The 132,498-nt window shown below is 41.8% G+C and overlaps 1 protein-coding gene across 1 annotated transcript; it reads left to right on the top strand.

The window, feature by feature from the left end:
* Positions 1–70,754: 70,754 nt before the first annotated feature.
* Positions 70,755–126,899, top strand: LHCGR (luteinizing hormone/choriogonadotropin receptor). Its single transcript, XM_070428431.1, has 11 exons — positions 70,755–70,918; positions 90,496–90,567; positions 93,847–93,921; positions 97,100–97,174; positions 99,208–99,282; positions 99,371–99,448; positions 109,332–109,400; positions 114,543–114,617; positions 118,193–118,378; positions 121,084–121,164; positions 125,697–126,899. Exons 1-11 carry the CDS (start codon positions 70,755–70,757, stop codon positions 126,805–126,807), a joined length of 2,061 nt encoding a protein of 686 aa, XP_070284532.1. The 3' UTR covers positions 126,808–126,899.
* The last annotated feature ends 5,599 nt before the right edge of the window (positions 126,900–132,498 follow it).

Raw genomic sequence — 132,498 nt, 5'->3', positions numbered from 1 at the left:
AAGGCTAACCAAGGAGCCATACCTCAGAGGACCTCCATAAAGGCAATTCTGATACCATTATGAGCCTTCCCTAGGGCCACAGCACCCCCAACAGAGTCTTAGGAACTTAAAACTATAAGGAGCCAAATAAATTACTGAACCCAACCCCTCATTATTTTTAAAATATGTTTTTATTGATTTCAGAGAGAGGAAGGGAGACAGAGAGAGAGAGAGAAACATCAATGAGAGAGAAACATCAATTGGCTGCCTCCTGAACACCCCCTACTGGGGATCAAGCCCACAACCCATTTAATTCCTTGACTAGGAATTAAACCCATGACCTCCTGGTGCATGGGGCAATGCTCAACCAACTGAGCCACAATGGCCACAATGCTCAACCAACTGAGCCACAATGGCCAGGCACCATCACTCATTTTTATAGATGTGAAAACAGAGGCCTATGACAGAGAAATCGATCTGCCGAGGGCCCAGGAATTAGTGGTGACAGGGCTCATCCTTGATTGCCAGCTGGTATGAGGGTTTTTCCCTTCCATATGCAAGGTTCCTGAAGGCTGGTCAAAGAACCACCTGTATCAGTACCACCTAGGAACCTTTCCCAAAAATGACAGAGTTTGGGGTTCCCACCTACTGAGATTCTGAATCACTAGATCTGGGGCTGGGAATCAGTATTTTTCTCAAATTCCCCAAGTGACTGGCGCGTTGCTAGGTCCGAGAGTCACTGAGATCACTTGTTTTTGCTGGGGCTTCCATGGGATTGATGGAGTCCTACACATTTAGGGGGCCCCTGCTATATGAAGGGTGTACCAGAAGATGGGTATTGAAACAACCCCTGCCCATAACTCACTGGTTGGACTCCACTCCCAAGACCACACAGCAACCATAGGTGTGGTCAGAAGGTAGGGCTGGGGGAGGTTGGGATAAAGGAGGAGGATATGGGAGGGGCAGTTCCTATGCCCAGCCCCAGGCTATTTCCTGAATTCACCACCCACCTATATATGCCTTTTGGTTGAAAGCCAAACACCCCAATCAGGAGAGTAATGAATAAATATTGGAAAAAGGCTTTAAACACTATTGGGTTCTGGAAATTACAGAGGATTACATGGTCTGGGTAATTCAGGGGAAATTGCAGAGCAGACAAAGAACCCTGTGAGCTTTCCAACAGTCTTCCATTTATGAGGAGTCTTGTCTTCCAGGGGCTCTTGTTAACTGGAGTCAAGCTGACCATATGCCCCCAGCTGCCCGCTCCACAGCGAACCTCAGTTGAAAGTACTGCGTGGTTATTCAGGGCCTGAGGCTGCCTAAGGTATTATTTTCACTTCTTAGTCAACATACCTGAAATACCTTGACTTCAGTGTGGTGGACAGAATCAGGATTTTGGATGAAGGAAAATAAATATGAACTCCAGCTCTTTTGTTTATTATCAGAAAGATTTATCCTCTCTAATCTTCGTTTCCTCGGCTATGAAATGGAAAAGAGAAAAATCCTGCCTCTAATGTAATATGCTGAGAAAACATCAGCTCCTTTTCTGGACTCTTTTTCTAGGTAAACAGCATTTGTGGCCATTCACGTTTGCCCACACATAGCCTGCTCACTAGAAATCACCTAGACCCATGCTACTTCAAGTGTGGTCCATGGGCCAGCAGCTCAGTATGAGCTTGTTAGAAGTACAGTCTCATTTTCTTCTCTAGAAGGGTGATTGAAGCTGGAAGTGGGACATAGTTGAAGAGGTTGAGAACATGTTTTAATCTGAATTTAGGGATTCAGAATAAAATGCACAACCTTGACTTTCTTAGCAACCTGTTTTAGTCTATGGGGACTTTGAGAGCTTGAGGTATCAGGGGTGGGCAAACTCTTTGACTCGAGGGCCACAATGGGTTCTTAAACTGGACTGGAGGGCTGGAACAAAAGCAGGGATGGAGTGTTTGTGTGAACTAATATAAATTCAAAGTAAACATCATTACATAAAAGGGTCTTTTTTTTTTTAGTTTTATTCATTTCAAATGGGCCGTAGTTTGCCCACGGCTGTACTAGGTTAACCAGGCCACAGATCAGTGTAATCCACTCAATTTCCAGCTGCAACCTGAACTTAAAATAGGTCAGCCTTGGGCTTCAGTGAGGGGAGAAGCAGTGATTCCCTTGCAAGGAAATTAGGTCACACTCCTCCTTCTACATAGAATGGATATTGGGTTTTAGTATCAGCTCAGGTAGAAAGATATTCTTTCAGAAGTGAGGGATGGGCAGCTTCCTTATTGTGGGGTTCTTCTCCTGTAATGTGCCCAGCCTTATGTCCAGTTGCCACCTGGCCCTCACCATATCACCACATGGGTGTTGGGGCTTGGAGAACTGATTCTAAGAAGTTGCAGTGTTTGCTATGCATAATGAAGTGTCTTTGTCTCCAACTCAGAGGTCACCTGTTTTGTTACACAACACACACACACACACACACACACACACACACAAAAAAAAACACTATGGCATGATAACTTGTTAGCTTGCTTGTAGAATAAAATCTCAGACCCTTCACAGTTTCTGACTTAACAGTATAGTAGACTTAAAATAATTAAATGGAAAACACAATGCTGTTGACTCAGGACAGACAAAATATGTGATGTCACTGTTCATCCAAATCAGATGACAAAAGAATATAATTAGATGCTCTTCTACAGGCAGTGACAAAACTTCCTGGCCATTGCTCTTATCTGGATGATATTTTTAAGTGTGAATTAGAAGGTTTAGCATGACATGGAACAGTAGAAATGGGAATTAAGGCAGCTAGAGTTTCAGGAATGCAGTCTGAATTTAAATGACTGCAGATAAAGACACTGAAAAGTCTCCTTAATTGATATTAAAGTCTAGCCTTCAATAAAAAAAAAAATTCTAAGGCCATTTTTTATGGGATGGAAACTGCAGTGAACATTGACAAGAAATTAAAAGCCAAAGTATTGAAAGAAGATAATTTGAATAAAAACTAGAAATGCCTAGAATTTTTTCCATTTCTTAGTAAGGAGAGATAAGGTAGTAAAATAATCACACTATATCCTGATTGTAGTTCAGCCTATAAGTTATACTTAAGTTAACACTTCTGTAAATTATACATCCATTCCACAGAGTGGGTTCAGTCAACCCAAAATGAGTCACTTTATCATATTTATCAAATCCTAATGGAAAAACACTTTCTACCAGTTGTACGAAAAAGTTCGTGAAGCAGTTGAACAAACCCAACCATCTCAGTTAAGAATTAGCAAGAGGCACAAAACCACCTCCCTTTATAGGATAAAAAACACGTGACCCTCAATGTCTCCCCCACCTCCCTAACAACTTCTCCCACTCTATTTCATCTCAAGTCCCCAGACTACCACACCCACACTGCATAAGACAGAGCCAATTCACACTATGCTTTTCAGCTTCATCCCAAGAAAGCTTTGTCTTCATTTACCCAAAGCAACAGTCGCCTCCTCCTGTCTTTCAGGAAAGGGAGCTACTGAGAAGCATCAACAACCAGGTCTCCTCTAGGGAAAATGTCAAGGTGAGAAAGGGTCTGCCATCCTACCAGAGATTTATCAACGAGGGAAGATGGTGTTCCCAACTCCATCCAGTCCTCAAGAGCAACACTAGTGTGACTGGAAAGGGCACTTCGTTGGAAGTCAAAAGAATTGCTTCTAAAAATAACTGTTATTTTTAGAATGAAACTTAGGCAAACCACTTCACCCCTCTGGACCCCAGTTTCATCTGCAAAATGAGGGTGTTTTATCGAGGATTTCTGCCAGCTTTAAAAAGCTATACCTGTATTAGTAAGAAGAGAATAGTGACCTAGATAAAGAAAATGAAAAGAAAAAAGATCTCCTGAACCCGCAAATAAACATAGAAAATCAAACCTAACACAAAGATCTGCTTTATAATTTTATTTGCCCTTTTCCATACCCTTTGTCCATTTGACGCCATGCTAAATGAACTAAAAAGAACACTTTTAGGTACATATCCCAGATGAGGAATCAGAAAAAAATCACAGTGCTGGTCAATGGCAGAACTGGCACCAAAATTAAGTATGCTAACTCCCAGCCTAGGACATTTTATCTACCTCTTAGTGGCTGTCCTCAGGTTCTAATGAAGGAGCATTTTAAGCCATATAATTTGTTTTTATTATTTTAATTTAATTTATTGGGGTGACATTGGTTAATAAAGTTATATAGGTTTCACATGTATAATTCTATAATACTTTATCTGCGTATTGTATTGTGTTTATCACCCCAAGTCATATCATTTGGCTTCAATTGGAGGGGTTTCAACTCCACCAATACAGCAGCTATATAACCAGGTCTTAGCTCATTGATACAGAATGAAAAAGGAGCAAAAGACTCCCTTTGATCCTTTCTGGGTACTCTCCGGAGAAGTATTCTTTCAAATTCATTTTTAAAAACTGGGTATCTCACAAATATGAAACATCTCCATCAACTTGGAACTCCTATAATGAATTTTCCAAAGGATAAAAATATTATACATCCAAATATTTGGTTGCAAATAAAATGCATACAAAATACCAAGAAAATTAATTCAACTCTAATTCCAAGACTGAAGGTATAACTCCAGCGTTATGCATGCAGTGCATTCTGAATTTCCTTTTCCAGAATTCAGTCAGTCTCCATGTCTGTCACCTTCTATTTTGTGTGATCTGAAATGAAACTGGCATTTTCTTTCATTTTTTTCAAACCCCCTAATTGGTTTTTAAGTCTTAAGCTACTTTTCTAAAATAAAAGATAGGAATAAAATTTGTCACCCCTCCCCCCCAAAATAGATGTTTGGTTTGAAAATAAAATACAAGGCTATTATTTACCTAACAGGGGGAAAGGATGTTGTTAATAATTTAGAGGAATAGAAAACACCCATTCAACTGTGGGGTAAAGTGAAAGTCTTAAGTGACCTGTGTGTAGATTTTGGGACAACTTTTGGACAAAGTAGAATAAAGACTCTAAAGTGGTGCTGCATTTTCAAGTCTCTGATTACAGGGTGTAGGTACTTAACTACATATTGTTACTACCTGATTACATAGATCTACACTAATTTTGTAATTTTGCTTAATTACACTAATTAGGCCAATAAGCAACCCACAAAAAAACACAAAGAATTTTGTATGAATAAAATCCCCAGTAACCTGGACTATACTTAGCAAAAAATAGCCTTTAAAAGAAAGCTGTGGAGTGGTGCACACACAATACAATACACAGATGGTGTATTATAGAATTGTACACCTGAAACTTATATAATTTTATTAACCAATGTCACCCCAATAAATTAAAAATAAATAAATAAAACAAAATAGATAAATAAATAAAAGCTGTATCTCACACTTGTCCCAGCACCAACTTCCCAATCTGTAACTACTGTCCTAAAGTGGGACTCTACACAGATTTACTCCCAGTGTAGATGCAACACAGGGTGAGAGAAACAGTGACTTAAAGCAATGGAAGGCAACTTTGAGATCTACTCCAACTCTCTGTCTTTACATTAGGGGAAAATGAGCCTTGGAGAGGTTATCCAACTTGTCCAAAATGACACAACTAGTGAATGGCAGAAATGGGCTTAGAACACAGTTTTCCAAATTCCCAGTTCAATGTCCTTTCCCTTCACCAAGTCTTCATGCTAGAAGTCAAGGATGCTTTAGGTCTTAGGTTCCGGAGTCTCTGAAACCAGGGCAATTGAAGATATTAATCTGAACACGTCAGCTCCAAGATGCTTTTTCTGTTTAACTCGATGTTATCCATCTGGCATGGGGTTTGACAACCCAAATTCCAAATAGCGGTGCCTTAACTAGATATTTTTATTTCCTTCACATAACATAAATCCAGAGGAGAATAGATGGGAGCTCCACAAAAGTTATCTAAGACCCAGGTCCTTCTGTTCTGCCAATCTTAGAGTATGAATCTTGTCCTCATCCTCTCAGAATGGCTGCATGATTTCCATCCATGATGTCTGCATCCCAGGCAACAGGAGGAAGTAAAAGGGAGAGCAAGGTGTGGTGGTGCTTATATTAAGTAGAGCTTTCCCAGAAATTTCAGCTTGCTTATCATGATCTAGAACATTGTTACATGGATGCCACTAGCTGCAAGCTAGGCTCGGAAATGAGGTTCTTTAGCTGAGCACAAACTGAGGTTCTAGTAGTAAGAAAAAAGAGGGTATGAATATTGGTAAGAAGCCAGCAGCGACTGCCACATTCAGTCAGCACATCCTTAGGCATGTTAATCAAAGAGAGGGAAAAAAGATAAAGAGAGGTCAGCCTAGGATACTATGTTTGGAATCAGGGAAGCTGGGCCTCAATTTCCTCACCTGAAAACAAAAGGGCGGGATAGGAATAGTGATGTCAAAACTTTTGTCAGCAATAGAAGTCATCCTTAAAAGAGACTCTTGTATAGCCCCCTATCTATCAAACAGATCAAAGAAGAGCTGCTTCTCTCTCCGTGAAACTGGGTGGAGAAGCAGGGAGGAAGACTGTTGTAGACACTGCCTTGTGCTACCCAGACCCCCCTTAAGGAAGGTCTTGTGCCACAGCTTCTGAGACAGCCTTTAGCTGTCAGCCCTTCAGGGGCTGCCTCAGTTCAGAAAGCCCCTTCAACCAAGATCATACTCCCTCCCCTGGGCAGCCCACTTTCAATGATGGCCCAGCCATCTTGGCCCAACTCAGAACAACTATGAAGGACCATTCTAGCTCCAGACTCCTGCATAGTCAACTTGCACTCTGTTTTGTTTTGTTATTTTGTTTGGTTGTTTTTTTTTTGGCTAATCCTCATTCGAGGATATTTTCCATTGACTTTTTGAGAGGATGGAAGGGAGGGGGAGAGACAGAGAAACTTCGATGTGAGAGACATACATAGATTGGTTGCCTCCTGCACATGCCCTGACCAGGCCAGGGATTGAGCCTGCAACCAAGGTACATGACCTTGACTGAAATTGAACCTGAGACCCTTCAGTCTGCAGACCAATGCTCTATCCACTGAGCCAAACCAGCTAGGCTCAAATTGCATTCTTGCTGGGCTGCATCACAGCCGACTTCTCCCTCTGCCCACTCCTGGTTTCCATACCCTCACCTAGGTATTGATCCCAGTGGTATTCTGTAATAAACATCCTCCACTTTAAAAAACTACCTCTGGGTTGACTTCCAGAGAAACCCAACCTGCTACAAAGAGGTCAACTGCCTGCCCTTCAATCTCCCCCACTACAGGCCCCCAGGAACTCTTGCTGAGGCTAAGCCCTCGTGCTCCATGGAACTCAGTGTGATAACCATTTAGTCAATTCCTCTAAGTATTCAAAGGCAACAATGCTACAAAGCTACCCAGAAAAGCTGAGTGCTAAAGTGCAGGGAGAGCTGGACTCTGAGATGCCCAGTCCAGGAGGGCTTCTTGGGAAAAGTGATTAGAGCAAATAAATGAAGGAACAAGAAATACCAAGATATACCTGAAAAAAATGTAGATGTGAAACATCTTTTTGACTGTGGGTTCTGCTGTCAGATTTAAACACCTTGTATCCAACTCTATTAAAAACAGATATTGTCAGGAATATACTAGTATATAATCTAAATTCTTTGCTAATTAGCAGTCTGTCTCCTCTCAGTTAGATACTTACCAAGCCTCCAGGATGGCTTGTCCAGGAAGGCTTTGCTGCAATTACATTTCACTGTGCTTATTCATGGCCTGGCTTTCTTCCTCGGAGAGGCCAATCAGAACAGTGCTAATGGATCTCGCTCTTCTGACCAGCCTGGAACTCCCAGCCTGTGTTTCAGGTCATGGGTTAGGCATTGAAATTGATCCTCCCAAGAAATAGGCCATCCTGTCCCATCCAAGAAGAAATTGCAGGCCAGTGTACCACCCGAGGCTTAGGGAGTACAGAGGATCACCAGGATTAGTGTTAGGGTTAGGGTTAGGGTTAGGGTTAGGGCAGAAAGGGCTTCTCTGAATCACAGAGTCTCAAATATGGGAAGGACTTTAATAAGCACCTGACAATCACAAGCTTACCAGACTTCACTCTGCCCCTGCTAACAGCTTTCCCAACTGGATCTGAGCAGCACTAAGAATGCACCAAGGCAACCCTATCCCACCTTTGCAAAGCTCCATCCATCACAAAGTTCTTGCTTATACTGATCCCAAATCTGTCTTCCTATAGTTTCCATGCATTAGAGCCTGATTTGAGAGATGTGTGCATGGAGCCAGGTCCTGTTCCAGGAATATAATATCAGTTTTAGTGCCTAGATGAATCCAGTCATAATGCATAACCCAGTGCAACACCTTCTTGGTCAAGCACATAAGGAACTTAGACATTTTAAAGAATTTAACACTTTAAGTAAATTTTTAAAAATTAATGAGTTCACATGCAACTTAAGATGTGTGCTATTTATGGAATACATGTTACATCTCAATAAACAAATATTAAAAAAAAAAGAAGGGCACACACCTGGGCTGTGGGCTTGATCTCCAGTAGGGATCATGCAGGAAGCAGGTGACCCATGATTCTCTCTCATCATTAATGTTTCCATCTCTTTCTCCCTCTCCCTTCCTCTCTCTGAAATAAATAAAAACATATTTTAAAAATAAGAGAGAGATGTCTACAACTATTAGAAATATCAAAATAATACCTTATATTTGTCTCATATTTTAAACTTTCCTGGGCAATTTCACATTCAGTATGCTAACAATTTTTGTGACTTTTTAAAATTGAATTTATTGGGCTGACATTAGTTAATATAATTATGTAGCTTTCAGGTGTAAAATTCTATATCATCTGTATATTGTATTGTGTGTTCACTACCTCAAGTCAAATCTCCTTCCACCACCATCTACTCTCTTCTATCTCCCCCACCCACCTATCCCTCTGGTAATCACTATACTGTTGTCTGTGTCTGAGTTTTGCTATGGTTTATTTTTATTTTTTTACTTAACCCCTTCACCTTTTTCACGCAGCCCACAACCCCTCTCCCCTCTGAAATCTGTCAGTCTGTTCTCTATCTATGAGTCTGTTTCTATTTTGGCTAACAATTCTTGACATTGGTGGAGTCACCAATGTGAGTCTTGATTTTAGAACAGAAAAATGGTAACTTGCTTGATATGTTAGTTAGTGGCAGATTCTGCATTAGAACATTTGTCTCCACCAATTTCTAATCTGGCAGCAGCATTATAATTATTCTGTCCTGGATAATTCTGATATTAATGCAATTCAACAATGCAGAGAGTAACAAATACATTAAATCATCCATTCTTGTGACAGATATTTCCTAGTGATGGGACAGATGTCCTGACATCCAGCTTACTGATTTATGCTTAGTATATGCTGAATGGCAGACTTTTGTTTAACCTTTAACCTTTCTAAGAGGTGTATGCAGAACCACCTCTCACCTAGCTAATTCATGGCTTCATATTTATTTTCTGCTATAAATATCCCCTGGTAGTGGACACCTCAGATGACCAACGACAACTTTGGCAACCCCACATCACGTTCCTAACTTCGTCTGTCCCCATTGGAACTGCTGTTCTCACCAGAGCTATGATTCTTCTGTGTGCTTTAGATATGATTGACAGCCTGTGGTTCAGATAGATGGGGTCATCCACACATTGAGTTCCCCAGAGAGATTCCTGGTCATCACATAATTTTGAAAAATAAGAAAGAAATCATTGTCAAGAAAAAGAGGAGATTCTAGATACTACTGTGTGGTGTTTTTTTCATTTTTAAATATACTTTTATCGTTGATAGTATTACAGATATCTCCCATTACCCTCTCCCCTTTCCTCCTTCCTCCCAGCCCCTACCCACCCCCCAGGTCTTCACTACCCTATTGATCATGTCATGAGCTATGCATATGCTACTGTTTTTATTTTAAAAACTTTATTTAAAAAATAGTGTTGATGCATAAAACAGACTAAGGAATCTCAGAGGAAAGGTGGGGGAGGGTGAGTAGATGGGAAGAGATCAACCAAAGAACTTGTATGCATATATGCATAAGCCATAGACAGAGACAATAGGGTGGTGAAAACCTTTGGGGGGTGGGGGGGGGGGGCTAGAAGAGATCATGGGGGAGGGGGGAAGGGGACATTGTAATACTTTCAACAATAAAGATTTTAAACATAAATAAATAATAAAAATAAAAAATGTAAAAGCTGTGGGATATTTACACCATGGAATACTATGCAGCTGTAAAAAAAAAATAAAAATAGTGTTGATTTTTAACTGCTTTTCCAAAAGTTGGCCACCGATATAAAGACTGTGATGCATTTTCCACCATGGCTTTGTATAAAAACAAGGCCTAAAATGATAGTACTATTTGAACTTAGATCAGGTGTATGTTTCCCACAAAGGTCCCTCACCCAATTTCATTTGACCCTTTTCAAAGACTTTGAAGATAAGACAAGTACCATCCCAGTTCAAAGATGAGAAAACCAGGACTAAGAGATTCAATGTCTTGTTCAGTCACTCAGCTGGCTAGTGACTGACAGGAACAAGATCCCAAACATCAGGACTCCCACTGAGTACGAATGTGGTGTTGGCTTTCTCCAATCACATGACAAATCATCTCTAAAACTAATGACAGAGAGACCTTAAAAATAATAATAATGCAGAACTAAGCCTGAGGCCAACCTAGGATCAGCACACTCAGCCAGCAGCAGCAACACGGCCTTCTCCCAGAAGTGCCTTGACCTTCAGAACCATCTTCAGCAAGTGGATGGAAATCAGATGCCGCCTACCATGTACTTGGAGAGAGTTGGCTGAGCCTCCTTAAACATTTCTTCTGCTCCACTCACGAGACAAAAATGGTTAAACTCGGAGGCCCTGTGGAGACATTAGCTTAGTATCTTGGAAACTTGCTATTCATATCCTCGTTAGAAAATAATATTACAAAGGCTTATAGGGTTTGAGGAAAAACATTGCAGCAATAATGACACAAAAGAACATTAGCATTTCCAGTTGTTCATTCAGTCCACAGTCAGGAACAGCAGAAGCCGATATCAATTTATAGAAATGGGTTTTAATTTCTGAACAGCAATCCTGCTACTTAGAGTCAAGATAAATGAACTCTGTGTGCACAGAGATAAGCATAGAGCTGTGAACTATATGCCTATACATGCATGCATCTGGAGAATTAAATTATGGCTTTCCTTATATCTTCTGGCTAATGCTCATGATGTAGTCACAAAGTCAACAACAAGTTCAAGTTTAGCCAACAGTTATCAATGGCACATGGACATTCTTCAAAACAGATTGTTTTAATAGCACTTTAGATAAAAGTAAATAAAATCCAATTTTAGATTTTATGTAATGATCAAGGTCCATAGGCCTATTTCAGAATCAGCTGGTGTGGCTATTAAAATGTCAGTTTATTGGGCCACAGCCCAGAAATACTGAATCAGAATTACTGGGGATTAGTCCCAGAGAAGTGCAACTTTAACAGGCATCTAAGAGACAGCCAGTAAAAGAAAGAGAAAGCTAGAACCAAGTGAAAGACAGGGAGATGCAGGGCTGAGAGCAAGACCGAGAGAGGTCCCCGTCATTACCACAGCACACCTTACCCAGCTGCCTCTAACTACCTTTGCCCTTTGCAGGTTCAAGGTCAGCCCTGCCATAGCCTGTACCCACAAGAACCAGACTTCCTGATTCTATAGAAGCCCTGTTGTCACTATCAAGTGGGGCCCAGGCATGGTCTGGCTTGTACCACACCTGGCCTCTAAATTGGGGATAACAATTTTTAGCCCCAGCACACCTACAAAGAGCATCAGACTGCAAACAGCCCAAGCTGTACTCTTGGGGGTGGCCCGACTGTATATCACGCCAGCAGTACAGGTTCCCTTCCACCTCAGCTTTCCCCAGGGAAGCTCTGACCATCTGCCCCAACCCCTGCCAGGCTCTCTTCTGACTCGACTCCACTTCTGGATTCCGCTGTATCATCCTTTGTCATCGGCTTCACAGATCATGGGAGAGACATCAGTGACTGTGTGGGAGTACTGTCATTATATGAATGCTATGACCATTATCTGGTCAGATCTTACAAAGCAAGACCCCTCCCTGTGTGAAAGGGGTGGGAGCTCATCTCCAGGTTAAGTCCCTCTTAGCTTTAATTAGTTGGGGATGTGATGGACTGGCTCTTAAACTAGAAGTATGAGGTGGTTGTGATGTATCTTGGAGAAAGGTATTAGTTGTCACCTCCAAGTGAAGAGAAACAAGGATCTTAAAATTGAGGCACTCACCCTGCAAAGTTATGCCAACCTCCCCTCCCTTTCTATTACCCAGCCTTCTGTCCCACGCCCAGGCACACGCACGTACACACACACACACACACACACACACACACACACACCTAGAGTGTAGGTTATCACGAAGGATCACAGGACAGGGCCTGAAAGCTTTGGGTACGCTAGAGGCAGAATCATAAATCTGAAGTATGGAAACCATTCCTATTTGTCCCCTAATATTTAGCAGTGCTTGAAAAGGCCAGCTGCTGCAGCTGTACTATGAGAATCAGAGACAGCATTTTTAATCTCTTGGGAAAGACACCTTCCCATAGAATGTCTGCTTGGGTCATGTATAAGCCAAACTTCAAAGGTGAGTTATGAGGACAGCCATGCTTGGGATGGGTAATTTAAAGTCAGGGGATAGAGGGGAGGAGGATATGCTCCTGAGGCTAGCAGGGCAGTGCCAGCAGTAACTGAATTATAAGAACCCAGAAGGAAAGGTGAAACACACCAGGCAGAATGTGAGCTTCTTGCTTCAACTGCCTATCACCTTCAGAACGTTGGTTATTTTTTCCTGCTTAATAAAAGAGAATAAGAAATGAGGCAGCAGGTGGAGGGAAAAGTGTGTGCCAAGGTAAGTTCAATGGTTTTGTTAAGTAACAGAGGAAAATTTCTTTATTCTCATTAGAAATGAGAGAAGTTCATCGAGAGTTAATAAGGTGTCAGGTAATTCTCCAAACTTTTGCATACATCATCTCTTATAATACACACAAAAAATTCTGGGAGGTTGGTATTATTATACTGATTCATAGATAAGAATATTGAGCCTCACAAAGATTTAAGCAAAAAAACTAAACCTGAGGTCAAATATCTAGTAAGTGGCAAAATAAAAATTCAATCCCCAGGGCTGTCTAAACATGTCATAAATATGTTCACCTTCAAATATGTTGTATGGCTTCCACCAGGCACATATGTAACCCAGAGAACCAACCAGAATCACTGCTTCTCAGCAGTACTGAAGCCAACCCTGGATCCATAAATCAGCCAATTTGGACACTGACAGCAGCCAGGGTGGATGCCTTGGGTCCCCTGGCCAGCTGTGCCAACTTCTGCTGCTTTTTCAGCTTTCCTGGTCCCACCTGGTGTTTGTTGGCAGGTGATACTAATTCATTCACAAGCCCTACTGAAGGTCCTATCATGTTCAGAAACTAGGGATAGGCAATTTATGATACATAAGATGGTTTCACCCATAACAGAGCTTGAAGTTCCTCTATGAATTCAAACCCACATATCTGACCACATTCTCCAGCTTTCCTAAAACCATGACTAATAGAAGTTTGCTGTCACAAAGCTTGAGTGCTGGCTTGGTTGACTTTGTTTTTAAAAAGAAAGCCCTTGGTGAGCAGCTGGGTTTTCTCTGGCAGCATGCTTTCCTAGAGTTAGCCAAGACCAAATGGAAGTAAAAAAGTAAAGAAGCATTTGACCCTCCGAAATCCCAACAGCATGCACCAAAGTGAAGCACTCATCTCCAGAGAATTACATTTCACCTTTATTTCCTCCAAACCTAGAGAGTAATATCTTGCTTTGGTTGAAAAGGTGTGTTTGACTATGCCAAAGTGCTGCACAATAGGAAACTTCTAGAATCTAGATGCCCCGCTAATCCATATGCTAAGTGATGCTCTCACTGCGTGGGAGACAAGAGATGCATTTCTACACTGAGGCCATAATACACAGACTCTCCCAAGCTGACATCCTTTGCTTTTAGAAAATCACCAAGAGGCCCAGCCAGTGTTGCTCAGTGGTTTAGTATCGAACTATCAACCAGGAAGTCATGGTTCAATTCTCAGGTAGGGCACATGCCTAGGTTGCGGGCTCGGTCCCCAGTTGGGGGCGTGCAGGAGGCAACCAGTCAATGATTCTCTCTCATCATTGATGTTTATATCACTCTCTTCCTTTCCTTCCCTCTCTCTGAAATCAATACAAATATATCTTAGGGGGGGAAATCACCAAGAGACTATGTATTTCATGATCACATGAGGCTCCACGACAACCGAGACCCTCCATGTACTATTTCCCATGACTCATGGTTCTTACTATGTGGGTGAGTGTGCTTCACATTGTAGGCTTAATAACTAGGGCATCTTAGGTGAGGTATCTTTGGAAATGAATATAGAGGAAATTAGAGGTATATGAATTGTGCTCAACAAGTGAACTACCCTAGATATGTCACTCATTAGACCGCCTGTCCCAGCTTCCCCTCTAGCTAAAGCTACCTGACCCCAGTCCTTGCTCCAGGGAAGTGGTGCTGAGGTTGACTTTGCAGAGACAACCAGTGATTTCATTAGAGACCAAAGGGCAGCACATTCACATTCTTTTTAGTGACCCTGGCATGAGGTGGCACAAGACTGCCCAACCAAGGACAGTAGTTATTAGCTGACTCAAATAGATAAGCTTCTTCATGAATTTGAGTTGGGAATGCATAGAGTAATGGTCATTGTAGTAGCACAGGAGTATACTCCAGCAAGTATATGAGTCCTGTTTATGAGAAGATACCAGAGTCTATGAACTCTACTATACATGTGAGCAACATGTGAACTCTACTATACATGTGAGAATATTTTTCTTATTCTCTCATGTATCCTTACATTAAACACCCCCTTTATTAGAAGTAAATCAAGGGACTTTGGAAAAAAGCTGTGCATTATGTCTCCCTATTGGGAGATAAAAGTTTAATAGTATACTAAAGGCTCTGATAAGTCCTGCAAAACACACACACACACACACACACACACACACACACATTTTTACCTTTAACTCAACATACCCAAAGGAATTTATTGATTAAACTGTTCCCCTTTCTTTCTCAGAAAAATATTAGTACATTGGGAAAACTATCTAAATCCCTCCTAAAATAATTGATACTTCCACAGATAACATCAGTCTGTCAGTTGAAGGTAGAGACACGGGTTCTAAAGAAAGCTTCCAGGGAAAGGTGGGGATGAAAAGGACTCTTTGGACTAAAGAGCTCTGAGTGGGCCAAGCATGGCAGGAAATGGGAGGAGCATGAACAGAGACACAAATGCAGAGATGAGCACCACTAATGGACAGGAGCGGTGGGAGAGTGAGGTGCAAGTCGAGTGAGAGAGGGTGTATCCAAGCTTGGCCCCATTTCATCAAGTCTTTTGATACATCTATGACAGCCCTTGATTTCTTTTAAGCTATATTCTCATCCCTGTTATTGTTTTAAATTTGCTGGGGATAATTTTAAACTAATCTTCTAATCTTTTTCCAAGAGCCCTCATCAATAACAACTGAAAGAATGATTAAAATAACCCTCTGTGTAGAACAAGCTAAGTCAAAATTACTGTGGGGAGTAAATTACTCTAACATAGATATAATGTCAATGCCATCACTTATACAAGAATTGTTGCCAAATGCTATTTCAATTCAAAAGTATGCTCGGAATGTAGCCCAGTCTGTGGCAAAGTACTAGTATCTAGAAAGAAAAAAGATACACAAGGGCTGGACTTTGGTCTTCACTAGCCCACTTGTGTTGTAGGAAAGATGAAGGAACTGAGGTCGCGTACAGGTGAGGGAAACTCTAACTCTCCTCCAAGCCCAGCTCCGTTTTGTACACTAATCACCTTCCCAGCTTGACTCAGCCTCTGTCCCTGAAATGATCCTCCTTCAAGAGCATTTAGTCCTTGAAGAAGAGGGCTAATGCTGAGTTGTGAGAATGGCACAGGGAATACAGATGTCCATGGCCCCCATCAGTGGACAGAGATTGTACTCAGGCAAGGAATGGCTTCCCGCAGGGTGCTGCAGGCATTATTCCCAGTGTCTGGGCCCCAGATAGAGCATTTGTGGTTAGCAGCCAGCAAGGCAACATTTGTCTGGCAAGTATAGCAGCAGAGCAGTGCAGAGAATAAATACCAGGAGAGACCTTAGAAATCATGTATTTCATTCCCCTAAATTTGAAGAATGGGAAACTGAGGCCCAGAGATGATCAGCAATTTGCCCAAGTCACACAAGCTAATGAAGGCCAGGGTCAGAGTTCTGCTTAGAGCTGAGATTTCTCACCCACATTTGCTCAAAATCCCAGTTTGACTGCCAGGTTTGGTTTTGCTTCCAATTTTGGTCCCAAGTTGTCATTTTAAATGAAAGCACCCTCCCTGTCCTAGCAAAGGCCCACTGGATAATCAGTTTGACATCTCTCAGTGAGATCAAGCTCCTCAACCTGGTAGGACTTGACAGGCTGGCCACAGTGACCAGACTGTGGCAGCAGGTGACAGAGGCTGTTAATCTGAGCCGAGAGAGGTGAGTAACAAGTAGTTCCAACTAAGGCAGCTCCTGCTGGGGCTGAGCTCCTGCTGAGAATCTACATGTTGATGAAGAAGAGCTCTGAACAAGAGGGCAGTGAATCCTAGGAGCCCAGTCCTCTGAGAGCCCCCAGCAAGAAGGGCAGGCATACATTCACTCACTTGTTTTTCACTCCCTCATTCACTGTTGAGTACCAGAGACTGTGTTGGGGGCTGGTAAATCCAAGGAGGGAGCTGGGCAGGAGGGAAGCAGAGTCGAAGGAGACTTTAATCCAGCTACAACGCCAGAAACCAATTCAAATCAAGGAGTAGCCTAGAGGCAGGAGTGCCAACACACAGACCACCAGCTCAGCCATCCTCTGTGCTTGAAAATCCCCTCCATGCAGAAGAGGATAATGGAGTAACTAATGATCACTTAGGGCTTCCTCCTCCTAGTCCTCCCTTCTTGGCTTGCCTGTCCCAAAGACCGAAGAGGTTACAAGCAAGACCCAGCAAAGGCATGAGTGTTCCCTTAGCACTTGTTAAGCATTCAATCTTGGCTGGTGTTAAATAAGCCCCTAAAACAAGACATTTCTTCCCATGAAGGAAACAGAAACACAAAGTTGAAATGCAAACAGTTATGTCAGGACCCTGATCAGGAGAAAATATTATTTCATAATATAAGGTAGTCATTGTATTCCAGGACCTTACAGTCTACTGGGTGGGTGGGTGGGTGGGGAGACTACAAGACAGGGACCTGAACAAAGCCAGCGATGAAGGGCACAGGATAGTGTAAGCCGTGGGTTCAAGGGATTCGAGTAAAAAAAAAAGCCCTTTGTGCTGCCTCAATTCCACTTTCCCATCTCCACTGACATGCATGACAATTCACATTTCTATGGGGCTTTACAGTTTACCAGATACTGTACAAAAAGCATCTCATAGGACCCTCACACAAGCTCTGTTTGTGGACTAAGAGCTCATTGTATCTCACCTTGAGAAACAAGACACAGATAGATTAAAGGATGAGTCAGTGATGCACAAGTGGCTAGTGAAGGGAGGAGCTAAGGTTCAAAAGAAGGCTTTACCTGAATTTCACTCATTCTTCCAGGCACATTCCAGTTTCTCCACCCATGAAATAATTTCCCCAGTCCACCAAAGAACATTATTACCCCCACACCTTGCCATATTATTAGTCAACAAAAACAAAGCTTCAAGATTTCCAATACTCAAGATTTTTAAAATTGCTTAACATTTATTGAATTCCTACTGTATGGGAGGCACTATACTAGCTATACCATCTACATTTCTGAGACCTAGTTTTGCTGTTGTTCTTCACGCTTAAATCACTGCTGTACATGTAAGACAGCTGAGGCTTGGACAATGCCACATGTATTATGGTCATGCAGCTGTATCGGAGCAAGAATGCTAACCCATGTGTTCCAGCTTATAATCTTTAACTCCTCAGTTCCTCAGACTTCCCTTTATAGAATATTCCAGTGAACTGAGTTGTTCTGGTATTATGATGGGATGTATGGGTTAGGGGAGAATGCTTCATTTCTGCCCTCTGGCTGCTCATCATCTCAAGCACCACCACCACCTCCCCCACTCCCCTTCACAATGGATGTCAGAGCACATGAGTTACACACATACATACACACACATACATACACAAGCATGTGAGGAAAAACGGGTTCTAAAATCAAGACCTTCTTGAGTCCCTTTGGGACTCCCTGACTGCCTCAGAATGAAGGAGAGGATCTTACATGTTTTTCATTGTGAAGAACTTATTTTAAAGCATACACATTCCACAATGTCTATGTATCATATGATCAAAGGTAGGACACCTTTGATCAAACACAAACTGAGAAAAAGAAAGACATAGTGGTTTATTAAACAAAGTTAGATTATTTTAAAATTATGAGCCTGTCACAAGAGAATCTTGAGTATGTAACTAATTTTTTTTTCTGGCCTTCTAGTTTACCAAAAAATAAATAACAAACATTAAAAAAAAAAAAACCCTGAGACTTCAGGCTTGCCTGCAAAGAATGAATTAACTTTAAAGGGATTTTTAAAAGACATCCAGGGGATGTAGCCAAGGAATCAGAAAGACATGGGTTCTAATCCCAGCTCTGCCAATTACCAGGATTGTGACCTTGGGGGTATTAACCTTTAAGTCTGTTTCTTCATCTTCACTGTGGGAATGGCAATGCCATGCAATTGTTATGGGCATTAAAGGACATTGTATGTTTTCAATGTTGGTCTCTCCCAATTGATGAGTCCCTAAATACCACACCTGAGACTTTCACTCCCAAACTTAGAAAGACATTTTAATATCCTGACCAGTGGTTCATTCTGGCTGCAATTGGAATCATTTGGGAAGCTCTGAAAAATTCATATGCTCAGACCCCACTCCAAATAAATTAAACCACAATCTCTACAGGTGGGACCCAGAGATGATGATTTCAATGTTAAGCCTGGTATAAAAATCACTACCTAGATTCCTATTCCTGACAGTAAAGATTTTGCCAGAGAAGCTACATTATTCTAAAGAAGCCTAAAGTTAGCTTTCCTCAAAGATTTTACTTCGAGACATTCCTAGAAAAACTGCCTATCACCTCTTCATCCCCAGCCCTCCAACCACCTAGTACCCAATCCTCTCCACCAGATCCCCATCACCGCCCCACCCCCACCTCCGGACAGGCTAGGCTGTAGGCCATTTGCATAGCAATGGGGATTAAAGCTGTATTGTTTCTTCAAAGTGATTGGAGGCCTGAGGTCTCATCAAGCAATCTATAAAAGGGCTTTTGAGATATCAAAATTGATGAATCCATCATGCCTGAGCAGCCTTCTGTTTTGCCTCAGAAATCATACCCAGAAAGTAACCACCTAGAGTCCAACCCATTCTCTGTTTCTGGAAGTTTCCGTCTAGGCCAGATAAGACAAGGGCTTTGAACTACCAGCTTCACGCTACACTTGGCATTCCCAGGATGGGAGAGCCTGCAGTCTTTAGCTTAGAGCAGAAAGCTAAGGCAGGGAAACAAGGCTTGACCTGACAGCTGATGCCCAAGAGCAACTCTGACCAAATTTACATACTCAGGTTAATACATGCATGAAAACCACTTTCCATCACCTTGTTTTTCTCACTACAGGCTTATTATCAAGCATACATTACAGACGAAGAAATGAATATCCCTAGAGGTTATTTAAATTATCCGCAAGTAAATCATAAGTAGAAATGAAACTTGAACCCAGATCAGAGTGATGGCAGCACCTTTTAAGGCCCTGGTATGCATGTTCCTAACCTTTAACTGAGCCTGCTGGCCAGTGCCAGCATGGATGGCCCACAGTCTCAACTGGCGTTCATACTGACTGATAGGAGCTGTGGGTCCTGACAGAACCCGAGGTGGACAAAGTGACCAGATCGCTGTAACCATTCCCACTGCTGGGAAAACAACCCAGAGAACAACCTTGCTTATGTTATCAGTCAAGGTCCTAGCAGGAAGCAATTCTACTCAGATATTTCAAATGAGAATTTCATGAAAGGACTCCCTCAGAGGACGGGTTAGCTCCACAAAGGGTGTTGAGCTCCCAGATACTAACAGCAGGGGGAAGCCATTCCCATTCTGAGGCCTGAAGAGGCAAAGGGAGTATTGTGACTATAGCCTGATGAAGGAGGGGCATCAGCAGGAGCTGTGGTCACCTGGGGATGCAGCCTTATCCAGACCCTTGGTGCCTACCAGCAAGGGAGCTGATAAGAAAGCCCCAACTTCTCTCTCTCCCACAGCAGGGAAGGGAGTAAATGGGTCTGGACTGGGGATAGGAGAATAATTCAGATAAAGAGAAAAAAAATTGGTTTTACTGGGTAGTAGGTATGGATCTCAGTTCAAACTCAAAGGTACAAAAAAATATTGCACCTTTTTATTTTCTATAAACTAATTTAATTTTGATTTTTTTTAATCCAACCAGCCATCCTTTGGGCTTTGCCAACCAAGAGGCCAATGTACTAGGTGCCAAGGTCCTGGGCCCTCTGGCCTGGGTCCCCGGTGCACACAGACTCCCTCGGGAACTTGCGCTGTGCCAGCTGGAATGGCCTTTTAGATGTAGTGGCTTACTCCATCTTGGGAGATGTACCACATGGGGCCCAGATCCCTCTACCAAGGCAGGGAACACGGACTAGAGCCTCACATACCTACAGCCATGTCCTCTGGGTCATACCAGGAAGTAGAAGCTGGGTTCTTGATGTCCAGAGACATGCAGACCCTCTCAAGGAATTAGTCTGAGGAAAGCCACCCTTCTTCTTGCTTTTTCTAACCACTTTGTTTCTTCCACATTTCCTCTTTCCGCTTTTACCTCCTCTGGGACCTCTATATTCTCTGATAGGTTTCTGTTTGTGAAAGTGTCTGCAGGCAGCTCCGCCTTCCTTTCCCACCACCCAGATCCCTTGGATATTGCACTGTGCTCCAGTGGGTGGGAGGCAGGGAAACAGAAGGAGAAATATAGTCAGGAAAAGACATAAAGTAAAAGCTCAAAATATGATCAAGGTGCACATATATTTCTTTAAACTTCAAGACAACATATACTCCATTTTTACCAATCAGTTCAGAGCAGTTCAATTATCTGCCCAAGGCTACATAGCAGGCAAGGATGCTGTAAATCCTGACCCATCTGCCTCCAAAGCCTATCCTTCTAACCAGTCCAGAGATGGCAAACAGATTTTACCTCATGGGCTCACTCTGATTGGCTGGTATGGCTACCTAGAAGCTATGTTGAGAAGGATTCAGATGCCATAACTAGCTCATGGGAATCACTACCATTGTTGATTGCCAATGACCTCTGTGAGTACAGCTGGCCTATGTATTGTATATGCATTTCTTATATACAGTTGTATATGAGCCATTTATTATATACAGTAAATGCAAAAGTGATTTGAATTTGTAAAAATTCACTTTACACAAAATTAAAGGAGCACATCTATCCTTGTGCAATGTATCAACAGAAAATCCATCAGGAGAATCTCCCCCAATTCAAGAACCAATACTCTTTTAATGTTTATTTTAATGTTATGCTTCTTTTATTCAAAAGGTGGAAGAAGGCAGCCCTGTGCCTGCCTGATTTATCTTTAAGACAACATATGTTCCACTCCAACCCTAGAAATTAACTTGTACAACCTACTATCCCTCTTCCTCCTCACTTATCCTCCCCACCCCCCACCAATCACTTACCCCAAGGAAAACAAGTCAGCAATGCATGGATTATTTTATTACATTTTTCTTATATTCCCCTTTCAGCAACTCTTAATGTCCTTCCTTTGAGCTGTAGGTTTATTGTTTTTTGTTGATTTATGTGGAACTGGGGATCTTTGTCAGTTTAATTAAGAAAAAATTATACTGCTGTATATGCTCGTCAACTTAATTTTTAGGATTTGTCTTGTTTTACATTGGAAACTTTGGGGACAATTTGTTCTGTCTTTAATCAATGCTTGAAGGTTTTATTTTCTTTTTTTCTTGTTTTCAAATTTGTTGCCCATTTGCTTCTGAGTCAATGTGGACAAAAATGCTTCACACATTCTCTTGTTTCATAACCTGTACCAGCATGTTTATATTCACTTTGCTTTGAAGAAAAAGACAAACAGCTTGTGTTTTTATTAGAGGAAGCAGAGCGTAATATAGACAGGTTCAAAGAGTACTGAACAAAGACTCAAATGATCTGGTTCTAGTGCTGGCTCCCCAATTGTTGGGTGGCCTTGGACAAATATGTGTCTTCACTTTTCTGTAAAGTGAGCGTAACTGAACTTGAGAGAACAGGTGTGCCACTCACACTCACTTTGTGATGCATGGATTCTGTGTTCTTTGGTGCAAGCAACAGAAAATTACTCTGGATAATGTAAATTTCAAAATTGAAAGGAGCCTGAGATTATTTACAAAATTGCAGAAAGAACTGAACTGTCAAGCCAAGGGAAGACACAAACCAAAGAAGTTCTAGAAATCCCAACCACAACACCGCCAGTCCTTCACTCAGGGTCATTACCAGGGAGTGATTCTGCTCTGACAGCCTTCCATCCTTTTGTATCTTGGCTCGAGTTTAGAAATTCCAGGAGAGAGATTACAATTGGCTTAACTTATTCCTGGAGCCAGGGCATGGGGTACTATCTGGAGGCCTACCCTGGAATAGTTTCAGGGGCATAGCAACTGTTACCAGAAGGAATGGGAAAGGGTCAGGAAAGACTAATAGGCAAGTAAAAAGAAATTGCTACCTTGGTGCACTGCTTGGTAGCTGCCCAAACACACACACACACACACACACACACACACACACACACAGTTCTCAAGGTCCATCTCTTGGTCTGCATTTACAGATTAAATGATAAACAATCCCAAGTAACCTGAGAGGGATAGAGTAAAATAAAAGAAAACCCCTCTTTTTGTATTATACAATAAGAAGAGGTAAGCAGAGGATGTAATGTCATCTCCCCAGCTGCCCCTAAAACTATAGCTGGTGTTTATGGCTCACCAGCACCTCTACTATCCACTGCATATTCCTCTGACCTTTGACCCGACCTCTGACAGAGCTAGCTGAGGTGCTGTCATGACAGTAGGAGGGACTCTTCTAAGGGATCTGATCCCTTGATGGGTCTTTCCTACAGATGGGATACAGAAATTACACATTAACCTCGACAGCTTGGCATGGCACAATAAGGGCTTCCTAACGTCACATCTGATTTCTTTATGTGGTAGCCACCTGGTTTCTCCTTGATTCATCCCAGTCAACTTCATCATTACCTTTTCTATTTCCAAATGGTGTAAGGAGCATAACATGGCCTGGTGGCAATCTCAACTTCAATTAAATGGACCCATCCCTAACCCTGATGAAAAAAAAAAAATCTTGCGTTTGGTTACCAAGACCTCTTAACCAGCAGAAGCCAAATTCCCAAGAATAGAGACCAAAACTCAGAAAGCAGGTTACTAGATAAAATCATTAGCTCCTTGATGCCTCACTGGGTGAACAACAATGAAGTATGAGAACCAGGCAGCTAAAAGTAACAAAACCTCTAATAACAATGTTTTAAATAAGATGGAGTATATTTCTCTCCTGTAAAAGTCCTAGTAGGTGGCCCAGGGCTAGTAGGGCAATCCATGGCTGTCATCAGGATGTTCTATCATGTCCAATAAGCTCCTGAGGGTTCAGTAGATTGATGTGGTCCAAGCAAACATCTGAATTCTAACCAGTAAAAAGAAAAAAGGAGAAGAAGAGAAAATCCCTTCCTGGAAATGACACTAGTCACTCACTTCCCAATTGCCAGAATTTAGCCATTTGGCCCAACTGAGCTACAAGAGAGCTTAAATCCTATTATGGGAAGTCATGGCCTTGCAAAAAAAATCACCCAAGGAACCCAAGGATGTTTTTCCTCATTGGTTTTTAGAGAGAGTGGAAGGGATGGGGAGAGACAGAGAAAGAAACTTTAATGTGAGAGAGACACATCGATTGGTTGTGCCTCAACTGGAGGCCAGGAACAAACCTGCAACTGAGGTATGTGAACTTGACCAGAATTGAACCTGTGATCCCTTAGTCCGTGGCCAATGCTCTAACCACTTAGCCACGTGGCAAGGACAGGAGTTCTATTTCTTTTGAAAAAATGGAGACAGGGTATTAGGGACAACCAGTGTTCTCTGCCACTGAGAATGCATGCAAATTGCCATTTTTTTCTGATAGGAAAAGAGTGGTGGGGTATCTCCTAGAGTAGTTTGGAGAACCAGATTTTCCAAATTCCACTCCTTCCCAAACAATGTTCTAACTAGCCAGGGCCCAGGTAAAGATGTAAATCCAACTGATATTGTAATCCAGCAACTGTAAATCTACCTCTGTTTCATCTTCAACATTCTCCAACCCTGTAGAGTTAACAAACAATAAAATATTCTTTCATCATGACCACATAAAAGCTTCAGATTTCATTCCCTGCTTTTTGGTGAGAATTGTGAGATATGAGCTTATCAAAAGTTGTCAGGAGAAACCACCCTAGTTCCAGACCCAACATTCACCATTCCCCTTGGATGAGTCCATGACAGCAGCTATCCTACCCTTTCCCCTCAGCGTTTCATCCTCAAAGAGTATGTGGCTCCAACAGAACAATGTTGACCATCACCTTAATAGCATGAGTTATAGTTACCGTCCTAAAATCAAAAGGAGGAAGAAGGTTTACTCCTTTTTGTCCCATCTTGACCAATAACCAATTGTAAGTGGCCTATATGTCTTTTGCTTGCAACCCTCTGCTGGCACTAACTTTGGCATCTTAGTTAGTAGATAAAGTCATTAGCTCCTTGCCACCTCACTGGATAAACAACAATGAAGGATGAGAACCAGGCAGCTAAGAGTAAACTTAAGGTAGGTATTCTAAAGGAATGCTGGTAGGAAATACTCTTTAAGGCACATACTGCTAACCTCTATAACCTTATATTGTCATTTTCTTTTCTTTAATATGTTTTTATTGGTTTCAGAGAGAGGAAGGGAGAGAGAGAAAGATAGTAACATCAATGATGAGAGAGAGTAATTGATCAGCTGCCTCCTGTATGCCCCACACTGGAGGTCAAGCCTGTAACCCGGGTATGTGCCCTGACCAGGAATCGAACCGTGACCTCTTGGTTCATAGGTCAACACTCAACCACTGAGCCACACTGGCTGGGCTATATTGTCATTTTCTAATCTCCAAGTTGCTCCCTCATTTACAAAAAAACCTGGACAACGATGTAAATAACTAATGGTCTGAAAGCAAGAAGGACTCTAGCCCATATCCTGCCTGGAGGTGTGTGAGATGTAGAACAAAACAGTATCCACTTGAGAGATACCTTCAGGGGCAGGTTTCAGTTATGGAGGGCAGGGGGTCCTCAAGCTTGGATACACATGAGAATCACCCGATGAGTATTTAAACATCCCACTGTTCAGGCCATATGCCAAGAGCAATTAAATCAGAATCTCTCAGAAGTAAGTCCTGGTGAGTCCAATATTAAGCCAAGGTTGATTCCAACAAGTTAAGGCAGGAAGGTGAAAGAAGAAATGTTTTAAGTAGAGATGGAAGATATAGGGCAGGGTCAGCACACTTTCTGTAAGGGCCCACAGAGTAAATATTTCAAGCTTTGCAGGCCATACATCTGTGTCACAATTACTCAACTCTGCCATTGAAACATGAAGGCAGTCATAGATAATATAAAAACAAATAAGTGTGGTTGGGCCCCAATAAAACTTAATTATAGGCACTAAAATTTGAATTTTACATAATTTTCATAAAGGAAAAGAATTTTCTAATTTTTTCAATCATTTAAAAATGTAAAAACTATTATTATCTTCTGAGCCACACAAACACTGGCAGTAGAATGGATTTTGCCTAGGGGCCATAGTTTGCCATCCCCTAATATACAGCGGTAGGAGTTGACAGGATCCCAAGTCCCTCATCCTTACAACACACCTCTTGAACCAATTATTGACCCTAGATCACTCTAAGCATCTTACACCTCAGCTGTGAAGCACTGCTGAGAAATATCACACACCAGTGTAGCCTCCTAATCTGTCTCCTAACCTTTACCCCATCCTGCTCTGATTAGTTCTCCGTAACAGCACAATGATTTTTCTAAAACACAACTCTGATCATGTCATTTCTCTGCTCAAACACCTCCCAGGGGTTCCTAGGGTCCCCCAGGTTGATCCAAAGTTCTAACATATTTACGGCAGCAGGCTTCCTACTCTGGCTTCTGCATCACCCCACTTATTGTGTTCTAGTTATTTTTCAGTTTTTTGTGGGGTGTCTTTTTTCCATCTCGCTCTTCTATCTGCATAAGATAGTCTTTCTCCACCTCAAAGCCTGCTTGCTCCCTGAGGTTCCACCCTTGGTGTCATTTTCAGCAATCTGGATTCAGTGCCCCTCCCATCTGCTCTCCTAGCACCCAGCCCTTGGACTCCTATCTAGACTTATCATGTTGCTTGGAACCACTCACGTCACCTCCAATAAGCATCACTTGATGAATGAATCACCTTTATTCTTTATTCCCACTGCTCCTGAAAAGTTTACCATCAGAGAGTGTTTGCCTCTTCCACTGGATGAAAACACTGGCAGGCCCTCTGATAGTTTTCATCCATCTCAGAAAACTAAGTATAATTTTGTAATTTTAAGTGTTAAAATACAAACTCCATTGAGAGTGTAGAGTTTCTACTCCAATCCACACTTCTATCATCATTCATACTTAAGTTTCCTTTCCATTTCTCCACCAGCTAGAAACCTATGGTAGGCAAACCTCTTGCATTAGAAAAGGGGATGTGATTGGCTTCGCTCCTCTTTCCCTTTCTGGAGTAGGAATAGCAAGAAGGGAGAAGGGGAAAGGACTCAGAGAGCTCTTAGTTATCTAGGAGGGCCTTGGGATCTTGCTCTTGTCTAGCTAATATTTAAATTTTATTTTCTTTGTGTTTTCAGGATTCTCAGGAGGTTCCCTCTCTGGGTTCCTCTGACTTGTATCTCCAATGATGGAGGCATGCCATTGGTTCCTCTGCTATTGCTCCTGCCTCTGCCTCATGGTTTATGGTTGTCCCTACCACCCAGACATTATCTTCATCATCAATGTATCCTTGCCCTGAAGTCAACTTGAGTAGAAGTCAAAATAGTTCCAGGAAAGTTTTCTCTCCTGCATGACCAGTATCTGGTCCACATTCCTTTTGCCATGACAAATTCTGGAGTACAGGCCAATCTCAACCCACCCATCCTTGCTCTGTGCCAATCTTGTCCTGTAGATTTCTGGGACAAGGGTCAAACCCAACTCCACAGTGTCCACCAACTTCAGGGAATGGATATTAAGCTCTCCAGATGGTCTTCTTTAAGTCCCTCTCTCTCTAGATTTAAGGTGACATGATGTAATTAGTTAAGATAACATTACCTATCTTTACAAATCAATCCAAAAATCTCAATGGGTTAGCACAATAGTATTCATTATCAGGGGTGGAAGGGTGAGGTTGGACCATCTGCTCCATAAAGTCATTCAACGATCCATGATAATGGATGTTCTGCCATCTCTAATACATTGCTTTCAAGGTTGCTCTGGGTATCCACATCTTGTTAGAAAATGGCTTGTTCAGGGAGGTTTTTATAAGCCAGATTTGAGAGGGAGCATTCCTACTTCCAACCATATTCCACTGGCCAGAACTTGGTCACATGACCACATCTGACTGCAAGAGGAACTGGGAAGTGTAGAAAAGTTTGAGCAAGAGGAAAAGACTTTGGGGTACAACTACCCAGTCTCTGCCACTAGGGGGAAGAACACCTTGTCTTCTATATGGAGCAGGGAGTGGTGATTTAGGAAGACCACTGGACACCCGATTTCAGCCCCTTTCTAACTACCTGTCAAGCCTTAGGCAAGCCAGTTCACCACTCTCTGAGCCTTGGTTTCCTCATCTATAAAATGAGGGACTGGACCAGAGTATCCCTAGGCCTCAGTTTTCTCATACTGTGGGTCTATCACCCTAAGGCAGTGATGGCGAACCTTTTGAGCTCGGCATGTCAGCATTTTAAAAAACCCTAACTTAACTCTGGTGCCATGTCACATATAGAAATTTTTTGATATTTGCAACCATAGTAAAACAAAGACATATTTTTTATATTTATTTTATATATTTAAATGCCATTTAACAAAGAAAAATCAACCAAAAAAATGAGTTCGTGTGTCACCTCTGACACACATGTCATAGGTTCGCCATCACTGCCCTAAGGGAACACAGCTACAAATAGGGCAGAGCCATATCTCCAAAGGCAGCCATGCCATGGGTGAGGTGAAAGAAGATATTCTGGTCACACATAGAGAGAAATTTCCCTAAATAGTATCTTTTTTCTAATCTGAAATCCAGGGATTTCTACGAAGGCAACATATGGAAGTTAATATGAGGCTGGAAAGTCTAAAATATGTGTAGAATCCCACCCTTTTTCACCGTCTTCATTACTACCACCTTCATCTAAATCCCCTTCTCTCACACCTGGATTATTGTATTGGCTTCCTGCCTCCCTCTATGCAGCCTCTTTAAAAGTTTCAAGCTGTTGGACTGCTATTACATTACTCCAAATGATACTTATTTCAATTCAATTCAAAAAGCAATTATCAAACACAGCATTCTTATTGCTCACATCACTCAAGCTTGGAATACTCCCCCTCATCTTGATTTCTGCCTAGCCCACTCCTTCAACTCACGACCCAAAATATTCTATCTGCTCCATGAAATAACTCCTGGCAAAAGTTAACTTACCCTGCTCTCAAATCCTACCCTTACTATTTGTCATCCATTTATGTGCTCCTATATGAGAGCCAAGTTATTTGTGTACACCTATCTCCTCCACTAAATTGTAAGTTCCCTGAAGGAAGAGATCATAGATGAAACCACTTGCATTTGCACCATGCTAGCTAGGCACTTAATTAATTATTGAATGAATGAATGAATGGCTAATGACTGTGGAGAACTGTTAAAAGGCAGAAGTGAGGCAGTCCTGTTGGAAACAGCAGTAAGCCTGGTTTCCACTTGGCAAGTGTGTTGCTTTCTGATTGTTTTTCTGAGAGTCTAATGTGGTTGCACTGAACAGTCTGTAGGAAGATCTGTAGGTGTAACTCTTCAGCCAAGATAATGATTGCACTGAGTCTAATTCAATTCAGTCAGGCCCAGGGGCAGTATTAGGAAGCAGTTAAATGAGAGATCATATTCTGTCAAATCCTGAAAAAAAAGGCTGGGCATTTGCCAAATGAGAAAGTACAGCTGGTCAGTAATTTTTCTCTCTCTCTTTTAAATGTGAAGCCGTGTGCTCTGAAACAAAACAGAGCAGGGAGATAAGTTATTTGAAGAATTCAATCAATGTAGATAATTGTTCTGCTTAATTCAGACAAAATCAGCTGTTTTCCCCTCATAAAATTATCAGCTAGTTATATGAATCCATGTTTCAGCCTCCCATCTACTATAATCAAGTATACTGTATGATTCAGTATAAGTCGGGCTGCAGCCTGTTAGCTTAGTTGGGCAGAGCCTAGCAGTGATGGCGAACCTTTTGAGCTCGGCGTGTCAGCATTTTGAAAAACCCAAACTTAACTCTGGTGCCGTGTCACATATAGAAATTTTTTGATATTTGCAACCATAGTAAAACAAAGACATATTTCTGATATTTATTTTACATATTTAAATGCCATTTAACAAAGAAAAATCAACCAAAAAAAATGAGTTCGCGTGTCACCTCTGACGCGCATGTCATAGTTTCGCCATCACTGCCCTAGAGGTTACATCGTGTCAGCCATGAGCCAGGTGCTCCTGAGGGCCCATTAGCTACACTTCCTTCGCAGGCCCTGATTGTGCCTCCAACCACAGATATACAGCATGCCACGGCATAAACGGATCTAGGTAAGGTGATGGATCAGCACAAACCCATCCTCCTTACTAAAGAAGCAGCTAAGATTCAGATGCACATCCTACCAGCATCAGTCACGCTGTTTTAGCAGCACCAAGCACAGTGACTTGCCCACAGTAGGGCTGTCATAAGTATCCATCCAATCGCATTCACCATAATCACTCTCAGAAAAATAACAAGTATCAATTACTGAGCTTCCCTCTGGACCATGCACAGGGCTAGGTATTTCATACACATTCTTTCCCATCTACACAACAATCCTGGGAAGTAAAAATTAACCCATTTTGCTGATGGGGAAACTGCGGCTCCAAGTGGTCCAGCACATGGTCCAAGGTCACACTGCCAGTGTATGGTGGAGCCAAGATTCCAACTGATGTCCAAGTCCAGAGCCATAGGTTTCCTACTTGAGCAGGCTGCCCACTCTTTTGCCAACTTCACCTGTGCTATTCTTGAGTCATGGCATAAAGGGCATGCTGCCAACTGCAATAGTCTTGTATACTTTATCTCATTCATTCCTTAGGGAAGCCTGGTGAGGTAAATAAAGCAGATAAAATCCCTACTTTACAGATGAGGAAAGTTAGGATTGTGTGATGAGTGAGAACTCAGTTCTAGCTCTTCTTTGGCCAGATTCTGAGCCTACCCACTGTTAGATAATGTGGAAACTGAGGCATAGGAGTGAAAATTATTTTGTTTCAAGAGGAATATGTCACACTTCCCTATTTGAAAACTTCCTGTGGTCTTCAATGACTATAGGATTAAATCTAACCCCATTACTGCATCATATAAGGCCCTTCTGAACTGGGATCCCCTGCCTCACCAGAATCTTTTCGGCTCCCTGCCTGCTCCACTCTCCCACTGCTGTCTCAAGCCAAAGCAAACTATGCTCCTTTCTCTGAAGATGTCGTGATGTCACACATACCAGACCTTGCTTGTGCTAGTCCCTCTGCTTGGAAAACTCACACTTTCAGACTCAGCTCCCCTGAGAGACCTGGCTATTGCCCATTAGCCTGGGCATGGCCCCAGGTTCATCACCACCAAGTGAGATGGCCACATGCAGTGCACCGAGTGAGTGTCCGTCTCTATGCATGAGAGTGCCCCACTGGCAAAGAAAGCTGAAGTTTTCATGAAGGTCTGCAAAGCCCTGCACACTCCGGCCACACACTGCATGGCTGAGCTCAAGGCCCTTCTTCCCCTCCCCTCCCATTACTCACACTACCCTTCCCACTCTTCTCCAACATCCAGGCAAGCTCTCAGCTCAGAGCTTTGTTTTTGCTCTTCCCTTTGTTTAGAGCATCTTCCTCCCAAGCAATCACTGGTAAGATCTTTTCTAAGTCCGCTATTTTAAATCACTATCCCTACTCCTACTTTAATACCCTCTATTCCCCTTACATACGTTTTCCTTAAAGCACTTCTTAACATCTGACAGACTACACATTTTGCATATTTTTAAACTTGTCTGTTTTTGTGGGGGGTTTTTTAGTGACTAAATCTTTCTAGCCCTAACTCCTCCCACCCACAACCCAGTCCCTAACACAATGCCTGGCTGTGGAGTTATCTGGTCTCCTCCGCTGCCTAGAAAATCCTGAAGGCTCAGCCAAGCCCATTTTGTTTCCATAGCCACAAAAAAAGCCAGACAATGAAAGGCAAATCACAGTCCTGGGAGAGCTGTGAGTAGGGCAGGCCAACTGTGTCTAGGCAGTCTCTCAAAGCAAGTGGGTCCTGGAACCACCACTATCAGGAGCAACAGCACAGGACCAAGGGAGCAGAGAGCCAGGGAAGAGGAAAGAAAGCCAGGGACAACAAATCAAAACAAGCCAGGGAGAGGGCAGTGTGACAAAATCACAGAAGTGGTGGGCTTTGAGATGTGCCTTGTGATGAATTCCATAGGCAGACCAGAGTTGAAAAAGCTAACAAATGTTTGCTGAATAAATGAGTAATCAATGGAAAAGCCGGGGAGCAGTCTCAAGCTTCTGATGGCTGATGCCTTTCTGGCTCCTCCCTGTGTGGAGCTCACATCCCAGAGGTGCAAGTGCCATGCCAGCACCAGCCTCTAATGAGCATGAGCCAACGCAGAGGGCGGCACATGCTCAAAGCAAACGATTCATCTTTTGTCCTGGGAACGGAGGCCAGCATCCCCAGTTCCTTTGGTGGAACTGTTCCATTTGATAAACAAAGTACAGCACAGGATTTGAGTTCATGGTCTGCAGTCCTGGCTCCAGCATGAGGCCAGGTATCCTTTGTGGTTCCACTAAGCAAGTACAAAGCAGAGCGTAAGACAAACTGCTATTCCACCTGGAGAGAGCAAGCAAGCACACCACTGGGCAGTGCTGGGGATTCCAGTCAAGCCCAGGAAAACTACACAATGGAAAAAACATTTCAAATTGGTATCACTTAGTTTAGAGAGTTAAAATCTCAGGTGTATTTTGACTCTAGAAGTCAGGAAAAGGTTGGGGGAGCACACAGGTGCAGCAGGATGCTCTCTACCTCTACATGGTGTGTTGGGAAGATGGGGAAGGAGGGAAGGAACCAGAGCCAAGAAGCACCCCTCTGTTCCTTTCAAGCCTTTTCATGCCATCCCTTCCATTCCACCATGAATGATTATTTTCTTAGAGTGGAGCCAGAACTGGACTAGAGTGCCAAGGCCTTAAAAATGCTGCCTTTAGCCCAGCCCACATGGCTCAGTGGTTGAGCCAGGAGCTCATGGTTTGATTCCAGTCAGGGTACATGCCCAAGTTGTGGGTTTGATCCCCAGTAGGGGGTGTGAAGGAGGCAGTCAATCAATGATTCCCTCTTCTCATTGATGCTTCTATCTCTCTCTCTCCATATCCCTTCCTCTTTGAAGTCAATAAAAATATATTTTCTAAAAAAGTAAAAATCATATACACATTTCGTGCCATATGTACTACACTCTAAATTTCACTTGTCAGCCTGAACCTTTGTCCTATGATTATATGATACTGACTTGGCTTGTTAGCATTATTATAAAAGCTTATATTCCTAATTACTATATTATTGTGATTAGTAAGGCCATCAAAGGGTTCTGTTTCCTAGGAGATGAGAGGTTGAGTCTGTGCAATTACCTCTTCTCCTGAAGACATCTGGACAATTAAAAACCTTGCCCACACACTGTTAACCTCTTTCTCAACTTGGTTACTGTGGGTTATCATTGTGTCAATTAAATCTTGGACCCTCTTTCTATCTCACTTTTGTGTGAGACAATGAATACTGATCAGTTATTCCTGGTCTTAGTAGGTTCTACTATTTTTCCCCAGACTATTTGGGAATGCATTGTTGACATCTCTAAGATGCTGTAACAACAGATACAGATTTAATAGAAAAACAAAATACTCATATATATTAACATTCTTCTTATTTTTTATGCTCAAACTGTTACAACTTGATTCTTTAGTCTGATTCCTTTGTCCTTTCAGTTCTGCCTGATGCCCTTCGAAATTACCTTTTTTTTTCAGCAACCACAGAATATTCTCCAATTTTCCTGTTCTAATACATTGAATCATTTCCCCTCCAGGAAGTTTTGGCTCCTACAAGGGCCAATACATGGGAAACTAGGAGTGTATATGAGTGTCAGCAGTGGTCAATAGAGCTGTTTCTGCTGCTAGGCCATTATGGAGTTGTTAGAGCTAAAAAAGATGTTCCATTTTGAGGTTATGAGTTCAAAATAATTTTTCTACCTTAGCCCATTATACTGATACACCCAACTTTTCTTAGAGATGACTTTCTACCACTTTGACAATACAGGCCCCATCCAAAGAAAGCCTAATAAGATATTTGCACCAAAAATGCTTGTTAAACCATATGAAATTAAGAGATATTCTGCATACAGTTGTGGCTTTCCATTATCCCAAAGATGGCATTATCTCTGATGTAAAGCTGATGACTAATCTAAGCTCCCTTCATCACATTCCTCCTCACCCCTCACCTTACACCATCTATTCTTCACAGTTCACAAATAGAATAGAATCATTCCATCAAATAACTAACCTGCTGGGATGTCGAAAAAGCATCAGAATCAGTTCTGATCTTTAGAAAAGTTGTGGCACAACCCATGTTCATCTTCACTTGCCAGTAAGTGACCCTCCTTCTTTCTTTCTTTGCCCTCATACTAGGAAACCTCAATTCAGAGACATGATAGAGTTGCCCAGGACCCCATGGTCAGAAATGTCCCTTCGTTTCCTCTTCTCTCATCCAAATGTATCTATTTTTTGTCCCACTGCTTTAGGCAAGAGCATAATTGACGTAACTGATTTACTTTACCACGGAATAGTTATGGCTAATGGAGGAGTAAGCTATTATTCCTCCTGAGAATCTTAAGCACACTGCTAGAAAATGGGGTGAGGGGATGCCTTGTCCTTCAATCCCATTAGAGCATGGGTAGGGAATGTCCAGCCTGTGGCCCCTGTAAGACCTGGGAAATCATTTGGTCTGGCCTTGTCAAGGCATTAGGGATGAGTTATTTAAATGTTTGACCAAATTTAGCAAGCTAATTTTTTAAAAATATATATTTTATTGATCTTTTACAGAGAGGAAGGGAGAGAGATAGAGAGTTAGAAACATCGATGAGAGAGAAACATCGATCAGCTGCCTCCTGCACACCCCCTACTGGGGATGTGCTCGCAACCAAGGTACATGCCCTTGACCAGAATCGAACCTGGGACCCTTCAGTCCGCAGGCCGATGCTCTATCCACTGAGCCAAACCAGCCAGGGTGCAAGCTAATTTTTAATTTGATAATTTTATATGGCAAATCCTATCTAACAAAGAGGGAATATGCTAATTGACTACCCCACCCTCAAAGATGGTGGCACCCACAGCCAATAGGGATGGAATATGCTAATTGACTGCGCCGCCCTCAAAGATGGTGGCACCTACAGCCACAAGATGGCAGCGCCCAGTCCCCTCAGCCCTGCCGGGGTGGCAGGTATGTGGCAAGGCCTAGGGGTAGACCCGGCCTTGCCACGTGCCTGCCTCCAAAGTCTCCCAGTCTCCTCAACCCCCCAGGCGCCCAGGGCCAGCCCGAGGTGCAGGCAAGCCTCAGGGCTCAGGTAACCAGGGCTGGCCGAGGCTTGCACTGCCAGAAGTGGCAGCAGCAGAGCTGTTATGGGGGCATTGCCTTCCCCTGATCACTGGGTCACCTCCCGCCCCTGAGGGCTCCCAGACTGTGAGAGGGGGCAGGCCGGGCTGAGCCCCACCCCCCACTCCAGTGCATGAATTTTCATGCACCGGGCCTCTAGTGATGCTGTAAATACCCAAATGGCCATTGGCAGAAAAAAGGTTCCCCTCCCCTGCAATGCTACCAACTTGACTATTACATAAAGCTAGCCCTGGGAAGTCGACCCTTAAAAAGAAAGCCAAGGGAATGATCCAAAATAGGCAAATATTAAGATGGTAAGAGGAGAGTGGCAGGAGATTAGAGTGGTAGACCATACTTTTCCTTACAACCTATGGTGACATTTTTATGCAATGCACCAAAGTTTTAACTTTATTCCCTCGGTATGGGGATTCTGTGAAGGTTTTAATAGCTATTATAATCTGATTTATTCTTCAAAAATATTCCTTTGGGAACTGTGTGGAGAATGGGCTGGGGGTGGTGCTCTGACAATAATCTAGCCTATAAATAATGAAAGCTAAACTAGTGGTGGAGGTGGAAAAGAGTGCTAGAATTCACAATATATATAGGAGAGAGAATCTATCGGATTTGCAGATGAATTGGACGTGGAGGAACAGAAAAGGAAGACAAGTTTAGGATGTTTCCCAGTTCTCTGATGAGGATATCTTCAGGGATAGTGGCCCATTCACCACATCGGGGATACATGAGGAGATACAGATTTGAGGCAAAAATGCAGATTCATAGTTGGAGCTCTTGAGTGATATACCCTACAGGTTTGTGGCACAGAATTAAAATTTAGAGATGTGGATTTGGGGATCACCCACAGGACAACCCACAATGAGACAGACTAGGGAAGAAACTGGTGATGGCCTAGTGTGGAGATGAGGTGGCCTAAAGAGGAGAATGGACCAAATAAGCTTCAAAGCAGGTCAAGATCAGAGGCCTGGAGGTCACAGGCAGAAATGGACCAAAAATAACAAGGCAAGAATTTACAGTGTGGACAAATGGTAAGAATATTCTCCTCTGTGGAAGAAGTATAACTCCATATTTACTCTTTCAATTAATTAATTCCCTGATACTCTAACTAATACTTGAATCAGCTTATAAAATATAAGATAATTTGTTAAATTTTTAAAAAAGCAGATAAAGGGATCAGAGCAAAGAAGAATACAAGGGTAGAATAATATTTGAAACTATAGGCAAATTGAAGATACCCAAAAAAATGTCATATGCAAAGGTTAAATGTCCCAAGTTCACTCCAAAATATCATGGTAGCCAAAGCTCAAAAGGAAGCATTATTGATTATAACAATCACAATGAACATAAAATTTTTCATATGCCATTTGTTTAGGAGAAAGGCAAACTTTCTGAGTACTTAAGTCTGAGAAAAAATGTCTCCTATGGTTCCTCATAAATGGGTATGGTGTGATATCATTAGCAACACCCTCAAGAAGTGCAATAAGCAACTTTCACGTGGCTTCTTTTTATGGCATCCTTAAGGCTTCACCCCAAAGTCCAGCTTAGAAAAAACAGTTTACAAGACCCCAAAAAGTGTAGTCTAAGTATACAGTTGTAAGTATCCTGGCTTGATCTAAGGATAAATTTTGACTTACTAGGGGAATTTATAGCCTTCTAACAATCCTCTAATAGTTTTATTCCTCACAATTGAGCTTCTGGTAAGAACTAAACAACAGAGTAAAGGTCATGGCATCTGGCAGGAACCTGAAGTACAGATATCTTGGGGAAGCTCTGTATTTTTTAACAATCAACTGAGGGGGAACATTGTCTTCAGAATGTCTCTTATGAGAACTAAAGAGCCTAAGCAGGACTACACCCTTCCCGCCCCCACCAAGGGAGCACCAGCTATGCAAAACCAAGATCCTCCCTTGGCAAATGTTTCTGTAGATTGTCCTACTGCACAAAGTGAATGGCTGGTTAAGTCCTCATTATTCAGGCTGGCCATGTGTTATCGAAGTCAGGAATTCTAGTAACATTACATTCAGGGTAGATATTTGTCTTTGTGCACTTGAGACTCTAAATATAAAGGGGCAGCAAGGAAGATACAGCTACTAGAAGTAGGAAGAAAACATCTAGGAAGTAAATAGGTCAATTTAATACCCCCAAAAAATGATGGAAAGGGGGAAAGAAATTATTTCTTTTGTCACTGAAAACTATAAAACAGAAAACCTACCATAATTCAGCTCAAAATCACAATGACTGCATTCCCCCTAATCTTTACAGGCTACACACACATTCTACTCTTCTCCGAGAAGAATTGTAGCACAGCAGGTATTGTTCCTTGTTGGCAGGATCCTACTGCTAGACTGGGACCAGAAGTGAAGCTCTGGAAAGCCTATTGGCTACTATGCTGTATCCTGCTGTATGATTTTATCAATAAAGGAAGCATGAGAACTTCATTTCTCTGACTCAGACTGGGATGAAAATAGACGGATGTTATTTACTAGCTCCCTGAAAACCCCATTTTCAGAAGGGGGTAACTAAAGTGAAGAATGAGCTGATGGAGTGCAAGTTTATTCCTAGTAGGCTCTGACAGACAGCCTGAAATGGTTACAGCAGCAGAAGCCTTAGACCATGAGGAGAGTGGCTTAAATGAGCTAGCTAACGAGTTGCTGACTGTTCTGGAACAAGTTAGAGGAAGGGACATATGCATATGCCATTTGCTATTTTTGTTACAATCTTGGTAATGAGGGCAAGGTGTCAGGTGCCTTCATTCTTTAAACTGTAATGTAAGGTGATTGAGCTGTGAGCTCTGTTACTGCTCAGCAATGGTCTGACTCTTCAAAATCTTCTCTGCCTGCTTTTAGCTACTATTCCCAATTTTGGACAGGAAATTCTAGAGCCCCTCAGAAAACTCCATGCACTGATGGGTAGGATCAAACGCAACAAAGTGTAAATCCTTCCTGGCACTTCCAAGTATAATAGGTCCAAGAAGCCTCATTGGGAGCCTTGTTACTTGCTTCTGAAGCACAGGTTGCATCTGAGTCTTCACTTGACTATTAAGGAAAATAACCTGATCACATTACTATACTTACCAATCTGCTAGAAAATAATCCAAATCCCTCACCAGCACCAATAGCCTACAGCCAACTCCATGTCCAAGACTTCAAAGCAATTGACCTTCCTTAGGAAAAATATTCTGTGTCTTTTCCTTTCCTTATAGAAAACAGTGATCGAACCCATCCATAAGCTGCTCAAATCTTGAATCCTACAATGCTCTAGTCAAAAGGATTTTAGAAACTATATTAATCTCTGATTGCAAGCAACAGAAATGGACTTTGGATAACTTAAGAAAAAAAAATATTCTGGAAAATTATGGGCTCCTCACAAGATTGAAGGGAAGACTAAAGAGACAAGCTTGAAAGAGACAGGTGTGAGGAGGCTCCAGAAGGTTTTGCTGCCAGTTGAGCCCTGGCCTCCTAGGTGGAAGGATGGATTTCAACAGTTCCTCTACCCTAGGTTCACTCTACTCAGGATTTGAAGACCTATGAGAGAGAAACCAATATGCCAAGCATAGGTCCTATCCTGCCTCTTATGTACCTGGCTTGTAAGACTAAGGTCATGGGAACTGAGCGAGGAGCTTCCATAACTGGACAGAGAATCCTGAGGCTTACCTACCTATCACATCTGCACATGAAACAGCAAAGTTCCCCAGAAGGAAATCAAAGGGCTATCAGGAAGGCACTAAAAAATGTCCTTATCAGAAATGTTTAAGCCAATTTTATTCCTTTGTAGTTAAGGAAGCTAAAATCTAGAAAGGTTAAATAACTTTGAAAGATCAAAGAGCAAGTTTGGGGTAGAGGTGGAACAGAAATTAAGACAAATGCTACCCAAAGTATGGTCTATGGATCCACAGCACCACATCACATGGGAAATGCAGATTCCAGGGTACCACCCCAGAACTACTGAGTCAGAATCTGCATTTTTAACAGCTTCTTGGGGTGATTCACATGCACACTCAAGTTTGAGGAGTGCTGATCTATTTTTCTACATCTCAACCTGTGTGTCACCCAATGGGAGTTGAACCCAGGTATTCCTCACCTGATTTTGCTCTATGATTATCTTTTCTCAATTCATAGGAAAAAAATTACATAAATGTTTCTTAATCATTTTCTATCCACTGAGGCCTATTCCCATGTGCTAGTTAGACAGAGGGCAGCTTTTATGGTCACCAGAAGCTTAACAGTAGGGTATGCACTTCAGCCAGATTCCAACACAGTGGTAGGAGAAATCCTTAAACTCAAGACTTTATAAAGGCATTGTTGAGAATGAGTTACAGTTCCAACTGTAAGCCTATAATGATATGAATTGCTCCATGTCCCTTGGTTGCAAAAAAATAAATATCTTTATTGTTCTAAATCAAATTAAATCTTGTTCAGTCCCACCTGGTGAACAGGAAATCTAGTCGCAGTTATTCAGGAGACTCCTTCCTTTCCTTGTTTGAATCAGAACCAGGAAGCTTGTGTAGTTTTACAATCCAGAAAGGGCCCTTTGTCTTCAGTTGGTCATGGCCAGTGACTTTACCATCAGCCCTTGTACTCAGGGCCACTGTTCTAGAAGGTTTCCTGCATGCCTGCTATCTGCAGACGTCTCTGGGTCTGCAGGCCAGAGAAGTCTTCCTCCCTCTCCTCCCCACTGAGGTATTGCTTCATTTTGTTTTTGGTGAAGTGTGCTTTTGATAGTGAGATTTTATTGCAGACATATAATATAGGCAAGCAACATGCTACTTGTTTGTCCACTGGGGTAAAACATATCAACATTTTATAGTGTTCCATAAAGAGCACCAGCTTGTCCAGATGCCTATTACCTAGGCTAGTTTGAGGGGCACTGTTCTCAGCTACCTATAATATATATAGCCTTTGCTGCTGTTGGGCTTTATAACTCAAGTGCTCTCACCCTGGTTACTCCTCTACAACTCTTAGTCTTGAGCCCATAATGTGTTACTCACCCAATTTCTTATCACCTCTTCCTTACTGCACATTCTTTCTCTACTGAAGAACATAATGAAAGTGTGGTAAAGCCTTTGTGACTCAGATTATTTAAAAACATGGAAAATGAAGGTTTCCTCAACTCATAACTAGTGTTATTAAGACTGTATAAATTCATATACAGAAGCCAGTTCCAGTCATGTGTGTGCACACGTGTGTGTGTGTGTGTGTGTGTGTGTTGGGATGTGTGTGAAAAGGAGGGTATAGATGTATATTGCATGGTGTAATTTTAAGTATGAATCATTGGAATCCTGGAATAAAGAATAGAGAATAAAGAATAAAGAATCTGCCATTCAGATTAAAAATTTCCCAAGTACAGATTCAGGTTAGGAAAGGAAGTACCTGAGGCTTACAATGTCAGGGTCAAGGGAGCCCTGAGAGGAGAGGACAGTACACCAAGGAGGAACTCATTATCTTCACAGTTTTGCCAAGATCTTATATGAAGTGCCAATCCCTTTACTACATCCCAAAATGCCCGTAAATAATATTCATGGCCAGTTTTCTTTCTTTTCTTTTTCTTTTTTTTTTTTTAAATCCTTACCAGAGGATATTTTTGCCATTGATTTTTAGTGAGAGTGGAAGGGACGGGGAGAGACAGAGAGAAACATCTTTGTGAGAGAGATACATTGACTGGTTGCCTTCCTCAGTAAACCCTGACCAGGGCAGGGATCGAGCCTGCAACTGAGGAACGAGTCTTTCACTGGAATCAAACCCACCACCCATCAGTCCCTAGGCCAATGCTCTAACCACTGAGCAAACCAGCTAGGGCCAGTTTTCTTAATTCTTCTAAATCAAAAATTCCAGCCAGGGGCCTCCCTGGTAACAACTGCAGTAAACTTACACAGAGATCAGGAGGTCTACCGGAGTCATCAGGTCTGACCATCACTGGGCATCAGAGGCCTTCCAAAAATATATTCTACAGCAACTAACATGGAAGAGGAAAAAGCTGCCATTTGGACTGCTGTATGTGCCTAATTATATTATTTGATTAATCAAAACAACATACACCGAGTTATATACAATTCCAAGGGTTATATGGCACCGCTTTACCTTCAAGGAGCTTTTAGTTTGCTTGAGGAAATGAAGCATGTGCATAGACAGAAAACAAACAATACACACTGGTCTCCAGTAAGGCCCAAATGAATGAGAGAGACAATTTCAGTGGAGTTCAGGTGAGAGAGGTAGGGGTGGGGTGTTGTCGTCATTAGCCACAGTGATTTAGGAGGGTTTTATGAAGGATTGGAAATTTCAACTTGACCTTGAGCAATGATTCTTAATTTATGTCAATGTTTTCTTAAGGAGTACATGAATGGATCTGTAGGAGTCAATGAATCCTTTGGATATGCATTTTCCTGGGATAAACTTTCATAGCCTTCACCAGATTCTCAAAGAGGTGACTGAAAAAGGTACAAGCCATTACCTTGTAAAAAATTTTATAAATAATGAGGAAGAAAAACAATATCCTAAATAGGGGAACAAGTAAACAAAGGAACTGTGAGGGAATGAAGAAACCAATTAAGAGGAAAAGGAGCAATACCAGTATAGCAGCAGTAGTGTCCCATGTTCGTCTAAGACAGTGATTCCCAAAGTGGGCGCTACCGCCCCCTGGTGGGCGCTGCAGCGATCCAGGGGGGGCGGTGATGGCCACAGGTGCATTTGTTTTAACTTTTTTTGTATTACCTTTCTATTCTGAGTTCAATAAATAGTTTCATAATTTCAAACTTCAATGTTTCTAATTTACACCTTTCTTTACTATATTTTACGAAAAAGGTAGAAACATTAATACATATATCTTTGTTTAATTGCTATTAAAATTTTTAAAAAATTAATTTCCAGGGGGCGCTGAGTAATATTTTTTCTGGAAAGGGGGCGGTAGGCCAAATAAGTTTGGGAACCACTGGTCTAAGATAATGCCAAAACATGGAGCTGGAAAAGCTGTTAGAACTGGGTAGTAAAGGTCCTTGACCATCAGGATTATGCTGTGAGCAGAACTCAGGTGAATGACATGGTGACATGGGCTTTAGGATGATTTATCTGACCAGCTGAGGCAGGAGAAGGTGGAAGATGGTGAGCCTGGACTGAGAGAGAGCTCTAGTCCGGTGATGAGGATCAAGAAAATGAGTTGAGCTGATTGCTGTAGCCATGGAATGAATGAGAAGGATTCTGGAGGTGTTGAGAGAAGAGTTGATAAGATTTAGTAACTTTGAGATATGGAAGGAGAGAGAAAAGAACCAAGGATGATGCAAAGCCTCAACCCTGGATGCCTGTAAGAATGATAACTCATTCATGGAAATAAGGAACAGTGTACCGAAAGCTGGTTTCCAAGAGAATGGTAAAGACTTTGCTTTCTAACATGTAGAGTTTGAGGTTCTGTCCCAGTTAACAGAACCTCTTTATCAAAGGCACCAAATTGTTACACACCCAAATATAAGATGAGTGCTGACTCCAATCGTGTTCTTCCAGCCCCCTGCCCTCTATCCTAGACACCTGATTTAGCCTGACTACTTGGGAGACTGCACTGTGAACTTGAGGCTGTATCAGTTTTGTTTTTTATCAGCAATCTTTCCTAAAGTATTTTCTCCAAATGACGTTATCACAGTGTGATTAGGAGACATGCAAGGACATAAACATTCCAATAAGATAAAAGCAGCCCTGCTTTCCCACTCTCAGAGCCCTTCAACTTCATTAGGCTCCATGTTGTTTCATTAGAGTCAATGCCATTTAAATTTTTATGTTCATTTCAAGGCTATTTGTTTTGACAAAGGATTTTAAGAAAATGCAGTATGAACTTTCTGGTTTTTATTTAACTTTATAACCATCTCATTTACTCCCCCAATAAAGGAATAACTAAGCATTCCTGTTATGTTGCTAAAAAACCTCTTTGCATAATTTTGAAATGCCATGCAAGACTTGGCAGTGAGGAAATTCATGCCAGGAAAATGCTGACACAAGCTATCCAGTGTTTGCTGCTGAGCTTTAAGGATGAGACATTTTCTCTCGTCCTTAAACCTTAGCACACACACACTCTATACAAGCCCAAGACACCTCCTCTATTTATATATTGACATTTTGTAAACAAATGTGTCTCTGACCCTACCTCATAGAGCAAGCATGAAGCTCAGCTAGGAGTTCCCCACAGCCTAGGAACGCCAACAGACAGAAGATCACAATGAGTAGCAAGGGATGGGGTGATGTACCTGGAGAGAAGCAGGCACGTATGGATTTTTCATATTGTTCCTCATTTCTCTTCAAGATGACACTAATTGATTCAGACAGATCTTCTCACTTGCCCAACTCATAAATCAAGCCATGGCTCAAATCTTCATTTTGTAGCATGTTCTCCCCTGGTGGGCACAGGATTTCTCTCTTATCTATCTAACTGTAGCTCATTTTTCCATCAACCTACCTTAAATCCCTGACTCCTGCCTCAACCTTTTCCTGTTTACTTCAGACCCCTTCTCTCAACCAACAAACGCTTTTGAGCACCTGCTATTTGTAGGCATGAATGTCCACTGTACTTAGTCCTTGTTTTCCCATTGATTGTGGGTGTATATTCATGTCTTCACTCTAAGACACATGATGGTTTCACTTCTTTTGTATATCTCAGTGCCAAACCAATGACTGTCCATATGTTAAAATGTGCCTGGTGTGTTCTAAAGAAAAAACTAAAAAAACAAAAATGCTTAGACAAATCCAGAACCAGCTGTCATTTCAGGACATTGAGAAAGAAAACTTAGAAAATAAAAATATATATGGAAATATATATGGGTGATTTTTCAAGTAGAAGAAACAAGAGAATGAGTCCACCGGAAAGTGTTTCTATTACAATAAGCTTAGGAATGTGTTTGGTTGGCTTTGTGATGTGTGAGAAGAGAGTAGACCTAAGTTCCACTTGGATCTCACAAATAGTTACTAGCCCTGGGGGTGTTGTGTGGCTCATGCTGTCCTTGGACACGGGCAGTAACTTGTTCACCTCATCTATGATAACAGCTTCTAGCAATGGGCCTGGAATTGACAGACTCTAAAATTCATGTCCAGTAAACTTCCCCAGAGGTTATGCTCTAAACACAAAGTTTGAACTCCTTGGGAGAAAACAGCATCATAAGCAAGAGAAAAAGATACTTTGAATAAGAAGATATTTTGAAACAGCAGAGCTGTGTGGTAGCATAGCCTCGTATTTAGTGTTTTCCTAATTATAAAGTCAGTGCCACTACACTCTTTCCCCAGTACAGACAAGGGTCTCTTTCTTCTACTTCATGGCTCCCAAGCAGCTCCTATTACCCTATAGGCAGCAATGAATACTTATCCAACCGAACTGCTGGCTTTTCACACAAATATCCAGAAAATGTTGTTGGGCCTCTTAACTATTACATTTCCATATCAAGCACATTTTCTGTAAATCTTTTCTTTACAGTCCTTGTGTGTACATCCAAACCAACAGGCTATACTCTGAGGTAGAGATTTTAGCAGATGAATAAAAGTTTTCACATTTATAACTTTCAGAGCATGGCTAATTATAACTCAGGGGGGAAAGCAGGGCAATTAAAAATATTGTCTATGGACTCAGAAGGAAGAAAGAAAGAAAAGCCTTTATTAAAGTGGCCACTGAAGAAACATCTCCTCAAACACATTATTTATCCTTCTCCCAAAACAGAGAAAAAGGCATGAATGTGCTCTTTAAATTAGAGGAATCTCTGTGAAGCGATGCAGAAAAGCTTACTTTTGGTTTCAGCTCTAAGAAACCACAGAAATTTCAATGATTAATCTTCAACAACAAGAAAAAAATTAACAACACATACTCCTGGAAGCTTGAAAATTATACAGTCCTGGAGTCAAATATCAACTTTGTCAGGTGATACATAAAACAGACCCCACTTAATGATAGCCTGATGGTCTGTGTGACAATTGGAAAGTTTCAAAGCCTCTCTGAGCTTCATCTGTACAATAAAGATAAAGCTACCAACCTCACAGTACAGTTTTGAAGATTAGACAAGATCATATATAACCCTTATATAGTAGCTGGCATCTCAATAAATAGAGGTTTTTCCTCCCTGTGTCTTCATAACCCTCCTCCCATCCTATGTGTCCAAATTGCATGGAAGTGAGGGGCTCCATTCATATCCATCCTAAAGCAGCATTTATTAAAGGCATTCTTGAACTTAACTCTTCACATTCATTTCTCCACCTACAAAATGGAAATATCACCTACCTCACCTACCTCATAAGAGTGCTGTGACATCTTTGAAAAATACATAATACTGAAAAGAATGTCAGTGAGAAGGGGAAACCTCTGGGCTGACTTTCAGAAGACGGGATTCTAGTTCTGTGAACTTGGGCAAGCCGCTCAGCTTCAAGGTCCTCATTTTCCTTACATTAAACATATAGATAATGATGCTTACATCATTTATGTCTCAAGGCTATAGTAAATCCTCCTGTTCTATTACATATCTTGAGCCTTGCACCTGTGCAACCAGAAAATGTTTGGCTCCTGGTCACACAGCAATTATTTAAACCTAGGTTCTACACCATGCCTAAAGTCCCGAAGTCTTGCATTCTCCTATACCAGGACAATGACATTGAGGGGAGCATTACTTCAGAGGGTAAGTTCTCGAAGGCAGGGACTATGCCTTTCTTCTTAAGAGCTGCACTTCTACCTCAAGTCTTTATCTTCTATAGTGTGAAATCAATAGAATGTCTAATGTGGAAAAATCAGCAAATCGGTATGTAACTTAGAAATATGGTAAAGGAACTAAAGCTGAAGAGTTTAAATAAGTTGCCTTTGAAGAAGGGATCAAGGGTGGAGAGAAGCAGCAGAGGCAACTGCTAAGGAAGATATCAGAGCAAGCAACTGAAGCTCACCTGTACTGGTGTGTTAAAGACAGTTTGTGTAAGTCCTTGTTAAGATGCCAGACTGGAATGGATGACTCTCTTCCATTCCTGGGAACCTTACAAAATCATACATGCCTTTAAAATTCCAACTCAGGAGCATTCACCAATCACCATTTATGCATTATCAATCAATCTGCTTGGTGAACAAGTTGGAGAAAAGAGTATTTTTATATAGACTATATGGTCAAATATTGGTGATCTGTTTTAATTGCAAACATGACTGCATTTTTGTTGTTTTTCTAAAGGGTGGATATTAATACTTTCCTCATCTTCTAGAATAATCTCAAGAGCAAACTCTCTTATCATCACAGAAGAAGGACCAGTTTTAACCGATTTAGACTCTGTGCTCCTGGGATCATTGTAGTCTATTGTGAACAGCAAGAAAATACGTATGGGGTTAAGGAGGAGAAACAAGAAAAGGAGGGAGGAGTGTCTTTGAGAATAATAATTAAAAAAAAGATATTTCCCCCAAAGTAAAGGTCAAAGATTTTGCTCACTCCTCACCATCACCTATGCACCCATCCACGATGGTACATAACCCACAAGAGAGGTGTGACCCTCAACACTGTCTGGACGACGGAGAAAAAGCCTCCAGACCTGCGTTTGGATTGGAGAGAGGAAAACTGAGCCCTCTGGAAACCCAGATCTGAGATAGAGATGAGTCCCCTGTTACCTAGGTTGAAATCCTGGGCCAAAATGAAGCAATCTCAGTAAAATTTGACGTGCTTTGTAAAATGTGATGCCACGGATTTGGGGAACCAAAGGTGACTTTGGCATCTATAAATCTGAATTTTTTTATTCTACTAAAATAGCAATTCACCAGGTTTGATATGAAAGAGCTGGCAAAAATTCCTTCAAACTGTGACCCCTTTCCCAGAGACATGACCGTATCATTTTATAAATAAAGAATAGTAAGGAAACATTAGAAAAATATGCAGCTATTCTTATTTTTCAACCCCTTAGACACAGCTACATTCATCTATTTACATTACAGCAAATGTAATGATGTATAGTGTAAAATAGAAGAAATAACTATTTAGTTGCCATTTTCCCAGCCTTTCTGTGTAGGCTCTGGCCTATACTTCAAATGACCTTATATCTCCTGGTTTCCTTTATCCAGAAATCCTAGGGATGGCCTTGTCCTGTGACCCAAGCAGGGTCTGATTCCCAGATCATTCTAGCAGGACTAGAGTTCTCAGAATATGTGTGTTTCCATGACAACCAGTCACCATAGAATCTGCCTCTTTGGGAGGCATATTACAGCTTCCTTCTGGAGGGAAAAGCCAAGAAGTGGGGAGAAAGAGAAGCAAGTGGGGAAATAAGGGAGAGAAGAAGTAGAAGAGGAGGAAGCATGGTGCTAGGAAGGAGCTGAAAACCCATTAAATATAGAACCAACACACCAAACAGCCTGAAGAACATATAAACATTATTCACAATCAGAAAGAATCAGGGAACCTTTCTCCTATGATTATTTTTTATTTCTCTATGTCTCTCCTTTTCACCCTGAATTCCCAAGCACCCTGGCTTTTCTCAATATGTTTTTATCTACAGGGAAGTTCCCCTTAGAATTTCAATCAACCAGCACTGTCAAGTTTTCCCCCTTCCCTTTTTAACACTTAATGTATAAAAATGAGCAGGGGATCGCCTACAGCCATATGAAATCACTAGTCCCTACAGTGCTCAAATTGCCGCCCCCTAGTGTATGGAAAATTGCTTTTACTCTGGCTGAATGTGGACAAAGTATATCCAGAGCCTTACCATGAAGGGGAGCACAGATATTCGTCATACCACAATCTCACCAGCGATTTTAGAGATTGCAGTGGATCTTCAAGATGCTGAGAAACACCAGCAAACACACACACACACACACAGTTTGTGCTCTGAGCACTTTCCCCTCTGCCACTTAACAACACCCACTCTCCCTCCTTTTTGACTTATTGAAAGTGACATAGCATTGCTCCAAAGTTCTTTTGTCATTCTTTTCCACTTACAAGCAATTATTTCAAAAACTGTATAAAAATTGCAATAAGATATTGTTCAATTCTTAAGACTCTGTTACATCTCTTCTGAGGCAAGGTAAGAGAATAGGAGAATGGGAAACCATACTGGCATGCTCTTCAGAAAAATCTGTGCTGATCAGTGTGAGGTGAGAAATAGGCACTTCACTTTTCATAACGGTTAATATTCTTTTCAATTGTGTCCCTTTAATATCCAAAGACACAGTGCGATACTTTTCAGCGTATTTTGTTTGGTTTTTATATAGAAATCCTAGGACATCTGATTTAATGATAAAAAGCAAACAATGTAGGACCAAATGAAGTGCTGATGTTCTGCTCTACCCCTCTGCTCCTCCCACTCATGCAAAGTGCTGAAAGGAATGTAACTGGGGAAGACAGAGAGAGTGTTGTGTGAATCCCCCGACACCTCCACCTGCACACAGCACACTAAATCCTACAGGGAGAGTGTGCAGGGCGTGGGAACACAGGAAGAGGGGGAAGGCAAGTCCTCGGAGAGTCTGAGGAGGGTGGGAAATAAAAAGGTAGGGAGAGAATGTGGGAGTGAGTAAAGGCAGAGATGGGTAGAGAAAGAAGAAAAGGAACAGGAATTTTTTAAAGGGGGAAAGCAAACAGGGAGAAAGGGAAAGAATAAAGGGCAAAAGAGCAAGGAAGCAAATAACAGTACATAGAAACAGGAAAAAATGGCCCAAGGAGAAGCGGTAGTACTGGACAGATGACACCAAATCTCTGACACAGCCATGCATTTCAGGAGGGCCCTGCTCTCATCTAAAATGCCATGCCTTGGGTTCCTTTAAATACTTGAGCCCGTGCCCCTGAGCATGATCTGATTAATAAGTTGTGGCAGGACCTCATTGTGTCTTAAGGATTTAGGGTCTTCCTTTCACTTCCCTCCGGTGGTTATGGATCTTTTATCTGCTCTATCTGTGGAGCCTAATGAATTCCTGTTAAGTCTGTACAGCAGTTGTCCCTTCCACTTAAATCTTCCCCCTGATCCTATTTACCAGAGTTTACAGTTCAGGGTGTTGTGTGCTAAATTATTTGTGTTTCCACAAGCAACACTAAATGCTGACTCTGGAAAGTGGTTAAGTTGCCAGAAGAATCCTTGGGTTGGGAGTAAATGGAGCCTGATGGGTGGGTTGTGCTTCCTGTCTTCTTCCACCTGCTCCGTCTGCTGTCGTGGGTGTAGAGACTCAGTATGCACGGAGGGGGTTTCTGAGAACCTGCACTTCCCTGAGTTTTAAAGGAAACAGACTGGCAGTCAGGAGGCCAAGTGTGTCCCAGCCTTGCCATGACTGACTAGATGAACTTGGGGTCTGAGCTGCTGTTTTCTCATCTGTAAAATGGGATCAGTATACCTCCTTCCTCTACACCAGAGTTGGGAGAGGAACCTGGTGTGATTGGGGAATGATAAAAAGGGTGATTGCTGCAGAAGATGATATTAAGGAACTGAAGATAAAAACAAACAGGTAAGCTGGAGCCAGAGATGCCTTGGGTCTCTCCATGCTTCTCAGCTCCTCACCCGGAAAGTGGGTAGAAATTATAACAGTTCTCTTCAGAGGTAGGTTGAGGAGCGGATTTAGCTCTTTGGATTAAAAAGTGCTAAGAAGTCTCTAGTTACCCATACCCTCCCTGCAACCCCAACCCTTCAATGCCTTGTCCTGAATTCCCCTTGCTCTGCATAGGGTCCTATCTCTGTTATGGCTAAAGCTGCCCCAAGGAAATCACTGGCTCCTCACAGCCTCTCACCACAGAATATTCGGAATCATTTTATCATGAGGTGCAGGATGCTTAGAGAATGATGCCAAAAGCACCTCCATCAGATAGTTTTGCTACAAAAACAGGCCTGTTAAGACAAAACAGCAGCATTTGGGAAGACTGTGGTATTTGGCAAGCTGCCTTCCCCGAACTTCTTTCTTTCTGTCCTTGCCCTCAGAGATGATAGTGGTGAATGTTTGTAGGCATTCCAGGGATAGTGATAGTGGAATTTTCAAACAGGAAAGATACCCTCATAATATGGGCTATAACACACGACCAAAATAATGCAGGTATCTTATCAGATCTATGTGTTTAGGTCCAAATTCACTAGGTCAAATTTCAGGAACATAGGCCCCCTTATATTTTGTTGCTTAATTTTTAACTGTTAAAGTTGAAAGTTTCTGGAATACATAGAGGTCCACAAAACATACAATGATATGGAATAAAGAAATGAATGACTGAGTTAATTACCTAGAATAAAATGCAAATGCCACAAATAATGGTAACTCGTTAAACATTCCTATTAGTATTTAATGCCTTATTGGGAAAGGAATTTTTTAAAGGGGGAAAAATTGGAAGGAAATAAACAACAATTAATGTGTACCCTACATGGTTAGTGCTATGCTGACATGTTATACATGTATTTATGTAGGATTAATATGTTTAACCCTCACAATTACCTAGGAGGTCATTAACATAATGCCCCTTTTAATTTTGAGATGAGGCTGAGAGAGTTTATATGACTTGCCTCGGGAGACAGAATTGGTAGAAATGGGCACTAGAGTAGCAAGGAAACACTGAAAAAGGAAAGTGGGCTGCCCCATCTTACACTACTCAAAAAAATTAACTCCAAATAAAGATGTAAATGTAAGACCTGAAACCACTGAACTCCTACCAGGAAACATAGGGGAAAGCTCCTTGATATTGGACTTGACTTAGCAATAATTTTTTTAATATGACACCAAAAGCACAAGCAACAACCGCAAAACTGAATAGGTGGAACTACATCAAACTAAAAAGCTTCTACACAGCAAAAGAAATAATCAACAAAATTGTCAACCTACTGAATGGGAGAAGATATTTGCAAATCATATATCTGATGAGGGACAAATATCCAAAATATATAAGAAACTCTAGCAAAAAATAACAATAACCAGATTAATAAATGGGCAAAGGAACTGAGTAGACATATCTCCAAGATATACAAATGACCAATGAATATATGAAAAGGTGCTCATCACTAATTATCAGGGAACTGCAAAGCAAAACCACAATGAGATATCATCTCACACCTGTTAGGCTGGGTATCCTATCTAATAATAGACAAACATGGTAATTGACCATACCTTTGCTACTACTCCCATTGGCTAATCAGCACGATATGCAAATTAACCCAACCAAGACGGCGGCTGGCAGCCACACAGCTGAAGTGAGGAGGAGGCTTGCTTGCTCCAGTGATGGAGGAAGCCAAGGTTCCCCGCCTGCCGTGGCCAGGCTCTGAGCTCCAAAAACAACAAAGTTTCAATCATAGAAGGTAAATAAACCCCAGATACCTGCTTTCAGCAGGCCGTGGCCTCAGAGATGGAGCGAGCAGGAGCCAGCTCTCAGCTCCAGTGACGGCAACAAATTATAGAAGGTAAATAAATCCCAGAATTAAAAAAAAGAAAAAAAGGACAGGCTTGGAGCTTCAGTTGCTGGCCAGCCTGAAAACAGCCCTCAGCCCCTCACCCAGGCTGGCCAGGCACCCCAGTTGGGACCCCCACCCTAAAGGGGGTGTGACCAGCTGCAAACAGCCATCAGCCCCTCATCCAGGCTGGCCAGGCACCCAAGCGGGACCCCCATCCTGATCTGGGACACCCTTCAGGGCAAACCAGCCGGCCCCCACCCGTGCACGAGGCCTCTATCCTATATAGTAAAAGGGTAATATTCAAACTGACCCTAACAGCAGAAAGACTGGGAATGACTGGTCACTATGACACACACTGACCACCAGGGGGCAGACTCTCAATGCAGGAGCTGCCCTCTGGTGGTCAGTGCGCTCCCACAGGGGGAGCTCTGCTCAGCCACAAGCCTGGCTGATGGCTGCCAGTACAGCAGTGGTGGTGGGAGCCTCTCCTGCCTCCTCAGCAGCGCTAAGGATGTCTGACTGCAGCTTAGGTCTGCTCCCTGCTGGCAAGTGGACATCCCCCGAGGGCTCCCGGACTGCCAGAGGGATGTCTGATTGCCAGCTTAGGCCCAACCCCCCAGGGAGCAGGCCTAAGCCAGCAGGTGGTCATCCCTGAGGGATCCCAGACTGCGAGAGGGCACAGGCCGGGCTGAGGGCCCCCCCCCCCCCCCCAGTGCACAAATTTTTGTGCACCGGGCCTCTAGTATTATATAAAAAGACAAGAGATAAGTACTAATGAGGATGCAAAAAAAAATGGGGAACCCTTTGCACTATAGGTAGGAATGTACAACTATTATAGAAAAACAATATGAGGGTCCTCAAAAATTAAAAATAAAACTCCCATATAATCCAGCAATCCCACTTCTGGATATATGTGCAAAGGAAACAAAATAATTATCTCAAAGCGATATCTGCACCCCTGTGTTCACTGCAGCATTATCTACTAGTATAACAGACAAGACATGGAAACAGCCTAAGTGTCAACAAATAGAATAGGTAAAAAAAAATCTATACACATAGAATATTACTCAGCTATAAAAAAGGGGGAGGGGGGGAGTCCTGCCATTGCAACAACATGGATGGACCTTGAGGGCTGTATGTTAAGTGAAATAAGTTAGACAGAGAAAAACAAATAGGATATGATCCCACTTATATATGGAATCTAAGAAAAACTGAACTCATAAAAGCAGGAAGTTGAACTGCAGTTGCCAGGGGATGAAGAAAGGGATTTTAGGACACTGGAGCCACCTGAGCACTTTCACAGGCAGAAGAGGAGGCAGCAGAAAGGGAACTGAAGGCATAAGAAATAGATCCACCAGCTAATGAATCGAAGGGGAGTGCTCCCTTTCAACACTTAAAATAGAATCTAATTTGTAAACATTTCATTTTCTGGAGAACACATATCTCTTAAAGCAAGCTATACCCACACTAAAAGGTTTGATGTCTTAGCAAATGACAAGGGCAGGATGGACAAAAATTAGGCAATATTCTTCTGTCAAGAGTCCTTGTGTCCAGTATCTGCTAGCTAATGTGCGAGTTGGTGCTGAGGGTTTAATCTCGTGTAAAAGTACAAGCTGAGAAAGAACGACTGGTGGTCACCCTGGCTGATGTGGCTCAGTTGGTTGAGCATAATCCTATGCACCAAAAGGTTACTGGTTTGATTCCCAGGCAGGACACATGCCAGGTTGTGGGTTCAGTCCACAAGAGTCAACCAATCAATGTTTCTCTCTTCCATCAATTCTTCTTTCTCTTTCTCTCCCTCTCTCTTCATCTCTCTCTGAAACAAATTTTTTTAAAAACATATTTAAAAGAATGACTGATGGTGAGCTGACCTTCACAGTGGCATTTTACTATGTCTTGTCAGAATTCATAAAGTTCCACGTGACTGTCAGAGAGGGTACAAACGTTACTGAATTAAAGTACCAACACCTGCATGAGAAAAATGAGAAGTTTTTATTGAAGAGTAAGACTTGGAATTCTCTACTCCCCATTCTCAATTATAGAGGCAAAGACAAAATATACACATGTTCCTGTTCAAGTATTGCCAATAACTTAATCGCTTTGATTTTACTGTGGTACCACAGATTACCATCTTAATTATTTGGGGCTCTAACTTTCACTAATTTAAAACCAGTGTTTTCATTTAAACATTTATTTTTAATCAGGCTCTACAAATGAGCCTGATTACTTGAATATTAATAATAATAATCAACTTGCTAGTGACTTATTTTTCCTCAAGTTGTGGAATTAAGCACAGCTATTTAATCGTAGTCATTAGCATTTTTTCCACTGGAGAAACTAAATCACCTGCACATGTAAAAGCTCATTTTTTCCATGCACATCCACACAAACTTGTCTATAAATTTTCTATTCTTTTCCCACTTTATCTCCAGGCTAGAGTACTTATTGTACTCTCCAAAATGCACCAGATCTTATGTCAGATAATCATCAGAGGAGAGTGAAGAGCCAGAGAAATTATACCATTATAATCATCATTAATTACAGTAACTGCTGCTGTTGAACACTCATGGACCAGGTACTGTTTATAAACTCCCTACACATCATGGATAAAACTTAAGAAGTAGGTACTTGTAGTATTTCTATTTGGCAGATAAGAAAACTGAGACTTTGAGAGGTTAAGTCAGAAGCAAATGGCAGAGCTCTTGTCTCTCTGACTCTTAGTCATTGCCTGCCCCACTCACTCGTAAGTCCCTTACTTTTTCATGGGCTTAGTTAAAAGCAAATAGGACTTGCAAAGTTGGCTGAACATAAAAAAAGCATTGTAATATGCCATATTAATAAAATAAAGTATAAAAACCACATAATTATCTCAATGACAGAAAAAGTATTTGGCAAAAATCCAACACCGCTTCATGATAAAATATCTCAAAATTTATTACAAAGTAATCAAGACAATAAGGGACTGGCATAAGAATAAACATATAGATCAATGGAATAGAACCAAGAGTCCAGAAATAAACTATCATATTTATGGTCAAATGATTTTAGATAAGCATGCCAAGACAATTCAATGGAGAAAGAATAGTTTTCAAGAATTAGTGCTGGGACAAATGGATATCCAAGTTGGAACTCTACTTCACACTATCCACAAAAACCTTTTCAAAATTGATCACAAACTTACGTGTATACTCTAAAACTGTAAACTTTCAGAATAGAAGGTAGGAGTAAATCTTCGTGACCTTGAGTTATACAGTGGTTTCTTCTATATGACACACACACACAAAAACAAAACAAAAGAAAATACAGAAAAATCAAACTGCATCAAATGATACCATCATGAAAGTGAAAAGACAACCCAGAGAATAGGAGAAAATATTTGCAAGTGACATAGCTGACAACATACTTGCACCCAGAACACCTACAACTCACCAATAAATAGACAAATAGCCCAATTTTTAAATGGGCAAAGAATTTGAATAGACATTTCTCCAAAGAAGATATACAAATGGCCAATGAGCACATCAAAAGATGCTCAACATCATTAATCATTGATGAAATGCAAACCAAAATCACAATAAGATGGCACTTTACATGCCCTAGGACCATGGTCAGCAAACTGCGGCTCGCGAGCCACATACCGCTCTTTGGCCCCTTGAGTGTGGCTCTTCCTAAGTCTTAGGAGTACCCTAATTAAGTTAATAACAATGTACCTACCTATATAGTTTAAGTTTAAAAAATTTGGCTCTCAAAAGAAATTTCAATCGTTGTACTGTTGATATTTGGCTTTGTTGACTAATGAGTTTGCCGACCACTGCCCTAGGATGACTATTATAAAAACCAGAGACAATAACAGGGTTTGGTGAGGATGTGAAGAAATTGGAACTTTCATACACTATTGGTGGGAGTATGAAATGGCGCATACATGATGGAAAACAGTTGGTAATTCCCTAAAAGATATAACTAAGAAATTCTACTCCTATTCATATACCCAAGAGAAATAAAAACATGTACACAAGTGTTCATAGCAACTTATTCATAATAATCAAAAAGTGAACAACCCAAATGTCCATTGAATGACAGATGAATAACTAAGTGTGATATATCCATACAACATAATATAATTTGGCAATAAAAAAGAATAATGTGCTGATACACACTATGACATGGAGGAAACTTGAAAACATTGTGCTAAGTGAAAGAAGCCTGATGTAATAAAACCACATGTTGTATGATCCCATTTATATGCAATGTCCAGAATAAGCAAATCCATCGAAACAACATAGATTAGTGCCTTGGTATTATTCTGGACAGTGGGGGGAGGGAGTGAGAATAAAGAGTGACTATTACTGTGGATGGTGTTTCTTCTGGGGGTTGTTGAAAAGGTTCTAAAATTGTAAAGAATAGAGTGGTTGGTGAGGATGGATATCCAAGAAAAGTAATTGATGGCATGGTAAAGTTTAGGTTTCTCCACCAGGTTGAAGCCTAGAAATCAGACAGCATATGCAAAAAGAAGTCTACTGTTTTACATGTAAGCCCCACATAATCTATATTGATCTAGCCTACATAGTCATATGCTTTCCAAAATTGACAGGATAGCAAACAAACTTGAGTCCATCAGGAATCTAATCTCCATCAGTATTTTGGTGTGGGATTTATTCACATCAAAACCTTTATATCATTTCCTCATTAACAACTGGTCCCTATCCTCTGTGCCTGCACAAATGTCAAATAAGTTGATATGGGGGGAAAGTTAAAAGCTTTCATGTTTTCTGAATACCCCAGGAAACACCCATCTGAATGTGCCTGAGGAGTTGGTGAAGGAGCCACCAGAGTGTACTTGCCCTGAGAGCGATGGTGTGCTGGAGCAGGTTCATGCCACCTGTCTAGAGCCAATCATGTTCCTCTCTTCCCTACTCTATGTTCACATTGATAGTTTGCAATCAGCCACACTGGAGGTTTTAGAATGACATCCCTTTTCTTGGGTTGGACCATTTCCTTTTGAAGACCTTCCTGTTGGGGATCTTGTGAACTAGTGTGAGTGCTTTAAGAGTGAGTGGAGCAGTCCCGTAATTAAATACACCCACATTTAGGACTCTAATCCTGGCTCTGCCATTTGATACTTAACCTATTTTCAAGAGAGCTGGTTTGCCAGCACAGCACTGGCAGCTTCTAAGAAGGCCTCCCATTCTAATGACATCCTGACTCATGACCTGGCTTAAGGACCATGGATGGGTCAGCAGCCCAAGGGAGGGGTCAATTTGAAGATGAATGGTATCATCCTCTAGCAAACTGAGTCCTAGGAAAATGAGAGGCTGTAGTAAGAGCAGGTGAAACCTGAATAGGCCAGACATGGAGCAAGAGTCCAGGACAGCTCTGGGGCTCCTTCACTAACATGCAGCTACCAGAACTGAGGGGTCTTGTGGAACACTGCAGAATGAAATGGACCCCACCTAAGCTGCATTTGTACCAGCCCACATTTGAAATAAATGGAAATAAAAAGAAGACAGCCATTTGCGGAATTGTGGATTGGTTTGCACATATACAGTATTTATTAGCATGAACAACCTGCTAATTGATTCATTTTTACTCTCTGGAACCCCTGCAGCCTCTCCTCCAAAGCCCAGAAAACTCTTAAACCCTTATGTCAGGCAATTAATTTTTTTATTTTTTAATAATTATGTTTATTGAGACATAATTCACATACCATACAATTTGTCCTTTTAAAGTATATAATTTGATGGGTTTCAGTATATTTACAGAGTTATACAACCATCATCACTATTTAATTTTAGAACATTTTCATCACCCCCTAAAAAAACCCATACACATTGGCAATTACTCCCCACTCCTCCCTCCCTCAGCCCCTTGCAACCACTAATCTACTTTCTGTCTCTATAGATTTGCCTATTTTGAACATTTCATATAAATAGAATATTCAACATATGATCTTTTGTAACTTGCTTCTCTCACTTAACACAATGTTTTCAAGATTCATCTATGCTGTAGCTTGTTTCATTTTCTACTGCCAAATGGTATTCCACTATATCAGCAATTTTCAACTGGTGTGCCACAAGAATTTTTAAAACATGCTATACCTGACTATTAAGTCAGGGGCACTGACCTCTCTCTCCTTAAATTGTCAAATTTAAAAAATGAAAAAAAAGCCAACACAACAGCCATTTGATGTAAATGAATAAAAAGTATACCTTTTTTGTCAGAGCTGCAAAAAATATATTTTTGGTGTGCCATAGAATTTTAGTAATTAGTTTATGTGTGCCAGGATGTGGAAAAGGTTAAAAATTGCTGCATTATATAGATAACCACATTCTGTTTTTCCACTCATTAGTTGATAGAGATCTGAGTTGTTAGATTTTAGCTATTATGAAAAGTGCTGCTGCGAACATTTATGTTCAAGTTAGTGCCCAACTCTTTAGGCATTTGAATCTCTCTCCTGGCTGTGCGCCTGGCCAGATGACCAGAGCTGCAATAGCAGGTCTCTCTTAGGCACCCCTAGCAATGCTTTTTCAAGGAGACTGGTTCACATTCCTTGCTGGTCTTCCTGCCACCAACTTCTTTCCAATTCCAGTTCTCCAACTACTTGGACACCAGATTTACCTTTCTGGGCATTGATCTTCATGGTATCGATTTCCTCACGCATTCCTATCTTCATCCAATCTCTATCCAACAGGAGTCGCCTTGCACATCTCTGCCATCTTATGCCACCTCTTCATTCACCCAAAAGAGATTACTAAAGTCCTGTTAAGTGCCTGGGCACAGTGATAGGCATTAAAAACATCAAGAAATGAATTTTAAAAGATCCCTGGCCTTGAGGAGCTCATATTCCAGATCTAAGTGCAGCAAGGGGAGATAGGATCGAAGAGAGTAAATAGACATGTTTGCAGGCAATAAAGAAGCAATGCAGTTATGCAAAAATGGCATATTTGCCCAGTCCTACCAATGATTCAACCAGCCTTTGCAGAGCCTTTTTCTCACTCCAGATGAAGTTTTTGATAAAATATTTTGGGCCCAAGGTTTTCATGACTAAAATTATGAGAATTTTTTTTTCCCCCTGCACATAGATTACTAAAAAAGGGTAAGCGAGCCCCATATGCCCCCACCAGTGACTGAGGCTGGAGGGTGGGAGGCACTCTCAGATTGCCCTGGACAGCCACATCTGCACCCTGTCGGGATTATCGAAATTGCCATGACAATGACCCAAGGGCTCTTCCTTGGATAAATCCTGTAAACACTCAGCTGATTTCACCCAGACCCAACTGCATGCCCTTGAGGTTTGCATATTGTTGGGTTTGTTGTTTTTTTTAAAAAAAAAAAAAAAAAAAAGGTTGGGGGTGGGTAAAGGCAGGAGAGAGAGCCAGAAGCAAGAGAGAAAAGGCAGTGAGGCTGCTCAACCTTGGAATAATTCTCATCCAAAGATGAGAAGAATTCATTTGACATCCTGACTTCATCTTCCTTTATAAATGCAGAGGTAGAGCTGCTCGTAGCTCCAGGTCAAATTGCAAGTACCTCAAGATCTCAGAACTTTTCCTCACTACTGACCACAGGAGGGTGGCTCTGTGCAGAGGGGGGGAATGTATAGAGATTGATTCCCCAAGGCATCTTATTTAGATGATCTATCTAGAATTTAGCCTCTGCTAGATTGTGATGTCATTACATTTAGACTTCTGAGTCCTGGCTTCTACTTTCTCAACCCTCCCACTCCCACCCTGGACCCTGATTCAAATTGAAGATCAATTCTCCTCATCATACAGATGCACATACTGAGGTCCAGAAAATATATCAGTCAGGGATATTGAAATGCCTCTCTCAAAAGGAGATTGGATTAGATGACCCCTAACAACACAAAGGTTCTATGATTCTAAGACTTGTCCAAAGGAATCCAGCTATTTCGGAGCTTGGACCAGAACAAAGATTTGTCCATTGCCAGTCCAGAAGCCACTGGAGGATAAAACCCAGTTTGTCTTTGCTGAGGAATCTACTACCAATTTGGTTTTCAACTCATATCTTAAACATCAGATAAGCACCATTATCTTGGGTAGAGGGGTAAAGAAAAACAGAGCAAGAAGACATACAGAACTCCCTTTATGCAATTTATATTTTCCTTAAAAGCTGAAAATACAATCACATTTTGCAAACTAAATTCTACTTTTAAATGAAAGACAACTGCCCTGTAAATGGGATTTTTGAATTCTTATAAAGGGGACAATCCTTTTAGTAAAGTGAATAATCACTTCTTAATGTGTTAATGTAGGATATTTAGATGTCTGTGCTTGGTCTTCATTAAAGCTCTATCTATTTTCTTGTGGTCATTTTACAGACAGTAAAACCAAGCTCCAAAAGGGAGTTATATGCCAAGAACACAGTGGGACAAACTCCACACTATCATGACTCTCAAATCCCTCCTCTATCCACCCAGCCTCACAGCCTGGGTCTCTCGGGAACTTCATCTGGTCTCTTGGGAACTTCATCTGGTCTCTTCTCCTCCCCTACATCAGAGCCCAGAGCTCCCAGCTGGCCATATCTTCAGATTTTTAAGCAAGGCTCTCAAACAGCCTTGTGCTGGATACTGGCATGGAAGAAAAGGACTGTGTATCACCAACACACAAAACCACCCTGAGTTCCCCTAATCCCCCAGCAATCCCCTCCCTGCCTGCTAGGTTTTATTGTTGAAGGGGAACATAGGCTCCTCTGACACTGACCTGGAAAAGTGCTTTGCATTTAGGAAGACAGAGAGAAAAGATAAGCAGAAAACATCTTTAAGCGCATTATGAGCCTACTTGATTTCTGCAGGCTGCTCCAGTAGGCCTGACCCCCCATCTCTGGAGGGGGGACCCTTGAGACCAGAGGCTGGCAAAGCATGGGCTCCCTGGGAAGCAGTGAACTGCTAGGACAAACTGTTCCTTTTCTCAGAACAAGCAACCCTTCATACTCATCGTTACTGGAACAAAAAGCATTAAATTATTTTTCTTCCTCCCATTGTCCTTTAATGTTACAGTCACTAAATTCTTACTGCTTATTGACTAAGCCACTCATTTGCCAATTAAGCACAAGTACAGCTCTTAAATTGTTGTCAGATGCTGATGATTAGCTCTTGTAAGGGTACCTAACTTCCTCCTAGCTGTTTGAGTCATCTCTCTCCAATGAGACTGTATGCTCTTGGAAGATTGAAGCAGAGCCCTATATGTCTTTGCTTTACCCACAGAGAGGCTTGCTGATGTTTGGGATAGAACTGACATTCAGTGCACACATTAAGCTATGGATGAGAATTTTTAAGGGCTTATAACCATTATGAATCTAAGTCAACACACTGAGACATGCAAAACATCGATTTCTTTATTTTCATTAAATCAAATTAATTTCCATTTTGAGTTCTCATCTTTCTAGACTTGCAAGAATTTCGGTCGCTGGTATTACTGAGGCATCCTTCCTCCTGAGGGTCTCCCCAGAATTCAGTTGGCTTCCACAGTACTCAAAAAATCAGGTCATGGTCACTGCTGACATCCTCATTGTCCCAGCCAATGATGAACCCTTAAAGTCTGATATCTCTGCTCCCATGCCCAGCCTGAAGAAAAGGAATTTTTGCCATTGGGAGCAAAGGAGCCTAATGACAGGCTCCCTGGGTTCATTATTGGCCCTCCCCTGAAACCTTGCCACTGCTTTGAGTAAGGGGCTCCCATGTTGCTGAGCCCAAGTCCTTGCCAGGCTTTGTCCCTGCCTCCTCCCCAGTCCTGGTGTCTTGTTAAGAGTCTGAGGGTAATCGCTCTTGCTACTCTCCATGGCATTCATCAGTCTCTTTAACAACGTCACCAAGACAAGTCAGGGCAGTCTCTTACTCAGAACACACTTAGGAAGTGGGAAGCAGTCCTTTCCACTTTTGACCAATAGAGCAAAGAACAGAAAAGACCACATGTGGAGCTCTGGCTGGTGTGGCTCGGTTGGTTGAAGCATCAGCCCTTACACCAAGGGATGGCAGATTCCATTCCCAGTCAGGGCATCTACTGATCGATTTTTCTCTCTCACATTGATGTTTCTCTCTCTCTCTCCTTCCCTCCCTCCCTCCCTCTCTCTAAAATTAAGGTTTTTAAAAGGACCACATATGGAAATAAAAGTAGAAAGACTTGGTATATGATTAGGTTCTTTAGTTGTAAGCAATTGAAACTGACTCTAAAAAATATAGATAAAATAATAATAATAATTTATTAGAACAACATGACATTGGGTAATGTCCTAGAACTTAAGAAAGATATAAACAAGCAGTCCTCAAAAAGGACAAGAAAAATCAGTTCCAAGAATTTCAGTCAGAATCTCACAGATGAAAAAAAGAATGACTCAGCTCTGGCCACTTCTGCCAACAAGTCATTCACTGAACACTGAACTCCCAGGAGAAAGTTTAACCCAGGTCCTGTGCTCATCACCTCTCAGGTAAGAGAGTTGAAGACCAAGGAGCACTTGGGTCAATAGGCTCACAAAACACCTTGAAGAGGGGACAGAGAGTTCCCTGAAAAGCAAAGCAGAGTGCAGCTACCAAAGGAAGAGTATACTAGGGAGGCAAAATGACTAGTGCCAGCCCACGGAAGAGAGTCTTTCCAGGTAACAAGCTGCCTGGGGCACAGCATTGTGTGTGGAGAGAAGCAGAACAGCCTCACCAATATCACTGACACCTGATACTTAAAATGAACTTGGAACATTTGCAGATGCAAAAACCAAGAACTGGCCAAAGAAAAATCATACAGGCATTAGTATAAGAAAACGATCTCCCCAGAGCAGACTGGATGAGAATAGAAAAGAATAGGCCACCTCCTGTAGGTTCAGGATATTTAGAAACACTCAGAGAAGAAAACTACATATCAGACCAAAAAGAAGACTATTTTGCCCTAGCCAGTTTGGCTCAGCGGATAGAGTGTCGGACTGCGGACCGAAGGGTCCCGGGTTCGATTATGGTTAAGGCAGTGGTTCTCAACCTGTGGGTCTCGACCCCTTTGGTGGTCGAACGACCCTTTCACAGGGGTCGCCTAAGACCATCATGCATATCAGATATTTACATTACGATTCATAACAGTAGCAACATTACAGTTATGAAGTAGCAACGAAAATAATTTTATGGTTGGGTCACAACATGAGGAACTGTATTTAAAGGGCCAGAAGTTTGAGAACCACTGAGTTAAGGGCCTGTACCTTGGTTGCAGGCTCCTCCCTTGCTGGGCCCTGGTCGGGGCACATGCAGGAGGCAACTAATCGATGTGTGTCTCTCACATCGATGTTTCTCTCTGTCTTTCCCTCTCTCTTCCACTCTCCCTAAAAATCAATGGAAAAATATCCTCGGGTGAGGATTAACAAAACGAAACAAAAAAGACTATTTTCTTAGGGGTAAAGATTATATCCATTTTCCTGGAAGAAGCAACTTGAGATTTATTCAAGAATTGTACTCCAAAAAAACATATCTCATTGATGTATAAAAGTATATCTAGGCTAGCTATATGTTAAAGTACACATAATTCTCATAATTTTATGTGAGTTCAATTATTATCAACTAATTTTTTTATGATTTTCAAAAGCCCCTAAAGAATCCATCCTGTTATTATTAAATATTGATACCTTGACTGGATATCATTCTGGGGAAGAATCGCAGACCTGTGCAGAAAGTAGAGAAAGCTTTGGGGAAGAGACCTTCATGAGCCACATACGTGACACCAGCCCAAAGAAACCTAAGTTAGTCCATATCGCAGGCTGACCATTGCTGGCAGATTCACAGAGCCTTTAATCACGCCAACATTCTAATTGGAACCTAGCTAGTATCAGAATGTAATGAAAGTCTATACAGAGATTAGGCCACCAGATCTTCCCCCAGCTCTGCCCACCCTCCACTAGCTAAGCCATGCCCCTAATCCTGACCCACAGAAACTGTGCAATAACAATTTTAGGCTGCCCAATTTGTGGTAATATTGTTATACAGCAATAGGTAATTAAAGCAGGTAGCAATAAAAGTATATAATTTAGAAATGAAGCAAATGCCATGGCTGTAGATGGGGGAAGAATATGAGAAAGTATTATATTTTTCAATATTCGGTGTTTCAAACCACCTGGATAATTTTAGCAGGGACATTACTTCAATGCCAAAAAATTTTTTTTAAGTAAAAACTTAGACCCATTATAGAACCCTTGATGTGGGTGTTAGTACTTGAGAGTGTCTGAAACTGGGAGGGCCTGTCACAGTGGAGTCTGAGAGGAAAGAAGGTAAAAGTCAGGACTGAGAAAGGCCAGATGCTAATATAAAGTGCAGAGGGTCAGAAGTGGCATCTTAATTTGATAAAGAGCAGGAAGGAGTTGGACACCAAGCCAATGATGGAACTGGCGAGAAGAGGGGTTATATGATGTTTATATCTGAGAACCATGTAACTGCTCAGAAAACCAACTGGTGTCTGTGGCTTGCTTTGTAGGTTACCAGGAACATGGCACATGACACATTGAGCTGACCTGGAGTTGCAGGATTGGGGCAGAAAATGAAATTTGGTTTTCTTCTCAAAGGAACATGCTTATTTGAACTAACAATGTAAAGATTACTTTGTACTCTAACTTTTTTATTTAACATATCCAACTCTTCTATGTCTCTTAATTAGTCCAATTATTTTTAATTACTGTAATATTTCAGCAATTAAGTGAATTAATTTATTTAAATCACTAATATTGCTGAATATTTAGATTATTTCAAATATGTTATTTGGACACTACTATAATGAACATCTTTATTCTCATGGCATTTTATTTATCCTGTTTGAATATTTTCTTTGGAAAATTCTAAGTTCTAGAATCAATGAATTGATACACATATGCCTGGATCGGGATGGGAATTACCATATTGCTTTCCAAAAGGCTTAAATCATTTTAAATGCATGGATGTGTTTGTTTTACAATTATTTCTCTACCATTTGGTGTTTGCTTTAAATGACTTTTCTTTTGGCTAATTTAGAAGAAGTAAAATCATACATCTGGTTTTCTTTAATTTTTATATCTTTATTTCAAGTTAGAATAAAGTTTCCTTTGTGTCTACCTATCATGGGTCTTGTTTCTTGAGTGGATAGTCTATCCCCTTGATTTCACTGCATTCCCAAATTCTGTTATGGCTCCTCCTGTTCCTCCTCCTCCCTAACACAGGTAACCCACTCACCATGCTGTCCTGAGCCCACTTCTCTCCAATTTCTCTCTAGTTTCATCTATCACTCTGGAGCAGTGTTTCTCAGAGGGTGGACTGGGGTTCCCTTTCCAAATGCACATTTCCTGTCCTGAGCCAGAAGCAGAATCTCCCAATAAGCCCCCTGAAATCTGCCTCTTAAGTAACTTCCCAAAAGTGGTTCTATGAGATGACAACCATTAAGGTAGGATCCCCAAATTCATCTCTCCCATTTCAGTGTTTCCCTTGCTCTGCACCAGTGCAGTCCAGCTGCCTCCTGGATCTCTCCAGCCAGCTGTCACTACGAACTCCACACACCCACAGCAGCACTCCTCATCTCCCAGCGTGCCCAGTCTCCCCCAGGCGCCCTCAGCACCACTACGAATCAGCTCCCACTGCCTTCCCTTCTGCTGAAAATGGGAGCACCTTTCTCTCAGTCTGTCATGCCCCATATTGTGCAATTCAGTAATGACTCCTATTCCTTGAAGGAGATTCCTCCTTTGAGAAAGGCCTTGTAGGCCCTAAGGTAATGACTGGCCTTTCTGTTTGTCTACATATGACATGATATGCAGAAAGCATAAATCAACATGACAGGTATTATCTACACCATCAGGCAGACGTGTGGCGCTCTGAGCATCTCTAATGGAGCCACGTGCAAGCAAGAGGGTCTAACAAGGGGACTGAGAGCCTTACCCAAGCCTGATCCAGGGACAGGATGAGAGCAGGAAGGTGAGAGAGCAGGCCACCTCCACACAAGGCAGCCAGGAGGAAAACAGAGTTTTTTTTTCACTCTCCAGACCCTAATCTCTGTGTTCTGAATGCATCTGCGGGCAAGTCAAGTCTGCTCCTGTGCTGTTCTGAGGGGAAGAAGCTTCCTGCACTCCCTCCCCTCAATCTAGGTGCATCCACCTCCTAAACTTCATGTACCCTAGGTCTTCACACCATCCCAGAACCCAGAAAAATTATTCTGAAAATAAATAAATCCAATGAAGATATAATCAAATCAGTGTGCTGTATTTTCATTTTTCAAAAGGAGAATGGGGAGGGCAATGCTCACCCTAAAAGGATATACTGATGACATTGGGGTTCTCGACTAGACTGTCCACATCAAAGGCTAGAGGGAGAAGAAGAGGGATCCAGGCAACCTTCCTGATCACCAGCAAGTCCACGTATTAGTTGGCTATATCCATGCCAAGGTCAGCTCTGGCTTCCAGTTAGTGAAGGGGTTCTTTGCCACAAAAGTCCGTTTTCTCAATCTATGTTCCCAAATCAGTATTCCCAATGTATGTCCCAGAGCAACACCAGTCCCCTGCATATCCTATGGCCCTCTTGGAGATTCAGAATGCATGTTACAAATTCTGAGAAAGTGTCCAGTAAAGAACTTTGTTTAACTTGAACCCAATTTGACCCAAATTTCTTGAGCTTTGACACCTTTTCCCTAAATACTGCCAATTAGCATGGGAGGCAACAGTATCCTGTGGTCCACACTTTGATTAATTTTACATCAGTTTTTTAAAACTCAAATCCTGTTTCCTTTTTTATTTATTTCATCATATGAGAAAGTTTTCTCTTTCTTTGTGTTGGCTCTACCTAATATTTTAGTTTGAAAACTTGATTTCTAAACCAAGGCTGCAGTTTACTAGGAGTCCTTCCCTAAAATAGAAGGAATGCTTGGAGAGTTATTTAGCAAAATGCAGCTTCTCTAAAAAGAAGAATAATGTGTTTCTAAGACACTGCCTCTTTTTTCACTCATTTACATTCATTCATTTGTTCGTTCACTCACTGGGCCAGTTTATTCCCGGAAGCACAGTGATAAATGCTACCAATCAAAGGGGAAAAGTGACAGAGATGAGAATAGAAAATCCTTATTTCTTTCCTAGCTGAGAAGGGTCGGAGGATGTAGGCAAGTCAAATAAAGGTCACAGCAAGGCTGGTAGGAGAGATTAGGAAGTTTAGTTGTAAGTGAGAGAGACTCAACTCCAATTAGCTTAAGGGAAAAGAGGTGTATTGGCTCATTACTTGGGAAATCCAAGGAAGGTGCTGGCCTCAGACTCTGTTTGCCCACATCTGTCTCTCGTCTCTGTTTTTCTCTCTGTAGTTTTAATCACTGCCAGAGCAGGTAAGCTTTTTCATGAGACAAGGAGGACAACAGCCCCAATTCATTTATATCCTTCCAACAACAGGACCAAAGTGGCAAGGCCCCTTCTCTAGCTCTTCTAGCAGTCTTGGAGAAGGACTCTCATGCCCCAGACCATCCTTAAGCCTCTATTCCCAGACCCATCCCTAGGGCTGGTGCCCATCAGCCTTCAGCTTTGAGCTAGTTCCTGCGAAGGCTCACAGGAACTCCAGGGCAGAGTTGGAGATGGCACAGCTGATCACATCTCTGATTTCACACCATGTAGACAGTAAAACAGAAAGTGAAATTTCCAAGCAAGCCACAGGGAGGTTGCATGAAATGTCACAGTGTAACTTTCAGGGGTCATCTTTTTTGTTTGCTTTGTTTTATTTTGCTCCCAGTGGTAAAGTGAACAACTGACAGGCTAACTGTATTTTTCTTTCTTTACACATTTTTTCCCTCCATGCCCTACTTTCCTTCTAAGGGAAAGGTAAAACCAGTGCTTTTAAGAGGGAAGAAATATCAGTTATGGTATTATATTAATATGGTATGTGTTCAAGAATCAGAAAATCTTACCTAATCTGCTTGAGGTTTTTTCATTACTTTGCCGACTTCCTCCAACTCCAGTATCTCAGTGTGACATCAAGTGCTATTGAGTTTTGATCTAGTGAGGCATAAGAAAAAATATGCTCTATGATCTTGTGAAATTGCTCATTCTCCACCCCCCCCCCCGCAAAAAAAATTAAAATGAGTAAACTGATTGCTACTTAAAAGTAAAACAAAACCTCAGTATTATAATCAGTTGAACAATTTTATAAATATATTATTTGTATGCATGTGCTAACACATACCAGATTTCTTTAACAATGGGTCAAAATTCTTAAACTTCATTCAGAGTCCATAGTAAAGATTCTTGAGCTTTGTCTTCTCAAGGCAAATTTAATTCTAGAACTTCCATTTTAATGTTCCACAAATTGTGTTCTGGGAACCCCATGAATCAAAATTGCATGGGTGCTTGTTAGAACAGACTCCTGGGCTCCACTTCCTATCAACTGAATTCTAATCTCTTTTGGAAAGAGTCCCAGGAATCTTTGTTTTTAAAGCTTCCAAAATGAAATTTCTGCATCTTAAAATATAAGAAGCCCGTTCTAAAATTTCAAAAAATTTTATTAAGATTTCTGAGTTGTAGTGTCAGATATTCTTTTTCTTTTTTTAATCCTCACCCAAGGATATTTTTTCCATTGATTTTTAGGAAGAGTGGGAAAGAGAGGGAAAAGACAGAGAAACATCAATGTGAGAGAAACACAACATTTGGTTGCCTCATCATGAGCCCGACCAGGCCCCAGGCCTGGGGAGGAGCCTACAACCAAAGTACGTGCCCTTGACCAGATCAACCTGGGACCCTTTGGTCTGCAGGCTGACACTCTATCCACTGAGCCAAACCAGTTAGGGCACGTCAGATATTCTTTATCTCTTTAAGTTAGAATAAACTTCTTGTGAATTCCAAAAACTTTAGTTTGTCAGTAAAAAATAATTAGCAATCCTTGTGGGTCATGCTCTTTTGAAGTTCTGTGACAAAAGTAACCATAAGTATAATTATATGACATAGGGGTTCTTCAGATTTAAAAATATTCACTCTAAATAGGTCACATATTAAAGAGAAGGATAGGTAAATTCCACTGTAATGAACTTTTGTGATTTTAACAATCAGTGTGATTTTGTTATAAGAGGTACACTACAAGAACCAATGTGATAAGATACAACAGAAATTAATCAGAGATATAAAAGTTTAATGAAAGCTCATTAGAATTAAAGTTTTCTTTCAACTGAACAACTTCATCTTTTTATAAAGGATTTAATTTACAATCCAGTACAAGCAATAAGAAGTCAATATACACAATCCACCTCCTTCCACCAACAAAACAATAGGAGCTGCCCACAAAGGCCTTGCATTGTAGAGCTAATAGAGCCTTAAGGACTGTGAACTCCAATCCCTCCTCCTACAGATGAGGAAATCAAAGACCAAATCACATGGTTGATGATGAAACAGAAAGGAAAATCAAGATGTTCTGACTGCTCTGTTCTTCTCTTATGGGAGTTTAAGTAACTCCCAAGGATACCCAAGGATAGAATCAAATAGTTCTTCAGGGATAGATGGGAGCAACATTCTTTTTATATACCAGACAGGCTATGGAGTAAAAAGAAAAGGCCCCATATAACATAAGACTTGAAATAAATGCCACTCAGCCACCTTGAAGTATCCATCCCTTTTCTCCTGCAATTCAGGATACATGGTGGAAATGTTTGAAAAGCTCAGAGTTAACCCAACTTCCCCACCAAAATCAAAGCTAAAAGAGAGGAAATGTGACCCCGTTGAAAATAAATCAAGCAAGGTTGTTAAGCTTCTCTCAGCTGATTTATTGAGCATCTGCTATAGGTCTGCGCATGGGTTTCATTTAATCATTCTGTTACTCAACAATATATACTGAGTACCTACTAGGAGCTAGAAGTTATTACATGCCCTAGCAATACTAAAATGAATGGACAGGAGGAAGCGAAATTAAAGCCATAATTACAGTGTGTTATATTACTGGCTATAGAATCAAGTGCTATGGCCACAACTACTCAGGCAGGTCGAATCAGAGAAGGCTTTACAGCGGAAGTGACGTTGGGTTGAGTCGTGAAGGACAACTAGGAGTTTACCTAAATGGAATATGAAAAAGGAAGAGAAAATCATTCCAGGTCAGGGGAACAGCAAATATAGTCAGGTAAGCAGTTGGAGACAGGGATCCAGAACAAAAAGACAATCATATAGACATATAACGCTTTGTTTTTCATGCCATCTAGCACAATGCTGTCATCTAGCAAAGCCAAATTATTTTTTAAATTCACCTTCCTTGGGCAAGAGACTCCAAGAGACTAGAGACTGGTGCCTGAGCCAGTCTGTCCATGAGAGGTAACTTCAACACAGAAAAAAAGGAATCTGTTTTCACTTCCTGTCTGTACAGTCTTGGATACCTTCCCAGCTCTCAAAGCCCACCTCTTCCAGAAAGACTTCTAGGATTTCCAGAGTTCTTGGAAGGAAGGTAGAAAAGTGTTTTAATGATGGGATTAAATAGGGGAAATCATGGATCCCCAGGTTTACCATAACATTTTGTCTCCTTTCCAAGTCCTTGGTATGTAGATCATATAGTAATTTTTTTTTTTTGCATGGGTGATAAATATGAGTTCAAACAGGTTTCTGCTGCTGTGTGACTTCGGGAAAATCATGTAACCTCTCAGAACACCGTTTTTCTGATTGTAACACTTGCTAGTTTACTGTGAAGCTTAGACATGATGTGAAGGAAAGCACCTGTCACAGATCCAGCCCATACTGGGCCTCTAGTGGAGTAACTGCTGTATATTATTGGAGCAGTTTCATTCACTCAACAAATCTTTACCATGTAGAAGCCGGAAAGAATCCCTGGAACCTCACAATCTATAGTGGAGATTAGAACAGACTCAAATCGCTATTATATAAGGAGGAAAGCAGTTACTACCAAGAGAGTACTGAGCAGTACTGGGGAAGTTGGTAGGACAGAGATTAATTAGTGTGGAGGGAGATGGTGGGGAAGAAAGAGAAAGGATTTAGGGCTGAGAAGGAAGGAGAGGAGAAGCTTCTCAGCTGGGCACTTTCACCCCTGGGATGGGGTATGGTTTGTACCCGAGTCTGGGGCTGTCCCCTCCCTGATGAAATAAAAGAAGTTAGGGGAAGTGACACAACTCACTCAACTTCACACTCCTGATTACAGTGGAGCCAGGACAGGCATTCTGAACGCCCCACCCTTACCCAAGCATGCACCCTTCCCACAGCTACCCCAGAACTAGGGCTATTTGCAGATGTAGCGGACGGACAGTCCCTGGAAAGCAGCAGTAAGGAAGTGATGGGGGACTGAACTCTGTCCCACGTCGAGGCACAACACAATTTCAGCGGCGGGGACGCCGCAGCGGGGGTAAGGGCGGGCGGAGCCGAGAAGGTGGGAGGACAGGCCAAGGGGCGGGGAGAGGGGCGCGGGCCACTCCAGGGCTATCAAGGGCGCCCGCCCAGTCGCCAAAGCCTGCACTCAGGCTCTCCTGCCATGGGGCAGGCGTCCCCGGCGCGGTGGCCGCTGCTGGCGCTGCTGTTGCTGCTGCCGCCCGCGCTGCCGCGGCCGCTGAGCGGAGCGCACTGCCCCGAGCCCTGCAGCTGCCCGCCCGACGGCGCCCTGCGCTGCCCTGGCCCGCGGGCCGGCCTCACCCGACTGTGAGTACGCGGCGCCCCCGACCTGCGACCCTCCCTCGCTCCTCGCCACCTCGCCTCCCTACTCTTTGCCCGCCTTTACCTGGAACTTTGGAGGAAAATCTTTCACCTGGTCAAACCCACCAGCTTTTAGGGTGATGAGAAGCCAAACATTGGGGTCTGTCTTTACCACCCTGTACCGCACCTTGGATTTGGGCCCCACCTGCTGTCGCACCTCCAGCCCCTGGGAGCCCCGTCCCCTCTTTCTCCTGGTTGGGGCCGCAGCAGGGGGTGTGGAACTGCCCAGAAGCGACAGGGGAAGGCGTCGCTCCCTGTTTCCCTGTCGCTACTGGAAAGGGGCAGGGTGTGATGCTGCTCAAGCAGCAGCTGTCTCTGTCCCCGGAAATCTTGCGTGGTCTTTGAGCCTTGGGGCAGCCCGTTGGTAGAACTTACTGCGACCTCTGGCTTCCTGTGGTCCTCTAGGAATGAGGTGTTCAGGCCCAATGGCCAGGGGTGACCTGGTCACCCAACCCGGACTGCTGGGAGCCGCCTCCCCCAGCCAGGGCCCACCTACACCTTAGTGAGCATGCGAGTCACTGCTCCACCCCTGTCCCAAACAAACGCATTTCAATCAAGGCCTCATTAATCAGAGGCCCTGTGTCCCACCTGGGCCTGCCACCAACGCCTCCACCCTCACAGGGCTGGTTAAGGGAATTGTATACATCAGCAAGCAGGTGGAGGAAGGTGTGTGTTGAGATAATGGGGTGAGGAAGAGAAGGGGGTGAGTGCTAGTGTATCAGGGTGTCACCAGGTCTCCTTTCTTCAATTTAGAAAAAGGTACCCACATAATATGATTCTATTTATTTGAAATATCCAGAGCTCTGCCGGCGTGGCTGAGTGGTTGATCATCGACCAGTGAACCAGAAGGTCACGGTTCGATTGCTGGTCAGAGCACATGCCGGGGGTTGCAGGCTCGATCCCCAATCGATGTGCAGGAGACAGCCAATCAATGATTCTCCCTCATCACTGATGTCTCTCTCTCTCTCTCTCTCTTTCTCTCTCTCTCTTCCTTCCTCTCTAAAATCAATAAAAATATATTTTTTAAAAAAAAATGAAATAGCCAGATACACAGAAATAGATTAGAAGCTGCCAGGTTGGAGTAAGGGTCAGGTGACTGCTAAAGGGTGTGGCTTTTGGGGTAACAAAAACTATCTAAAATTAGATTGTGGTGATGGTTGAACAAGTCTATGACTATACTAAAAATTATTGCATTGTACACTATAAATATGTGAGTTTATGGTATATGAATTACATTTTGATAAACTTGCTACAAGAGAAAAGGGATACTATAAAAGAATCCAAAAGGCACCAAAGTGGAGGTCTTGGTCATGTTCTAACAACTGGAGGTGATAGAATTTCATGCTGGGGGAGGAAAGAGACCCCCCTCCCCAATTCCTTGGGCCCCAGCAGTCTGTCAGATGCCCATTTCATTGAGGGGAATTCCCTCCCTCCTGAGGGGCCAGACTTCTCCCCCAGAAGAATGAGTGGCCTTCAGGGGATATTTGTGATTGACAGATACAGTTTAAAGGTTGAGGGGTTTATATTAATTAGTTCTCATTATTTATCTTGTCAGTTCAATCCCCTAAAAGTGAGGACCATGCTGATAGAATTTGTTTCAATCAATCAACAAATCTATGGAACCTGCCTTCAAAGTCCCAGGCCTTGTCCTTCTCTGACAAGCCTCTCATCCTGCTCTTATGAATGACTGTACCACGAACAGCCTCTCTCACTTGCCTAGTGCTCATCATACAGATTACAAGACACTGAGATCGAAAGAAACAGAATAACCAAGGCCCTGCAGCTATTGAGTAGCAAAGACATTTCATCTATTAATTATCTTTTTATATTTGTTTTCTTAGCAAGAAAATTACCCCTTCATTCATATATATATATATATATATATATATATATATATATATGACTTTTTCTCCAGCTTCTCCAAAGTTGGCACTGAGTGGAGAACCCCTGGTGGGTGGCAGGAATGGGTGGACCAAGTCCCAGCTCCTTTCAGATTCAGCTTTTCACTGAAATCTCTCAACAATTCCTGCTGCCACACCCTTGAAGGCCTCAGGAGTGTACCCCTTCCCTGGAGAAGACAGAAAGGGAAAGACCAAAACAAAACAAAAATCCTCTTGTTGCCCCACAGCACAGTTTAAAGAGCTGAGAACCCTTCTAAAAGATTTTAAGGGCTGACTAGATTTGGGGTTGAGTGTGAGACAAGGTAAGTCTTCTAGCACGCTAAAGCTGCCTAGTCTCACTCCCCAAAAGGAACTAGTTGTCCAGGCTCTGAAGTCCTTTGCCATCCCTGTGGGATTCTGGAGAAGACTTCCTCTCTTCACACGCACTATTTTGGCATCACACCAGGAGCATCTTCTCCTAGACATTTAGACCCCTTAGGCCAGGGGTGGGAAACATCCAGACTCAGGCCGTATAAGGCCCTTGAAATCATTTGGTCTGGCCCTGCAAGACAACTGCAGGTGGAACTCACAATTCAATAAATCTAGGAGCTTTTTTCATAGCAACATAAATTTATATTAAGCGAATTATATTAAGCGAATGATGTTATAAATATTCAAATGGCCCTTGGAAGAAAAAAGGTACCCCACCCTGCCTTGGGTCAACAGACATGCTGCCCCTCACAAGATCAGACTTCCTAAGGATCAGACAATCAAGAGATGACCTCATCTTCAGGTGAGAACCCTGTGGAGGTGGAGCTGATAAAGGCCCATACAGGATAACTTTTTCAGCAGGATATGGTGACTTCAACATCAATATGACAAAAGAGGTGCATAAAAATGAATAGGAGGGTAGATATATTAAGGCAATATTCCTCAAACTGTGGTCCCAGACTAGCAGCATGAGCATCACCTGGGAAATGTTAGAAATGCATACTCTCAGGCCCCAGCCCCAATCTACCGAATCAGGAACTCTGAGGGTGTGGGTTAGCAGTCCGTGCTTTAACAAACTCCCCGCGTGATTCTGATGCAAGATATTGCTCTCTACAGAGGATATAACCTTCTAGAAAGCAAGAAGCCTGTTGTAAACTTCCTTGTGCCAAATACTTCCCGTCTCCACACTTCCACCATCCCTCACACACATACATACATCCATAATACCTATCAATTGCAAACGGCAGCTGCGATCAAATTAAAACCCCAAACTCTGAGACATATGAAAAATAAACAGGATTGAGAAAAAAATGGTGGTTTGTTTTGGGGGTATTTTAAGAGAAATAGGGGAAGGAATCCAGGGAGAAGGACAGACACTGACAATGCAAGGGAGAATAATACTTGATGGAGTGGGATCTCAATGCGGGTGGGAGGAGAGCATTAGTCTCAGATCATAGGGAAAGGGTTAATCTTAGAAAGAACAGACAGACTTCTGAGTCCCAGGGCAAGAAGTCAGTTGGATAAAGATATAATTCAACATTGAGGCAAAGGACAGGAAAAGTGTTTGAGTTCATGCTAAAATCCTCTTTTCTTAATGATGAATGAATGAAATGGTAAACGGTAATTATAAAATAGACAAATGCTATGGATAACAAGTTATCAGGAGTTTGTAAAAAGAAGAGCACTGAAACTATGAGCTAAGGCTTCCAGAAGAAGAGGGAGGTGGTCTTGCACTCAGTTGTCCACAGGACTTGCTCAGCAGAGAGAAGAGGAGCACCCTGGGTTCGGGGATTGGAGAAGGCGGATACGCAGTGCCCCTTAGAATTCAGCAGCCCCTCAGCAACTGCTAGTTCACGTTTTAATCATTTCAGGCCCTTGGTAGTCCTGACTTTTAAGACCTCCAACTGAAGCTCACTGTTTGGTTTAAAAGGGGGAGGGGGGGGACTGTAATTGCTTATCATTGACAAGCCGTGCTTGCAAATCTTGAAAATGGCATTGTTCAATTGTTCTTATCTGTCCATCCCTTCCATATTTTATTTAAACTTAGATATTTAACACCTAAAATGTGATACAAAAAAAATAGCCTCCCACATTTTTACTAGTTTTAATTAAGGAATAAAAAAATATAATAGAAAAAAGATTTAAAAATTGTCCTTTCCATATTAGTTCCAGACAAATGGAAGGGAGAGAGAGAAAAAAATCTCACCTTGCCTATGGTTATATAAAGATCTTTGTCTCTATGACAACAGAAAGGTTGATCTGCTTGATATAGAAATAGCTTCTGAAAAATCTGTTTGTAAGAAAATGCTAATAATAATTATGGCAATTTATTTTTTGCATGTTGTTCCAACTGAGCAGAGATTAAACTTTTAGACTTTATTATAAGACATGATCCAGAGACTTGGAAAGAGAAAATGTGCTGTATCTATGAGTCCAGTGTCCCAGCAAAATGTTAGCATCCTAACATCTTTCCTGAATGTCTTTCTCCTTCTTCCTCTTACAGTGGAAATCAGGGTCCAGAAAAGTGTTCAATATTATAGAGGGATCTACAGGAGGAGGGTGTGATCCCTGTCCTTTAGTAGCCCATAGTCTATGTGTAAATACGCTCAAGAGACTGGCATTCATGGGGAAAGAGGTAACAAGGCTCTAAGGAAATTAGAGAATAGATCAATAACTGTGAACTGAAATCTCCAAAGGTTTCATGAGCCAAAGGTCATGAGGATGAACCTTGAAGGAGAAAAGGGAAGAATTGTCCAGGTGGAAGAACTATAACCATAATAAGTTATAGTAAACTAGAGCAGTGGTCGGCAAACTCATTAGTCAACAGAGCCAAATATCAACAGTACTTCTTCAAAATAGACTCGCCCAGGCTGAAAACCGACTTCTGTGCATGGGCCACAAAGTTTCAATTGCACTGTATGTGCGCGCCCGCGTGGTATTTTGTGGAAGAGCCACATTCAAGGGGCCAAAGACCCGCATGTGGCTCATGAGCCACAGTTTGCCGACCACGGGACTAGAGAAACATGAAATAAGGTTGAATGGATTTTTTTCTTATTATGCCTCTCCCCAGCTCTTTGGGGAAATTTTATTTTTAAGAGAAGATATGAAGTCATCAAAAACATTTGATTAAATTACCCAGAGGGTTGTGCAAAAAGAAAAAATCCAATATGTAGTTCTTGACTAATAAACTTTCAAAAGTCATTCTTGGACAGTTAATTAAAAGGCATTAAGTAAAAATCATGATTTGGAGTCATTTTCCCATGAAGCTTTCCCCAATGTCCTCTCCTACCCCCACCCTCCCAAACACAAACACATGTACTTGCTTCAATATCTTGTACTTACATATATTTTTGCATATATCTCACCACAGTGTAACCATTTATTCAATGTGTGTCTCTTCTGCTACAGCATGTTTCTCAACCTCAGAACAACTGACATTTGGAGTCAGATAATCACTTGGGGGGGGGGGGGGCTGTTCTGTACACTGTGGTATGCTTAGTAGCATCACTGGCCTCTACCCACTAGGTGCCAGTAGCACTGCCCTCCCAAATTGTGACAACCAAAAATGACTCTAGACATTTGCCAAATAGCCCCTGGGGGTAAAATCTGCCCCTCTCCCTTTGGTTTTGAATCATTGAAGTGAGAATCAATTGAAGAGGTCTTATTCAACTCAAGATTCCCAGAATTTCTCAGGGAGTATGATTAAAGTATTTACTGAACTACATACATGATGATCAAACTGAATAGAAGTTGAATAAGAACAACAAACCAATGCCAAAAGGAAACACATATTATTTAGAATGTACCATATCTAAATACCATTTAAAAATTCTCCATCCTAGACAGTGAGGAGGCAAGGGTGCTATGGGTATTGGAGGGGGTTCTCTGTTATATCAACAATTAGGTCCAAGATTTTGCAGAGCCCTAGTCTGTCCTTTGAATAGGTCTTTGTAGACATATCAGCCTCTGAGAAGCAAGACTGGAAACATACCTATATTAATATACTCCCATCCAGATTGTTTTAATTTTTATTGTCTATTTGTTTTAACTCACTCATTAGAAGAAAAAAAAAATTAATCCCCAGCCCAGAATCCATTAAAACAAAACAAAACAACCACCAAGGCAGCCTGAATTGAGACATGGATTTCCTGTCCAGGACACCAGGTAGGAGCCCACTAGACAGAGGGAAGCTTTCCTAACTCTTGCAGGTAAGACAGTATGTCTTATCCCTGCCTTCCCTAACGCTAGCCAGACCAAAAAATGCAGAATTCAGGAAGCTCTTGTCCCACCTCCCTACCCCACAAAAAGCAAAGGCCCCAGGTAGCAGTTGATCCTGAACCTCAGTTCTGACTCAGCTCCCCCAGCTGTACCTTCAAGGCAATTCTTAAACACGCCTGTGCCTATAAACAGGCTCCTTGGGGGAAGCTTTGCAAGAACCAGACTTTATTAGTTTAAAAATCATCCTTTGGGGGAATGATGGCCCCTAGTGAGATACCAAAAAGCATGCAATAGAGTTCCCAAAATCTCAGTGGAAGTGTAGAGCCAAAAGGTTCACATACAGACCTTTTTGGCATTGGACCCAGCTTCCCCCCTTGGAGAGCAATAATTCTGTGGGTTTTTCTTGCCTTATTCTTTTTTATTTCAAAAGCAGTGTCAGATTAATTCAAAGCTCAAGTTCTGCTCCTTTACCCACCTCTATCTTCTTTCCAAGCCCCTCAATTTGGCTTCTTTTCATGTCTTAAAATGAGGCCTGAAATCTTTTTTTCAAAATATAATCTTCCAGAGTAGCTGTACCAGACGGAGTCTTGGCCAAGTGTAACTGATCTCACACACAGGAAGCTAAAACCAATTGAGCCCCTGCAGTTGGGAGAGGCCTTGCTGCTCACGCCCAGACCCCAGAGGGCTGGCTCCAGGGGAGCATATGTGTTCTGTTCTGGCAGCTCCCCTGGGTGTGCAGAAAATCACATTCAATGCAAATTTTAGCAAGTCTCCCACCAGCTATTTTTTTAAGAAGAGAATTAAAATAATCCTTCCCACCAGGCAGGTGGGCTCTCTGACGTGGTGGGCAGCTTCTAGCAGCTTCTCTACATGGTCCTCATTTACTCCCAGCTTCTGCCTCACTGGGAGATGAAACCCCCTCCCGGCCAGCAAACCATGCACAGCTGCTTTGTGTGGCCCTGAGCCAGAGCTCTGTAATGCCACCTGAGCCAAATTCAGAATCATCCTTGACTCTGAGGAAATGAGGTGACTCCTGGGTCCCTAATTCTACCTCATGAACAACAGCAGACAACATATCTGAGCTCACAGGGATGGGGATGCTCTGGTATAAGATAGGGTAGGGTCCAACATAGCCCCCAAGTGATCTCAATTGATTGACAGGACAAAGACCAGGCAGACCTGAGTTCTAGCACCAGGTCTCTTTTCCCTAACTTGCACTGTGGATTCAGGCTACCTATAAAGCCTCTATGCCAGTGGTTCTCAATCTTCTGGCCCTTTAAATACAGTTCCTCATGTTGTGACCCAACCATAAAATTATTTTTGTTGCTACTTCATAACTGTAATGTTGCTACTGTTATGAATCGTAATGTAAATATCTGATATGCAGGATGGTCTTAGGCGACCCCTGTGAAAGGGTCATTCGACCGCCAAAGGGGTCGAGACCCACAGGTTGCGAACCGCTGCTCTATGCTGTCCATAAAAGGGGAGCGATGACTCCTAAGCCCCTGAGTGGGTGTGACTATGGGGAAGATAAAGGGAAAGCAGAGCCAAAAGTACTGGGAAGTAAAGGTTCCCCACAACTACAAAGTATTATTGTAGCAATCTGATGATGCCAAGAAGACAGCATTTACTGTTCATTCTCCTAGCCCAGTGGTCGGCAAACTGCCGCTCGCGAGCCACATGCAGCTCTTTGGCCCCTTGAGTGTGGCTCTTCCACAAAATACCACGTGCAGGCACGCACGTACAGTGCAATTGAAACTTCGTGGCCCTTGCACAAAAGTCGGTATTTTGCGGAAGAGCCACACTCAAGGGGCCAAAGAGCCGCATGTGGCTCGAGAGCCGCAGTTTGCCAACCACTGTCCTAGCCCATATAGGAGGATGAACAGTAAATATCTGTCTTCCAAGGGGCAAGCCTGATGGACTAGTTTTGTTCCTGGTAGGTGTTAATTAGAGAAAATGACCCAATAGGTCTCCTCAACCTTGAAGGTGAGTAAGTCAGAATCCATAAATAGCGGAGCTCATTATTGCCTGGAGTCTGATATGCTGGCCTTTTCAGCCCAGGCTGAGCTGCCTCTCAAACACGCCACCTAACACCTCATTATAGGCTGGTTCCTATTGTTCAGTTGGGTCACTCCTATCTGCTCTCAAACCCATTCTTCATCCTTCATTTCCCTATTCCCCATCCCTAAGCCTCAGGCTAGAAACAGAGAAAGCCCTCAGGTCAGACTTGTTGACCACTCAGGAACTACATGCTGAAACCGGTCAATGTGCAGGATCCAATGCCAGTCTTCAGATTGTAGGAAAGAGAGGACTACAGTTTTTAGATCACTCCCGGAACAATAGAAGGTAATAAAAGCCACTATAAACAAAATCTGATAGGAGTTCAGAGGAGCCTTCCCTTCTAGCCACAGTAACAAAGTAACTTTGGTGGAGGTATCATCTGAGGTGTAGCTTTGTAAGCCTCATTCTCTATGTGGGCAGCTGGGTTAGCGCCATTATCCCATAAGATCAGTCCTGGCCTTTGACACCAGCTTAGAAAAGCCACTGGGGGGAAAAAATCACTCTTGCCCTGGCCGGGTTGGCTCAGTGGATAGAGCGTCAGCCTGCAGACTGAAGGGTTCCGGGTTCGATTCCGATCAAGGGCACATGCCTGGTGTGCAGGCTCGATCCCCAGTAGGGGGCGTGCAGGAAGCAGCAGATCAATGATTCTCTCTCTCTCTCTCTCTCTCTCTCTCTCTTCTCTCTCTCTCTCTCTCTCTCTCTCTCTCTCTCTCTATATATATATATATACTTAAAATCACTCTTCAGTCTTCTGCTCTCTCACTGACCACCAGCACATGCCCTGTCTATGTTATGGAGCATCAAGGGCACAGTGGGCCACTTCCACTGGAAACCCTGGGTAGGGCTATGATAAGGCTTTTCTCATTTGCAAGCACCAGAAATCACCTCTGACAAACTTAATCATAAGAGATGAATTTATGAGAAGAATAAGGAGGTAGAAGGGTGCTGGCAAGACCCAGGGAGAATCTGGCATTTTAGCAGTAAGAGATCAGGGAACTTCTTTCTAGATTCCACCTTCACAATGAATCAGCTGCAAAGACTCCTTCTATCTGTCTGTTATAGTTTTAAATTCCCAAGAGAGAATCTGATTGCCTCCCCCTGCCCGGCCCCAAGGCAGAAGCATAAGAGCACAGTCAGTGAGGTGCTTCTACCCCATGCAATCAGCAATGACATGCTTCCAGAGAAGGGTCATTTTTGAGCCAGGCAACCAGAAAGCACACATGCCAGTAATTTGGGGCACGTCAAACCCATCCTCAGACTAATTAAAATATGTGGTATATCAGTGCAACCACCTTTTACAGACTCACTAAAAATTAAGGTAAAATAAAATAAAACGAAGAAGGTTTAGGTGTCTGGAAACAGAAGCTTGTAATCAAAGAGCTTCCTGAAGCATATCTGCAATGGCACTGCCCTGACAACATAATACTCTCTGCTTCTAAAAAATATTTTTGAGAAATCATTTCAGATGATGCAGACATTCCCCCTGGAAGAATTCAACATGTAGTTTTATTTACCAGAGTTATTCTTGTCATGTTATATTATTGCTAGGAGAATTCTAGTTTAGGGGGTAAAGATTAGATCATTTTGCTTTGTGTCTTGAGAAACCTTGAAATGGGTTTTGAGTGAGAGCCTAGATTATACCATTTTCCTCCAAGGCTTTATATTTTTAATTTAGTTGTAGCACAAATGACTTGGAAAATCCATTATCCAGGAAGCTTCTTGAACACCGTGGTTCCCATTATAATTCATTGGCACCTAGCAGCTTGTCTGGTGCTCTGCAATGGCCGTCTTAGAGGACGGTCACTCAAACTGCACTTTCGATGGCAGAGTTCCGACTGAACTTTTTTAAATCAATGAGCAAATGTGGACTCTGCAGAGTGGCTCCCTAGAGTTGAAATATTTAATGGAGAGTTCTTTATCATTTATTTAAAGGCTATTAGGGGAGGCTTTTAGGAGATACCTGAACCCAAAAGAAAGATGCCAATTGGGTGTGGTTAGCCTTCCTCTCAGTTGTCCTATGTATAATCAGCAGATAGTCAAGTGTTTGGAACAAGTCACCGTTTTATAAGCTTAAAGATGACCTTAAGTAGAAGAGTGCATTCCAAAATCCTGAACCCACCCTACTCCACCCCCGACAAGGAAGGCAAAAGTGGGGAAGCTTGAGTTTTTCACAGTAAGCAGCTATGAATTAAAAGTACTTACAGAGTTGCCCTAACCGGTTTGGCTCAGTGGATAGAGCGTCAGCCTGCGGACTCAAGGGTTCCAGGTTCGATTCCAGTCAGGGGCATGTACCCTGGTTGCGGGCACATCCCCAGTGGGGAGTGTGCAGGAGGCAGCTGATCGATGTTTCTCTCTCGTCGATGTTTCTAACTCTCTATCCCTCTCCCTTCCTCTCTGTGGAAGGTCAATGGAATGTATTTAAAAAAATAAAAATAAAAAAGTACTTACTGAACCTTATTTTGTGTTTGACGCTGTAGCAGTATTATATAGACATTTTCTTACTTAATCTCAAAAATCTCTGGGTTACTTAGCATCATCATCATTTATGGATATAGAATGAAGTGATGATTTAAACCCAGACAGCCTGGCTGCAGAAACTATACTCTTCACTACCCCACTGTGCTACTTCCAAAGAGAAAGCACAGGCAATTGGTGGGAAGACACATTCCTTAAAGAATGTAGCACCCAAGACAAACCTTTAACAAGAGTAGAATTTGACCAGCAGAGAAGTGCAGATGTGCCAGATGGTGGAGACAGTATGAATAAAGAAAGGAAAGTGAGGCAAGTTCAGGAAGCACAATAGTCTGATTTGTCTAGATAGGCACTGTCCAGTAGAAATATAATGTGTCACAGGTGTCATTTTTATTTTCTAATAGCCACAATTAAAAAGCTTTTAAAGGGTGAAATTAGTTTTAATAAAATACTTTATTTAATCCAATATGAACAAAATATTATTCAACATGTAATCAATATGAAATTATTCATGAGATACTTTCCATTCTTTTTCATACTAAGTCTTCAACATCAAGTGTGTATGTTACACTTACAGTGGATCTCAGCTTGGACTGGCCATAGTTTAAGTGCTCAGTGGCCACATGTGGCTAGTGGCTGTGGTGCTGGATAGCGCAAGTTTAGTATACTAGTTATATGAGAGGAATGATGAGTGATAGGACTGACAAATGAAGTTTGAGCCTTTATTTAGAGAGCCTTGAATGCAAGGCTGAGACATCCGTAGATATCTAAGAGTGACACAGTAGGAGTTATAAGGAAGATTAATCTAGACTAGGCAGGAGAAACCCAGGACAGGGTGAGAGGAAACCAATTTGGGGAGTACAGTTGAGTCAAGGTGGAGGGGAAAAAAAAGGCCGAGAAGAGTGGCGGTGGGAAAGGGATAAAGGACTAGAAGCAAGATACATATGAAGGCAGAATCCACCAGAGACTGGGTGTCCGATGGTGGAACAGAAGAAATGTTCATACAGGGCTCCTGGTAAATTTCAAATAACAATGCAGTAAACAAACAAACAAAAACCTATGTAGTTATTAAATGCTGATGAGAACCAAAGAGAGAAAGAAAACACATTCTGGTAGAATCTGAAGTTTCATGGAGGAAGAGGAATTTGAGCTGCATCTTTTTTTTATCTTTATAGTTGAAAGTATTACGTATATCCCCTTTTTCCCCCCATTGACCTCTTCTAACCCACCCCCACCCTCCACCTCAGGCCTTCACCACCCTATTGTCAGTGACCATGGGTTATGTATATATGCATATAAATTCTTTGGCTGATCTCTTCCCATCTTTAATGTTAAAGCTGTGAGCACATACCCTCAAGAAGCTGAAGGGCTCCATCAGAAGTCTAGGTTTTCACAGGAGAACCAGAGGATCATGTAGCAGGATGTATAAACCCCCCTCCCCCCAAAGAAAAGTACTGATGTGATTTGATTAGTGAAGGACACAGCACTGGACCAGGAATGAAGTGACCTACGTTATAATCCAGACCTGCCACTGAATTGCCAGGTAGTTTCAGGGAAGTCATTTCACTTTTCCTCACTTGTTTCTTCAACTGCAAAGTGAAGGGCTGGACCAAATCACCTGCAAGTGGACCTTTCACTCTGATCCTTTGAGCCAAATACAATAGCTGCTTAAAGAAGTAGTCAAACAATAGAACTACCTGGATGTGTTGTTTGTTTGTTTTTTTAATCCTCACCCAAGGATATTTTTCCATTGATTTTTAGAGTGGAAGAGAGGGAAAGACAGAGAGAAACATCGACATGAGGAAACACATTGATTGGTTGCCTCCTGCACGAGTCCTGACCAGGGCCTGGACCAGGGAGGAGTCTGCAATGGAGGTACATGCCCTTGACAGGAATTGAACTCGAGACCCTTCGGTCCACAGGCCAATGCTTTATCCACTGAGCCAAACCGACTAGGGCTACCTGGATGTATTTTTAATGCATGCTCCAAAAGTTTCTGAAGTAAAACTTAACATTTTGGATGTCCATCTATACTGACTTCATATTTCAGTTAACATTGCAGTCTCAGCTCCCTCAAGGTAAATGCTAAAGACAAGAGGCCAACAAATGAAGACATACCAAGTAATGAAGTTACCAAATAGATCAATGCACTTGAAATCACAAAGATTTAAATCATTTGGAAAGAGAAAAGCCATTTTATTTCATTCCAAGATGAAAGCAAGTTTATTGTAATTACTGAGCAGCTTTGAAAAGAATACAGAAATTCTTAAGCGTCTGTTAAATATAGAACAAGGTTTTATATTATAAATACAAAAACATTAAAATTCTTTTGAATTTAAATAAGCTAATGTCCCTCCCTCCTATTTCAATGAGTTTATTAGGCAAAAAAGCTTTGACCATCTTTGATTTCTCTTTTCCCTTCCCTTTGATTTTGTAGTGTTTTAAAATTCAGGGTGTGTAGCTCCATCAATAAACTAATCATCTGTAAAAGATGGATGGATGTTTGTAGCTTTCCTAAGTCAATAATATAGATGGCTTTTCTAAACAATTAGAGGGAAGTGAATAAAAATATTTCACTTCTGTCATGCTGGGCAGAAGTGAGGCACGATAGTTAGAAGCTAGGAAAATTCCTTGGCAAGTAGAATGGGGAAACTGAGACAGATGACTGATTCAAACTGGCCTCATCCAGCATCCTTAGTTACCTGCCTCCTTCTCCCACATACCACTCCCTTAAGCATTAAAGCCTTCAGAACAATGAGGTTCTTATCAGCATCAAATAATCTTTGGAACAAAGCCTCAGGTCTGTTAACAGAGTTTTAGTCAAACCAGCATAACATTTAGGCCTCAGTGTGTTTCAGTTCCAGGCCCAGAAAAGCAGCAAAAGCAGACCAAGCATTACCACGGCTGGCATCAGGACCAGATGCAATAACCAATGACCCCCTACCCTAGGATTGACCAACCAGTAGAGATCATGACCCTGATCCTCCTCATTTTGATGAATCAGCATATTAAGGGATACACCTGGAAAACTGATGAATATCCTATTGAGATCCTCTCCTGACACCTGCCCTAAAATTCCCGCCTTTAGAAAACAGATAAAAACCCTTAAGACAAAGGACCCAGTGTGTTCTCTCTCTCTCTCTCTCTCTCTCTCTCTCTCTCTCTCTCTCTCCAGGCCTGTGTCTTTGCTTTCTTTCTCTTTAGCTCTAAAGGTCTCCATGAGACTTGCAACCAGGGTAGCAGTGAGCAGGGGCAGCTCATCTTGGGCTAACCCCCTGAACCTATCTCCAAGGGCCCCCCTTTTGCCTCTGTTACTTGTTTCCTGAGTCCATGAAGCCCAGCTAGCTCACTGCTTCTGCCTCTGTGACTTTCTTTCTAAAAGGCCAATGCAGCTCTCTGAGCAGCGGGCTCAAGTCTTTCTTTTCTACTGTACTTGTGCCTTGCTTGCTAATTAAACTTCCTCTGGCACAAGAGTTCTTGGCTCTGAATTCTTCCTTTGCCAAACTCAAGAACCGAGTACCTGATTCACTGGTAACAGAAGAAAGGTAAAAGCTCCAGCAAAGTGACCAAAGACTTCACCCAAGCTTTGAAGGCTCCAGATTGGTGCTGCATCTCTTCCCTGGCTCTTGTCTCCCTCTGCCCCTGCTCAATCTATTGGCTTCAGAAGTGGGTCCTGCCCTGAACTGTGTACTCCAAGCTCTTAAAAACCAAAGGGAGGTGGGGAACTTGCAGTTGTTATTGGCTTTATGCATGGCCTGTCTTTAAAAGGAGAGAGTGTACCCAGTGAACCATATTTCCAATTCACCTATGAAGTTTGCTATTTAAAGGAACTGTGCCTAGAATCTTTTTGTAGAAAAAAGAACCCTTTGATAAAACAAATGTCTCCCAATTGATAGGTTTTTGTAAGCAAGGATTTCCAAATCCTAGATTTCCTTGAAGGGGGACACAGAGTCCTCTTGGTTCTAAAGCTCTCCAACTAACATTATTTTGAGGGTTCATTAACAATTCAGTGGGCTGGACAGATTGTCTCCTTTGAAGGTTATCAGTCAGGAGAGAAAAAGAAGAGCAGCTCAAGGCCCAACCTTGAGTATTCAAGAGGCATTAGGAACAATTAGAGAGGACCTGCAGGTTACAGAATAAGGAATCAAGACAAAAAAAAGCACCAACATGGTGTGGGGGAAACAGATATAATCCAAGGCATGCAGGCACACTCCTACTCTCCAAATATTGTTGGGCCCAGTGTAGATGATGCAGAGAAACACAGGGCCTCACCAGAGTCATAACCAATTACAAGATCTCAGAACTAGGGTGTGTGCTTTATTCCAATTCTAAGGAAGACAGGCTGGCTGTTTCTACTTCAACTTTATAACTGGAAGGGTGAGGAACTTGCAGGCAGGACTCTTGAATAGATGGAGGTTCCAGAAATGATGAAACTAAGGCAACCTTTGTCTTCCGATCTAAGTATTTGTTTCAACGTCTGTGTGAAAGGCACTTGGGCAAGGTGGGTTTTGGCCATGTTCCAGGTGTCACCTATGCTACATTATTCATTTAGAAATCAAAGTTTAAAACTGCACAAAGGACTGTGAAAATGTAATAAATGTAAGCAGCTACATATGGTTTCACAGCCATATTCTTCCACAGCCATCTCACTTTTCAAGAGGCAGAGAGAACGCCACACCCTGCAAGTTCAAACTCACATTTGCCCACTAATCCTGGCTCTTTACTACCCATCTGAGATCCATAGTTTGGAAGGATGATTCTATTTGTCTGAGACAGAAAAGGCTGTCCTTCCTTTATTTTTCTTTGCTTTATTGCATAGCTTTCATGCCTCTTTTGACCCTGAACAGCAGAGTCACTGAACAGTCCTTGCCTTTGGCCTTTTTTTCCCAGTTCTCCTTGGTTTCTGTTCTATATCTAATGATACTGATTGGCCTTCTCATAAGAGTCCCTGAAGTTCACAAAAGTCTTGGAATACATGTAGGCCTAACTGCAAAAAAGGAAGGAAGAAAAGGAGGAAGGAGGGAGGGAAGGGGAGGAGGAAACTCGATACATCAAAATAAAACTTTTTCTCTTTTCCATTTTTCTCATAGTACAGAGCATTAAGTTGATTATATTTCTTCATTCAAGTAACATTATCATTGGTCCATTCAAAGTCCCTCTCTGTTTTCAGTTATTTATCTTATCCCTTTCTCCTACTTCCTTTTGACTCACCATGGGCAACCATCCAAATGTATGTTTATATGTTTTCTTTTTATATGTCTATGTTTGATGTGTATGTATTTTAATTCTGTAAATATATATATATATATAATCAGTAATTTCTTACTTTTTTCTCTTATCACCATGATTCTAAGATCCACACATGATGCTCTGTGTGGATCTTAGAATCATGCTTTAGATGCTTGCTTCTCACTGCTGACCAATTAGGTAGGTGTATACTGTCCACATTTTACCATTCCCTCGCTCAGCAGAGGATACTCAGGTTGCCTCCAACCCACCCTACACCAACAATGCTATGAAGACAATCCTTGTACAGTTGCCTTTAAGTATCAGTGTGAGAATTTTTCTGGGATGTATGTGGGAGTAGAATAGCGGTGTAATTGAGACAACCACATTGCTAAAAGTTTCTGTCTTTGTGGAAAGAATCATAGAAGCATCCATCAAAGAATAGAGCACCTTAATGGAAGTGCATTCCAATGGTCATGAATAAATCATGGGCCACGTGAACAAACACATTTAAATACAGGAGACAGACACTTGAATGCTTAGGAACTGCTGCCAATTGAAGATGCAATGGAAATAAAGACATAGCATCTCTAAAATAAAAATATAAATCAGTGGGGGGAAAAAACAGTTTTGGATTCGCAGAAACACATTCTCCACATGGGTTTAAGAGAATACATCTGTTGTGAAAAGCTCAGTGCCCCTACCTCACCCAACCTCTCTCCCCATTCTCTGGCCCCCAGGCCTTTATCTTGCCCCAGCCACAACCACAAAACTACCTGCTGTTCGCTCCGTGGCTCTTTTATGGTGGGAACTCAATCACTCTGCCTTTCCTGCTCTGTGGCATCAACATCAACTTCAAAATTTTCATCTTGCACCAGGGATTTTTCCATAGTCATTGGGGACAGCCAGTGCATGATCTACTGCTTCTTTCACTTCTGTCTGACCTTTGCTCCTCATCCCTCATCCCTGTATCAATCAAAATCTCAAACAACCTCCCTGGTCAAATCTGAGCCAAATTGCTCCTCTGAGAGCCACACCTTGTGCCCTTATGGAGGAGGAGACTGCCTGGGGAGAGGCTTCAGCCTGGGGGTTTCATTTGCATATAAATGGCTCTGAAGTGTTCAGTGGAAGCTTTTATGTAAACACTCTTCAAAATATGTTCTGCACTGCATTATCCCCAGCAATAAAGACTCTGGAATCAGAATTTGGCTGTCAGTTTTATTGATGTTGCATGGGGTACAGTAGAATACAGCTTTCTCTTCTGGAAATTTATTGACTTGGCAGGGCAGAGAGCAATAAAACTGTGTTTTTAATCAGTAAGCCAAGCGGACATGATTCCAGAAGAAATATAGGAAGCAAACATGCCATCGTAAGAAGATTTCTCCCCCACTGTCCCTGTTCCTCTTGGATGCCCTGTTAAATAAGTTTGGGTATTGAATGGTGTACTTGGGGAGACTGTCTTCAGGAATAGATTCAGAGGACCAAGTTTGGTTTACTTCCTCAAGGTTGTACCATCTCTAAGAGAATCTTGAATGAAAGCATTTTTCTGCAATGAAATTGCTTTGCATTAGCCCCAGAGAGGAACTGTTGGTAAGACGCTTTGCATGAGGAATATCAAGAGTATGACATGCCTCCTCTCAAGAAAAGCAAGGTTACAAGGCCTGTCCCACCACTGCGCTCACTGAGAGAGAGGGCATTACCTGGGTAGATGTCCAAAGGAAATGAAATCAGTATCTCAAAGTGATATCTGCACTCTCATGTTACTGCAGCATTATTTATAACAGCCAAGATAATGAAACAACCTAAATGTCCTTTGACAGATGAATAGATAGAAAATATAACTATGTGATATATAGACACAAACACACACACACACATACACACACACACACACACACACACACACACAAAGGAATAGTTTTCAACCATAAAAAAAGAGAGAAGAAAAGCTACCTTTGTGACAGTATGGAGTGAACCTGGAGGGCATTATACTAAGTGAAATAAGCTGGACAGAGAAAGACAAATATTGCATGGCATCACTTATATGTAGACTCTAAAAAAAATTTGTTAAAGCTGATTCATAGAAACAGGGAATAGAATGATTGCCATGGCCTGAGAGAGAAAATGTAGAGGTCAAGGGTACAAACTATTAGTTATAAGTTCTGAGGATCTAATGTATAGCATGGTGACTATAGTTAATAATACTGTATTGTATACTTGAAAGTTGCTGTGAGTACATCTTAATTTAAGTGTTCTCACCACAACAAAAGTTAACTATTCACAATGTATGTGTATATCAAATCATCATGTTGAACACCTAAAATATATATAAGTATGTTTGTCAATTATTCCTCAATAAAATTGGGGTACAGGGGAAGAAACAAAAAGAGTGGATTGGGAATCACATACTTTGGCCCAAAATTGCCAGTGGGAAGAAAATTTGGACTCAATCTGCTTAGTCCTGTTACCTTGTTCAAATTACTTAATATCTTTGTGATCCAGTTTCTTCTGCTATTAAAGGGGAATATCTACTCACTCCATTGTTGAGTAGATATAACAAGGTTATAGGTTGGTGTGCATCACTCACACAGCACCTTATACCAGCAGCAAGTCTCTCTGGAACTGTAGACATCTCACTGACTCAAATCTGCTCATCATGGAGCTTTTCTGTCCCAGCAGCTAAGGCAGTCTCTGATGCATAGATGATGAAAAGCAAGGCAGCACCTCCCACCTCTGTTCTCATTGTCATGATATTCTTGTCCCACCTGAAATGTCCTGCTCCATGCCCCTTCTCTCTGCCAGTCCTAGTGCTAAAATTTTGAATCACTGTAGATGCTTGATAAATGTTGAACATTCATCCCTACCTGGCTGATGCTTTCTTCTGAGTTATCTTAACTCCAAGTTCCTTTATCACTTGTACATCATCCTGTTCTAGTTTTTGCTGTTGATGAGTAATCATTCTATTCTCAACTCTTATGTAATGCATAATTTTATCTCAATTCAAGAACACTTAGATTGTTCCTCTGGATATAAGTGAGTGCCTGAAGGAAATGTGCTCTATAGATGTTCCCCAAAAATGGCATGTGATGCCCGTGTGATTTAACCACATTAGCAAGTGCTCTTGGGATAATAGGCTGCCTGGAGAAAATGGGACATGTTCTTAATAGATCTTCCCTTCTCCTGTCTGCCTAATTTTCAGTTGTACTTTTTACCATTTGTTTCTCCACTCTACCCAAGAAAGCTTCTTTTCCACCCTCCCAACCAAACTTATAGGACCACTTTAGAACTATGTATTAACTATTTACTTGGTGCGAAGCCCTGTCCTTCACATGGGTTATCTTATTTTAGTTTTATAGATGAAGAAACTGAAACAGAGGGCTTAAATGACATGATCAGGATCACATAGCCAGGTAGTAAGAGAGTGAGGATTTGAACCTTGTGTGTCTGATCCCAAAGTTCGGATTTTAACCAAAAAATTACACACTGTTTGATATAGATCAGCAATAATTCATGACACATCTCTTTATGGATATAAGTTAGAATTCCCAACCTAAATTCAGTTGTTGAGAGCTCTATAGTCACACACACAAACACACACACACATTTTATTCATGAACTTAAAAGGCACCCAATCTTAAAGTTTAAACTCTTGGCTTTCCTTTTTTTCTTTTCTAGATCACTCACCTATCTCCGTATCAAAGTAATTCCATCTCAAGCTTTCAGAGGACTTAATGAGGTCATAAAAATGTAAGTAAGATACTGCATATCAAAAGACATTTATAATTGGAATAATAAATTTTTCCAAGGGAAAGCATAGTTGAAAGGGGATCATTTTTCTAGGAGAGAAACTATATTTTGGGAAACCTAGTACTTTTATCTTATTAATACAAATAATATCTAGGAACCTTTGAAGAGAGGTATGATTTTCAAGAGTCATTAAAATCTAGATAATTAACCTTGCTTCAGTGAACTGAATGTATTTTGATAAGTGATGATAAACTTCTCAAGTAGAAAAGATGATAGATTCCAATCATAAAAATTCTCCTGCTACAGCAGTTATTTCCTTGTGCCACATTTTTAGATAACACCACATAGAAGAAAACGTGTTGAAAGTTTATTGTGCATGGAAAGATAATCTTTGTATCTAAAATATAATAAGCAATGACAAAAGCACAATACTTATAGCCTCATTGATTAGAGGTATTTATCAAAGTGTAGAGCAGCCTGAAAAGGCAGTGTGATCTCACATTTGTTCAGATGTAACTTTAATCCTTTGCCCTGGGTCTCAGCTTCTATGGTCCAAGACTCCATACATGGAGAGAGAACTTTCTCAGTACTCCAGGATTCCAGTATCCTCCTTAATGTTAGTCTGAGTCAAAAGACCTAAGGGGCCTTTTAGTTCCCAGAGAACATCTCTGATTTTTAACAATCCACTGGGCTTTCAAAGCAATTCCAGCTCCTTGAGGAACTTCTGACTCTCTTTAGGATATTAGCAAGCAATGAGTATAGTAAAAATAATTCCTTAAGAATTAGTGCATATTATGAGAAATTCACTGCAGGTTACAGAAATGTCAGTTTGCTTGAACCTAATTCTTCTCTTCTGCTCTCACTTTTACATGGTGAGTTTTGAGAAGTTTTAATGCATTGACACCTCCTGGTAAAAAAAGGCAGCCACAGTTAAATAAGCAAACCATTAGGTAGGAATGAGATGAATCAGCCCAGGAATGATCCATTACTGTGTTCATAAAAGTCATTAACTGCCCTAGGCTCAGCCTTTCTGTGTGCTAAAGCTCTCATCAAATCTGAAGCCTTCAATGAATGTTAACCTTAAAAAACACGCAAATGTACAATTTGTGAATTTGAGACATTTTTCTTAGCTGGCAGTAAATGGTAGCTTATGTTGGGATTTTAGAATAACATTGACATTACCTACATGCTTGGAGGTGGTATATGGCAAAACTGTTTCTTTTACTTTTGTGTCTTTTTTAAAAAAAATCAATTCATTCATTAATCTATCCATTCATTCACTCCCAATGTGCCAGGCATTGTGATGCCACCAGGGTTCAGAAGTGAATGGGACATACTCTCTGTCCTCAATTTGCTAACAGAGAAAAACAGTCAAAGAAATAGACAGTCACAACCAGAAAGATACTATGTGCAGGAGGTGACCACCTTGCTTTTGCCTCAGAACAGGATTTGGGGAAAAGGGAAAGAGTTAGGAAACAACGAATTCAACCCAAATGAAAACCTCACTAAAATGATGGAGTTGGGAACCCAGATAGCCTGATCCTGATCCTGAAACATTCCTATAAACAGTAGGTGCCTCTGGTGCCGCCACTCTGGAAAACAGCATGGAGAATACTCAAAAAATTAAAAATGGAACATCCTTATGACCCAGTGATTCCACTTTTGGGTATATATCCTAAAAAACCCAAAACACTAATTAGGAAGAATATATGCACCCCTATGTTCATTGCTGCATTATTTACAATGGTGAAGATATAGAAGTAACCCAAGTGCCCACCACCAGATGAGTGGATAAAAAAGCTATGGTACATTACACAATGGAATGTTATTTGGTCATAAAAAAGAATGAAATCTTACCATTTGCAAAAGCGTGGATGGACCTGGAGGGTATTGTGTTACATAAAATAAATCAGCCAGAAAAAACAAATACCATATGATTTCACATATATGCGGAATCTAAGAACGAAATAAATGAACAAACAAAATTGAAACAAACTCATAGATACAGAGAATAGACTTATAGTTGCCAAAAAGAGGGAGTTCAGGGACTGGATGAAAAAAGTGAAGGGATTAAGGAATACAAATTGGTAGTTACAAAACAGTCATGGGAATGTAAACTACAGCAAAGGGAATATAATCGGTAATACTGTAATAACTATGTATGGTGCCAGGTCAGGCTGAAAACTTTGTGAAGTATATGATTATCTAACCACTATGCTATATACCTGAAACTAATACAAAAAAATATTGAGTTTGAGTTAATTGAAAAATTATTTAAAAGAAATGATACAAGCATAAATGAAAAATAAATGGGAAAAAACAATAGGCGCCTCTCCTCTCAGAAACTCAATTTGCTGTAAAACAAGGGAATCTGACTAGATTTTCTCAAAGGGCCTGTCGACTTCTAATAATCTATGATGCCATCCAATATAATAAAAGGCTAATATGCAAATAGACCAAATGGTGGAACAACCAAACAATGATCACTATGACATGCACTGACCACCAAGGGGTGTGCGCGGGACATGGTGGGCGTGGGCAGCAGGTGGCAAGCAAGTGCAGAACATGGCAGGCGTCGGCTGCAGTAGGACGGTGGAGCAGGAGAGCGGGGGCACCAGACCAAGGTGGGGTGCTGGCCACTGTCATTGAGCTGATCCTCTGGTGGTTATTCAAAATTCTTTGCTCCTGCGTGCTGCAGTCCCACCCTGCACTCACACCTGCTGGCCCCAATTGCCTCTGAGGGCTTCTCCACCTCCCCCTGCTCCTGAGTGGCAATCAGGGCAGCAGCCACTGCTTGCACCCACTGACTGCGCTGGCCATCAGCATCAGCGGGTGTGAGCGGGGCCAGCACGGAAGCAGCAGGAGTGGGGCTTCTGGCAGACAGAGGACTTGGGGGCCTCAGTGGGGGGGCCAGGAGGGGGCATGGAGGATAGGCCGAGACCCACCCCTATGCCCACAGCAGCCTTGTGGCCCACAGTTCCTTTCAAGGTGCACAAATTTGTGCACTGGGCTCCTAGTGTCATAATAAACAAGAAAAAAAAATCCTGTTGTAAATAAACAGGGATTACTGAAACTTGCATTTCAACAGCACCTGGGTTGTAGATGCCCATCAGGGCTCCTAAAGGGAGGTGTTAGCACTTCATTATGTGAGGACAGCTAAAGGTGCCACTGTTCTTTTTTAAAAGGACACCCCAGTTGTTGGGCCACATACACAGCTGCTTATGATGCAGACAGTCATTTATTTCATGTTTCTTCTTTTTTTTTCCCCTCTCTCCCTAGTGAAATTTCTCAGAGTGATTCCCTGGAAAAGATAGAAGCTAAGGCCTTTGACAACCTCCTCAATTTGTCTGAAATGTAAGCATCAGCTAACAGATCGTTTACTTCTGTACACTATTACTCTCACTGGCTGGAGCCCACTCGGTTTTTGTATTCAAGCATCCACTGCTAGGAAGCCAAGAGGAAAAGACTACAGCAATTACTAGGTCTGGGCAGGCACTAATTTCACTCACTGCAGTGGCCTGAAGGTTGCCATGGTGACAACTGCTTCTCCCTGAGAGCTGCATAAACTCTGAAACATCACAACACAAAGTTAAAAATTAAAATTGCCATTGTGGAGTCCTGCCAAGTAGCTCTTACCTTATGGAAGGGAGGGTATGGAGTAGTTGGGGTGGTGGTAAATTTAAAAAGGAGCTTATAGCTCATGAATTAGTTCATGGGGAGCTGTTTGGGCATATTCATTCATTCAGTAAATAGTTCTTGAATACCTATCATGTAAAAGTCCTGTGTTGGGCATGCGTATGTTGGGTTTGTTGTTATCGTGATGTCTTAAAATTGATTCTTCAAAATTATCCTTTCCAAATTATTTTCCTCCAATTAATGAAAAGGATGGGAGAAGACTAGCTTAATTCAGTTTTCAGCTCATGAACTTTGTGTTCCAAAGGTTAACTGACTTGCCTATGTCACACAGCAAGTTAACTAAGACTATAAATCAGGTCATGTGACTCTGAAACTGGATCTGTTACTGCTATCTTGTTTGGCCCAAACCTGAAGGTCTGTAAAATTCACCTGCATAGGAGTCTCTAAAGTTAAGGAAAGGGGAAATATGTTGGCAACAGTTTTTAAGCACTTATGCTTGGCACTTATTTCTTCTAGGTTGTGTCATTAAATCCTCACAACCACCCTGTAAAATGGAATAACTACCCCTTGTGTTCAGGGGAAGGAATGGAGCCTCAGGGAGGTCAGTGACTTGACCAATGTAGTGCCTCAGACAATGGCAGGTTTGGGATTCAACCTCAGCCTGTCTTTCTTCAAAGATTGTACATGTGCCACCATACCAGAAGACCTCCCTATGAATGGTCCAATTAGCAATTATCTAAAGAGAATAATTAATAAGTATGATAATGACCTGCCACATGTCCAACCAAGGGCCAAATGCTGCTGGAGTACAGAGGAGGTAAAAATACAAATCTCCCCAGGAGATGAGTGTGGCCAGGGGAGTGAGAATAACTCACCAAACAATTATGAGAAATCCACAGTAATGAGCATTTAAGTACTAAAGGTATATCTGGACTTGTCTGTGAGGTAAAATTTCTTGGGGGGCCCATTACAATTATAGATGACAGTCTATAGACCTAGAAATCCGCAGTTCTAACAGACTTCCCGAGGGATGCTGATTCAGCACAGCTTATGTTGAGAACCACAAGAGCAGCTTCAGGTAAATAAAGCTTCTCATGATGCAAAGCAACATTTATCAACAGCAAGAAAAATGAAATGCTCTAAGGGAAAGTTTATGGACTTTTCCCAAGAAAGGCCCTGAGATTAGGATGCTAGCTCTGCACAGGTTCTCTTTGCTTTGTATCCCCAGAACCTAAACCACACCTGGCACATATAGGAGCCCAATCAATGTTTGATGAATGAGTGGATGGATGGAAAATTGGTCTAAGGTCAAACCACAAAAGATCCTTAAGAGATAAAATTCCCTTCCATCTCACTCACATAATGCTTTATATAGCCCATGTTTGCTTTATTCAGTTGTAAAAACAATTACAACAAAATGTCACTCACCTTTAAATAATCAAAAGGACATAAAAGATGGAAATAGGCATCAATGGTGGGTAAATAAGGTAAGGTGGAATGAGCACTAGACCTGAAGTCAGGAAAAAAACTGGGTTCATCTCCAAGTTCTGCTACTTCTCAGACAAATCATTCAATTTCCTGATTTCATCAACTATGGTAATTGTTCACATTGGTTGAAGACTTACTATGAACCAAACTTACACATTTATTTCTTTAAAACTGCCCTATGAAGAGACAGAGCTGTAAGTGACATATCCAAGTCATACAATTAGTAAAACCAAGATGTAAAACCAAGCTGATCCCAGAGTCCGTCCACCTAACCAGTGCTCTATATTTTCTCTATACAAGAGTAATTATTCTTTCATCGAGTGGTTGTTGAATGGATTAAGAAAGCCAAAGCCATTTACTGGCCTTTTAATGAAACCAAAGTAAATGGGACCCGGCAACTAAGGCCTCTTCTCAAAGGGTCAAATTCACTGGTGGGGCTAGGAAGAAGGACAGTTACACCACTATAACATATGGCTGTACTTTTTTTTTTAAATATATTTTATTGATTTTTTACAGAGAGGAAGGGAGAGAGATAGAGAGTTAGAAACATCGATGAGAGAGAAACATCGATCAGCTGCCTCCTGCACACCTCCCACTGGGGATGTGCAACCCAGGTACATGCCCTTGACCGGAATCGAACCTGGGACCCTTGAGTCCGCAGGCCAACGCTCTATCCACTGAGCCAAACCGGTTTTGGCATATGGCTGTACTTTTTACACTTTGCAAAGCTCTACCTTGTACATTGTCTCTGCGTATTCTATTACTACCTCTCAACCTGTGAAGTCGGAAGAGTATGTGTTATTATTTCCATATTACAGAAGGGAACACTAGCTCAGGGAAGTTAGGAGCCTGGGCATCATCACGCAACAATTATCTACAGAATAAGCCTAAAATCCCCCAAATCCAAGCTCCTGGACTCTGCCCTGCTGTTCCACGGACTGGGTGACCATCTGGATAATTGGTCAGTGTGGCTGCCAGCCCAGTATGAAGAGAACCAATTTACTACAAGAGAGAGAAGCTAATTTGCTCATCTCTCCTGGGAGCAGATTCTCCCATCATCACCAGTGTGCAGGCTCCATAGTAGGGCAGGACCTACTTGGCCAAGAGCCAAGGGATCAATGCTGCCTGGGGAAAAGGGGTAGAGGGAGTTGGAACAGGGGTAGGGGGTAGAACAGATTCCCAGCTATGATGCACCTGCCTTGGCAGGATGTTGAGAGCAGAGCTTCCTGGAAATAGCCACTGGCTCTCACCATGCTGCTTTCATCCCCGGGGTCTCAGGAGTGCCTCTCAAGCACTTGATTCTGTTGATGCTGTTTTCAGCCAGCATCCTCTGGTGACCACGGTCTCACGCATTCCAAACAATGCACATCTAGTGAACTGCTGCCTGTTTCCCCTTCTCTCTTTACAGACTGATCCAGAACACCAAAAATCTGGTATACATCGAGCCTGGAGCATTTATAAATCTCCCCCGGTTAAAATACCTGTGAGGAATTTTCATTTTTAAGCAACTGGGGAGGGGAAGATGGGGACCTGGTAAAAAGCAAAACAATTCCAAGGTTGAGAAGAATTTTTTTAACCATATACTTAGAATTATTTTCATGTCCGTCTTCAGCCCTCTGATTTAATCAGCATTTCTTGTCAGCCACTATGCTGGCACTTTCAAACACCTATAAGTGGTTCTCAACACTATCTCTGTCCCAAACAGCAGAGAAGACCATCACCTCTTTGCAGTGATTTTCAAAGCTGGTAGTAGGAATGGGAGCGGTGGGGCAGGGGGGGGCGGGGGGGGGGTGATCATGACACTTTAAAAGGGTGAATCAGAATCTCTAAGGTGAGGTGGTGATGTGGAGAGAGGACAGGTGAACGTGGAAAAGGCAATTCTGATTTGACCCCTATCCCTGGTTGAGAATCACTGATCTCCTTTATCTCATTTGTTCCTTCATTCATTAAGTGAAAACATTTTAAGTATTGCCTTCAGGTAGGCACTGTGCCATATAAACTAAACCATTATTTTGTATGTCCCATTAAGTCTGATTGGTCCACTAGTTAGAATTATCAGCTGAGGTCCACCCCAGCCCTGCAGATTCGTTGCCTTACCAGCAAAATCAAAATTCCTGAAATTTGATACAATCTATAAATTTATCACTGTGGATCTTCTCACATATCAATTACTTATTCACACAGAAAAATAAATCACTTAACACAGATATCCTCTCTCTCTTCTTCCTGATAAATTAAATTTCATAAAATCTCCAGAGGATGCAAAGTCTACAATGCCTACCACTTTTTAAAAAATGGAGGAGAAAGGAGGGACATCCTCTCTCTGGTGTTCAACGTCATCTGTGCAGTCTTGCTCTGGGGCCCTGACAGGAGCTGCTGCTGGCATTAGGGTAGCTCCTTTGGCAGCACCAATGCTGGAGGATTCCTAACTCAGGTGTTCTGCTTTTCCAAACCTTCAAGGGGTCTACAGGACACATAAGCATCTCAGCATTTACCACTTTGGAAAAACATAATAAAAATCCCAGAACCAAGTGTGATGACTGCAGCCCCTTGTCATCTAAGAATCACTGTCTTTATTAAATAGCATTTTCACCACCCCTTTAAAAAAGGGGATATTCCATCAACCCCCATACACATTGCAGTCTAAGCCCGCACTGCTATCACCAGCCACAAACAGGGCAGGATTCAGTGTGATCTGGGGTAGCAGGTAAGGAAGAGAGCCAGAGAGAGCCAAAACAGAAACCTGGCTTCCTTGCATTGTCACCAGGGTGCCAAGCAGTTCATGTCAGTTGTCCAGAGTCCATGAGTGGGGACTTGAAACTCGGTTGAGTGAAATCCAGATGACTTGACTCCTCTAAAGGAATCCCATTCTTGTGTAATAAAATATCCTTCAGTTTAACCCACCACTGAAGCCTCTCTCTTCTTTGAAGTTTAAGTAAAAGGGAGAGGAGGAGCCTTCCTTAGCTCAAATAACCAAGAGAATGTTGAATGATTTCAGTGAGATTTAAGGAAGACTTTCCTGAATCCCAGATAGCTAAATAAAGGAAAATTTGCAGTGATAAGGGATATGGATTGCTCACAAAGAGATGAATCTTTCTGGATATGAATTGCTCACATAGAGATTAATCTTTCTGAAGAGTTTGAGTTAAAACCTGTCTACAATAGAGAGATGCTTTCTAGAACTATGAAGAGCATGGTCTAAACTAATTAGCAAAAGGAAACTGGAATGCAATGAAAAATAAACATAAATGAAAAACACCTGAAAGTTTGGTCCCAGCCCCTAGATCTCAAAATAGAAATCATTAGAGCAACTTCTCCCATAGGGTTAGGGGCATTTAAAGTCTCACAGTCTTCGACATCTGAAAGTGTGACTGGTAAAGCCAAACTCAATATTTTTAAATTTAATGTGAAAATAGTATTTGCAAAATGCCTTTCTACTGTTTTTTATCTTTATGCCATAATAACACTCCCTTTTGCTCACTCTCTGCCCACATCCCACCTTGCCCCAAATCACAGGAGCATTTGTAACACTGGCATTCAAAAGCTTCCAGATGTTACGAAGATCTTCTCCTCTGAATTTAATTTCATTCTGTAAGTACCAGGCTGATTGCTATGCATAACAGTTTCCTATTTGCAGCTAAAATTTGGAAAGTAAATATTTCTCATTTCATTCCTCAAGGGAAATTTGTGATAACTTACACATAACCACCATACCAGGAAATGCTTTTCAAGGGATGAATAACGAATCCATAACACTGTGAGTAACTCCCAGGTTCATGTTCTTCATACAGCCTCCTGCTATTCTCATTTCTAGCTTAAGGTGATCTCTTTCTTGTCTTATACCTTGCCCCTCACTTGCTGGTGACATTCTTTTGGATCTAAAATGCCAAAGTTGAGAGGAGTTGTGTGGCATCAAATCTGGGTCATATGTTCACATCACAACCAGCCAACCCCATCAGTTTAAAATTAATCAAATGGACCCTGAGAATTTGCAGTGAAAAAATTTCTAACTGATGAAGTTGTTCATTCATCAGTGGAATGCTTTGCAGCTGCAAAGAGACAGCCTGGAGGGGTTAAAAGAGAGAACAGAAATTTCAAGTTTCATCTGAGAAGAGTTTGGAAGGATACTCTCCAAGTAGGTAGAGTATTTGATCAATGGACTATCTTTCTCTCTCTCTCTCTCTCTCTTTCTCTCTCTCTCTCTCTCTTTCTCTCTCTCTCTCTCTCTCTCTCTCTCTCTCTCTCTCTCTTCTTTCTCTTCTCTCTCTCTCCCTCTCTTTCTCTCTCTTTCTCTCTCTCTCTCTTTCTCTCTGATTTTTCACTGTCCCCTTGGGTGACTTTTGTTTCTGAAGCAACACCATCAATGCCCAATTCCCTAAATCCCTTAATATTAAATTTGAAAATAATATCTTCTTATTTGATCATCACTCATCAGGCTACCAGGCTCAAAGGCTCTATCCCTTTCAGGCTCTTTCCTAATGCCTTGCTATTCAAAGTATAGTCCATGGGCCAGCATCTACAGTATCTTCCAAAAACTGGTTAGCAATGCAAACTTTCAGGGCCATCCCAAACCTACTGACTCAGAATATACATTTTTCACAAGATCCCAAGTGATTCACATGCACATTTAAGTTCAAGTGAGTATTGTACTAAAATAACACAAGTCACTCTCTTCACTGTACACCTGCCAGACTTCCTTCACTCTGGATCCCTGCCATTGTCACATGGGGCACCTTCCTTTGACCTACAATTCAGAAGCTGCATCCTGGACACCATGTCTAATTTATATTCAATGCCCAATGACCCGTATTCAATTCTACTCCATGCATCCATATTCCTCTCTCTCTTTCTGCTTTGGTTATAGTCCATGGCAGGATCATATTGAGATAATAAGTGAGCTCACCCTCAAAGAAAGAGAGAGAGAGAGAGAGCATGGACTGGATGACCCTGAAATGAAGTAGTTGTAAAGCAAGAGGAGAGACATCTCAGGGGATTCTTTTATATCAGTGGATTCTAAAAATTGGCATCAATGGCACACTGCATTTGTATAGTATTTTTTACTTTGTGTAGGCATAATCCATAAACCAACACATATAATTATGTTATGAAATTTTGGCCAATGTAGTCCCAGCTCAGTAGTGCAATCAAAAGAATACAGAGCAACAACAACAAAAAAGGTTTCAAGATAAGTAAAATTCTTTACTTGTAACTCTTGAACACCAGGAAGGAGTCTGTAGATACTGGAAAAACCTCTCTATAATCTTTTTACTCCTCCACTTCTCTCAAATACCACAGCTCTTCCAGCTGTTTATAAAGTGTTTCTCTGTTACATGTGGATCTGGAACTACTCATCCATCATACCCCTGTCAGAAACAGGGTATTTCAGAACAAACAATGAGTGGAGGGGTACTGCATGATTATAATTGAGGGTCTTCCTGTGTCTTTATTGAGAACACAAAAGATATATATAAGATCCATGTACTCCAGTAGCTCATAATCTCAATGGGGAAAAACCATGAAATAATAAAAAGAATACAAGCCAGTAGATATTCACTGTGAGAGTGTGTAGTACACAGAAATGAGAAGTCTTGGAGAAATCCTCTCAGGCTGGAGAAATCAGAAGAGGCTGCAGGGCAGAGCTGAGACTTGAGTCAGACCTCATAGAAGCAACAACATTTGTAATATTTATATAGCACCTATTAAAAGCCTGCACCATTTTTGAGTACTTATTTTTAAATACCCATTTACTAGTAAGTTTCACAGCAACCCTTTGAGGTAGGGACTATCACTCTCATTTTTAGAGATTAAGAAATTTACCCAAGGTCAAGATATACAACCAAACAGTCTAGCTTAGAGTCATGGGCTTCATCATTATGTTGTACCACATACTGAGAATAGGGGAGCAAGGAATCCAAGTGAAAGGCAGCATGTGCAAACACAAGGCTGTGGGAGGAGGAAAATAGGATGAGGGATACTCACTGGGAGTGAACATCCTGCTTAAGGGATGGGAAATAGGCTTAGATCAATATGTTTACATAAAAAGGAATGGAAGAAACATTTGATTGCAGAGGGTCTTGAATGCTGGGATAAGAGGCTAGACCAGGGGTGGGCAAACTTTTTGACTCGAGGGCCACAATGGGTTCTTAAACTGGACCGGAGGGCCGGAACAAAAGCATGGATGGAGTGTTTGTGTGAACTAATATAAATTCAAAGTAAACATCATTACATAAAAGGGTACAGTCTTTTTTTTTTTTTTAGTTTTATTCATTTCAAAAGGGCCGGATCCAGCCCGCGGGCCGTAGTTTGCCCACGGCTGGGCTAGAGGCTTAAAAGTAACTAAATAAAAGTAGTAAGAAGAAACCACTCAAATAAGTTGCCTTTATTCAAAGATCATACATAGCCAAGACTCCCTTTGATTTTGACCTAAATCTAAAAATAATCAGGAACCAACAGATACTCCTCTCAGGTAAATGTACAATGATGGAAGTGGAGCGGAACAGGAATGAAAGAGCAGAAGAAAATAATAATTCATGGGATTCTACAAGCTCACAAGACCGGACCTCCCCACCAAAGTAACAAAACAATCAAAGATTCCTTTTCACACATCATATTTCAGCATGTGTACACAACAGCTACATGGTATTTTTATTTGTGGACTATTAATTTGTGTTAGTACTGATTTTAAGATGAATAGTGCCTACCAGCAGGGCAGGTAATTGCCCCACTTGTGAAGTTAATGAGGATTGTGGATCCATTTCTCCCAGAGAGCCCGTGGGGACAATGTGCTTCATCCTCCTCCTCACTCTCAACCCTGTGTCTGCAAGGGGAGAGATTAGTCATTTGTTTGGCACTTGTCCTTGGCTGAATGGGCCCTACTGTAAGTGGAGGATCCTGTGGAGCACCCCCTTGGAAAAGGATATTACTTAAAAAGGAAAGCCTGGATTTTCTCAACTATAGAGTTCAGCTCTCTAATTAGAAAATAATGAAAATAAGCCCTCTCTCTTCATGACTAGTTTTTGAGAATTTGCTTTTCATGGAAACCTTCCTGCCTCCCCCACCTAAATCTGTACCAACTGTGAGCTCATTTAATAAAAACAAAACACTTCACCTGATGCTGGAGAAGCTCAGTGGGGCTAATGCTAAAGCCATGCATTATACTCTTATGTTCCTTTATGGCCCTTTGGCTTTTCATTAAATCTCCTCCAGATGCCACTTTGAAATGTCCCCCCTAGGTCAGCAGGATTTGGCTTCGCCACCTCTAAAATATTCTAGATCACTGGTCATGCAAGTCTCAAAAATGTGACAACCTTGATTCATATCAGAACTCCACAAAGAGAAGGAAAGGTCACAGCAACTAATTCTCTAAGACTAATTCAGAGAAAAGATGCCTGGCAAAGAATGACAAGATTTCAGGTTGCACCTCTGACAAGCCACAGTAGAGAGACTGCTTGGCACTGAAATAGAAAGCCTATGTTCTAGTCCTGGCTCTGCATGTAACCAGCCTTAGTCAAGTCACACCACCTCAACATAACTCTGTCTCTGTCTTTCCAATGGGATTATTAATACCTCCTTGTATAAAGTCAGTCACACTGTATTGTCTGCACTGCACTGTCACAATTAAAAACTAACACTCAGCAAGCCAGTTGTTTAGACCACCCTTAAAACACTGTTGCATCATCTCATTTTAAATATTTTTATTTTGAAATTTTAAACTGGTAATTGGAGTCACTCTCTCTGTCTCCCCACTGACAAGTGGAACAGATAGCACTATGAACTCCCTATATACCTTACCTAGATTCAGCTACTATTTCCAGCTCGCCATGCCTACTCCATTTCTATATATGTAACTATATACAATACATTTCCCTTTGGCCAAACCATCCAAAAAAGTTTATAGACATCATGACACCTCATATCTAAATACTTCAGCACATATCTCTCAAAAATAGGGAAATTCCACATAACTACAGCTAAGAAAATCAACATGAATTTAATGGCATTATCCAACCTATAATCTATATTCAAATGAAAACATGTTTATAGATTTTTTAAACTTGGAATATAATAAAAGTTTATGCATTGCATTTTTGCTATTATGTCCCTAGTCCTCCCAACATCACCTTCCACCCCATCCTGCAAAAAACTGCCCCTCTTCCTTCCTCTGTTCTGGATGACAATGTCTGGACTCATTTGTCTATACTGTCATAACTAGGTTCAGGTCAATGTTTCTGCAAGAACACAACAAAGGAGATGTTATGTCTCTCCCAATGCATCAAACCAGGAGGAACAGCACATCCCACTATCCCACTCCTTAGCCATTCGGTTAAGGTAGTGACTGATCTCTTCATTGTAAGAGTGCATATTTCCCTTTGTCATTAATAACTAAATCATGGTGGGATAATTTGAGTTTGTGTGACTATCCTGTAGCCAACAACCTTTGTCCAATGGTTTCAGCATCTGTTGATTATTCAGTTAATACATAGGAAAGTCTACCATGCCTCTACATTTGTTAGTCAGCACTCTTCTGTTAAAAAAAGAAAGAAAGAGGTTTCCTTTTTCGCCCTTTCCTTCTCTCTCCTCTCTCTTTCTCTCTCTCTCTCTCTCTTTCATTCTCTCTTTTTAAGTATCACTGTGGAGTGTGGATTTTAAAAACATTTTATTCACTATATTATAATCCATTGTTATCATTTTTGGATGCCTATCACCTTTTTTTGTTACATATGATAAAGTCATGTAAGTTGACATGAACTTGGTGAGATGTGAGGAAATATAAGAATGCTAGTGCTGCCTGGCCGGCATGGTTCAGTGATTGAGCGTAGACCCATGCAGGAGGTCACGGTTTGATTCCCAGTCAGGGTACATGCTCAGGTTGTGGGCTCAATCCCCAGTAGGGGGCATGCAGGAGGCAGCCAATCAATGATTCTCTCTCATCATTGATGTTTCTATCCCTCTCTCCTTCTCCCTTCTCTCTGAAATCAATAAAAACATATTTATATATAAAAATAGAACTCTAGGCCTGCTGAAAGGCAGGAGGCATGACCAAATCAGAGAGAGGGACCCCCATGCCATAGAGGCTGCGAGCCCCACAGGAATGGGGGAGTTCTGATGAACATTCAAAACTAGGGTCCTGGCAGCAGACAGTAGAGACCAGTGATAATTATCCCTACAACCACTGCCAGGGAATCCAGCACACAAGTGTCTTTATGCATGAGGAATTATTCCTATGTAAAAGGACTTCAGCAAAGTAGCACATGGAGAAGACAGTAGCAAACTTAGGATCCCTATTCTTTGAGATGGTGTTTCTATAGTTGTTTGATAAAAATTTGTTGATAGATATACCATCATAGGACATATATTCTAAAATAGTATGTTTTGCCCTTCAGCAATTGGGTCTTTTGAGTCCCTGAGAGTCTGTAAACATAAGTTAAGCTTTCTTCTTTGAAATCATCCAAAACTAGGTGAGTACATGATCCAAGAGGGAACTGTAGTGTAACATTAATATAACCTAAGAAATGCTTTTATAGTCCAAGAAATATCTGGAGTTTGCTATAAGGCAGCATTCAGAATTAAAGTGTCATCTGTGGTTAAGTTCTAAAGCCTGAGTCTTATTTTGAATAAAAAGGTACTATTCTCTCTGTTTGATCACAAGTACTGACATTTGAATAGAGAACCTAGACAATGCTTTAAAGTAAGGTGCAGCTATCATAATAGAGGAGAGGAGGAGGAAAATTCATTTCCCAGCCTGTGACAGCATCCTCAAGGCAAAGGAAGCCTTTCTCATTTAATTCTGACACCATGATGTTTTGGAAAAAAGTTATCTGAAGTGACTCTCCAGATGTTTGAATGGGCACAAAGCATTGTGCAGGCCTGACAACATGAGGTCTCCCACTCGCATTTGTAATTTCTCCAGAGTAAGGAAGCCAGTCCTTTAATCAAAACAATGCAGTGCATTCTATTGTGTGAGTCTGGTAAGAACAGAGACAAAGAGCAGCAGTTGAAAAGGAAACAATGAGCCATGTTCTTTGCAATATTGGCACAAGCAGGACCCAGGCTATTCAAAAAAAGACATAAAAAATATCCAATTGCAAAAATGTCAATGATGCCCACACAGGCGAAAGGTGGTTGAGGGCTTTCAGAGAGTGAGGACATTTGGGGCAGCCCAGGCCACTGAACTGACCCACTCCACCCAGGAACAGAGAGGCCTCTACCCCAGTGGAGTTCATTTGAACAGGTGGCTGCATGTCATGAAAATTCTGTCCAGCACATGGAAAGAAGACCATTTCCTTCAGTTCTGGTAGGAGAGCTGGAGGCCACTGTTGAATACATGAATGATAGGAACAACACATTAAGTATTTACTGTGTTCCAATAAACACTCATTTCTAAGTGTTTAACATGTTTACTCTTTTAATCCTCACAATAGCCTTTGAGATCAATACTATTATTATCACCTCTATTTTCAGATTAGGAAATTGAGACCAGAGAGGTTAAGTAACTTGCCCAAAGTAATTCAGTTCATAAGCAGTAGACTTGTATTCAAGCCCAGGCAGTTGGGCTCAGGGCTTGCAGACTTAACTTAGAGCATTATAAACCCCACCAAAAAAAAAAAAAAAAAAAAAAGGTACAAAATCCCAATATGTATCAAAACTAGGATCATCAAGCCAGCACCTAGCAGTGATGGGGAATGGCATCCAGACAACTGCTGGCAGCTTTGCTTTGCCAAAATCAAAGTAGGGGCTACTTCTTCTTGATCCACTACACATGTAGCTTCATCGCGTACAAGGCAGAGAAATTAATAAGGGGACTAGTCTCTGGACTCAGTTCTGACCAACAGACCATCTGGTGTGCACTATGGAAATGATGAGAACTGTATGATCCTACGACATGCCCTAGGGCCGTGGTCGGCAAACTGCGGCTCGCGAGCCACATGCGGCTCTTTGGCCCTTTGAGTGTGGCTCTTCCTAAGCCTTAGGAGTACCCTAATTAAGTTAATAACAATGCACCTACCTATATAGTTTAAGTTTAAAAAATTTGGCTCTCAAAAGAAATTTCAATCGTTGTACTGTTGATATTTGGCTCTGTTGACTAATGAGTTTGCTGACCACTGCCCTAGGGCAATGGGTCCCAAAGTGGCATGCCCGGGCTCACTGGGAGAGCTTGCTATAAAAGCACCTGCTCCTGGGTGCCAGTACCAGAGTCTGATTCCATACATGATTCTGATTCAGTGGATGGAGGAGAATGCTTTGATAAACACTGACCTAGCCTCTAAGAAATTCAATTTCAAAAAAGTTCAGAGAAAAGACAGGTAGGATTCATTCATCTAATAGAAACTGCTATAAATAACAAGATACTGCCAAATGACAAGATACTACTAAAGAATAATATTCTTAGTGTAAAACTTAAAAAAAAATCCAGTGGGAGTAAGTCCTAAGGAGGCAAGAAGGTTGTTTTTGATTTTACAAGACAACAAATATAAACCAAGTTCCTATCCCCTCAGATTCTACAATTCAAATGGAGAGGGAAAATTAATGAAAAAATGGCATCCAATAATTGATTACAGAATATGGTTAAAAGCTAGCACATGCAGCCTTAAACTCAGAAGACTCCCAGAAGGAAGCACAAGAGAGCAGGGGAAGCCAGGGAGGCTGCGGTGGGACAGGGCCTCTGCTCCACCCAGCCTGATGACCGATCCCCTGCTAGGTAACAGGCAGCATGAGAGGCCTGAGGGTTTTGTGGAATGAATTCGTATCCTCCCTTGTTCACTTTGAACTCAATCTAGTAAGAAGACTTTACGAATTATTTCATAACCACTGTATTTTCTAAATTTCAGTGTTCAAATATCATGCTTCAACCTGAGTCCCACTTCTATATATTTATATGCTGATTTGTGTCAGGTGTACTGGGGCTGATGGAAACCACACACACACAAAAAATACATACATATTACACACATAAACACTACATACATATACATATACATATACATATACATATACATATACCAAGATAAAAGTGCTTTCAGGTGACAGGCATGTGGGGTGAGAGCAGGTGGAGAATATGTCTCAACCCTTTCTCACATCACATCCCACAGCCTGTTCCTGACATGGCCGTGCAGCTGCAGCAGCCCTGTAGAGGGAAGATAGGACCCTGCCAGACACAGGAGTTTAATTTTATGTTTTACCACAGCCCTTTCTCACCTGAGTCTTCCATCATTGCTCATGAAGAACTTACACCAATATTTCTACTTAAGCTCATTGGACTATGATTTGTAGTAAGAAATTCATCTTCCATAGACCCACTTGTTCATCCAATTCACTTAACATATACTTACTGTACTCATCCCAGGTACCAGCCAATGTTCTAGATGCAGAGGATTCTGCAGAGAGCAGAAGAATTTATATTCTGCTGGGGGCAGGGGGGGGGGGCATAGATAATGAACAAGTATAACATAACTATGGGTCAGACGGTGGTAAAGCAACAGAGGAAAAACAAATCAGAGAAGGGGGATAGGGAATGCTGAGATGCTGGAGGAGGGGAGGATGGTAGTTAAATAGGGCAGCCAGGAAAGGTGACCCTGCAAATCAAACACAGCCTGCAGGAAGAGGGAGAGGGGGTCATCTCAGGGAAGAAAAGTAAAACAACCAGCAAAACTGATGTGCTAGAAGGAGCCACAAAGTGTTTTCTGGTCCCATTTTTGCCTCCTGTGGGCTTTAGACAAGTCACTTTCCTCTCTGATCTTTTTTCCTTCTTCGCTAAATGAAGGGATGCCACTTGATTCTTTTCAAGTTCCCTTCTGACTCCAGCATTCTCCAGCATTGACCTGTGTTCTAAAAAGCCTCCAGTGTCTTATTCTGGACAGACATGTATGTATGTGTGCCTGTGTGTGTGTATGTATATTTATATGTATATAACATACAAAAATTATGGAACAAAATTTCATAAACAACACTACCCTAATTGCATCCATTCTGTTCTAATCACTTCTATTTTATTTTTTAAATGCTGATTGCACCCAACTATATTGATTTCATTATCCAATAATGAGTCTTAAAGAACTGTTTACAGACACTGAAATCTTCTTGGTTGTGGAGCCAGATATGGTACCAAAACTTACACTTGTCCAAGAAAAGGGACAGCTCACTCAGCACGGGAGTCTTCCTCTGCCCTTAACTTTCAGCAACCCAGAAAGCCCGGGTGTACACACAGTCCTGAACAACCGCAGGCAAGACTTGAGTGTTGGTCAGACAGATCTGGCCTCAAATCCCACTTCTGCCACTGCTTTCTTTGATCTTCTGCAAGCTGCACAACAACACTAGGCTTAGGTTTCACATCAGGATAATGGAAATGATGATGAAGATTAAATCATATGCTATACATACAATGGCTGGCTAAGTATCTGATACTTAATAAACATTTAAAACTGGTGGTGGTGAAGATTGTAATGGTGGAGGTAGAGGCAAACTGGAGCAAAAAACCCCACAAAACTTCATTTTACCAGGACCTTAGAATCTAAAATGTTAGTGAAACACAGCTAAGACATGTGAATGCCAATAATTATCTTAGCAATAAACATCACAGGAGGAAGGATGTGTGATTCCAAACCATTTCTTTCTATCCTAAACCCTCTCTCTTCTCTCTTCAGCAAACTGTACGGAAATGGGTTTGAAGAAATACGAAGTCATGCGTTCAATGGGACGACGCTGATTTCCCTGTAAGTACGCTCATTTCCCCAGCTCATGAATAAAAATGATATATTACTCTGGCTACCAGACCACATTCAATCTTCAGCAACTAACTCAGGACAAAAATAAACTTTCAAGTGGCTAGTCCTCAGTGTTTCATGCATGTTACTAGGCAACTGGCTGGCTGGAAACCCCAGAGCACCCTGATTTCAAAGATAGATGCAGTCGGAATACATTGAAGTTGACAGCTTGCTGAAATATTCAACACCCTACTTTAGGCGCCGCCATCTCACAGCCTCCCTCTTAGCCCCCGTGCTCAGGTTGAGGGTGTGTTAGAGGCAGCATGATTTCAGCAAAGAAATTCTTCCCACTGGCCCCACTGCAGAGAAATCGGGTAACTCCATTTACCAGCTAATCAGCCACAACAGACCCACTCGGAGTCCCATCTCCCTACTGCTGGGGGTGGGAGGCGGGCAAGGGGAGGGAATAGGCTGCTCATTTTCCACCAGGTGAGGGAGCCAAGAATATTCACCACACCCTACTTGAGTCCCAAGTGTTAACAGCTTTTATTTTATTTTTTAAATTTTATTTATTTTTATTGATTTCATAGAGGAATGGAAAGGGAGAGAGAGATAGAAACACCAATGATGAGAGAGAATCATTGACTAGCTGCCTCCTGCACGCCCCCACTGGGGATTGAGACCACAACCCAGGCATATGCCCTGACCAGGAATTGAAATGGTGACCTCTTGGTTCCAAGGTCGATGCTTAACCACTGAGCCACACCAGGCCTGGCCCCAGTGTTAATAGCTTTTAAATCAAGGGGAGCATCCCAACCAACTGGTTCCTTCATTGTTCTCAACCTCTTTCTTTGTAAGGCTCCTTTTCTATTAGAGTGGTTCATGCACAAAGCTGAACCACTCTAATAGAACCCTAACAGGGACAAGGTGACTGATGATCACACTACAGCTGTGTATAATAAAAACTAAGAGCACGTGAAAACCTCAACTGAAGTCAAAATTAAGAAAAATAAACAAAAAGCCTTTTTTAATAAGTCGATCATATGAAGTATGGTCTACACCAGTGCTTGTCAAACTTTAACACACATAAGAATAATGTGGGAATTGTTAAAACACAGATTCCTGAGCCTGATTCCCAGAGACTTTAATTCAGTGGTTCTAGGATAGAGACTAAGAATTTGCAATTTTAACAAGCTCTCAGGAGATGCTGATGCTGCCGGTCTGAAGTTGAGGAGCATAAGTCTACATAATATATTTACTTTAATTATATATATTAACCAAAGACCCTCTTATGTAGATACCATGCCACATAACTTGGTGGCTAAGAGAACAGACCTAAGCGTCACTGACTGGACTCTATATCTGATCCCACTATTTATCAGCTACCTTGGAGAAGTTACTCAACCTATTTAAGACACAGTGTTCTCATCCATAAAATGGAGCCACTAATAGGCTTGTTTTGAGGATACCCACTCTTGAAAATGAAAAGGTCTATTTTGTACCCTCAGTACTTAAAACAGTGCCTAGCACAGAGTAGGTGCTCAATTATTATTTATAACATCACATAATTAATTATCAATGAGTAAATGATAATTAAATAAGATTAAATTTTTATGCTTTTAGCATAGGTCTGGCACATACCAAGTGCTCAAGAAACAGTAGCTTTTTAAAAGTTGTCCTTCCTATCATGGAGTAAATTTCCCATCATTTTCTTCTTGACTTGAATTTAATGAAGGGTCCACTCCAGCCAATTGAATCTCTTTCTGCCAAATTTAAATCAGAGGCCTATCCTCTCTTGGCACAGTGCTCTCAGATGCCTCATTCCATTATTCACTCAACAAGTGTGTGCTAAGCATCAGCTGTGTTGAAGGGAACATGCTATATTTTTAGAGGAAATGAGCATGAATAAACCTGGTGTTTGCCTTGACAGAGCCTACAGCCTAGGAAGAGGCATCTCCAAATGGTATGCAAACTGTACACTAAGTAGTAACTGAAACAGGAGACAGGGAGAAGGAAACCAGAGAAAGCCTCACGAGAGAGGCAGACTTTGAGCTGGGCCCGAGAGAGGCAAAGACAGAAGGAAAATGCATTCCAGGCCGAGGATAACAAAAAGAATGGCCCAGGAGAGGAAGCAAGAAATGTTTTCATAGACCAGCAAATATAGCTTTTAGAAAGTTCTAGTTGTGGGTGGACACAGCAGGAAGTGCCTTAGATGCCAGAGTAAAGAATTTGGACTCTGTTCAGTAGGAAATGAGAACCTAGAGGGTCATCTGTTAGCAGGGAGGACAGAGGGCTGGAAAGGGTAGCTCAGAGCTAGACACATAGACATCAGGGTTATCTGAAGAGAGAGGGCAGCTGCACAAGGGGAAAAATAAGAGGACTGAATATAAAACCCGGGGAACAAGACATGAGGAAGAGAAGCCAAAGCAAAAGCAACCAGGTGGAAGGAAACCAGTGGAGTAGACCTTGGGAGGTCAGGGAAAATAGGACTTCAGGAAGGAGGGCCTTGGTCAGCAGTCTCCGCTGCTTCAGAGATGCCAGAATTCTTGTGAACTTCGAATAATACAACTACTCAAGGTTCTGAATCTCCCATACCTCATCGTTGGGAGAAAGAGGAAAGCAAGAACAGAAATCAGTATCATTCATTTATTCGTTCAAAAAGCATTTAGTAAGCATCACCAATATATTAGGCACTTTGTTAAGTGCTGGATCGCATGGTAGAGTAGAAACACTCCCTGTCCTCCTGAAGTTTCTGTTCTAGCATAAGGCACAGACAAAAAGGGGGTAAGTTAATTTCTTGCAGGTAGTGATTTGTACCATGAAGAAAATAACCTATTGCTGAGATCTGTGAGAGTACAGAGGGGCGACTGACTTTAGGCTAGGTGATAGCCTCACTGAGAATATGATATTTAGGCTGATCCTAAAAGATGGCAAGGAGTCCACCATGGCAATAGCAAGGGAAGTGTGTTACAGAAAGCAGCAGCATATGCAAAGGTCCTGAGTTGGGAAAGAAACGAAATTTCTAAACTCCAGGAAATTTGAGGAGGCTGGTGAGGTTGGAGGGTCATCTGCAAGGGGAAGACTGGTGTGGGATAAACCTGGAGATAAAGTAGGAGCGAATCATGCAGAACTGAGGGGCTATGGAGAGAAGTCTGAATTCTCTTCTAAGAATAAGAAGACTCATTGAAAGATTTAAGCACAGAAGGAGGAGGAGTTTTCAAAACTGTTAAGAAAAAGTTTCAAACTCTACATTCAGCCCAGGGTCTGACACCTTCCCCATTAATAGGCCTGTCCAAAGGTGTTCAGAATGACACCAAAGCTCTCTCAAGTTCTCAAGCACTCTACTTACTAAGGCAGGACAGGGTGGAGAGGGGCAGTATTGGATGGTTGTCCTCAGACACCTCCAAGAGTCCAAGAGTCAGGCCACATCATTCCCACAGCACCATGTTAGGAAAGTTTTGGGTTGAGTTGGGGGTTCCCCACTCTGCTTCAAAAGGCCATGCTGCCTATGCTTCTCACAATGGGAGGACCGGGTTACCTGGGAGAGTTCCCAAAAGTGCCCTCCAGAAAAATGTGGTCAATGAATTTGATTTACCTTTGACCAAGTGACACAATGCAGTTATCAGTACACAGAAAGATCTGAATTTTAATGAAACATGCATGATGCTGTCATGAAATTTGAAAAAATTAATTGGACCTGGCTGACATGAGGATTATTTGCTCACAGAGCTCAGTTTCAACAATTTGTGACCAGAACTGAACATAATTAAAACAAACCAAATCAGGAGGAACAACCATGGAGGCTCAGGAAGGAAAGCATCTTTTGATTTAGATTTTAAACAGCAACTGACTCTGACAACCTCATCTTTTGAAAGTGGAAATATACCCAGGGAAGGGGGGTGATGTGGGACTGACAGGTGCTTTCTGATGAAAGGGTTGAGGGATTCCAAGGAGAACGCTTAGTAGAAGCACATGGAAAACAGCTACCCGGGAAGGAAGATGCAGGGGCTCTTGCATGGAGACATGCGCAGATGCTGGAGAAGATGGAACACTATGAGATGCGCCAGGTAATTACCTAGCCATCCTGCAGGGGAGAGGCTGGTGTTGGTGCATCTGTTCTGCCATGTAACACTGTAACACGATGCAGAAGAATCCTGTTCCCATGCTCGAAATCACCACACCAACAGTGGACGTCTACTGTGCCCACTGCCCAGGGATTCCAGAATACTCTTTGAGTCCCCACCCTTCTCTTATAGGAAGAAAGTGCTGAAAAGAAGGCTGGCAAGACTGAGCCCAGGGACTCCTCTCACAGCTCCTTTGTCCACCCAGAGAAGGGCCTGTGCTTGGAGCCCAGCCTCAGGGCCCAGACAGGAGCCTACTCTGCAGGGCCAGCCTGGAGTATCTGTGAGAGTTCACGCTGAGCTGCTTTGAGTTAAAGGGAACAGAAGCCCTTAGGTAGCCTCTGCCTTAGTAGCTCTTGGCTTCTGCCACAGGCAAGAGCAGTGGCCCTGAATCTTTTGTTTCCATAACATGCACACCTGGTTATGATCACATACACAGCACACACCAGCAGGGCTCCCAGGTAATGGGACAATTTTCTCCACAGCCTGTACTTCCATCCTTTCTCACCCCCTTACAAATACACATTTTTTTTTTAAAAAAAAAAGTGCAATTAACATGATAAAAGGGGTGACATTGAATGAACCCTACTTTTTCTTTTTAAGGAAAGTATTTGCAAACTTCAGTATATCACTAGTAAATTCTGAGACTTCCAAGGTCAGGACAACTGAGAGCCTTGATCCAGGGCAGGCTGCACTTCACCCTCCAGCCCTGAACACTGGAGCAGCACCCTCCTCCTCCCAGCTGTGACAGTAATCGCCCATAAGCCCAGGGCAGAAGGGGGAGCTCTTTAAGTTGCAGGACAAAAGGTTCCAGCAAGTAGGGGAAATCACAAAGGAAAGGTGGGGCCAAATACACAATTTCACAATTTTGCCAAGACTAGCATGTCTTTCTCCCACTTCACCTACAGTGCCCCATGTACCCTTCAACCCTGAGCACCATGCACAGGCTAGCCCAAGCATGAGTGTACACAGCTGTGACAGGTTACACAGGAGGTGCAGACTCCACTAAGGACACTGTCCTTCCCCACAGGGAGCTGAAGGGAAACGCACACCTGAAGAAGATGCACCATGGAGCCTTCCAGGGGGCCACAGGGCCCAACATCTTGTGAGTACAGTGGTGCTGCCTCCCCACCCATCCAGTGCACCCCAAAAGGCCTGCTTAGGGTGTCTATCCACATTGTCCCCAACCTGGTTTGTGGGGCATCAGCCTCTACATGTGAAAGGACTGCTGTAACAAAGCACCACCAATTGCATGGCTTAAACATTGGAAATGTATTGTCTCCCAGCTCTGGAGGCCAGAAGTCTGAAACCAAGGGGACAGCAGGGCTGGTTCCTTCTGAGGGCAGCAGGGAGAGACTGTTCCAGGCCTCTCTTCTCACTGCTAGTACTTCCTTCTGTCGTGGCAGTATAATTCCAATCTCTACATGGCACTCTGTGCCTGCCTGTCTGGCTCCCGTGTTCCCTCTTTTTATAAGGTTATCAGTCACGCTAGATTAGGGCCTATCCTAATGAGCTCACTTTAACTTGCTTACCTCTATAAAGACCCTATTTCCAAATAAGGTCACATTCTGAGGTACTGAGGGTCACGACTTCAATGTATGAAGCTGGGAGAAGATAATTCAACTCATAACACTAAATATGGAGGCCCATTGAATAAGAAGACCCAGGTTACACAGGTTACACCTGGCATCCACTCCTGGCGATCTTAGGCTAGAGGTCTGACTCGCCCTGACACCTGCTGGACAGGGCTGATGTTCTGTGTGTCAAGCTCTCTGAGGGTGCAGGGAGTGGAGCCAAGTTCCCTTAGTTACAGTGGTTTAGTGTGAGGACACGTGGGAAAATTAAGAGGCACAGGAAATGGGATCAGCTGTCTCCTGACAAAGCCTTGGGAAGCCGGAAACATCCTACAGCAAACAACCTCTGCTGCGGTCAGGTTTCAGGGAGAAATGCAACAGGTCCAGACACTGAAGCTCTAACGCAGGATGTCTCGTCACCCCTCGTGCCAGTCCATTACTCGCTAGTCTAGTACACTGTTATCATGCATCCAACAAGCATGGGCTAACATGTCCTGTCTGCCAGGCACCATGCTGGAGAGGCTGGTGAGCAAACCAGCTCTGCTCCTTGGCCTTAAAGGAACTGAAGACACATAGGGCAAATAGAAACTAACAAGCAAAGCAATAAACAAGAGAAAATGAGAAAAGCTCTAGAAAGACAGTGAGCAGAAGCATGGGGGAACACAGACAGGATCAAATAAGTAAATAAAATATGCAATGTGCAAGATGGTGTCGGTTGTGGAGAAGATACAGTTGGGGGAAGGGGGTTGGGAAGGGGAGTTGCCATTTTAAAGAGGATGGTCAGGAAAGAATATTCTAAAATGTTGTCATTTAAGCAAATACCTAAAAGAAGTAAGAGAGCGAGTTATGTGGATTTCAGCAGGAAGAGCGTTCCAGGCAGAAGGAACAGCAAAAGCAAAGGCCCTGAGGCAGGAACCCGCTTGTGTATTTGAAGAGGAGAAAGAAGGCTGGTGTGGCAGAGTGAGCAAAGAGGACAGTCCTTAAACATGTGGACAGACAAGTGGCAGGGAGCCACGTGACAGAGGGCCTTGTGACCATTAGAAGGATTTGCCTGTTCTCTGTGTGAGATGAAGAGGCTCTCAGGTTTTAAGCAGGGGAAGAAATGAACTCACCCAATTAATCTTTTTATCCTAGCTCCTGCCAGTATCAACTCATGGTTCTACGTTCTATCTCCCACCATTATAAACTCCAAACTTCTTAGCCCTGCCACTAACTCCTGACCATCTGCTCCCTAACTCTCCTATTCACTATCAATTCTTGCCTCTGTCTACTTCCTACCCCTACCACTATCAACCCCCGCCTGTACTAGTGCCTACCGCTCCCTGCCATCCACTCCTGACTTCATCTACTTCCCAGCTTCTACCACCATCCATTCTGATTCTCTTTTCTTCCTCACTTCTGCCCCTGTCAATCCTAACTCTCTCTACTCTCCACTCGGCCTCACGCTTACTTATGACTTATGCTTCCTTATGGTTCCCACTACCTCATGGCTCCTGCATACTTCCTTCTCTGTTATCTCTCAGCTTCTGCCGTCCTATCCTAGGGGGTCCCCTTCAATATACCTTATATTTAACATATACCAGACTCAGACTCTGACAGGTTGGTTGATGACTCCCCAATCTAGCACATCCTGTGAGCAGAGCTCTTACAGCAGGTTGGCCACCAACCTGGCTACTGAACAGCTGAAGGGAATTGCCTCTGGGTCAGGCACAGGACACCCTGCATGACAGTGTTTGCTTGAAGAGCTGCTTGGTCGGCCTACTTTGAAAGGACTGTGAGCACTGCAGGCACCTGGTCTTCTTCAGAACAGTGGGACCAGACACATCTCTTACTTCCCAAGCAGCTATTATCATTTCGCCTGTGGATTTAAGTGGTGTCTATATGAATTCCTTCCACCCACGCCCCCAGAATATTTTCCCTACAACTCTGTCACTGAGACTGAAAATCTATTATCAGAGATACACTCCTTTGTAATGAGTCCTTGTCATTTCTAGAATCCCAAGTTAAAATATATTCCCCCCAACACACACCACCACCACCACCACCACCACCACCACAACCACAACCAGGCCTGCAGAGTCGTGTGCTCAATCCCTAACACATCTGAGATAATAACTCTATAAAGCAGAATGAGAACACTGGTACCTAAACTGATAAGGACACAAAAGCAGGAAAAGTCTGCTGTCCCTGGGGCAGATCCCCGGCCTTGATTGTTCCACCAAGGCCAACACTAGACATCATTCCCTGTTGTCAAGTTCATCTGTCTATCCATCACCTATTGATTCCCTCCCATGTATTGGGGAAGTTTGCTGGATGGGTTGGGGGTGGGGGGCGGGTGGTGGCTGTGCTGCTGGAAGAGTTTCATGGGGCATCAGCAGCAGCCTCTTAGAAGATGGGCAGAGTTTTTAAATTTCCACTGACTGCTCTTCCTCCTCAGATTTAACTTGTTCAGAGTTTTCTTGGACATTGTCTCGTCTAGAAAAACTGAGGAGTTCAGAACCTTGTTTACAAAGCCTGAGCTCTCCGCACAGCTCTGCCCACATGGCCAGTTCGCTTGCTTTGGACTGATGAAGCCAGGTTGCCTTTAGAGGACGTGCATTCTGCTTCCCAGGTAGATGATGGCTCACGCCACACAGCAGCTATGAATAGTGTAGCCAGCCTGTGCTTCATGAAAACCTACCCTGCAGGGCTTGATCAATCAGAGACCAAGGCATCTGAAGCCCTGACTATTTCCCCTGGGGTAGAGCACAAAAGCTGATGTCACCGTGTGTGCCTGCTGTCTCATAAAGCAGGTAGTTGTTTCACTTTTGCTAAGTGGAGAGAGATAGAGGGGGGGAGAGACGGAGAAATGCTAATGAATGCATGACAGGTACAAGGAGTTATACTCAACCTTGACAAGAATAATGGGGTGCATAAGAAAAAAACACGGCATAGCTTTTTTGAATTTAGATCTTAATGAGAGTAACTGAAATGGAAAATTAGGGGAAGGCGAGACAGAGAAAACATTCCTCACAATCTAGAATGATGCTATTGTTCAGAGGAGGTTTCAATGAATCAAATGTATAATATAAATAAATAAAAAGCCTTTCTCCCTTTTATTGTTCAGGGATATTTCTTCCACCCAACTGCAGGCCCTGCCTAGCTATGGGCTGGAGTCCATTCAGACGCTAATTGCCACCTCATCCTATTCTCTAAAAAAATTGCCATCAAGAGAAAAATTTACCAATCTCCTGGATGCTGTATTGACTTACCCCAGCCACTGCTGTGCTTTTAGAAACTTGCCAACAAAAGAGTAAGTAAAAAACAATAAGTAAAGCCTGCCAAGCTGTGGCAGCAGCTAAAACATCAAAACACAACTGGTGGAGGGCTCCCTGCCCTTGCACTCCCTGCCTTCTAGGCCATATTCAGATAGACAAGAAGAAAATGAACCATCCTGCTTCCTCCTGAAAACCGATTCCAAAGAGTCACTTCACCCTGCAGCTAGAGACTTCTGAACCCTATTCTGAGTTAATTGAATTATAGCCTTAAATTATTAGGCTATCATAGCAGCTGCAAAATGGATACATTACCGGCATTTTGAAGATCAATTAGCTCTAATCCTTATCAGAGCCAATAATTCCTTAAGAGGTGGGGAAGTAGACTCAAGAGGATAAATTTTACCTAATGTCTTAATCTTTAATAAAAGATAGACAAAATCCCTACAGAAGGTTTTTAAGTTATTTCTCTCGCAGCAGCAGACCATCTTCTGTTTCCGAAAAGAATCCTAGCTCCCTAAGGGCCAGCTTAGAGAACAAAAGGGCACAAACTCCTGGCTGGTTTGTGTCCAGTGAGGGACATCTTACTACTTCAGCTGACTCAATTCGATGCAGAATGGAATGACAGGGTGTGCAGAATTTCATTCTTTCCTTAAAGCAGTTTTCCTTTTTTTTTACTGAGATGCATAATAAATACCTTTTTTTACATTTTTACATTGTAACCCAGTGCACATCACATATGTAACTGAAGTAAAGCAAAGCAATACTTAACTTTTCACATGTGACACGCTCTGATGTTTTCTTGCCTGTTTTTTTAGTCTGCTTTGTTCCCTGGTTGGTTGTGTGTTTGAGAGGGCTCTGGGTGCACAAAGAAAAGAAGGGCTCATGCCAGGCTTCCTGAGGAAGTGACTTCTGCTGAGCCTTGAAAAACAGGTAGGAGTTGGCTAGACAGGTGTGGGGGAAAGCATGCCACAAAGACAAAACAGTTCCTGTGAAGGCACAAAGGCAAAAGACAGTAGGATGAAAGTCATTCAGAAAAACTGGGACAGGAAGACTTCTGGGTACACAGAGGAAGGTGAGTGAGGAGATGAGGGAGAGGTGGGCCATGACAGGCTCTGAGTGCCAGGCCAAGTTGTTTAGAGGATGGGGAACCACTGAAAATTTAAAGCAAAATTACTCAGACTTCCTTTTATCAAATATCACTCTGGCAGGAGGATGGAGGATGGGTTGGAAGTGAGCAAAGCTGGTGAGAGACCAACTAGGAGACAGTACAGACAGTGGTTTATGATAAAACTGACTCTAAACACCACTTTTGTGGCAAAGAGGCCACAACCTTCCTGAAATTACTGGCATGCACGAACTTTAGTTCAGGGTTGTTGTTTTTTTTTATTCCAGTAGACTTCTGGGTATAAAAAGGGGGAGTGGATTATGCAATTGTGGACCAGTATCGAAGTACAATGGGAATGTAGTCACACAGGGGTTGTCTTGAGTGGGATTAACTGACTCCTTCCGTGTCCCTAAAGCTCGAAACCTTGGATGCTAGTGAGGATGCAGAGCCTGAAGCTGGGCCAGTGGATGTTTGTGCAATCTCTGAGTCACCCTCTGCCCTGCAGCTGCTAAGTCTGGATAATGCTCACAGCTGCCTGGGCAAAGGGCCCCAAAAACTTCCTTGGTATCTATGATTAAAATTTCAAAAAAGATAGACGAACCCCACTGCTATTATGTGAAGGACAAGAACAACCACATTTCATGTTAACTGAAGACTGGTACACACAGAACCTCTTCGTGTCAGATTAGAGCTAGCACACCGCGTGCACGCGCATACACACACACACACACACACACACACGATTTTATTTAAATTTCAGGATGTATAATCCTCACCCCAAATAACAAGCTGATTATTTAAAATGAGTCCAGTGGGTCAAATAGTTCAGATATATTCTCCATTTTCCTGATTGTATACAGTCATTCCTAAAAGAAACTAACTCTTTTGTTAATATTGGGAAGGATAGTGTATAGAAATGCCTAGTTCAGATTGCCTCATATCTCTTTCCTCCTTAGGGAAGATTGAGGTTCTCACAGCCTGTTGTCCTTTCTTCTATTTCTTCCTCAACTTTTCCTTTGTTCCTCCCTTTGGTTTCATTTCAAGAATATAAGCATATATGCCTTGTTTCATTCTTTGCCTCCACCCTCTCTCCCTTCTATTAGCTAAACTGCTAAAAGGGAAAAACGAAGGAAAAAGAAGCACCCACATATACTCCTGGGGGGAGGGGGGAGCAGAAAATTCACATAATGTCAGGTCCAGTATCTTCAAATCCTTATAAATGAGATTCCCAGTTACAGTTCAAAGCCATGAACTCTGAAGGGTTATTTGTTCATCAAGGCCAATGCAGTGAGGAGGGTGGCGAGAAGCTAACCTTAATATGCCATAAAGGCAGCTTTTAATGAGCATTGAAAAAACTGTGATTCAATCTGACAAATTTTTAAGTTTTTTCCTCTCTAGAGCCCACACGAAACACTTAGCATTCAAGCATTTTATCAAAGCTGGAGGCACTCTAATGACAATTCAGAAGCCTCTGCTCTCTCCCCAGGAAGCGTTTCAGCTAGGACAATAGTGCAGAACATGAAGCTGGTATAATCGGCAAGGAATTTAGATGAACAAAGCATAAATAGACATGATCAGATTTAGTTTGAAGACCAAAAGCTCAACTGGTATTTTTTTCCACCTCTTCTCTTTCAGGCAGAATTTTTCATTTTCCATTTTTGAAAACTTTTCTAAACAATGTGAAAGCACAGCAAGGAAACCAAATAATGAAACCCTGTAAGTATTGCATGCAAAGAAACTCAGGAAGCCCTATCTCATTCTGCATGTCCCTTATTAGTATTATCAGTGTAACAATTTTCTTTCAATAAAAGTCCTGGTTAGGGGGATGTTTGCAAAGCATTTTAAAATAGCTTTAAAATGAGAACTTTTCTTTGCAAGTGGCATCCAGTTGATCAGGTATCTCATTCAACTGTTTTTTTTAAAAAAAAAAAAAACCTCTATAAATAAGTACCTACATGTTCATTCTACAATTATATTAAATTCTCAGAAATCCAAATTTTATTTGCAAGTATTTTAATGTCATTAAGGGCTTAAGTAAAAATTTAGTTCACTAGGAATTTTCACTAGTCATATTGTCAGTATCCCAGCAAGATCAACCAATGGCAGATACAGCTTCTAGAAGTAACCACTTCCTTCCAAGACACCTAGGCCACCTTGACCACTCCACTCTGGAGCTCAATATTACTCAGCCTTAATGCTACCACTATCATACACTAGATGGGAGCTAAGTTACCATTCTACTGACTGATTTTTTTTAACATTTTCCTGTCTGCCTTAGTATTTCACATACCTCCAAATGTAAAAAAAAAAAAAAAAAAAAAACATGCCTCAGAAGATAACCCCAGTGTCCCCAGGCCACATCTACTGTGGAAGTTTGATCATCCCCCATGTGTCCTTCAGGCTACAAAACCAGACGCCCTTCTAGGGTATCTTGCCAATCTCCTGTCCCTCTTCTACATCTTTTTTTCCCTTTTCTTTTCCACTATCAATCTACAAGTTATGGGCAGCAGGGTAGTGTGATGAAAGGACCCTGGGCCTCGTAGCTCCTCAGAGTTGGATGGGAATCCTTGGCAGAAATGTTCCTGTAATGCTGGGTATTCCTGAACAAGACTTTCTTTATCTGTAAGGGACAGCAGAAACACCGTTTGGCTTTCAGAACTGAGTTGAAGAATGTGACAGCATCAAGGGTACATTATAAATATTATACTCTGGATCCTTTTCTTGTTCTTTTAATTAGGTCTGTCACCATCTGGCCTCCGGTGTTTCTTTTTCTCACTCTTCCCACTCTTCCCTCTTGATAGCCTCCCTATCGGTCACCTTCCACATTATTCTTTTGTGATTGTATGGCTTTTTTCTCATCAACAGGAAACCACTTCTGGGTTCAGCCAATGGTAGCACCAAGGGATGGTTTGGGGAAGGGGAAACTGTAGGTCATTCTCAATAATCCTCATTGGCCACCACCACATGCCTTCCCAAAATGAGCATACAATCTCGTTTGCTAACACTGCTTGAAAACAAGTCCCCTAATCTCCAGCATCCTCAAATCTACCTGAAATTAATGTCATTTTTTAAAAGATGTGCTCCCTGCAAAAACATTTTTATGATAAATCCCCATTCTCCCTTTCCCACCAGATTGCTCCTATTCCTAAGACCCTGGAGTTTAGAAATTCTAGAGCCAGCCACTAAGCCTTACCTGCTCTCCCCAAGATATAATGGTGTGCTTATTGTTATGGCTGGCCCACTGTTCTACAACTCCCACCTCCTCTCCTTTCTGCTTTCATTGTGGCTGGAGCAGTGGTGCTACTGCTCCTCCTTCCTCTGACTCAATATCGATAAGCCTATATGAGTCCATTCACATTCCCTCCATCAGCTTCAGTACTTAACACAGCTCCATGCCGAGTTTTGTCAATAAGCACAATGCTGCCCTCAGGAGCCATCCCAGGACACAAATGTAAGTAGCAGCAGAGGGGTATTTGGTCTGAAGATAAATCACCAAGGAGAATATTGCTAGACATATGCTCAGTAGTGCAAAAAAAAAAGGAGATTGGGCAAAGGACCAGGGGAGTAAGAGAGGGAATGTGCCTGACCTCTTACTGATATTAAATGTATTCAGAATTTTTAGAAGTTTTCTAGAAGCCAAAACAGTTTTGCTAAGGGGGAAGGGATAAGGGAAATTAAGGCAGCAATCATTTGAAAGTTTACACTTGATTTAATACAGACTTTTATTTTGTAGGAATCATCCAGGGAGCTTGTTTAAAATGCAGATTCCTGGGCTCTGTCCCTAGAAAGTTTGATTCTGGATTTGAAGTAAAGCCAGGAATCTGTATTTTACAAACACCCTGGTGATTCTGATGGAAGTGGTCCAAGGACCACACTTTGAAAAAGGCTGATTGGGAGCTGGTGAAGTAGAGGAAAGGCCCCTGAACTATGGGTATACAGACCTCGTGTTGCCACAGGTGCCTAGTGCTGGGGATCTTAGGCAAGCCACTAACCTGCTTTAATCTTGGTTTCCTTAACATAAAATGGGGGTGGGGGGGTCAATGAGATGGTCTTAAGGATCTTTCTAATGCTAAGAAATAACCTATTTTCTTTAACCATGCTTTATAACCACCCTCTTTAAAGATTAAAAAGATAGATAATTATATTGATGTTAATGAATTGAGGACTTACATTTAATAATGAAACATATGAGTTTCCTTTGCAATCTTCTGTGCATAGCAGCAGAGCTTCTCCAGTTACAAATTGCTATCTATGAATTCTAGCACCTTTTTAAAGTTCCGGGTCATAGATTTATTTTTTTTAAACCTGTGTTCTTTTAAGTAATTATGTTGCTCAAATATATCACTCCATCCACTCACTGAATTAGGTACACACTTCCTTATATGGAACATGAGAAGCTACATTTTGAAAGTAGAGAAAAATGCTTGTTTAATGTGTGAGGAACCCTCAAGTGAAATACATAATTGTAATGGCCCTGACAGAAAAAAAATTATGACTAATTCTCCAGCTCCCAAGATTATAGTAGCAGACTGTGAGCAAAGAGAAAATTTGTTGAGCCTACATGCATCATACTGTACACAGTGATTGTCCCTTCCTCTCAGAGCGAGGATCACTCTGGTTTATTCATTGCACACACATTTACTGAATGGATACTCAGAGCCAAAATTGTGTGAGGCAATGAGATTTCAGAAATAAATAAAACCTAGTCCCCTGCCATCAAGCAGCTAATAAACTATTAAACGCATCATTACATAAAGGCAATGTGGTTTGATAATTACAATAGTATCTAAGTGCAGCCACGGGGGAGAGAAGGGGTAATAAACTCCTTGGAGGTGTAGAATCAAGACAGAGAATCATAGAGCTTAACTTTAAGGATGAGGAGGAATTCACCAGAGAAATGAGAGGCAAGGGAAGAGGAAGAAACAGCACATGTGTACAAAGACAGAGAATGAAACAGAACTTATTCTGAAAGCCACTAGTCACTTCATGGACCAAAAGGATGACTGCACAGGGGATTTGTGAGTTAATTATAAGAATCTCTAATATTCACTGAACACTTAATATGTGTCAGGATTTATTCTAGACATTCCATATGTGTCAGTGCACTTAATCCTTAGTATGACCCTACCAAGGAAGGTATGATTATTGCCCCTATTGGCAAATGAAGAATTTGAGGCACAGAGGCATTAAATAACTCTCCTGGTTTTCCAGGTAGTCTTGCTTCAGAGCTCATGTTCTGAATGGTGCGGCACTACTGCTTCCTGGAGAAGGAATTGGAGGAGGGGGCAGATCAAGGAGGGACCTGGAGGTCATCACGAGGAGTCTGGATTTTATCCTATAGCCAGTGAGAGCCTAGGGAACGTTTGAAATGACAGATTTGTGCATAAGAAAGGCCACCCCAGGAGGAATGTACAGATGGACTGGGTGACAGCTAAAATTGGAGGAAGGATCCCAGGAAGAAAACAAATGTAATTGTCCCTTAAAGAAGATGAAAACCTCAACTCAAACAATAGCAATGGGGTTAGGAGGGAGTGGCAGAGGTGGGACTGTTTCTTCCTTAGGGACAGAGTCCCTCTTCAAGCCACTCTCTGAATTGAATACTTACCCCTAAGGATTATCTATTTTCACAATTTCTTCCTATTGTCCATGACTGTATTCTTCCTCTGCTTCTAGGGTTCTAGTGATCCATCTTTGGTTTCTGTTTCTCTCTGGGCTATTTAGTTAGCAGGGACTAAGGTGCAAGCAAGTCTACCACTAGCTGACTACATCAACAATGTGAGCCTTCCAATTCCATTTGTGTTCTACCACAAACAGCTTCAGAGCAGTTTGGGTGACAACTATGAGATAAATAGCTACAAAAAATGCCAAGAGAGAATTCCTTTCGATTTAGCAAGCATATATTGTGTCTCTAAATTTGTTTTCCAAAGAAAATTGTCCTCTGTAAACAGCTTCATTAAATCTTTGCATAAATGTATAATATATATATACACACATATATAGATAGATATAGATATATATAGATATATATAGAGTCTAAATGGTTTTTTACTTCCTTCTTAAGGAACGCCTACATCAATTCAGAGTTCTCAGATAATTTAATAAATGTAAGACTGAGACTGTTGTGGCTTTGTTTCCTTTTATTTCTTAGGCTTGAAAAAACAGTGAGAATTATTGTTGAATTTTTTTAAATAATCAGAATCCTAGAAAATCCCTTAAGTTTACATTGAGCCTAAATATTCTTCTTACAGTTATTCTGCCATCTTTGCTGAGAGTGAACTGAGTGGCTGGGATTATGACTATGGTTTCTGCTCACCCAAGACAGTCCGATGTGCTCCTGAACCAGATGCTTTTAACCCCTGTGAAGATATTATGGGCTATGACTTCCTCAGGGTCCTGATTTGGCTGATTAATATCCTAGCCATCATGGGAAACATGACTGTCCTCTTTGTTCTCCTAACCAGTCATTATAAACTGACAGTGCCCCGTTTTCTCATGTGCAATCTCTCCTTTGCAGACTTTTGCATGGGGCTCTATCTGCTGCTCATTGCTTCAGTTGATTCCCAAACCAAGGGCCAGTATTATAACTATGCCATAGACTGGCAGACAGGAAGTGGGTGTGGAGCTGCTGGCTTTTTCACTGTATTTGCAAGTGAACTTTCTGTCTATACCCTCACAGTCATCACACTAGAAAGATGGCACACCATCACCTATGCTGTTCAGCTGGACCAAAGGCTACGATTAAGACACGCCATTCCGATTATGCTTGGAGGATGGTTCTTTTCTACTCTAATTGCCATGTTGCCCCTTGTGGGTGTCAGCAATTACATGAAGGTCAGCATTTGCCTCCCTATGGATGTGGAAACCACTCTCTCACAAGTCTACATATTAACAATTTTGATACTCAATGTGGTGGCCTTCATCATCATTTGTGCTTGCTACATTAAAATTTATTTTATTGTTCAAAATCCAGAGCTGATGGTTACCAACAAAGATACAAAGACTGCTAAGAAAATGGCAGTTCTCATCTTCACGGACTTCATCTGCATGGCACCTATCTCTTTTTTTGCCATCTCAGCTGCTTTCAAAATGCCCTTTATCACAGTAACCAACTCTAAAGTTTTACTGGTTCTTTTTTATCCAGTCAATTCTTGTGCCAATCCATTTCTGTATGCGATTTTCACAAAGGCATTCCGAAGGGATTTGTTTCTGTTGCTGAGCAAATTTGGCTGCTGTAAACATCGGGCTGAACTTTACAGAAGGGAGGATTTTTCAGCTTATACCTCCAACTGCAAAAATGGCTTCACTGGATCAAATAAGCCTATCCAGTCTACACTGAAGCTGACCACATTGCACTTGTAAAGAGTATTAACTGTTCATCAGTAACTACATTTTTGAACTATACTTAAATATGTAGAAATTATCTGTACCAGTAATTTTAACAAAGAGTTGGTTTTAGGAGGTTATTTATTCTTAGGCACATTAGGCAAAGAAAGACCTATTCCTTGCTCAAAGTATGGTCCATGACCATCACCGGTCTAAACACTATTTGTCTGTTACATAATGACATAGAATACAGAAGTTGGGAGTGTTTAGAAACTTTTACAGCAATTTTTACAGAGTAATTTTTTGTCTGTTGAATCTACTATTAAAAAAATTAGGTGGCATTTTACATCTTTGATTTTTTTTTCTTATTTCATCTTTGTAGTAAATCTTATTGCATTTTACAAAAAATATTAGTCCATAACAGATTAGAAATTTAAAATAATTTGTCCTTTTTCTTCAGATAGTTTGAGAAACACACTCTAGAGATGAACTGTCCAATCTGACAGCCACTAGCCGCATGTAGCTAAATTTAAATTAAATCAAATCAAATTAAATTAAAAATGCAGTTCCTCAATTGCACTAGCCACATTTCAAATGCTCAGTAGCCACATGTGCCTACTGGTTACCATATTAGACAACACAGACACAGAGCACTTCCATCATCATAGAAAGTTCTATTGGATAGTGCTGTTTTAGAGACTTTTATTCATCCCCTATTATGTTCTATTGTCTAAATTTTAATGTAAAGTAAGCATTTAAAGGCACTTTTCAGTCTACTTTCTTGGTTTAGTGTTTAGTCTCTAAAGACCAATGAAACATTAAATAACAGAATGTAAACTCCTTATGGGTAGGAGTTTTCCTGTCTCAATGTTGTTTTCCTGTCTCTTAGCTCAAGATCTTGGCAATGGGATGCAATCAGTGTGCTGAATTACACTGAAGTTACAAAATCTATAAGGATTTTTCTCTCAAGAGCCCCATCTTTTTATTTAAATAAAAAACAATATTTAAATATTTAAAAATATTTACCTTTATGCCCTGGACAGTGTGGCTCAGTTGGCTGGAGTGTCGTCCTGTGCACTGAAAGGTTGTGGGGTTGATTCTCCATCAGCACATACCTGGGTTGAGGGTCTAAACCCTGGTCAGGACACATGTGGAAGGCAACCAATCAATGTTCTCTCTGCATTGCTATTTCCCACCCTTCTCTCTCTCTCCCCTTCCTCTGCCTCTAAAAATCAATAGGCATATCTTTGGGTGAGGATTAAAAATAAAATAAAATAAAAATGAAAAATATATAACTTTTATCCTTTTTATCTTTTGAAGGATGGTATAGAAATATATCCAATATTTACTAGAAAATATTTTAATTCATCAGAATTTATTCTTATAGGACAATAAAATTATTCTATACTGCTGGGTATTATTATATTTACAAGTACTGTATATCTTATTTCACTTGTTATAGATTTCTTTTATTTCTTTGATACACTCATTTCTTTTTTTTTTTTTAATATATTTTATTGATTTTTTTACAGAGAGGAAGGGAGAGAGACAGAGAGTTAGAAACATCGATGAGAGAGAAACATCGATCAGCTGCCTCCTGCACATCTCCTACTGGGGATGTGCCCGCAACCCAGGTACATGCCCTTGACCGGAATCGAACCCGGGACCCTTCAGTCCGCAGGCCGACGCTCTATCCACTGAGCCAAACCGGTTTTGGCGACAATCATTTCTTTTATTTATTTGTTTCTCCTACTATATACACCCTAGACCAGTGATGGCGAACCTATGACACGCGTTGTCAGAGGTGACACGCAAACTCATTTTTATTAATTTTTCTTTGTTAAATGGCATTTAAATATATAAAATATCAAAAATATACATCTTTGCTTTACTATGGTTGCAAATAACAAAAAATTTCTATATGTGACACGGCACCAGAGTTAAGTTAGGGTTTTTCGAAATGCTGACACGCCGAACTCTAAAGGTTCGCCATCACTGCCCTAGACCTTACACATGGTAGGTGGTTAATATTTTTAGGTGATTCACTTTTATAACAGAAATATAAAATAATCATAAGGAAAGCTTTTCCCTTATAAGATGGTCTCATAGAAAGTGTGTGCATTCTTAAGCTGTATAATCTCTCATGCATAAATCATAAAAACATCAAATGCTCAAGAAATTCATATTTATAGCTTGTATTTTTTTTCCACAATGTTTGACACTATCATAAATAAGTCCCAAAATGACTAAAAAAGGTTAATCAACCTGGAATAACTCAACTTACAAAATATTTTCAAAAGGTATTTTGTCCTACATTCATAATATTTGGTTTTAGTTTCCTCAAAAATGAATTAAGTCCATGCATAAATTAAGAATCTTTATGTCACAAAGATTTATATAAATATGTTCATAAATGGAAATAATCTTTTTTTAATGTGCAATATTTTTATTGAGTTTTTTTCCTACCAATGATTACCATGGGCTTACTATTTATAATTTAGGCTTCTAGTTATAAATCACAAAGTTCCCACCTGGCTTAGAGTATATTTATGTGAATATCAGCATAATATTAACCTACTAACATGAGTCAAAAGAAAATCCCCCAGTAAATTTCCCTGCTCACCACTCCAATTAACTGTTGCTCTTCAATCTAAGGTTATTTGTTTTCCTGCACAACTTAAATGACTGAAACTGAGAGCCTCAACCAGAACTGGAGTCTCACTGACCCATGAAGTCTGAGCTATACATATGATTATTTATACATGTTATTGCACATTGAATAAAATAAGTAAAGAAGGTATTCTAGGCAAGGCCAGTTGGTCAATCCCTAAGACACTAACTATGCAAACTCAGCATGATCTTCTTAGCCTACAGAGAGATGTGGAAAGTGTGTAAGAAAACACTGTAGGATATAAGCGTGAGAAAAAGTTTGAGTTGGGAATTATGATACATGATACTTACACAAATGTCATTTAACCAGCAAACTGTAACCTCTGTAATTGTAACCTCTACCTATAAAAGGGTATAGAATGACACTAGCCAAGGTATTGTACTTTTAAGAACTTAGAACCTACTTTTGACATTTTGTTATAATATGCAACAAGAAATGTCTAGCTTGGACATGGGGAACAGGTTTCTAAAAGTAAAAGTAATATCATATCAAAGCCAAGTCTTGGATAAACTCCACCAATTCATAGAGTTTAAAGAATAATTTTTTCTTTTGGAATAAGATTTGTCACACTCTATCTTTAGCACATGTGTTAAATATACTGGTTAACTATGAATCATGACCCATTTGTAGGTAGTGAAATCAATTTATTGGGTCAATACCATCATTTTTGAAGTGCAATAGAACAAATTCAAATCTATATATATAAAAGCCTAAGCGATCAAATGACCAAATGACCGGTTGACCGGTTGCTATGATGCGCACTGACCACCAGGGGGAAGACACTCAATGCAGGAGCTGCCCCCTGGTGGTCAGTGTGCTCCCAGGGCCAACCTCCTGCGGCCGGCCAAACTCCTGTGGCTGGCCAACCTTCCGTGGTATCTCCCCAGCTGGCCAGCCCCCACAATCGGCCCCAATCACTGGCCAGGCCAAGGGACCCCACCCTTGCACAAATTCGTGCACAGGGCCTCTAGTACAGTGGTTCTCAACCTTCCTAATGCCATGACCCTTTAATATGCCAGGTACTCATATGTAGGCATATCTGCATGTGGGCGGACCCGCCTGGAGACGGATAGAGGAGCGGTGTCTCGGTTCCTAAGACCATCAAAAATATGTGTTTTCCAATGGTCTTAAGCGACCCCTGTGAAAGGGTCTCGACCCACAGGTTGAGAACTGCTGCTCTAGTAGAAAATATAAGAAGCTACCATGTGCTAAAAACAAACATGATTTTCTGAAATTCTGGGTTCATTTGGTTTGTGTATCTATGTACGTGCAAACATATACTTGTTATTAAAGTATCCTAATATATATAAACAGCTAGGTGCCGTCACAACCACATGGGTGACCAGTCACCATGAAGTGCACGAAGCACCTCTCGGTCCCCCCACTCCCCCGACCCCGAGCCACTCACCATGACGGGGGCTAGCAGCGGGGTGGGACTGGGGACTGTTGACCGGTGGTGGTGGGCTGCTTCATGGGGTGGCCATGAGCTTAGCGGAGCAGTCACCCAGGCGGCAGCGAGTTTCACAAAGCAGTCGTGGGGCAGGGGGACCGTTCGAGCTTCGCAAACAGTCGAGGGGTGGGGGGAGCTTTCCAGAGCAGTTGCGGGGTTCGAGAAGCAGTCAAGGGGCGGGGGGGGGCCTCAAAGAGCAGTCACGGGGTTCACAAAGCAGTCGAGGGGCAGGGGAGCCTCACGGAACAGTTGAGGGGCTGCAAGCATCGTGGAGCATCCTGGAGCGTGGAGCTTCACGTAGCTTCACAGGGCAGCAGAGGCCAAGCGACAGAGGACAGGCTAGGCCTAGGGACCCTAACCGCGCACAATTTTGTGCGCACTGGGCCTCTAGTAATATATAAAAATTGTGAAAATCATTAATTTAGACAACTTTTCAAGAACCAGAATTTTTTCTAGCATTTAAAACTAATAAAAGGGTACATGGTACAAAATAATTGAGCAATATCTTAACTCTCTCTGCAATCACCACCAAAACTATCATCATTTATATTAGCATGCAAGGATAAGTATTATTGGACTTTATTTTGTGGTAAGCCAACTCTTTTAATTAATTTTTTTCCGCATTTTTAAAAGATCAGGGGCATGAAATCATGCAGAAATTCAAGTGGGAAAACTGTGACTTTTTTCTCTAATGATAAAATATACCACATAAATAAAGATGATCTATGTAATAATAGTATTTGTAATGTGCCACTAAAAAAAATCACTGTCAGAATGGCTATCTTTAACAAATCAACAAATGACAAGTGCTGGAGAGGATGCAGAGAAAAAGGAACCCTCGTGCACTGCTGGTGGGAATGCAGACTGATGCAGCCACTGTGGAGAACAGTATGGAGTTTCCTCAAAAATCTAAAAATGAAACTTCTATTTGACCCAGTTATCCCACTTCTAGGAATATATCCCAAGAAACTGGAAACACCAATCTGAAAGGCTATATGCACCCCTATGTTCATAGCAGTACAATCTATAATAGCTAAGATTTGGGATCAGCCTAAGTGTCCATCAGCAGATGAGTGGATTAAAAAACTTTGGCACATCTACACATGGAATACCATGCTGCTGTAAAAAAGAAGGAACTCCTACCATTTGCAACAGCATGGATGGAGCTGGAGAGCATTATGCTAAGAGAAATTAGTCAGTCAGAGAAAGATAAATATCACATGATCTCACTCATCTGTGGATTATAATGAACAACATAAACCGATGAACAAAAACAGATCCAGAGACAGAAAAGCATTGATCAGATGCTCAAACCTCAGAGGGAAGGTAGGGGAGGGTGGGGGTAAGGGGGGGAGATCAACCAAAGGACTTGTGTGCATGCATATAAGCACAAGTGATGGACGCAGACAACAGGGGGTTAGGGTGAGGGCAGGACTCCGGGGGGTACAGGGGGGACAATGGGGGAATAAGAACACATTTGTAATACCTTCATCAATAAAGAAATAAAAAATTAAAATTAAAAAAAATCACTGAAGCAAAGTGACAATTTAAAATTAACAGTGGAAAGGAGGAAAGGAATTTTAGAAACAACTATTATTGCCTCTCC

The sequence above is a fragment of the Myotis yumanensis genome, unplaced genomic scaffold (assembly GCF_028538775.1).
Source record: "Myotis yumanensis isolate MYYU_CA2020_CCGP unplaced genomic scaffold, mMyoYum1.0.hap1 SCAF_11, whole genome shotgun sequence".
NCBI lineage: Eukaryota > Metazoa > Chordata > Mammalia > Chiroptera > Vespertilionidae > Myotis > Myotis yumanensis.
Note: the sequence above shows the minus strand (reverse complement) of the source record. Positions and strands in the feature narration are given on the sequence as shown.

Coding starts and splice junctions, on each gene's coding strand:
- LHCGR (XM_070428431.1), top strand. CDS start 70,755: ATGGGGCAGGCGTCCCCGGCGCGGTGGCCGCTGCTGGCGCTGCTGTTG. Junction 90,568..93,846: donor CTTAATGAGGTCATAAAAAT/GTAAGTAAGATA, acceptor CTCTCTCCCTAG/TGAAATTTCTCAGAGTGATT. Junction 114,618..118,192: donor GCCACAGGGCCCAACATCTT/GTGAGTACAGTG, acceptor TTTATTGTTCAG/GGATATTTCTTCCACCCAAC.